At 36.0% G+C, this 144,179-nt stretch overlaps 5 protein-coding genes, 1 long non-coding RNA gene and 2 other non-coding genes across 12 annotated transcripts; 1 reads left to right on the top strand and 7 right to left on the bottom strand.

The window, feature by feature from the left end:
• Positions 1-23,002: 23,002 nt before the first annotated feature.
• Positions 23,003-35,537, bottom strand: LOC126968626 (uncharacterized). The gene is made up of 6 exons (XM_050813645.1): positions 35,054-35,537; positions 33,141-33,426; positions 29,078-29,174; positions 25,827-25,937; positions 24,381-24,542; positions 23,003-23,044 (listed from the first exon to the last, which is right to left on the bottom strand). Exons 1-6 carry the CDS (start codon positions 35,535-35,537, stop codon positions 23,003-23,005), a joined length of 1,182 nt encoding a protein of 393 aa, XP_050669602.1.
• A 9,830-nt stretch (positions 35,538-45,367) lies between these two features.
• Positions 45,368-64,719, bottom strand: LOC126968854 (uncharacterized). The gene is made up of 3 exons (XR_007730307.1): positions 64,585-64,719; positions 46,005-46,090; positions 45,368-45,684 (listed from the first exon to the last, which is right to left on the bottom strand). It is a non-coding gene; the product is annotated as an uncharacterized LOC126968854 (long non-coding RNA).
• Positions 64,720-69,255: 4,536 nt separating this feature from the next.
• On the bottom strand, positions 69,256-94,923 carry LOC126968801 (probable cytochrome P450 6a13). Of its 2 annotated transcripts, XM_050813913.1 has the most exons (8): positions 94,449-94,923; positions 88,194-88,392; positions 85,962-86,372; positions 83,664-83,875; positions 80,116-80,328; positions 78,766-78,905; positions 76,661-76,769; positions 69,256-71,731 (listed from the first exon to the last, which is right to left on the bottom strand). In XM_050813913.1, the coding sequence occupies exons 1-8, from the start codon at positions 94,735-94,737 to the stop codon at positions 71,556-71,558; spliced, it is 1,749 nt and encodes a 582-aa protein (XP_050669870.1). In that variant the 5' UTR covers positions 94,738-94,923; the 3' UTR covers positions 69,256-71,555. The 2 variants fall into 2 exon arrangements, with proteins under 2 accessions (XP_050669870.1, XP_050669871.1); XM_050813914.1 differs by lacking the exons at positions 88,194-88,392; positions 94,449-94,923 and adding an exon at positions 87,581-87,654.
• Trnas-uga (transfer RNA serine (anticodon UGA)) lies at positions 94,283-94,356 on the top strand. Its single transcript has one exon. It is a non-coding gene; the product is annotated as a tRNA-Ser (tRNA).
• A 7,957-nt stretch (positions 94,924-102,880) lies between the features above and the next one.
• Positions 102,881-114,971, bottom strand: LOC126968843 (kallikrein-1-like). Its single transcript, XM_050813995.1, has 8 exons — positions 114,848-114,971; positions 111,381-111,396; positions 109,273-109,411; positions 108,742-108,899; positions 107,471-107,560; positions 106,850-106,941; positions 103,874-103,955; positions 102,881-103,007 (listed from the first exon to the last, which is right to left on the bottom strand). Exons 1-8 carry the CDS (start codon positions 114,890-114,892, stop codon positions 102,910-102,912), a joined length of 720 nt encoding a protein of 239 aa, XP_050669952.1. The 5' UTR covers positions 114,893-114,971; the 3' UTR covers positions 102,881-102,909.
• Positions 114,972-117,593: 2,622 nt separating this feature from the next.
• LOC126968797 (A-kinase anchor protein 17A) lies at positions 117,594-128,852 on the bottom strand. Of its 4 annotated transcripts, none has more exons than XM_050813907.1 (9): positions 128,701-128,852; positions 127,628-128,442; positions 127,300-127,507; positions 126,315-126,468; positions 124,303-124,458; positions 123,618-123,692; positions 120,801-120,954; positions 119,109-119,351; positions 117,594-117,834 (listed from the first exon to the last, which is right to left on the bottom strand). In XM_050813907.1, the coding sequence occupies exons 2-9, from the start codon at positions 128,392-128,394 to the stop codon at positions 117,627-117,629; spliced, it is 1,965 nt and encodes a 654-aa protein (XP_050669864.1). In that variant the 5' UTR covers positions 128,395-128,442; positions 128,701-128,852; the 3' UTR covers positions 117,594-117,626. The 4 variants fall into 4 exon arrangements, with proteins under 4 accessions (XP_050669864.1, XP_050669866.1, XP_050669865.1 ...); XM_050813909.1 differs by having other exon boundaries at positions 127,628-128,342; positions 128,701-128,834; XM_050813908.1 differs by having other exon boundaries at positions 127,628-128,427; positions 128,701-128,825.
• Positions 118,898-118,971, bottom strand: Trnaf-gaa (transfer RNA phenylalanine (anticodon GAA)). The gene has a single exon. It is a non-coding gene; the product is annotated as a tRNA-Phe (tRNA).
• Positions 128,853-133,759: 4,907 nt separating the features above from the next.
• On the bottom strand, positions 133,760-143,952 carry LOC126968835 (uncharacterized). The gene is made up of 6 exons (XM_050813986.1): positions 143,805-143,952; positions 141,413-141,541; positions 140,233-140,321; positions 136,188-136,308; positions 135,375-135,553; positions 133,760-134,095 (listed from the first exon to the last, which is right to left on the bottom strand). The coding sequence occupies exons 1-6, from the start codon at positions 143,916-143,918 to the stop codon at positions 133,891-133,893; spliced, it is 837 nt and encodes a 278-aa protein (XP_050669943.1). The 5' UTR covers positions 143,919-143,952; the 3' UTR covers positions 133,760-133,890.
• Between the last annotated feature and the right edge of the window lie 227 nt (positions 143,953-144,179).

Raw genomic sequence — 144,179 nt, 5'->3', positions numbered from 1 at the left:
AGAGAATGTGGGCGGCGGTGATCACTTAACATCAGGTGACCCGTACGCTCGTTTGTCCTCCTATTCCATAAAAAAAAAATGCTTTGAAGACTTTCCCGTATGTTTACACAGTTCTATTTCTCAACGAAGACAATGCATTATTTAAATTTTATTACAGGCGCGAACAGATGTGGAGTGTTTCAAGAATCGCTTATTATTGCCTATTCTACAGAGATATTGTTAATATTATCTTCCTCACGACGGAATACGAGTGTAATAATGTAACCTAGCTCCTGTCTAAATATATATCATATATCTTCCTGGATGTATTATTAATTCACTATGTTCTGCGATGGCTTTTTCGATGAAAGTATGTATTAGTACATAAAAAAATTGCTATTATTATGAATAAATTAAGATAAAAAAGACAACATTTTTGTTATTAACTCAAAAACGATAAATATTTAGGAAAAAATTTTGAAAAAAATCGTTAGAGAGGAGGAAATTTCCAATAAATAGATTCGACTCCCGGAACTTAACTTTTTTAAAACAATAAAAATGACCATTTATTAAAGTAAGTTTTTACTGTTTATTTATCTAAATTCACATCAAACACTAAAAGAATACTCATCATAATATTATTTAATGTAAAATTCTAAGAGTTATTTTTTATTTCTTTTGCCAAATATTCTCATATGCATACATAAGTACTCATACTTTTTTATGTATCACCTTGGCAATATTGCGTTAGGAAATTGATTCTACAATTTGGGTGTGCGTGGATGTGTGAAGACAGAAGATTGTGGCCTTGGGCACATATCGTAACTTTAGCTTACCTGCTAGAAAGTGATCACCTCCAAACATGCTCTCTAACACACGAGGAATTACAGCATTTCCGCTGTGAATATACAATAAAATACTTTTTATAAGTAGGCGAAATGCAGATATGACGCACCGTATTAGCTGGAACCATTTTACAGAGACGCTCGAATTCGGGGATCCAGTGCTCTGTGAACGGCGACATCACTTGGCTTGACTTTAGAGCGCTGCTAAATTGTGTGTCTTCTACCACGGGGGGTGTTACGAAGAGCTGTTTCACCTGATTCCTGCCGCCGGAACCCACCTACGGACGATACGCCAAAAATTAGGATATCATCCCCACCATCTGGATGTGTGGCGTCCATCTACAGTGCGGTATTCAAGTAAGTCTTCCACGTACAACAAGCTGTAGAATAAGCTTCCTTGTGCGGTGTTTTCAGGACGATACGACACGGCTACCTATCTCAAAAATAGGGCGTTCACTTTTCTAAAAGGCCAGCAACGCTCGTGAGATTCCTCTGGGGTTGTATGAGAATGTGGCAGTGATCACTTAACATCAGGTGATTCATTCATGATTAACCCATACACTCGTTTGTTCTCCTCGTCCATAAAACTTGTCTTAACACTTTCTATCATATTAGTTCAGTGTAAATATCCTACATTTAGCTCGTTTAAGATAACTTTAAATATAAAAGCTTTATTTTAATCCCAGTTCACGTTACTTTTAGCCCTCAACGAATTTCGCCCATTACTTATTAACCCTATCATTACTCAAATATTCAAAAACCCTTTAACCATCTCAGCGCAACTTAAACTTGTTAAAGATTACGTCGGAAAAAGCGAGCAACAGCATTTTATTAGGTGGTGTAGAAAATTAGAAAACGTCTCGTTACGGTGGCTTAATAGCACTGTAAAAAATAAAGAAGGTTAATTAAAGGTGTGGTGAAAATCATAGGCTTAAGCGTTTTATGTATATGTTCCACATCTACTATTTATAGCATTAATAAATACTATAGGTCACTCAAAGATCGTAATTAAACAATATTTTTAAGATTCCAAGATAATTGATATAAAATTTTTATTCCTCAATAGCAGAGAAAAATAACTAAATGATTTCCATTGCCGTGTTAATACAAAATCTTTTCATTTGTAGATCACGTACCTGACATTCTGTTTGTCTAGAAAAAGTAACGTCAATAACGTTATAATAATTTCATTCGCTTTGACTTGTTAAAAACGACGATAAGATGGCTGGTCTCTTTCAATGCACATCTGTGATAGTAAAAAACAAAAATACTAATATAATATATATTAGTATTTTTGAGTCACTGGTATAAAATTAGTATAAAACCGCTCATTCTTATGTCTTGCATCACACAAAAACCCATTCCTCGACATAAAGTAGAAGGTATAAATTAGGCAAAGCCTCTCAATGATTTAGTGAGTCTCTAAGTCTCTTAATTAAATTAGTTTTCTAAATAATATTAATAATGACATTTCTGTAAGGTTTAATAATTGTTTATGTGTTACGTATGATATTGAAAGAAATATTATAACAAAACATAATTAAAACGTTGTTATACTTTATATATCCCTTTTTCAGTAGATGATATTATTCATAATATGTGGTTTTAATTAATGCATAGGCAAAATCAACAATACGTTATATTAAATAGTTTTATACTTGACTCCACAAATGAGTCACAATCTTTGTGGAGCCTAAGATTTGGAATTCAAATTCAAATATTTTTATTCGAAATAGGATGTGTCATCCCTTATTAAAAGTCAAAAAACTACCACCCATTCCAAAATGAATGCCTCAGGTCTGAGAAGAACGTGCGCAACAAATTCAGCGGGCTTTTTTTTCATCAAAAAATTTGTTTACAATGTAACATTGTACAATTAAACTTATTATTTAATAGCCTGAGGGCGGTCGCTCACCTTTACCACACAAACGTTTTTTAACAATTCTTTTGAATAACGTAATACTTTTGCTTTGAACATTTTCTGGGATCCTGTTGTAAAAGCATATACATCGCCTCACAAAAGCCTTGCTAACTCGACTTAGCCGAATAGTAGGCATTATAAGCTTATGTCTGTTCCGGGTGTTAACATTATGGTTACGACAGTTTCTAGCAAATTCACTTATGTGCCTATGAACATACATAATGGCGAGCTTGTGTCATGTATAAAATGTACTAGGATGCTACCGTCAGTATATTTATTTCTCCAAATAACTGTTTCAGTGAGGCGCGCGGTCTGAGTTCAAGAAGTTTAAGAATTTCTGAAGTGAAATCTTTTTTAGCCGCGTTCTCACTTTTTGGTAAGGTAAAATCTTATGGGTTTACATCACCGACATATTCATGACTGGCACAGAATAATTAAAAAAAAATATCTAAATATATATAGTTATACACTTTTTGGATGAGTGAAATCTAATGAGTTCGCGTCACCGAAACGCTTATAGCAATATATCTGTAGCTATACAGCTGACGTATTGTGCTCCATTAGCACAGTAGGCATATGTATCCATTAGTGCTTTATATGTGTAAAGTTATTTTTTACTATTACCAAAGAAGTTTCACTTCAAAATGCATAAAAATATCACAGCATTTCGTGCTCTTGCGCAACCGTTTTTATAAAATATTACGCGGTCCTTCCGGGGTGCGGTCGTTGACCCGCTTCGCTCGGCTAGTGTCTCAGCCATGCCCGCGTCGAACGTATATCTAACGCTATAGATAAATACGTTCGAGTGATTTTTGCCTAAAGTGTTGGGAAAACCTCGCCTTAAATGGATTTAGTCAAAGTTAAATGTGTATAATATAGTGTGCATTATTGAAATAGTGTTATTGTTTAGATTAATAAATTTTTGAAGATAAGTTTTAAATATAAATTGAAATTAATAATTTAATTGTGGTTAAGCATTGTGAAATTCAAATTTTAATACTTAATGTTCTAAGTTTTCACTTCGTATGGTAGTCTCAACATCTGCCAATTTTTTTTAAATCACTTTGCAATACATGAAGGCACATTTTTGAGTGAGTGAGAGAGAAGAGTATCTCTAACGACATACGACACGACTCTCTAAGACTACTTATTTACTTTTAACTGGTTCTGAATAACCAGTCGTAAACAGTCAGCCACGCTTGGAATTACCTCTTTATTACTGTGAATATTAATTTAACTAGCCACTAGTTAACACACACGTAGGCAATTCAAAATTTTTCACGCATTATTGCGTTTTCAATTCGTCAAACCAAGATAGAATCAATAAACTGTGTTTATTTAAACAGAGCCCCCAGTCAGCAAAGATTGTGTTTAAATTAATTTATTGTAAACTGATGAAGCAACACTTTAGTTGTTGGTGAAGTTTGCCCTCTCAGCCCCTCCGAGCCGTAGAAATTGAACAAAGCCTATATTTCTTTAAGAACTTAAACACCTTTTGTTCATTCATTTGTAAATTCTATTCAAAATTTCATCTGTATCTCATAGCGGCTGTCATTTCAGGGGTGGCAATTTTAGATAAAAAATATTAAATACTAGCTGACCCCGCAAACGTTGTATTGCCATATAAAGTAGATATATGCCATATAGAGTAATATGAAAATTATTAATAATTAAAATTTGTTGGGGTATAAAATAAGATGACGACCAATTCTCAGACCTACCAAACATGAAATCGTACATAAAATCTACCAACTATTATAGGTAGCTAAAATTAAATTTTATTTTTTATCTCCGGAGAAAGAGATAAAGATTCTAATTAGTTATTCATTATAAACTATTATTTCAATTTGATTTCTGAACGACGGGGTACACATCAAAGGAAAAACAAAATTGTTGTTTTTATTTAATTCCAAGCATTTTCATATTTATTTACCTTTTAAACCTTCTCTGGACCTCCACAAATAATTCAAGACCAAAATTAGCCAAATCGGTCCAGCCGTTCTGGAGTTTTAGCGAGACTAACGAACAGCAATTCATTTTTATATATGTATATTAAACACAAGTGACGCATGCCTTTCCATTCCCGAATCCGAGCCTCTTGTGTATAGCCATGGCGAGGTGTAACTACTAGATCTTGCAGAAGTAACGGTCTTGTTAAATGAAGTAGACTTAGATTTATCTTCTACATCAAGCACCATACTAAAAAGAATGTTATCTAAAACCTTCTTCCAGATTAAATAATTGTAGTTAAGTTAGTTTTTAACCGACTTCTAAAAAAGTAGGAGGTTCTGAATTCATTTGTATTTTTTTTTATGTTTGTTCAAAACTTTCGACTGGAAGAACCGATTTTGATAATTCTTTTTTTATTTGAAAGCTGGTGCTTCCCATTGTAATTCGGTTCTAGATCTGACTGTGGCATCCATGAGAAAACCATAAAAGTCTTAAATTTGCTATACATACGTATAGAAAAGTGGATGATAAATTTACGAACAACTCAATATCGCGCCAACCGATTTCGATGATTCCTTTTTATTGGAAAGGATATATAGGATATATACTTCAAAGATAGTTTGGTGAGAGTTTGGTTATGTTCTGATTACGGAATCCATGACAAAGTATCGGAACTCTTCAATTCTTAGGAGCAATTTAACGATACTCGGCCGAATCTCTTTTATGGTATCCGGATATTTAAGACATCTACCATAATATAGTTATCGTCAAGTAATTGTCGTAGTCGAATATGATGATCAATGGTACTCATTAACGACTTACAGTAAGGGTGCGATCTGTGGCAGAATTTCTTACTGTCTGTAATCAAATTGCAAAGTGCTTACGTTCATTTCTGCATTGAAAAATTTAGTATATCTACACGTCATATTATTTAGACAAATTGTTAGTTAGTGTATTTCAAATTCACTAAAAATCAAAAAATTAACAAAAAACAACCGACTTCAAAAACACTATTTCAAAACGATAAATATAATATGCACTAAAAAAATAATTACCTATTTTTATACATAATACGTACGTTTATATATCTAATTAATTTATCTAATTCTAGTTACGATTATTATCATTTTTGGAGTCGGTGTCATCCAAGATTATAGGTGAGATGTGCTTGAGTTGTGAGGAGGCGAGAGCGAGTCACGGCGGAAGGACACCGATTCCAAAAATGACAATAATCGTAACTAGCATTAGATTAATTAATTAGATTGTATAAAAATACGTTATTATTTTTTTACATTTTAGTGCATATTATTTCTATTGTTTTGAAATAGTGTTTTTGAAGTCGCTTGATTTTTTTTATTTAGCGTAGGGGAAGGCTACCTTCCACTACGCTGAAAAACGGGTAAACTAACAACAAGACTAAATAAAACGTTTAAATTTATTAGATAAGATATTGTGATTTATATCTTCGCATAGGATCTTTATCGAAATATGAAATAAAACATAATTTATAGCAATTTTCTAATCAAATATTTTTTTTTCCCGAATAGAACTGAACGGTCCTCTTCAATATTAGACAATTCTCGGCACATGCACACATCCACACTAATGCTTGATATAGCTGTGTACGAGTGTATATATGTGATAAAGCTGCGAACAATATTTTTATAATATATAATTTTACTATTTATTATTATATTAATATATAATAATATGTAGATGGAAACTTTTAAGTTCCATCAATTATTTTAATTATTTCATAATTCAGTAAGTTTGTATAAATAAATTGAGCAACTCTTCTTCTTCATATGCCGTCTCATTGTAGGAAGTAAGAGATGGTCATCACTATTTCCATCTTGGACGTAGCACTAAGGAACAAGGATCCAGAGCTCATAGCAATTCAAACTCTCAAGTTTTCCAGCGATGATTCCGAATCCACCTGTAGTACATTTAAAAGGCAGAACTCCTTTGCCAGGGATCAGCCTTCTACTCCAAGCTACAAGACAGAAAATACATAGCACAGCAAATCTTGCCTTAGTTAAGATTTAAAGAGATTTGTTTATGAAATGTCACAATGCATCCACGGTATCATAATCGTGCATGATGATCAGATATATAATTCTTGCGATCTTCAACCATGGACTTCGTTTTCTTCGCATATATCTAGAAACTAGACCCATGTATTTCCCACATCTTTCGTGAGAAGCACTTCAAAAATCTTATTGGTCACAATTCTAGGATTAATACACAAATAAAATTTGAAAACAAACTTTTATGAACGATGCGGGACTCGAAACACTCTCTAAAGCCACAACCTGAGAGTTGAACAAAGCATACAAAATTTTATGATGATACGTCACTCGAGAGGTTAGCTCAGTTGGGAGAGCACTTGCACGGAACGCGAGAGTAGTTATGTATTAATTATCTGTAATTATGCACTTAAAACTGTAACTTAATTTTTTAACCTAGCTGTAAGTTTTCCAAAAATTGTTTAATAAAATCTATAAATTTATGATTAAATATAAAAATATAATAACTGTGTACGGTAGCCAGCCCTATATTGTTTCGACAATTTAATTTCAAGTTGACTTCAAACCGTCGACATTTCTCCTCGATTATTATAACTGTCTTAAATATTTAATAACTTGGTTAGATTACTTATTCAAGGTATTCGCAATAACTACCTTTTGAAATGTTGTCTTTCACTTCTATTTGATTGTCAAGAAGGTCTTTGTTTATTAGAAATGCCGGTTCTTCGAACAAATTTATAGACACACGGGTAGAGCTACTTAACCATAATTACAGAAAAATAAATTCAAAAATAAAATACATAATTCACCTTAATAAATCAATTTTCCATATTAAAATTCGCAATACCTGTAAGTAATCCGTAGACTAGACCCCTACTTCGTGCCTACTTGAACGCACCTACGCCGCACCGTAGTACCGCCGTAGCGTAACGTAGCCAAGCGTAGGTGATTAGGATAAGCTTGTTTCGAAAAATGTACAATTTGTATGTTTGAAAATTACAAAATATCAATTATTTCCATTAATTTTAAGATTTTTTTATGATTACAGTTAAGTAGATATACACGTTCATTTAATATCGCCATTCCATACCTATAGTCCTTTGAAATGTTATACGAGCTTTGCATTTTTAGAGGACGCAATTTTCGGGGGTTCAATAGAAGTTTAACTTCAAGTTTGTGGGGTCACCACCCTTGTCCCCCGGCCGTCATCTTGGAAAAAGGGGTCAAAACACTTTTTTCGCGATATTTCGGAAACTATGCGTCTTACAAAAAATTCGTCAGGACATAATTTGTAGCAAATTGTTTTGCCTACAAATATGTTTTAGCCCTAAATTATAAATTAAAGAAATTATAAGCAAAACAGTGAGAGATATTTATAAAAAATTTCTTTTTTTCTCTATAACTTTTTTTTTATACATTTTACAAAAAGATTACCTCAGACCAATCTTGTAGATGATCTTTTGAGGAAAATTTTTCCCTGTAATTTTTTTCAAAGTTAACCAGATTCGTCAATGCTCATGATAATCCGGTCAAAACGAAATTTTTAACATATTTCGATTTTATTATTGTAAATATTTTCTTAAAAAATTTTGTTAAATTCGTTCAACTATTTTAGCAAATTTAATAAGTAAAATAAACCAATACACTTTAACAAAATTTTTAAAATCATGTCTAGTAGTATTATGATACGACGATATAGAAAACGTTATTAAAACATAAGCATCAATTACTAACACTTATTTTATTTTGTGCACAGTTTGACATACTAACATAGACTTAATAAACACACACACACTCAAATGCGCACACACACACACACACGCACAAACCTTTTTTTAGTGAGTTTAGTTTATAGGCTTTCGGAAGGATCTATCCTCTGCAACTCATGGTATATCCTACCACAGAGGGTAGAGCACAAAACAGTCTGTACTATATATTATTAGACTTGAATAAATGATTATTATTATTTAATGCCTCGCTGTATATACTACTGTACGACGAGCAGGACGTTCAGCTGATGGTAATTGATACGCCCGGCCCATTACAATGCAGCCGCTCAGGATTCTTGAGAAATGACAAAAAATCTGTGTGGCACTACAACTTCACCTTGAGACATAAGATGTTAAGTCTGATTTGCCCATCTGTCATTACACCTCCACATATAATAATAATAATAAATAATAAATCATTTTATTTCAGGCTACAAGGCCCAAAAAATAAATACCTTATAGCCTAACATACTTATTTATAAAACTTAAATCTATGTCACATTTTTGTGGCGATGGGAGGCGCGGGTTCGGTAACTTCCAGCGGTCGGCGACGTCCGCGAAACTTGCGGAACATTCGGCCACAGCTTCACGTCCAGGAAGGTCGATATATGTTCTGTCGGGACCCGAACAACAAAAGAGTTAAAGTCTACTGCGTGACGCGTTACCATTCTTCTCGGTCAGACCCTTCGACACAGTTCTACAAGTGGATTCGTTGCGGGCGTGCCCGCTTCCACTTTCTGTCCTTAGCACTGTCAGCTTTCTGTGTTTCTGGCGGATGGCAGCAGCATAGTCACGTTGAGGTGTTGACGTAACGACAGCAGGCGACATCTCCGAGTGTACAGGAGTTGAGGGATGGGCGGCAAATACATTACCGCTTACAAATTAAATAAAAAAAAAGTTTTATTCCTGCTTTTTAGGTCGGCTAAAGTAAATATAAATCAGATATTTATTCTAAATTTAATAGTATTTAGATTTGTTCGGCTTTATTTATGTTCCTTATTTTAGTCTCGAAACAGCATCAAAAGTTACAACTAACTAAAATAATCCATTTCTCTTGATACGTGTACAAAATTTCAAGTTAATCAGATGCCATGAATATGGTGAAATTCACATTGAAATATTTCGTGATATTAGGTTGAAAACGACTTCAAAAACTAAAAAGTATAAAATAATTTTATAAATAATTTAATTATTTTTTGCTTTTTAGTCTCAGTTACTAGTATATAATGAAACCTCCTATAAAAACCATACACAAACTATAATTACATCATCCACGTAAATAAAAATTTTCATAAAAGATTTTCATCAAATGAATACTACTGCGCCAAACTATGTAAAAATTTATGGGATCAAATGGCATCTATTCCCCACAAACTAAAGAAGAATTACGTAAATCGGATCATAAATCTCAGCGTAATCGGTGTACATACATAAAATCAATACCGATCAAATTGAGAACCTCCTCCTTTTTGAAGTCGGCTAATGAAAAATGACGCTGCTAATTACAAAAAAAAACTTATAAAAGAAATTCTAACTTCCACTAAAGTGCTGGTTTAATAATGAGAGTTTAGTCTTAGAGCGGTTTGTCATTAATTTAAAACGGATAGAGTTAAGATGCGCCCGAGAAGGTTTTATGCAATTTAATTAATGATTGAAGCACTTTGCTCCGTTTTTTGTGTTGGTAATGACAATACGACTGTTTATTACGGTTTTATAGAGGTTCTTTGAAAGTAGTTTCTACTTTCTTCCGTTCATTATATTAGTTGTTCTTAATGGGGTCGAGCAGTAGGTGCAACTGATACTAATTAGCCCATCACAATGACAATATATGCCATGTCTGGTTTCAAACTCGATCAATTCATTCTGCGTCCGTCAGACCTGGCACCCCTCAAACATGGTACACAATAGTAAGAGTACACCACTTTTTGTAGTAAGAATAGTGCTACTACGGTGCGACACTGTACATTGTTGTACACTGTTGTACCCAGCACTTGGGAACCCTAATATTCACGAAGACACTTCACTACCACACTATTAAATAAAACCGAACTGATATACCGTGTTCATTTATTTACGTATTGGTCTTCTCTCGCCGCGCTTGCGAGGGCGCGGTGGGAGAATGCTGATCGGGACTTCTTGTCCTCTGCAGCAGATTTCACTCGCCGCCCGTGGATACGGGCAGGTCACTGGGGTGGGAGCGATTGCTCCTTGCTGTCCTCTTCTTCGCTTAAAATGGTGTCATTTGTTGGGGGAGCGGATGCTCCCCTTTGTGGTAATCTTAGGAGCTGAGGAAGCGCCTGTTCCCTCAGCTCTGGTGTCAAGTCCGGTGACTTATCGCCGGTTTGCGCGGACCCTGGCAATCAGCCCCAAAGAAGAAGGAGGGCAATCAGCCGGGCCAGGCACAAACACGTCACTCTTCATCCTCGTCCCGCACGAGATCGCGCGGGTAGCGGCGGGCGTCAGGTGGTCGCGCGTGCCAGGGGGCCAGATCTCGCAGGTGATGGAGATTGGACGCGTCGGCACGCGCGAACATGTTGACGGCGAGACAACAAATGAAGCCGTCCAGGCTCTCGACTCTTAGGTCCCTCTGAATTGTCTGGTTCCTCACGTACCATGGTGCGCCCGTGATGCGACGCAGAATCTTGGTTTAAGCGGTTTGAAGCATTTTCCGATTACTTTGGCTCACGAGCGCGTACCATGCAGGCGCCGCGTACCTGAGTCGGCTGCGTAGGTGGGTTTTGTACACAAAGACCTTCACCCTTCAGAGGGAGGCTTGAGGAGAGCACTGGACGAAGTAAGGCCATCGCGACGTTTGTTGACGCGATGGTCTTCGTGACGTGCTCGTTCATGTTGAACCGGCGGTGTTCATTTATTTTTGACTATCTATTACAAATGATTGACTAATAATAGGATTATCTAAATAAAAATTTAATAGCGCGAGGTAAAATAATTGATTCTATATTCAGCGCCATCTATCGGAAGCCAACCAAAACCACATATCAAATATATATCAACTTGAACAACTACATATTATAAAACAAAGTCTTACGTCGCGTCTGTCTGTCTGTTCGCGATAAATTCAAAAACCTCTGCACCTTTATTGTGTTATTTTATGTATGCAGCATATTTTTTAAATAATTTTATTCGATAGACTACATCTCTTTAATATCTATTATAACGAGCCCTTAGAAATATTCTACAACAAAAAAAGTAATTTATAGACTATACCTTGTCTTGCCATAAATACTGAAACAAAGAAAGAAAAATTCTAGAGCAAATAACGTTTATTACTTTTACAGTTTTAAAATTGCATTTGGCTCCATACCTACTTTGTGTAATGCAATCACAGCGATTCGATTCGACCCCACTCCATTTTAATATCGCAAAATATTGTTCAATGTATTGCCGCCAAAATGAGAAAACTCAATGAACAATCACATATAAATCACTGATTCCAAATTCAAATGTAATATATTTGGTTAATTTTTATTTGTAACAGTATTTATGGCCAGACTAAGTACACATTATGCAAAACACTAAACGCCGGTTATTTTGCGCTATTGTGCGCTTGGCTATTTACTAACGGCCGCTCCCAATATTCAGTCTATCTCTTACTTAATAAACTTATCGACGGTAACTCACCTTATTCGTACATGCTGTCTGCAAAATTGGACGACGTATAGCTTACCAGCGATAGAAGTTTCTATGGAATTTGCAATTCACGCGTCCCAATATAAGGCGATAAGATTGACTTATAGGGTGTATTGTGACAGCTTCAGATTATTGACAGCTAATTACTGACAGTAGAAGGTGGTAATGTAACTCTATCTGTAGATAGTATATTGGGAACGGCCGTTATACGTCACTCTTCATAACAACAAATTAAAAAGTGGAGAGGTTAGGTTCAAAATTGATGTTAGTTGTGACATGACAACAAAGTATACAACAGTATCAGGGCAAAAGTGACGCATTTACGTTGTCGTCAACTAATAGTCTCGCTTATCAATTTAAATTAAAAAAGAAGCGGCCAAAAAAGTTAGTGCGAGTCGGACTCGCCTATGAAGGGTGCCGTAGCAGCAAGTAACGTAATATAAAAGTTATATAGAAAGGAAAATCATATTATATTAAATTAAAAAGGCAAAAAATCTTTGCTCAAAATCATACAGTGCAAATGAGCTCTTATCATTTATACGTATTAAAAAAAACTACTTGGGGGCCACATATTACCACTTTGGAAGTGACTCTCGCGTTTAGATTCAGCTTAGAAAAAAATGTTATTAGAAATCTCAATATCATTTATTAATTATTTATCAATATTTTATATAATTATTTTACAAGTATGGGTTTAATGAAAATAAAATCAGTTTCAGTTCTAAGTATGGGGACCCCCAAAATTTATTGTTTTTTTATATTTTTTTGTGGAAATATTTATGCGGCTCTCAGAATCAGTTTCACTTGTATAGTTCTTATAGTTATGGAAAAAAGTGGCTGTGACATACGGACAGACAGACATGACAAATCTATAAGAGTTCCGTTTTTTGCCATTTGGCTACGGAGCCCTAAAATGGGATTAACGAAATATAATAACGAAAAAACTGAAGAAATATATTTTGAAATAATTAGTCGCTATTATAACATTGAGTATTTTACACCTCAATGCCACGTGAGATGCCACAATTCAGAGTATGAAGATGCGTGTTTTTATGAAAATAAGGGACGAGACGAGCAGGACGTTCAGTTGATGGTAACTGATACGCCTTGCCCATTACAATGCAGTGCCACTCAGGATTCTAAAAAAACCCATGTATTTTGAGCGGCACTACAATTGCGCTAGTCACCTTGAGACATAAGATGTTAAGTCTCATTTGCCCAGTAATTTCACTAGCTACGGTGCCCTTCAGACCGAAACACAATGATGCTTACACATTCTGCTTAAAAGGCGCCTTTGTGGTACCCATAATCTAGCCGGCACCTGTGCAAAGGTGCCTCCCACTGGTAAAAACCACATGCTCTCGTAGTATTTGATAAAGAAAAGTAAAGCAGGTTGTCTACGAACTACACTTCGGTTTCACGTTTCCCATAATGAAGCCCAGACCAAACGTCTCGTATCCTGTTTAAAAACAAAACTAATTGCAGTTGTTTGAAGCCTTTATAACTCAGTCCGTGAGCGAGAAAACAACAAACACCGCACAATAACGCGTAAAAATTGCAAGTCTCTTTTACTTAACTCGCACACTAAAATAAATTCAAATCAATTGTTATAGGGTTGAATTTCCTACGGGGTTTTTCTTCATCGGGCTCCACCTGGGCAATTTCGCGAGAAGTACAGTCACGTACGGAATGTTTAATGTTTAATTGTTATTTGTTTTTGTCGTGATGAAAGCGCGCTCGGCGTTATATAGCCTTACGTACACACACATGCAAATTACGTTTTTCTGGCTGATGTTACTTTTGATATTAATTTTTCTTTTTAACTGTACTGTTTAATTTGTGTTCTTTTTCGGTTTCTATTCTTATTGATCTATCTCGATCTCTTGCAGGTTAAATCCTATCTATGTATTCATGTTTGTCTCTTTTTGGTGTCACTTTTTCGTTTTATCATGAACATGACTTAACCAGGCCTGTCTTACTCTCCGTGTCGGTAACGAAATCGTAAGTACGTGTGGCGGCCTCTACAGAGTAAGACAGTCAGTAGGGACTCACGATCGAGCAGTGACGCACGCGCGCTTTGTTGACACCTACTTCACAGCACCGACCGATACTTACAAAATTAAGAAACATAAATAAAGCATTGCATATTAAGGCGAAGAGTAAGCAGAAAACACGCAAACATGGTGTTTTTAGACAAGTTTTGTGGTGAAAGTATAGCATTCCGAGCTATGAACACTACTTAATCCTGTTACACATAACCTTAAGTCTTATTTGTAGGTTGCTAATGCTTGCTGTTGGTTATAGTTAACACTGCCGAGTCTTTTTGAACTACCACTTTTCTTTGAAGTTAAACAAGTTTTTTGGCATGGCGTGACGCATTTTTATGGTATTTCTCTCAGGAAAGTTATTCTTATAGCTTGTACTTTTTTGTGTATGTTCATTTATTCAGATTAGTAGTGAATAACGAGGATTGTAAGCATATAAACTGTTTTCCACACAAGAATTTTGAAAATATTGGCTTTGTTACATAGATGGCGGCTGCCGCCGTGAACTCATATCGCTCAAGGTCGCTGGCATTTAGTGTCGCCTTAAAGGTCATTGCGATCGAAATTTGATTTTTTAGGCTTCTTAAAGACGCTGAAAGAATCTAATTTAAGGTGATTATTATTATAATGAATTACCATTCATTATATTACCTATTTATTTCCTATATACTAAGTAGGTTTGACTATATCGTAGTCTTCCAACGCATACAGTACTATCTGCAGCTAAAGTAGGTTTGACAACGAAAGAATATTGATTTTATATTACGATTACATACATATTTACATTATAGAAAAAGATGAGCTATTTTTATAAGATGACCTTATACTATGTAAGGTACACTTTTAGGTAAAGAAGTCAACCCTAATGTCGTCAGAAGAGGTAAGAGTCACGCGATAGAAAGAGAGGCAACTTCTAGGTGAATAAAAATATGGGTCAGTAGCGCTGTGCGATCTGAATTACACCTTATCATATGACCGCAAGAGTCCCTATTTCTTTAATTTATTTTGCGGAGTGAGACTTCCGTACTTGTATTGTTATATACGAGTATTCTTTGACTTAAGATACAAAAATGTGGTAATCCACATTTTCGACACAATTTCGTCATACACAACACAGACGGAATCAAATTGTCAAACACGGCTTAAGTATATCTGTACAAGAATTTCTTAGCCTCAAAGTTTATCCGTTACTTTGAGTATCAGCAGTAAACACTTACTCCCTTACAGACATAACACTTACAGTTTATTGCTCCCGGGCTCAAGGGTTCGCGATCTTAAGGTTGTTAAGAGCGTCGCATCTTCTAATGTCACCACCAGACATAAAAATCACGACTTACGCGGGAGTAATAAAAATAACAAAAAATGTCTCTGGGGATTTGGCTGCGTAAAAATTCTGGAGACGTAGACATTTAGTATAACGATATGTTATATATTTTATAAATTTTTATCATGACATCGTAAAGAATCATTAAGAGAAAAATTTAAAGAAATAAACATTATGACTGTTGCTTCTCAATACATTTTTGATAATGTTCTGTATGTTCATAAGCACATTGAGGAATTTTCTAGAAACTGTGACATTCATAATGTTAACACGAGGAACAAACATAAACTTGTTATATCTACTACTCGGTTGGGTCGAGTTAGTAAGTCTTTTGTTGGGCGATGTATATGCTTCTACAATATGATCCCAGAAAATGTACAAAACAAATATGTTAGTTATCACATTGTACCTAATCCATATTTTAATATAAAAACAAGGCCCGCTGAGTTTCTTGCGCTCATTCTTCTCAGGTCTGAGGCAGTGTTTTTTGAATGAGTAGTAGTTTTTGACGTTCAATAAGTGATTTTGAATCTTATTTTGAATAAAAATATTTGAAGTGAATTGAATTGATAGAGATTGGGACCTTTTATATATATGTATAATCATTGTAACATGTAAACTATTTAAATATATTTCATCCACCAGTGGGAGGCTCCTTTGCACAGGAAGCCGGCTAGATTATGGGTATCACGACGGCACCTATTTCTGCCGTGAAGCAGTAATGTAATGTAAACATTACTGTGTTTCAGTCTGAAGGGCGCCGTAGCTTGTGAAATTACTGGGCAAATGAGACTTAACATCTTATGTCTGAAGTGACGAGCGCAACTGTAGTGCTGCTCAGAATTTTTGGGTTTTTCAAGAATCATTACCATTAGCTGAACGACCTGCTCATCTCCTCCCTTATTTTCATTAAAAAAATCTATCACGGAAATATAATATAAATAATTATACGATTGTTTTTTTTATTTTTGTATGTTAATATTATAATTTGTATACTCACTGCTTTCTCTCTATTCGTAATACCGTAAGGAAATTGCAGGTCTAATTTTGAGCAATAGTTATCAATTTCCTACATACCTTTGTAAATTACTGTTTGTTTCTTAATAAAAAAAATACTTGGATGATCTTACCTCTAGACGCGAAACGAGGGCCGTGTTTGCTTTTACTACTCTAGCCACTTACTGAGCCTAATAGCCTCAGTAATGTTAATGGCGTTGTCAGTATGATGCGAGATCTCGAAGTGACTAAATAATAGAAATAATATACTTCCAATAATTCGACATACATTCTATAATTTATCTTTATGTCATTATGATTAATTTTATTACAATAAAAATTTAACATTGACTTTATTTTATTTAAAATTCTATTTCATTTACTTTCTAATATATAAAATTCTCGTTTCATGGTCTTAAACTTTGAACTCCTCCGAAACGGCTTGGTTCTCATGAAATTTTGAGTGCATATTGGGTAGGTCTGAGAATCGGACAATATCTATTTATTATCCCCCTAAATCTTAAGGAATCTTAATTTCTTAATTTCTTTATGAGTCAGCATTAAAAAATACATACAACTTCAAATTTTCACCCATCTACGATCAACAGTTACTTTTGTATCGCAATTTTAATATCGGCGATACAACGTTTGCTGGGTCAGCTAGTTACATACATAATTCTTCTGTACGTGTGTTCACAGTGAGTGAACTGCTCCTAAACCGCTGGACCGATTGGAAAATGAAATTTTCTGTAAGTGTTCCAGTGAATTTGAGATTGGTTTAGATTCTCAATATAGTCCATATATAATTCTTGTGCGTATGTTAGTGATCTCCTAACATCCGGACCGATTTTTCAAATTTAACACTTGTGTACAAGACAACGTCTGTCGGGTCCGTTCGTATTTATATACTATCTTTACTGCACTTTGATTTATTTTAATTCAAGTCCGTATAATGCTATATCTGCTAAAAAAAAGAGAGAATAAACCCCCGACCTATATAGACCGGCATCATAGCTCTGATAAACTTGTCAATTTACCAAAGGTCTGTTGATGTCGTACATTCCACTCTTGGGAGATGCTACACTAAATATATACGTCTGCTAAATTGGCTAGGCTTTCCGTTTACTTAAACGTATTAAGTTATATTATACTGGCTTGCTGCCGCGACTTCCTCCACGTTCAATAGTTACCTACTTTGGGATTTTTTTTATTTTGTTGGATTCTTTTCAAATTTCAAACAAACTGCTATCCCCTATTTCAACCCCTCCATTTATTTATTTTTTCAATCAAAGGTACTTTTTCAAGCTCCAGTCTATCTCTGTACTAAATTTTATCAAAATCAGTGCAGTGGTTTAGGCGTCAAAGCATAACAAATAAACTTACATTATATATAATATTAGTAGGCATAACAAACACGCTAAATTCGACTGCAATTAATTGTATATTTCGAATTTTTTTTCCTACTCATTTTGACGTATTCCCTCCCTACACCGTAAAGGAATAGCATTCAGAGAGAGAAGGAATGACGCAAAAAGTTCACCCAGAATTGATTGCGCTCTTTTACAAAACTAATACTTTACATTGTTGATACGGTATTTTATGTAGTATATTGTGCTTAACATTATACTGTTATTTGCTAAAGAATATCGTAATATACCAATTAATCATAATAGATCGACGATCTGGCCAAGATCACCCGAATAGGTTGGATGAGGATAGCGCAGGACCGATCGTCATGGCGATCTTTGGGTGTGGCCTTTGTCCAGCAGTGGACGTCTTCCGACTGAAATGATCATGATGATATGACGATGATGACAAGTGGAGCAGGACGTTATGATATTGATACGCAATGCCCATTACAATGCAGTGCCGCTCAGGATTCTTGAAAAACCCCATAAATTCTGAGCGCCTCTACAATTGCGCTCGTCCCCATGATAAGATGAGATATAAGATGTTAATTCTCATTTTCCCAGTCATTTCACTAGCTACGGCGCCCTTCAGACAGGAACAAATAAAGTTAATACAATACTGCTTCACGGCCGAAAGGGGCACCGTTGTGGTGTGTACGGCACCCATAATCTAGGAGCCTGGTAGCCCACTGGTAATAGATAGGTTAGATATTCTGCTGTTGAGTAGAAAGAGCCTTTATTTTAGTGCTTACAGTATAATTATTATGATAAGAGGGTGAAACTAAAAGTATTTTCTTTAACGATGAAGCGTCATCTCGTGCCACTGTTTACAACTGGCTTAATGAGTTTAGTCATGGTCGCACTAATCTCACCAATGCCACATCAAATTTGTGCGGCGTATTACGAAGACTGTTAAAAGAAGGACCTTTCAGCAGATTGACACAAACTTAGTCATCGATATGAGTATATTTGTCACTTCCTATTGTCATTATTTTGCGAAATTCTTTAACAAACAGGGGTATACTCTCTCCGAAACGAAACTTCGTAAAGGAACGAAATTTAAACGAAGTTTCGGTAGTGAACGTATTCTATTTTTTTCTCGGACACATCTACGAAGTTCGGAACCATAGACAATATTCGTTAACGAATGGTGAGCGATTGAAATGAATGTTATTTTTATCCGACTAATTTGAAGAGTCCCTAGATTTTTTTGTTTGAATTCTATAAAAAGTTTTCTAAAAAAAGCACTCAAAAAAAATCCACACAAACGGAACTCAGAAAGTAACATTTTTGGTTTCGTCAAGTTGAGGTTAAAATTTCAAACAAACAGCTGTCATATTTAAATTTTCGTTCGCAATATAAATGAATTATAGAGTAGGTTTAGAAATTCGAAATGTCAAGCGATGATGTTCGAGACGAAACTTCAGAACGAATGGAGCCGTAGTAAGAAACATTCGAAACGTTTTTCGATGAATAAGAGTTGTCCTATAGATACCAAAACTATACGATCATAAGTATACATTTGATGTGTGATAAAGTGTAAGTTTTGTAGCGTCTACAAAACACATTGGCGGCTTAATAAAATTTCAAAATTTAGGATATTACTTCAGACAACTTAGTTTATGTTACGTACGACAGTAACAGTGTTTTAATGTCTTATATCCCGCTTTATAAGACTGTTAAGATTACTTCAAAAAAAAGAACACCAATAACAATTGCTATTGTTTGAGTTACAAAATGTAAAACAATTGTTTCTCATCGAAATATCAAGTGAAGTTTGGCAACGACATTTGGCTGTTTACCAAATTTTCCAAATTTAAAATGAAATGAAACTATATTTCCGTAATATAAATTTTGATTCACAACCAAATTAAATAGGTACTTAGGTTTTCGTATTTCAAGCAAGTTTTCTTCTATATTTTCCATCTGTTAACAAAGTACGTTGTCGTACCCCGACCTGATATTATCGACCATTAGCAATTTACGATAGTTATTAGCATTTTTATTATTTATGTTTTATTATTTATTATCGTTTCGGAGTTATTTTGCATGATTTAATTTTCTTCGTTATTCCAATCAAGTAATTTAAACATTGTCAACTTCAGTAGATATTTCATCAGTTTTTGAATTAATCTAAAACCATCAAAACCACTATCATTCACCTGAAAAGCCGGCTACGCATCTCTGTATTTTAGATGTCCATCAGCGGCAAATATTTTTTTTCATCAAATGAGTCACTTACCCATTTGTCCCCCTCTAATATAAAAAAATATTTTTACATTTACAATAAGTCAGCCCATCCCAATTCTTCCGCAGAATCTTTTACATGCCGAGATCATCGACCAGTATTTGTACCATGTCAAGTGCCCATTGCCATGACCGATCTATGAATTTGAAAGGGGAGTTTCCTTTCATACAGGCTTTAAAAATGATCCCAATCTTGTAGAAAACAAAACAAAACAACTCCCAATATCTAATGGTACAAAATGAATTAGTACTAATAACTGGTACAAAACTAGTAATAAATAAGAATATCTAAACAGAATAGTTTTTAAACTAAACCAAACAGATCTCCAGCACAAACAGCAAGCAAAAAAAACAAACTGAACTAATAACCTTTTCAAAACTAGAAATCAGCAAATCAGCAAGCTTTCAAAAGCGGCCAATTAGTTATTCCAAACAGCAAATAGAAGTAACAGCAATAAACAATCGCATCGGAGCAAACAGCAATACAACAACAAGGGACAAAACTGTGAAGTTGATTATTCATGTTCATCATAAAGCTTCACCAGACAGATTCCCAACATCACTCATCCCCAAGATAAACGATATGCAACGTTTTTCCCGTAATCAAGGAAGCTCGTTATTGTCCCCACCTTGATTAATTGCCCTCATCACTATCAGGTATTTTACGAACGGGTTTTTATCAAAGTTTGCGTTCAATGCTCACTTTGTTTGTTCGCAAGTTATTAATTATTATTGCTGATTTTATGCTTGAAATGTTTCGTGATTATTTTTTCCTTTGTTGATGGAGTATTTGTTAGTAATACTATTAAGTTTTATCTGTTCTCCTTCATAACGGCTTTCTTTGGAAATGTAATTAATATGAATAATTATTTATTTATTTCAAAAGTAAAACTCGTTGGAAAGTAAAATACCTAATATTAATGAGTTTTCTGTATTTTAGTTTTTGTTCATTTCTTATAATATCTTACTTGACCGTTGCCACTGATTATTATTTTTAGTTGTTATGGAAAATAATTGAATATCGGGAATTCATCACATTTTTAAATTATTTAAACATTAAACAATAAAAAAAAATACATTTCATCAACGATACGTCACTCGAACGGTTGGCTTAGTTGGTAAGAGCACTCGCACGGAACGTGAGAGGTCGCGGGGTCGAGTCCCGTATCGTTCATAAAATTTATTTTAAAAATTTTGTTTGAGTAATATATTTAAACACTTACTGTGTTATTACAACAATTGCTTTTAAAAAAGTTCTATTATAAATCTGTTTCTTTTTTATGTTTAACAATTATATTCAACATGCTGTAGAAATTCTTTGTATTTAAATACGAGTCGTAGCTTGTCTAACGGATAGATCATACTCAGGAAGATTTAGATTTAATGATGACAGATAGCTGACAGCTGTCAAAAATTGCGTTCCATTAAATTCAGCTCCATTTCATTCAATGTACGCTTCAATTTATTTTGTTCTTAACGACGTTTTCGTTAAACACAGGCTAAACATGTTTTTAATAGAAAAGGTTAAACTCCATTTTAGACGTCGTTATTTTTAGGTTCGTTAGGTCACTGACGTTGTTCTAGCTAGGTCACTGTATAACAATATACGTGTCTTACGGCCGTTCCCAATATTTAGTCTATCTTTTAGTTGAGATTAAAAATCGTAACTATCGTTGACTTTTCTGTCCCAATAAACTTATCGACTGTAACTCACCTTATCCGTACACGCTGTCTGTCAATGGCACAACGTATAGCTTACCAGCGATAGAAGTTTGTATGGAAATTGTAATTCACGCGTCCCAATATAAGGCGATAAGAATGACTTGAATGAATTACTGACAGTAGAAGGTAGTAATTTTGTCTCTTTCTGTAGATAGTATATTGGGAACGGCTGTAAGCCATGTTTAAATTATTTGTTTGTAATAAAACCGTTAGACTCTTTGCTCTAGCCACAAATTAGAACTCCGGTTTCTTTTATCTTCAAGTTTTCTCGGCACTATATTGTTCAAGTCCAGGTCAAGGCTTGTACTGCTGATAAACTCAGCTAATTCATTCGTTTGTGATACTTCTATCGTCATTTCTGTTTTTTGTTTACATTTAAAAATACTTACCACTTGTTGAAGAATTTGATAATACTAAACTCGTAAGCAAATTTTTTCCTCATGCAATTTTCACCAGTAGGAGGCTCCTTTGCACAGGATGCCGGCTAGATTATGGGTACCACAACGGCGCCTCATTCTCCATGAAGCAGTAATGTGTAAGCATTACTGTGTTTCGGTCTGAAGGGCGCACTAGCTAGTGAAATTACTGGGTAAATGAGACTTAACATCTTGTCTCAAGGTGACGAGCGCAGTTGTAGTGCCGCTCAGAATTTTTGGGGTTTCAAGAATCCTGAGCGGCACTGCATTGTAATGGGCAGGGCGTATCAATTACCATCAGCTGAACGTCCTGCTTGTCTTGTCCCTTATTTTCATAAAAAAAAACTATAATCAAAAAAACAGTGTGTGCCTACAACTGAACTACAGAATTAAAAATTTAATCAAGGCGTAATTAATAATAAGAAATACAATTGTTTTTTGTTCTATATTCATAAAAACTTGCATTTACAATACAAATAATTATAATTGTGCATGTTATAATCTGCTAAAATTTGCTGTGACTGATTGAGTTCCCTTGTCGATTCGAGCTGGCGTTATCTGTACGAACGTGACGTCTCAGTCTCATTAAATAGTAACGAAACTAAGTGTTTAGCGGGCCTCAAGAAGTTTTCACCTTAAAAACTAACCTCCTTATTTTTTTGTTGGATTCCAAACCACACCTACATCTAAATAACTTTCACTCAATACATAACAGCAAAGAATGAGTACGAAAATCTCAGCACCTGAAAATACAAAATAAGTTAATTGAAAGAGCAACACTTCAAGTCAATTTCTTACTATGCATATGTTATCAACTTTAATGTAGATCCTGTAGATGGCGCCACAGCTTGAGTGTTGAACAAACATATCAAGATTTATAGATATACTAGCTGACCCGACAGACGTTGTTCTGTAGATAATAAAAAAAAAATACTGTTTTATAGGAATTTGCCAATAATATTTCAAAACATCAAGAATTATTTCGTAAAAAAATGTCCCTGTTTCACAGCGGAACTGTCAAACCGTGCGTCACTAAATTCTCTCATAGAAAATATGTCCATACAAAACAAATATTGAAAATAAAAACAATGATAGGTCCCAAATCGTAATAAAACTATCCTATCTCTCAAGTTGGACCAAATTGCACTCCATGAAGTTATCCCTCTGAAGTTAGGTTACTCTATGAAGTTTAGGAGTCCATCGCGGACAAACAACGTGTCATGTTATTTATATATATTAAGAAGATATGCATTTCGACTGTTGGGTATGGGCTTCGCGCCGTGGCATAACTTTCAAAATAATATATTGCTTTTCCCTGGGGTATTCATCAAAATGTCCACACTAACTTATCGAGGAATTTCGGGACAACTTGTATAACATTTGAGTTATATTATATCAATACAAAACGACATCTTAGGTCATTTATACGTCTAGATAGACTATGACAGCTGTGAAAACGTCGAAAAAAATTGAGTTTAGAGTTAATCTCTATTTTGAGCAATTCACGCAAGCTAACACAAAGTGTCATAGAAATCGCGAGTGTAAGACGGAGCTTGGTCACGCATACTAAACTTATATTCCTGGCCTGTTTTTATCGGTTGTCTAACAAAAATATACCTCTATCTAGACGTATAAATTATCTAACGGCCGTTCCCAATATTCAGTCTATCTCTTACTTGAGATAAAAATCGTAACTATAGTTGAATTTTCTGTCCCAATAAACTTATCGACGGTAACTCACCTTATCCGTACACGCTGTCTGTCAATGGGACGAAGTATAGCTTACCAGTGATAGAAGTTTGTATGGAAATTGCAATTCACGCGTCCCATTATAAGGCGATAAGAATGACTTATCGGGTATATTGGGACAGTTTCAGATTATTGATAGCTAATTACTGACAGTAGAAGGCAGTAATTTATCTCTATCTGTGGATAGTATATTGGGAACGGCCGTAAGAGATTAATGTTATACAAATCTTGATCAGCACACAGAGTCACTTGTGACTCTGCGTTCGTTACCCAGAGACTCAAGCTGGAATGTCTCACGAAATAAAATTGGAGAATCATTGAAATCTTTACCGATATAAAGCTGGCGTAAGATAAGTTGATGACTCCAAAGGCAGTCATCTTCACTGGAACTTGACTGCACTGGATAGCGATCACCAGAACACTCCTGGAGCCAGCACTTAGTCGAACATTCTCCCAGCCGCAGTGGAATATAGCCGTGGATATTGAAAGTGCCTTAAATTAGAAAAAAATAAGCGTAAGCAACGACATTCTATACATAATAACGTAATAATAAGTATAAAATAACTTAATAAAAATTTAATTTAATACAACATCTTATGGAAACCTTTACCTTTAATGTCAATAAAATACTGTTTAGTTTTTGATATAAACGTAGTTTTTTAGTGTTAGTTAATAATAAGACTACATAATCAACATGAATGAAAACTCCTAAAAAAACCGTAAGCAAACTGCAATTACATTATCCACGTAAACAAAAATTAAAAAAAAAAGTTGTAAAATTAAAACTACTGGGCCAAACTATGTAAAAAATTTATGGGACGAAATGGCATTTATTCCGAATCGAACTAAAGAATAATTTTATAAATTGTATCATAAATCTCAGCTAATTTTATTTATATTCAGCAAATTTCAATAAATATATTTGAATTTGAATTGAGCGGCATTATTTACCATTTAGGTTGAGATCATTTGATACGTAACGCACCAATTATAAGCCGATCAAGTACGAGTCGAACTCACACACGAAACCATCTGTAATATCGTACAACATGTGACGATATATACTTTAAAAGCATTATTTGAAGAAACATTCAGCGAAACTCTGTAAGAAAAAAGCGATTCACTCGATTGTATGAAACGTGCAGTCATTGATAGATTGACAGATGTCGGCTATAATCTTGTAAAAACCGGAGATAGCCGAAATCCACTACTTATGCTTCATCGCCAATCTGACTGCTGAGTTTTTTGCGACCATTCTTCTCTGGTCTGAAGCATTATTTTTGGAATGGGTTGTAGTTTTTGACTTTCAATAAGTGATCTCATATCCTATTTTGAATACAAATATTTGAATTTGAATTTGAAAGAAGAATCGCCATACCGTAATTACTACTGTTTCAAACTTATATTAAATCTCACGGCTTTATTTGGAAACATTTTTTATTTGCGACACAGTCATTTTTAGAATTTGTCATCTTCGTCTATTTATTTTTGTTTTTAATTCAGCCGAGCAACTTTTAAATCAATCAATCGAATTCTTTATTTGCATATAAACATGGTATAGTCTTACAGTTTCACATGTTTTGCCAGGCTTAACTAGGCATATAAATTAATTTAATACAGTAAATAGTATAAGGTAAATAACACATAACAAGATTGGATGATGAAATATGTCTACATGTCAGAAATAATAAATATAAGGAAGGTACTTCAAACAATAAAGGTATTTCTCAGAATGCGGATGTTGGCACTACAAGTACAAATACGAAAATAAGATACCTCATGAGTTACGTCTGCAGAGTCCATCATATACGATCCAGTGAGGATGGTCAAACAGATGGTTGCTGCTAAACTCGCCAAGAACAAAGTCATATTACCGTGACCAGCAGCCTGCAAATGACGTTTAAATCATATTAACAAGTTAACACTAACCCAAAATTTATTTTTCGTTAACTAACATGCAATTTCTAGTTGACTTACAAATACTTCGCATCAATATTGATCAGTTACGTATTAAAATAAAATAAAGAAAATAAATTAAGTACGTATTAAAATAAGGTAAAATAAAGAAGTTTGTAAAGGAATGCGAACGTAAATATGAGATTTCTCCAATGACACTTCTCTGTGCATCAAAATAGAAAGTTCCCGGAATGTACGCTTATAAGTTATGTATGTTGCAGATTAAGTTTCACGAAAATTCACGCATGCTCAAATCTACGCCTGGATGGATGGGTGGAAGGAAAATAAATAAATGTGTACTGTGCTCTAATTTGTCAAAATCTCTATTCCTCTTGACTTTCGATTTCATGCCAATAACTTTCGCTTACCTTATCTGTGCCGAAGAACAAAATTCGTATTCTATTTATATCACCTGGATTGGAGAAAAACACGATAACATTGAAACATACAAACCCACACACACAATGAAAGATAAAAATAATGAAAACAAATGACTAGAGCTACCAATGCAACAAAATTATGTTTTACCGAGTCCCGGGTTATATCCGCACACCAATTTCTTATTGTCTTACTTTCCAAGATGCTAAAATTTATGATTATAACGATGGGTAGCGGGCATTACTATCATTTATTATATATATATCTAATTTAGGCGAGGCCGGTTGTTATAAGCGTACGATACAAGTGCAAAACAGAGCATAAAATATTAAAATTACTTGAGTTTGTTTGTTATGCTTTCATGTCTTAACAACACAGATACTCATGAAACTTTACACACACGTTGGTTAGAAAAGGATAATAGAGTACATTTAATACCGATATTTTAGAATTGCATGCGAAACCGCGAGCACAATATGATTTTACTACACATCAAAGTTTATCAAAATGGTTCGATGAATTTATTCAAATTTATACACTAGTACAGGTTCTATTCAGAAAGTATTTTTTTATTAATTTTATATCTTCTGAGCGCTAAATTTAGGATTACTTAAATCAACTAAACGACTAAATTTGAGAAAGTGTCATCAGGCATCCATATTTTTTTAGAAAATCTAAAATTTATAATTTCAAAGCATTTTTCTATTTTTTAGTTTATTTTTCGACGTGTTCACAAGACGGTCAGGCTTAACAGACTGTAACCCGACCGTGTAATTCGCAAAAAAGTTATGCGGTGTGAAGTGGGGTTTGGAAGGCTTTAAAAAGCTGAAAAATATTAGTCAGAATTGATTAATAGAAAGAGTGAGAGCCTTACATCGCGATAACGTTAGGCTAAATCTTTAGCTACTCGGCGATTATTTAGAGTTTACCTGGAGGTTTTCAGGTTTCGGTGACTTCAGAATTGTTATTTGTTTTATGGAAGAGGAGTACAAACGAGCGTATGTGTCACCTAAGTAAGTTAAGTGAATACCGCCGCCCACATTCTCTTGCAACACCAGGTGATTCACAGAAGCGTTGCCCGCTTTTAAGGCAGAAATTTATTAAAACTGTCATATCATCCCGGCAACACCGCACAAGGAATCTCATTCCACAGCTTGGTTGTACGCGGAAGAAGTGCAGTATAAGACACACACTGAAGCGATGTCTCTACGTAACGCCAGATGATCGCACGATACGCCACAAATTAGGATATCATCTCCACCATCTGGATGTATGGCGGTCCTCTACAGTGGAGTTTTTCCACGTACTGCAAAGCTGTGGAATTAGATTCCTTGTGCGATGTTTCCAGGACGATACATGGGTACCTACAAAAAAGCGCTAACACCTTCCTGAAAGGCCGGTAACGCTCCTGTGCTTCTCAATACATTTTGACTGTTGCTTCTCAATACATTTTTGATAATGTTTTGTATGTTCGTAAGCACATTGAGGAATTTTCTAGAAACTGTGACATTCATAATGTTAACACGAGGAACAAACATAAACTTGTTATGCCTACTACTCGGTTGGGTCGAGTTAGTAAGTCTTTTGTTGGGCGATGTATATGCTTCTACAATATGATCCCAGAAAATGTACAAAACAAATGTGTTACGAAATTTAAAAGAATTGTTAAAAAACGTTTGTGTGGGAAAGGTTATAGTATTAAAACATATAATACAACTATAATATAAACAAAAATAATATTACTATATGGTACCAGTTTGCAAATGCCACCGGCACAGGGCACTTTAATATCATATGTAATGTGTTACGAAATTTAAAAGAACTGTTAAAAAACGTTTATGTGGGAAAGGTTACTATAGCATAAACGATTTTCTTAATGACACCACGGACTGGGAATAAAGCGAACACCCTCAGGCTCTTTAATTATTAATGTTTATTGTACGAAATTACATTGTAATCCATATTTTATATAAAAAAAAAGCCCGCTGAGTTTCTTGCGCCCATTCTTCTCAGGTCTGAGGCAGTCTCTTTTGAATGGGTGGTAGATTTTGACGTTCAATAAGTGATTATAAATCCTATTTTGAATAAAATATTTGAATTTGAATTTGTGATTCCTCTGGTATTGCAAGGGAATGTGGGCAGCGGCGATCACTTACCACCAAGTGACCCGTACGCTCGTTTGTCCTCATTTTCCATAAAAAAAAGATCTAGCCGTTCGAAGAGCACTGGATCACCGACAGTTCTAGCAGCTCTGCGTTAGACGCTGTCAAACGATTTGAGCTGATACTAGGCTGCGCCAGACCAGAGATGCCAGCTTGTTTTCGTAGTGTCATGATGCATCAAGAGCGAACTGTCATAACTGCTTGTCGCGTTTTTTTGTCAGGTCTGTCTATCGATATATATCTGCTTTTTTTTTAATGATGAACATATTGGGGCGTTGTGGGGGTGTAAACTAATGCAAAGTGATCAGTACCAAATGCTTTTTGACTAAAAGCTGTAGTGAATTCTAGTATATTCGTAAATTTAATAATCCTTGATGTAATTTTTAACTAAGCTAACACTGTTACATACACTTCTGCAGGATTTAAAATTGATCTGTTTTTATTCACAAGGCCCACAACCGATGAATCTTTAAGCATTTTTATTCAACTCAAAGAATCGGTTTAACAAAACAGCAAAAACCTTTTACTCACAACAAGCCTCACGAGGCATACCACTAACAAGGCAATGCTCTCAATGATTTGCACGCTGTAAATATTTCCCAGGGCCTTCTGAACGTTCCGCGCACACCTGTTTCAAAAAACAAACTTTACAAACTTTTGTTGATGCTTCTGTAATCCAAAGGTATATATATATAATAATAATATAATATATATAATTATATAATTATTAATATATATAATTATTACATAATATACACTTCTAAACAAATTATCTACCTCAAACTGGGCATAGCCTGCACTTTGGGTGCAAGACAACGATATAATATATAATACGACATACATACATTTAAATATCCATGACTTGGAAACAAGCCTTCGATTTCGTCATACAACTGTTTGCACCTACCGGGATCCGAACCTCGGTATAACATCGGTAGCAACATCGGTATAAGGACAAAAGAAACCTTAAATTCTTGAGAAGATAATTTTCCATCGCTTCAACAAAAAAATACATTTTCTTAGAAGATTTGAGTACTTTTTTTTACGTTTTTATAGATTGGAGATAATCTGCAAACGAAATGATGGCAGAAATATGACTTCACCTAGCATCTACCCAGTCTTGGAAGGTGAAATAAAAATTTCATTGTTTGGTGAGTGAAAACAGTATGATGGAATATAATAAGAATTTTTTGTTTTCATTAAAGTCATTCGTTTCTGGAGCCGAAATGGCGCTCTGCGAGAAAGAAACTATATTTTATTTGTTTGATTAAAATACACAATTTTTTTGTTTAATTCTCACATAAAGCATAAAGTACAATTAGGGTAAAGCGTAAAACAGCTTCTTCCGCCTTTGTATATTAGTTTAGATTGAAGATTATACAATTTCATTTGTTCGGGATCAAGCACAAATAAGAACACTCACCATTACTGTATTACTAACCACTTTATTTACACTCAAGTACACTGTATATATACACGGTGGTGCAACTTCCCTGCATTGGCACATGAAAAAAATTTGCATTGAAAGTGCTGCCACCTATTCTATTAGGTACGCTGCAACTTCACCACGATAGCGATAATTTAGCATACATGATAGATGGAGCTAGTGATAGCAAAAAACTCACTTAACGTACATATTAAAGACTTGACTATCGTGTTGTAATCATTGAATTGCTCTCCTGATTTAAAAGTGACTGCTGAACTTATAATAATTTCCACCCACACAAAACAAACATCAATATGCATTCAATACGGTCTACAACAATAGTAAAAAGTATAAACTATAAACATAATTAGCGCCATCTAGCGATGGTACGCTAAGAGCGTAAAAATAACGTAGCCCCATCTCTTGGCCCGGATACACTGATTTTTCAAAATAAAAACATGAGTTGCACATCTATCATTCAAAGTAGTCAAATATATCGAGACACCATAAACGTCATAAACATAGCTAAATTCAAAGCACCAAATATATCGCTACACACAAATCGCCTAAATATAGAATCACATTGTGTTCAAAAATAAATGGATACATTTGTGGAAAATGAACTTTCGGTGTAAGGATCACCCGGAAGACGTCCACTGCTTGACAAAGGCCTTCCCCAAAGATTTCAACGACGATCGGTACTGCGCTGCCCTCATCCAACGTATTCCGGCGATCTTGACTAGATCGTCGGTCCATCTTGTGGGGGGCCTACCAACACTGTGTCTTCCGGTACGTGGTCGCTATTCGAGGACTTTACTGTCCCAATGGCCATCTGTCCGTCGAACTATGTGCACTGCCCACTACCACTTCAGTTTCGCAATCATTTGGGCTATATCAAATAAAAAAAGCACAACGTTAATGTTCAAGTTTTCACTTCTGCCAGAACTCCCGGAGTGCAACCCGTTATTTTTGACAATAAGGGAGGAGACGAACAGGGCGTTCAGCTGATAGATATTGACACGCCCTGCCCATTTCGATGCAGTGCCGCTCAGGATTCTTGAAAAACTCAAAAATTCTGAGCGGCACTACAATGCGGTCTTCACCTTGAGAAATAAGATGTTAAGTCTCATTTGCCCAGTAAATTCAGTAGCTGCGGCGCCCTTCTGACAAAAACACAATAATGTTTACACATTTTTTGCATCACGACTGAAAAAGGCGCCATTGCGGTACCCATAATCTAGATCCCAATAGTTATAATAAATAATAGTTATAAAACAATAGACCACTGGTCGGTCAGGAGCGAAGTGCTGACATAAGTATTCGACGCAGAACACCTGCGAACCGTCGTGTTTGGCACTATAATCAGCAGGTTTTAAAAGAATACGATCCTTTTTTGCATTTTGGAGCATGGTTTGCTATGGATGATCACAGTGCCTGTACCATTGCAGTGGTTGATGTGATACTTTAGGACATTTATATTTTAAAACCAAGCTTGTAGTAACGATCGGTGGCACATCACAGCCCTGGTTGGATACGTCAATTAAAGCATAAACATAAAACAGACTTATTTAACCTGAGCTGCGACCTTGGGCACAAAAGATCTGAACTGCAAAGTTTGACCTTTGCAGTTTTAAGCATTAAAAAGGAAATTCAACCGTAACTACCTCCAGATGGTTTAAGCCAATCTTAGGCAAATTACCCGTGGGTATTCCAATCATGTGGTCAAAATCGGCGAGCATCTCTCAGGTTGGCCGTCTGGAACACTCAAGTTATGGGCGTTATCGAAAGCTGCTCTTAGCAACTTCAGGCAACCGTCGCTGCAAATGGTAACGAAACCCTAGCCAATTTTTTTGTCTCCAACTCGACTCAACGACGATTGAAATATTTGTTTTCGAGCAAACAATGCGAAGGTTTTTGGAATTTTAGGCAAAAATCGCGTAGCAACTGTTGGATTTTTTGTATAATTTTTCAAAACTAGTATCGTTTCGAAATTCGCGTCTAAAAGTACAAGTGATTCTCAGAAATCAATACAAAGTTTATAAGGAGTGGTTTGAAAAGCTGCTCAATCTAGAAAATTATAATGAACAATGACCTCAATCATTCTGTTCAAGTTAATAAGCCATCAACTAAAACAAATTAAAAGCAAGGAATTGCCTTGTGGCTGGAAAGAAATGGTGTGGGAAAAAAGCCTTGCTTTATTAAAAGCTGAGTTTTTCAAATTGTTTAAATTCTAACTTTGCTACAGGCTGTATGTGCAGAGATTACCCACAAAAGTCGTTATTAAATAAATTTTACATGGTTTTGGACGTGGTGTGAAAATTGTACAGGACATTCTGTGTTGTAAATAGCCTTATTATAAACTTTGTAATAATTATGATGAGTAGGTACTCACGATATATCATTTATTAATTTGGTGCCGATATTTCGATCCAATTGCATGAGTCGTGGTCGTGGCAGTAGTGTGTGTCGTGAATTAGGGAATAAAAGACCAAAACGAATTAGGCACCACGTGGACAGATTGATGCTATTAGTGTCAAGTGTCAATGTGTCATAAGTACCAGTGGGAGGCTCCTTTGCACAGGATGCCGGCTAGGTTATGGGTACCACAACGGCGCCTATTTCTGCCGTGAAGCAGTAATGTGTAAACATTACTGTGTTTCGGTCTGAAGGGCGCCGTAGCTAGTGAAATTACTGGGCAAATGAGACTTAACATCTTATGTCTCAAGGTGACGAGCGCAATTGTTATGCCGCTCAGAATTTTTGGGTTTTTCAAGAATCCTGAGTGGCACTATATTGTAATGGGCAGGGCGTATCAATTTCCATCAGCTGAACGTCATGCTCGTCTCGTCCCTTTTTTCATAAAAAAAAAAAAGAAAAAGTTTATCACCGCCCGCGACCACGATTCATGCAATCGGATCGAGATATCGGCGATTTTATTAATATCAGTAAGAAGATGTTCAAAGTCCGAGTCGAGTCTACGTTTTTAGCAGATCAACTGACTAACTAAGGTAGTAATAGATGTCAAATAAGATTTATTAAATTGTTCCTACGATTGTCTGCAAATGAGTTTGCCGTTATAACACTAGCCTGATTTTATGTCATCATTTTATTGCATGTACTGCGTTCTGTGATTCTTATGAATAATAGTAATAATAATGTACAACCTACCACAAAGCATCCTCATGCAGTTGGATACCAAATATAAGCCGTTTCATAAACTCTTCTTCTTGCACCGTTGTTTGATTGATCTTTCTGAGACCCTCGAAGAACATACGAACTTGTCTGAACTTAAATCCAAGAAAAACAAGACAACAAAGACTCAAACAGTCAATCGATGTCATTATTACTATGATGAAACAAAAATGTATTTCGATTAAAACTCTCAATACATTTACAAAAAATCCAGTATCCGCTGCTGAAGGATAGAATGGTACCTCTATCCTAATAGGTATTCCTGAAAGTTTCAAAAATAATTATTGCGTAAAAAATGCTATAAATTAAAATATGGCGTCATTGCAAGATACTTTTAGCAATTGTACAAAACAATATTTGCAGTAACGTTAAATCTACAAGACTTGTGATTAGAATTACAATGTGGCAAGATAATCTTTTGATTTTCAATATACATATGAATAAAATAGATGTTGAGAAAAGCTTTCATTACGCGATTTAGCAGTTCAACTCATGACATTGGTATGGCATTCAATCTAATAACCAATTGCGATAAACCCTCGCCTATCATAGCACTTCAGCCTTTGGCTGTTCATAAGGCAATTCCTTTAAATTTTACTCATTCCAACCACCAAGATTCCCAAACCTATTTAAAGTGAGTAAACAAATAACTCATAAAATGTTAGAAAGGACTGATATGAATAGATGAAGAGGAGGCGGAGAATACCTTCCCGACACAAGGTGTTCCTGCAGCATAATAACTCCTATATCTTCAAATTCAAATATTTTTATTCAAAATAGGATGTGACATCACTTAGTGAAAGTCAAAAACTACCACACATTCCAAAATGAATGCCTCAGACCTGAGAAGAATGGGCGCAACAAACTCAGCGGGCTTTTTTTTTCATCGAATAAATATGTTTACAAAGTAATATTATACAATTAAACTTATTTGATAGCCGGAGGGCGGTCACTCCATTCCCAATCTGTGGTATCATTAAGAAAGTCATTTATGTTATAGTAACCTTTACCACACAAACGTTTTTTAACAATTTTTTGAATAACGTAATACTTTTGTTTTGAACATTTTCTGGGATCTTGTTGTAAAAGCATATACATCGCCCCACAAAAGACTTACTAACTCGACTTAGTCGAGTAGTAGGCAACATAAGTTTATGTCTGTTCCTGGTGTTTTGACAGTTTCTGGCAAATTCACTTATGTGCCTATGAACATACATTACATTATCAAGAATATATTGAGAAGTGATATGCATACATCACGAGGGCTATGCAACCTATTTATTTAATCACGTAATCAAAATTTTTATTTTAGGCTTCATTAAGTGCTCGACAAACGGTCAGCGCTGACATCGGTTGAGCGTAGCGCGTAACCGTACGCGCTAGCCATGTTGCTTTTAGTGCTTAGCTGACAGCAAAGTTGATTGCGCGTGCATAATTGCGAAGAAAAATGAATCCATCTTTTACCTCTTAACCTTTTCAACCTCTTTAATATGTGCGTACTACTTACGCAAACGTTTACGGAATAAAAGACGGTAAAAATATATTTATATTTTATATTTATAGTGTCGAATTGAAGTAGGAATTTAAACAATATTTTCGAACATACCAGAACACGAATTTTTGTTTAAGATGTTAAGAACGCGCGTACGGTCGGTCAGCATCGCACTGAACGTACTAATTTATCGCCATAGTGCGTCAGCAAACCGACGTACGCCAGACTGACGAACTTAACCGACGGTTCTCGTCAGCGCGGTAGGTGTCTGCGCGTAGGAATTCATCAGCGCTGGACTGGACACGATCATATATTTTATTGTTTTAACCACGTTTGACCAACGTCAGCGCTGACCGTCGGTAGCACTAAATGTAGCGTGAAATTGCAAAGAACGAACCTTCCACTAAATACGCCTTAACAGCATCAACAACAATCATAAAAATAGTGAACATCAAGACGCTGATCAAAGCAGTGCAATACAAGACTGCCCGTTTCATCGACTGTTTGTAAATCATCTCCAAACAACAATCTGATCTATATTCTAGTAATTTCTTCAACAACACCCGTATATCTTCCCTCTTGAGATAGAGAATTATCACCTTCGCTGCTATTGTTGGATGGCCGAAAGTAAATTGCATGAGATCATTTCGCTCTTTTAGTGTCAAATCATTTCTCGTATTTGCAATTATTTCATTGAAGATAAAAGTAACCCCGAAAATATTAGTCGCTAAGCACCAAGCTTTATAAATGTTGTTACGGAGGGTAGTTCGTTTTTTTTCTGCGTACCAATAATTGCCAAGTCCACAGTTGTAAATAATATTGCAAATAAATTTGATACAATGTTTTTGCGGGTGTTTTGTACCATTCTTAGATCTTGACATACTGGCCAATTTAATACCTGTAAAGAGGCAAAGTATTTACTTTCATGTGATAATATTCTGGCAGACCATGTATTTACTATTTGTTGCGATAAACCAGTTTGACGCCAGCTACTGCGTTTTACTAAAGTCTCAAAGGCAACGAGTAAATTAGTATACAGGTGTAAATAATTTTTAATTTTAGATATTATCCAAAAAGTATCATGCCTACAATTGGAAAACTTAAGCCTTTTAATTTAAACTATAAACTGCCTGCGTATTTAAGCCCCCTAAAGCTTTTATTTAATTAAGTTAATAGGGAATTAAAAGTGCCTTTAATTATTACTGTTGTAGGAAGTTTTGCGGGATAAATTTGTCATTTCCAAAGTAAATCCGTTTCTTAGTGGATGACGCCATGCGGTCGTGTATTTTTGCTGAATAGAAAATGGATAAAATTTATCGAGTGAATTACTTCGATTATGGCACGCCGATAGTACTCTTAGTTAAGAGAAACAGTCATAAGGATTTATGGGGATTTTTGAATAACAATCTACCGAAATTAAAAGAGTTTATTAACCTTTGCCACGGGTTGAGGACTTGTTTGCAACTCAGAGTGCCGCGAGAAATATTTAAAAAAAAATAAACAGTGTTACATATCTGAGAACTCACATTTGTGCACCACAATTACTACTCACAGGGACATTCGCATACCGACGTTCCGGAAAGATTTCAAATAATTATGGAGGAAACCTTACGTGGTATCCCGGGATGTATGGTCTTCTTGAATAACATTTGCGTGACCGGGTCTAATGATTTATAACACGTGGAAAATCTAAAATCAGTGCTCGAACGGTTGTAGCAAGTAGAAATAACAGAAAAATTAAGTAAATGTAGCCTCATTCAAGATAGTGTTTAGTACGTTGATTTTCTAATAAACAAAGACTAAAACCGGACCCAGAGGAATTGGGGGACACCCTACGGACAGAACATCCTAACAGATGTTTCCCAGCTCAAAGGCTTTTTAGGATTTTTAAATTACTATGAACGTTTTGTACAACATTTGAGCACGCTGTTGCACCCTTTACAAAATTTTTTCGATAGAGTTTATAAGATCAGCGGACATTGGTCCGGTCAATGCATTATCAAGAGTACCCCTTACCAGAGAAGGTCATTCGGAAGAGGTAATAAATTACTAGAAATTAGAGGACTCTCTCCTAGTGCACTTCAAGGATATCGCGGAAAAGTTACAGCGCGATTCACACTTGTATAAAATAAAGCCTACCGGTAGCCCAGAGTTTGAATTGGGTGACGTGGTGCTCGCTCGCGATAACACGGCGAAGAGGGCTGAAGGTACAGTCAGCAAAAGTACGGGTCCGGCGTTGTGCCACGTAGACGCGGCGTTTGCTACTCAATGGCGTAGGCACGCAGATCAAATCATAGTATCCGGGTGTAAAAATAGATTCTAACTTGCGCGGATGAGTTCAGATCTACAGGCGAGGGAACCTCCTGCCAACGGCTCCGAGTCCAACATAGAGATACCGGGAGACACATCTGTTTGCGCTGATGAGCCAAAACGAGCGGAGCCAGGCTCCAGGTTCCTGCGCTCCTTTGCTAGTGGTCAGTCCCCGCCAAGCTAGCAGAGGCCTCCGGAGCCGGCTCCGCGCGCCTCCTAGCACCACCATCAGACGTTGGCCAGAACACTGCCCGGCAAAGCGTGCTTTTATGAGGGCCAAGCATCAACTCGCAGTAGGTATTATGATTAGTTTTGATGTTTAATATTTCCATGGTGGCGTGTTTTTTTTTTTATTTTATATACGTTTAGTGTTATGTAATTAAAGGAGAGAAGATGTAACTAGGCAAAGTATTTAGTTTCATATAATAATATGGTGGCAGGCCGTGTATTTACTATTTGATGCAATAAACCAGTTCAACGCCAGCTGCTTTGACGTCTCAGTACCGATAGGTACTCAGTAATAAATTAACAGGTGAAAAGAAAACTGATTAATAACACAAAAATTGTAGAACTAGATAAATAAAGTATCGTCTACAATTTATTGAGTTGAAATTTTAATGGCAAAAAAAAATCAATAGAATTTCGATGATTATTAGTTATAGCATTATATAGTACCTACTATTCACCTCAAAATACTAAAAACTCTCAAATATGCTTAAACAATATTCAATTTACAACGGAACTTTTTGTAAAGCACTTTTTGATCAATTTCATAATTTCACGTCGCCTTTTATACTTATTTCTTTGTCCACACTGAAGTATTAATTACTTTCAAAAGTTTAGCAATTATACAAAAATGCTTGGACATTAAAAGCGATTTTTCTTTGATGTAATCACGTTTCATCAATTAAGTAGTTTCTAAAGCATTTAGGCTAAAGTAATTTAGAATTTAGAAACATTTCAGTATTGTTATAAACTTTGTCTTTAAGTTTGTTTATTTTTTAATATTTATTTATTAGTTGGTAGGTAATTAATATAACCACGTCTTTTCCAGGACTAAAAAAAGTTCAAAAAGTCGATTCTCCCTCTTAAAAATCCGACATTGCTTTATTAAGTCCATGTTAATAATTCCATATTTGGAGAAACTCATGAATTAATTTCTTAGAATAAACGAAGGCTACAATAAACTACTAGTCTCACAATTTCGCTCAAAAATCGTCTGAAGCAAAACTGTGCCTACGCATCTAATACGCAGAGTTTTCGTTCAGTTGTCTTTTGACCGCGCTTTGAATACAACGCCACGCAATGACAAAGTGTTGAGTGAAATATTGTTACTAATAGCATATCCAAACTTAAAAAGGATGGAGTGTCGCATTTCAAGTAAGTACCCCTAAAGGTAACTAACTCGACGTTCATGTAATCTAATATATATAATTCTCGTGTCCCGGTGTTCGTAGTTAAACTCCTCCGAAACGGCTTGACCGATTCTCATGTAATTTTGTGCATATTGGGTAGGTCTGAGAATCGAACAACATCTAATTTTCATCTCCCTAAATGTTAAAGTTAGTTGACTCCTAAATATTTTTTAATTTTTTTGACATTTTATTTTTATATTTATTGTATTATGATTCAGCATTGAAAAATACATAGAAATTCAAATTTTCGCCCTTTTTTTATCGTGATTATTATATTATTCTGTTCCATCTAAACCAAAACAAAACCGCTATTGGGTTGCAAGACGGCAATCGAATACAATAATTGTAGTAAGTACGATATATTTGGTATGTCTGAGAATCGGTTGCATAATTTTTTTATTCCCCAACTATTTAAATTATTGAATTTTTTTTATTACTCTATAATACGTTTGCTGGGTCAGCAAATTTTGCTATATAATTACATTTCAATTGCTAAAACAAAATAGGTACATCGCCGATAAAATGTGAGAAAGAGTGCTTCCGTCTCTTTCGCACATTTCGCAACAGAAACAATGAGCTTCATAAACAATACTTTGAACATTACTGCCTCGAAATAAGGTGTTAATTTGCATGACAGTTTAAATGTTATCTATATCCATTTATGTATACGTATGTTAGAGTAGGTACAACTCCGCTCGGACATTATTGACGACCGTTTAGAAAGGAGATTGGACGTCTACTTATTTATAGTACGTTAGTGGATATCTGCTTTGCAAGGTAGTTTACATTCTTACTCGGACATCTACATCAAAGAGGATATAAATACTAGATACGTAAATCTACATATAAAACATCTAGGTACAATAAAATTAAAATTACATTGAGAACATAAAATACTAATAATTGTGACAGTGCCATATTATATTCTCTATATTTATTTATACGAAGTTTTACGATTTTTTTATAAAAGATATTATAAGCACATGGACAAACAGGAAAAGGGCTACATCTATTGACAATTTATTTATAAAACTATTCTTTATTCTATGCTAATAATAAAAATTTTAATACAGGAGAGTGAAGTCAGCTTAAATCATTAGTTCCCAAATCCCAATATGATACAGGTAAAAGGAGCAACAAAACAACGTGACAAAAAATGGGGGGTTAACAATTCCTTCACTACCTTACCTAATATATTATAGATAATATTTAAAGAGGCTCAGCTACTGTAACAGCCGAAACACATGGTCGGATTTGGTACAACCGGACCACTCGAAGTGGGTGAGCGCCTCGTAGTAATTGGTCCGGCGTTCTACTCGGTACGGTCTGGACGCTAATAATTATTCTATACGATGGACACTGCGACAAACTTACAGCTATAAATACAATATATATTAAGAGAAACCTGACACTCTGATTACTAAATATATTGTACCTATATTGTATTTTAGCGACTGTATTGTAGCTTGTAATGCTTTGTGGAATTAATTTATCTTTTTATATTGTTTTGACATGTTAGCGTTATAGGACTTCAATTTACTTTTATATAATTAACAACTAAATTGTTTGTATGTTTATGTGCATGATGTGTTCACCTGTAATTGCAGGACCACGATTTTTGAAATTTATGTTACAATCTTATGAATTGTCTTGTGTAATCTGTGTTGGTGGACCTTGAATAAATAAATAAATATGATGGTTCGTTCGGACCAAATCCGATCATGTATTTTGTCTACTTGTAAAAACTTGCATATTCCATTTTCAGTACAACGTGTCGAGACTTGCAATGCGCCGTCCGCCACACTTGTTTAGCCTTGCAAAAGGATGAAGTATGATTTGTGGTGAATGAGCTTGCAATCTTGCACGAACTGGATTGATTCTTCGCCAATATAAATACGAATGCCAAGGATAAACGTTACTCATTTATTTCCGGAATTTCAAAAAGAAAAGTTAAGTGAATCGATGTTAGTGTTTGCCAGTGTCGGAAATGTAAATATTATTCCTAACAAAACTGAAGTTTTCTAAGTGAAATAAGTGAGAATTAATTTGTTTCTCGTGTTGTGAGTAAATTTTTTTGATATCCAATCACAGCACAATCAAAATTAATTACCCAAGCAATTTTAATTTTTTTGAAACTATTAAATTTGTGGTTAAAACTCAGCTGCAAGTTATATCCATAGGTACATCTAATCTTCACATGTATATCGAGTTTTGAGAAAATGTTAGAAATGTCACTATAGAGAGTCCACCGGAACCAGCAAAATTTTCTAAGTGGTTTACAAGAAAAAAAGTTGGGGAACCTCTGGCATAAAGCAATTAAGCAAAACATTAAATAAAAACTTATACCCGTTGAGACATCCTTAGTCTATTAACAACACAAATGCTTAACAGCACTGCACAAAGTATTTACAAATGTTTAAAGACAGCTATTCAAAATTGTGCAAATAAGTTGTTCTTGAGTGCAGCGAGATACAATATGCAGCCTCAAAACATTGTGGTTTAAGCTTTCAGTAGATACAAATATTAGTAAAGGTCCAGACGTCAATATAACGAAAATAATTTATATTAAAAAGATAAATCACTGTAATAATGTAGTAATCGTCATAAAGAAAAAATATAATATGAATGTTTAACATGATTAAAATTCGTGGGGTGTACCCCACTCTGTTAAAAATTTGTATAAAATTTTCTTCTCACGTTTTATTTATGCCTAAAACTATTCAGTTGACACGATTATTAGCAACATATTTAAATATCAGTTTACAAAACGATGATTTTACAAAATAATCATTAATGAATTTAGTTTAACTAAAACAGTTAGCTTAAACTCAGTAAATACAAACATTAAAGAAGATACATACACAGTTATAGGAACTTCTTTTTACAAAAAAAGATACCTAATGACAATAGCAGTCATTTTAAATACAGTTAAGAAAATTCAATAATAGGGCAAAATAATCTACTGCAGCAGTCACTATAACATCATCTTAAAAGTTCTATCGGTAGATACAAATATTAATTTAAAAGTAAAGACGGCCATATCAGATATTATATATTATATCTAATGACAACATAGTTACATAAATTTGATAGGGCCGCATAAGATATAAATAGCCCGATGGTATAAATATGCATTTTCTCAATGTTCCCGGAAATAATGATGTTCAGCAAGCAAATTTGGACTCCTATATGGAGAACCGATTTGTTCTGCTGTTTTTAACCTAAAAACTGTAAATGAAGAAACAGTAACTCGAACTAATCGTAGTCTCAATAAATCCCAGGCTTTTGGAGTTGACGGTATTTCACTATATATGGTGGAACTTACACTATCAAAAATAGTTCCCATACTTACACATATTATAAACACTTCAATATGCTCGGGAACTTTTCCGGAACTTTGGCAACAGGCAATAGTACGACCAATACAGAAAAATAACACCATATTAAACTATAAAGACCTTCGCCCGGTTAGTATTCTTCCATGTTTATCCAAGGTGTTGGAGAAAATAGTATATAACCAACTTATTGAATACTTGGAAGTAAATAATATTCTGCCAGAATTTCAATCGGGCCTTGACTGATGTTGTTGACAATGATTTGATGATTGTTTTCTCAGGACTTAGGAAAAGCTACGATTTTAGTTTTACTTGATTATTCACGGGCTTTTGATACTTTGAATGTCCAACTTCTGTTAACCAAACTCACATACTATGGATTCAGTGACACGGTCGTGCAGTGGCTACCTAGGAAAACGGATTCAAGCTGTTGCAGTTGTACAGGAGGACGGAACCATGACTTTTTCTCAGTTTTGTTCTCTTTCCAGAGGTATACCGCAAGGTTCAATCTTAGGTTCACTGCTATATATTCTGTACAGTGCGGATGTAGTACAGAACATACAATACTGCCGCTACCATATGTATGCTGATGACCTTCAATTATACATTTCGTTCCATCCCGATCACGCACACTTGGCTATAGAGCAATTAAACAACGATCTTAATAGTATAGCAGAATGGTCAGAAAGAAATGCATTGGTACTGAACCCTGAGAAAACGAAATACATGCTACTGGGGACGCCTTCTCAATTAGAAAAGACTGAGCGCCTAAATCTCCATATTAAAATTGGAAAGAAAAGTATAGAACGTGTTTCTGAGGCTCGTAATGTAGGCATCATTTTTGACGAGAGTTAAAGGTTCGAAAAATATGTGAATAAAACTATAGCTAACTGTTACTATCGACTTAAAACACTTTATCGTATAAGGAATTACATTAGTACTCAGTTACGTCTTAGATTATGCGATTCACTTATTTTGTCAAAACTGAATTTCGGAGACCACCACGTCTCCGAAATTCAGATATGGGGATCGATTACTGGCTCGCTCTAGGAAGGCAATACAACGTGTACAAAACGTGTGTGCACGCTACTGCTGGGACATACCTGCCCGATCCCATATAACTCCGTTTTTGAACGATGCCGGAGTTCTTAAAATGAGTTGCCGCAGAAAAGTTCATTTTGCAGTTATGCTTTTCGGTGTAGTAAAATCCAAAACACCATACTACCTCTATAGTAAATTGTCTTGGCTAGGGGATCTCAACGCCACTTATTTAACAAGAGCCTCGCAATATGGACTGGCTGTCTTAAAACACCATAATGCTGCATTTAGAGGAAGTTTTCGCTACAATGCAACCAAATGCTGGAATAATCTTCCACCTCCTCTTCGTGAATTACGAACCGTCGAAAATTTTCGCCGGAAATGTAAGTCACGATTCTTGGAACGACAAAAACAAGATCAGCTTTGGGAGCATTGGTGGTGAAAATATAGGTGTTCTCCAGTATTATAGATATATGTGTTTGTTGATATAGGTTTCTTTTAATAGTAGTATTAGTATTAGTTTATTTTAAAACATCTAAATATTTAATGATCGACTATTTTGTATTGAATTAAATGTATATATTATTATTAGGAATTATTTACTATATATCGAGCGCACTGTATCTCCAAAGTTAAACGGGCACCGCTGAAAATCAGTGCTGTATCATAGCCACGGCCGTGTCATAGATAATCCTGAGTCGGTGACCCATTTCCTGCACTGCACAGGAACTCTCTAATATTAAATCTATTACTATTTAAATACGTTGTTTTTGGTTTGTTTTGTACTTTTATCTTTTTATATTAAGTGTATCCTGTGAGTGTTTTGTGAAATAAATGTTTTTCTTTCTTTCTTTCATAAGCACAGCTTAACACCATTTCTCCTAACACATCTAGACATACATATTATACAGATACACATCTAATAACAATAACAATAGCTATGATAGCAGTGTAAAGAAATCAGGGAGTTGACAAAAATATTTCTATAATATTCAGCTTAACAGAATTAAACCGAAATCTTTCAACAGACAGTTCAGAGTCCTTATACATCTAATAACAACATGAATTATTCTTCTGTTAACAACTAGGTAATTTATTTACATATATTTTTGTGACCTAAAGATACATTATTTCTTATAACCTAAACATGAATAAATTTTCTTAATATACTTAATATTTTCTAAGTTTTCTGTCGTTACTCTTTACTCTATCAGCCTTTTTTTTTTCATTTTTCCAAACAACCGCTAAATTCTACACACAAGTATATTTCTGGCGTTCTAAAACATCATAAGCTTCTATAAATGTTGGTATTGGTAATATAGGCGGTGAATATTTGGATATTTTCTGCTGTGTTTTTTTATCTGGGTTCGTAACTTTTGCACTGCTGACCGCATTCTTTTGCCCCAATTCAATCGGTCTTGTGATTGATTCTAAAACGCTTATTGTCTTTAATGCATCTTGTGGTTGTTTCGATATCTTATCTTTAATATTGGCCAGTGATTGTTTTGGTGAATGTTGATTTGATAACATTTCACCAGGCTTAGTGATTTTTTGTTTAAATTGCATCGGAGATGGACTGGACTGGTTGGGTTTTGATTTTATTGTACAATCCAACTGTAATTTACTTGGTTTGTGTTGATCTCCCATGGGTTCTAGTTGATCCGGTTTCTTTAGATTTTTTGTTAACGGTATTAATGGTTGATTTATAACGTTAGGTACAACTTGTCTCAAATGCAATGTTTTTGATATGGGCATCTCAGTAACTTTTGTAACATTTTGTGTTAATTTGATGTCAAGTATATTTGAAGTTTGTGGCAAGGGTTGGCTTAAATTACAGGTTTTAGTTGTGGTTAGCGATTCTTGAGATCTAAATCTATTTGTAATCACAACTTCTGGTGTAAATTGTTCAGAATTAGTATTATGGGATACTGAAATATTATTTTGTGTTTCATTAATTGGTTTTGTAGCCTTTGGCTTTGTTATCTGACTCAGTAACACATTTATATTATTATTTTTTACTGGAGGGAAAGCTATTGCATTATTTAAAAGTTTTTGTAACGTTGGATAGTTATTCATATAAATACCTTTATGAACATTATTAAACTGAGAAGGTTGATTGGTGTCATAATTTGAATTGAAGTATGAACAGTAGCTTGAGTTCATAAAGTTAGTTGAATTCGTTGGTTGATGTACGTATTGGTTATATGGATAATTTCTATTTGGCTCCACATACGTATTAGGAATTCGTCTTGTTTGTTGATGATATGACTGATATGGCAGACGTAGAGGTGGTCGCATTGTTGGATGAGAATGTTGAGATAAATGTTGTATATTACTCATGGTATGCTGTCTCATAGCTCCACTAGACATTTGTAAATTATTATTGGTGTGATACGGCATATACCTCGATACAATATTCGAATTTGGATAGCAAGAACTAATGTTATATCTATTTGGCAATTGACTTCGACTTGGTCTTACATTCACACAGACTTTGTTACTATTTACATTCAAATTATTATTAGTATTTGAACTAAATACAACTGGATTGTTTGATGTGTTTCTTTCACTGGAAAATTTTAAACCTGCATTATTAGTTGAAGAAGTCTGAACATTTTGTGAATAAATATTGCTAACTGTACATGGTACATGCATTTGTCTATTTTGGCACATTGTTGTCAAATTATTGTTACTCATTTCGAAATTGGCTCTGGTTGAATTATTATTTTCTTTTAAAAGAAATGGAGCATCATGAGATTGTTTTGTGGCGTTTGCTGGAGAAGCTGTGGTATTGACCTCTTTAGGATATTCATTTAAAAGCGATCCACTTATATTTTGATAAAGTTGACCATTATTTTCTATTATGTTATCCTTTGTGACATTAGAATGTTCTGAAGGTAACACGTAACCAGGATCTTCAATTGTAACACCTGTAACATTAAAATAGTTGATTTAAAAAATTGCTCATATTGTAAGCACCTAGCATTTGCAAATGTAAAGTCAAATACATTAATCCCTCTTAGTCGTCAGTAAAATACATTTTTCATTTATGTGTTTAATTATTCTACCTACCCATTTATAATACGAATGCAGACTAGATTACTAGCCTTGACAGAGTTAAAGACGTTCAGGAATTGAGAATATTTGCGTTTATGATGTTGTAATTATACATATTATGATTTAATTATATAAAAACTTAGAACATAATACTATGTTGTTTTATTGTTGTTAATTTCATAACTTTACTCACCATTAAGAAGTGTTTTCCCGTGTTCTAAGTCATAAAACTTATCGAAATATCCTTGTCCATCAATCGTTTTTGGGAGGGTCATCTTTCTGTGGAAAATTTATCAATATAAATAAAAATCGTACAAGTGCGAGATTTAGGCGTTCTCCGAGCGTTACATATTGATCAATTATTATTTATATTTAGGGTAAAAGTAGGGAATTTCCGTTGTCTAATGAAAAATGTACACATTTCTTTTGTGAGATAAAATATATTTACTTTATACTAGTATTTACTATCAATATCTAAGTATGCATTTCTTCCATCCCACTGGAAGGTCATTTATGCCTTTGCGGTTGAACTCTGGGGACCTGAACCCGACAAAGTCTATAAAGGCTTTATTATTGCTTTTTGAGAATAAAAGTTTGACCATGTTAAAATTTTCTTAATCGCAAAAACAACAGTAGTCGGTCGGGGCCTGCCTTACTGCAAGTCTGACCTTTACCGTTCTACGTCCACTTCAATATGCATCTGCTGCTTTAGCTTGACCGGACCTGAGGAGGCTGTAGTGAATTACATCATGAGGTGACCACCAAAAGGTTAACATCATGTTTCTTGAATTAAGCTCCACTTAAGGGCATTGTTGCGTCGTTTGACTTAGACTCAGTCATCGTGATATTCACTTGAGACTTTCAAATAAAATCTACTATTTATTACACGTCATAATTTACTCCAATACCCCTTAATTTCTGTGCCGGCTCAACATGATAAGGCCAGCTTCAATGCGTGCTTTTCTGTAGGTCAGTTGTATCATGGGGTACTATTTTATAAGCTTTTTTTATTTTACTGGCTTGATGCAAATGGATTAATAAAGTTATGGAAGAGATAATGGTCAGTTACGACTTCTCTATTCATTAATATACCAGAAGCAGGAACATAGATATTATCTTTAATCGCTAACAACATAACTACTGAGTACCTGCATGGGATTACTAGAGCTCTGCCTTACTATATTGTGGCTATTTCGTCTGGCGAGGGGATTTCTATCAGAAAATAGATGGAGTGGCAATGGGCTCATCTATAGCACTAGTCGTGGCCAACATATATTTTATGGAACATTTTAAAGAAGAAACATTGAAGAGCGCGCCATTAAAACCAATATACATGTGGAGATACGAAGACGATGTGTTTGCCATAATTCCCAGAAAACGAGCAAAGGAACTAGTGGACAACTTGACCATCCTAAAGTACTCTTTACAATAGTGGAAGAAAAAGGTGGAACCTTCCCATTAATCGCGTACTTTGTTTGTGCGATTCTCAATTTCTTGAGTCTGAATTGACACACGTGCGGCAAGTGTTGGAGGGCAATTACTAGAACTGGCCAAACAGCGACCGTGATTTAGAGCGGGTTTCGGCGTATCTAACATACATGACAGGGTTAATGGATCATATTGGACACCTGTTACGCCGTGAATAGCATCAGGACAGTTTTCCACTTGATGCAGATTGGTAGTCTTCTAAACCTAAGGATTAGTAGTAGTAGATTTTGCAGGAATGATACATTTTGTGAGGATAGTGGGATTATGTATATAAGTAGTGATTTGGTGAGATTGAACTTTAGTCAGACTTAGGAATAATATCAATGCTGAGCGTTTAGGGCTGGGTTACATACAGATTTTGAGAGTATTACCTATAAAGGTAGGGTAGAGTATTTATAAGTACTTTATAATATTGTTCTCAATGAACTGGATTTCTCATACTGTAACTAAACTTTTTAGGTTTGAACGCGATAGGTTTCACTACTATTGCATTTTTTGGTTTTCTGGGTTCAAACTGGATATTGTTCTCTAAATCGGTAAATAGGACACTAAGCCCGTTGTGTTTTCGCCTTGGTCAATACGTAAGTTATTTTATGTATGTTATTTCACGGCATTCTGAAATTAGAGGTTGGAGGAGGTAGACTTCTAGGAGGATTTTAGTTAGCGGGAAATGTGAAAATTGGCAGAAACCAATTATTAGGAGTTGCACAGATAAAAGAAGGGTTTTGAATAGATTGCTTAAGATAAGACTACCTACATGTTATGTCTTAGACTACAATTAAGAATAATGTTAATTTTGAAATGAGACTAAATCTAGCTGCGTTCAATGCTGAATTTTTTTCTTCTTGTATCGTGAAACGACCAGTTATATTATTTTCAAATGCTTGTTTTAAGCATATTTATCTGGTTCGGTTATTATCTACGGAAGGGGAGTTTATATGATTAATTAGGAAATGTTGGTTTCTGTCAATTGAATTATCAATTTATTTGCATTACAAAATGGACCTATTATTATGACCGTTATTATGAACCTACGTTCATAATAACGCGATAAAATTTATTAGAGATAAGTAAAATTAGCAGATAATGAAATATTATATACAAATATTCTGGTAAACGATTATAGGCTAGTAAGGGAATGAGTTTATTTACATTGTATAATAGACTTATTTACTAATGTACATAATTACGTGCTAAAGGTTTTTAGAGACAAGTATAATGAGAAGCTCAATGAACAAATATGCACGATTACAGACTAGTTGGAAAATAGTAACATATACTTAGGTGGAATCAAATTAAAAAAAAATATCTAGTTTCAGATTTCCTTCAGTTCTCTTGGGTAGCTGGTAATAAAAAAAGAACATGGAATGAAGAAAATCATCAGATTTAGATTTCTATCTTAAAAGGATGTACTTGTATTACCCATTAAATAACACTACACTTAAATATAACATATTACAAGATATACTTATATATAACTTAAAATATTTGGGATACGACACTCACTTTTCAAAATATTCATTTGTTTAGGCGCTGCGTAGCGAATGTATGTAGCGTAATGAATGTTTCGAAAAGTGAGTTAGTAGGGTCGATGACCGCTACGACGCCATTGTACTACGCTTATAGCCTAAACACATGATCGGATTTGGTCAAGCCGAACCATCGAACACGGTCTGGTAGTCCACTACTATATTCGATGGTATGTTGAATTGTCCATCGCACTAAATTATTATTACCGTCTGGACTCTACCGAGTCCGACGCCGGACCAATTGGTGGGAGGCACTCACCGGACCCTACGATGGTTCGGCCGTACCAATTCCGACAATGTGTTTAGGCTAATACTCATTCAGCGTCTTTTTTAATTTGTTTCCATCTTCTTTTACTCATATTCAACTATTTTATTTTAATCTTATCCATATTTTTATTACTAGTTAGTGACCCTGAATGCGAAATTGAAACAGGGTTTTCATCTAAATCGTACAAATGCACGCAATCTTAGTGTACTACGGTTTTTTCCCGACACCGGTTAACCGCTCTAACCGCGAAAATGCTGAGACGCACTCACCACGATTATAAACCGCGAAACCACCCGCGATTTTTCACAGTTTGAACATGGATTTCAAACGAGCAGTATGTATTGTTGCTTTGATGCTAAGAATCAGAAAAAAAGACGTCTACGAATATTTTGCAAATATTTGGTCCATCCATTAAGAGGGAACCCGGGTCAAGCGTAATTTGAAAAATAGGTATTTGAAGAAACGAGTAATGCGTATGATGGGGTGCGCGCACGCCACAAATTCCGTTTCATTTATCAACTTACTCCGTACTCGCTCTTTATTAGTTTTTGACCCTGGCTATTGATGCACGGATTTGTAACGTTGCTATACTATAACGCTGCTCGCACTCGGCTTGTGAATCGGATTTTGAGTAATTAATTTCACTACCTACTGAAAAATTTATGTATCAAAATATATTTTACAACAATGTTGTACAATACTCTAGTAAATTTTGATCTATCTCGTACGGTTCATCCAGTGTTTGCAATGTATCATTACATTAGAAAACTCTAAAATGATCAGTGTTTCTCTACTATCATCATCATCATTATCATTCAACCAGAAGACGTCCACTATTGGACAAAGTACCTCCCCCAAATATCGCGATGATGATCGGTCCAGCAATGCCCTCATCCAACCTGTTCCGGACCATCTTGTGGGGAGCCTACCAACACTATCTTCTATCTATTAAAAACCGCATCAATATCTGTTACGTAGTTTTAAAGATCTATGCAAACATTGGGACAGACACCAGGGAACGACTTTGTCGTGATGATGGTACATTTTACATTCAATTACGAATGTAAAATTGAAAAACTGTATAATGAAAACCTAAATTTTTAACAAAGTATACATAAAATGTTTGAGGAAGGAATCTGGGGTAGGTTTCTGTTCAGTAAATGGATATTCACAGCTGTTAAATGAAATTTATAGTACGTTAAATATGCCTTATATGCAATCAAAGAAGTGCCACATCTCAAACGCACTTCTATGATCGCAGAAGGTGTAGAATAAAATAGGCTTGCCATTTTAAACAGAGAAGTGGATAAAGATTGCTGTCCTTTGATAGCAGAAGTTGGAGATGGTTCTTGAGCAAAACGTTCACACTAAAGTGTATATAGCTCAGCGCTCGATGCTGCATTATTGGACTGGAAAGTAAAAAGTTACTGATACTGGTGATGATAAGATTGTAATTAGGTCGGCTAGAATTTGAGCCTGATAAGTGATATGTCTCCTCTGTATAAGTAAAATTTATAGTTAAAAAGCTGAAGAGCTTCACAACACACTACAATTGATCAGAGTAATGATGAATTGCTTTAGAGCGGCGCAAGCGTATTACTGCGTAAAATTTTGTAAAAGTCTGTAAGCTACGCAAAAAAACAAATTATTAAAAAAACTCAATTATTGCGGAATTATTAAGGCTGGCTAACTAGCCATAGTTTATTTCATAAGAAATATAAAATTTTAAGAGAACACCCAGATAATTTTTTCAATTACTATCGGATATCAGTATGCAGCATCGATAAAATTTTGCACAATCTGCGACCATACATCACCTTCATGGACAGAAAATAGGGATTCTGGGATAATTTTTTGTATGTGTTAAATTTGTGTGTGTTTTCAACCGATGCAGATGGCGTGACAACACGACAATCCGTCGTGACACTCAGCCGAATACTAAGTTATATGAATTACAAATTTTGCGGCGGTTTTTTTTTCGCGACAATTTTGTAAAATTCCACGGTTTTAAAATTGGTCGAGTGATAAACCACGAGTGAGGCCGCTTGTATTCATTTTCCTGTTTCATAAACTCACACAGTTAAAAACCACTGCAGTTTAACCGTAGTGCTGCCTAGGGCTAAATGGGGGTTAGGCCCAGTTCGAATACCAGTAGCTGTAAAACTTTTTAGTTTTCTTCCGGCTTATGTGTAACTGTGAATTGGTGTGAGTATATTGAATTAAATATACTAACGTCTCACACCCATATTACAGGCCATACTTAATTTGGGGCTAGATAATTGGGAAAAAGTGTGTCAATAATTATTATTAATATTTAAAAATATATAAACGCATAACACCAGATAGGTACATAGTATTTATTTTACTGTAAACACATAAAGTAAACAAATTTAATAATGAACGTTAGAAATTTTAAATAAACAGGAAGATCATAAATGTTGCGCTTGTTAAAAATAAATGCCTTTATTTCCCTTACAAAAGGAACTCTCCACGGGATTGTCGTTAATTAAATAAGTACTCCCAGCAGCCTTTCATTATCCAATCATTTTTTAATTAAAATCGCGTTTTACATTTTCAAAGTATTCAATACGAACAGAATATTGTTTTTATATGATCACTGAATATTGTAATATATTGAAGTTATCATACTATTATTAACTGGTCTGCAGCTCGGGAGTGGGGTTTACTAAGCTGTATTTTTTCTATAGTTCCTAAACGCAATACATCACAACTGTAACCAATTTTGACTGCAAGTCGTAAGCTGTCAGCCACTCTTGGCATTAGCTCATTATTTTGAATATAAAACCACTATTCAACGCAAATTTGCATACAAATCAATATTGGTCGCGCATTATTGCGCAAGTAGCGCATTAAGTATATTCTAAGTCTACGCTTAAATTATTCTTAGATAATTAGCCCATTAGAGGCAAGTATTTCATACAAACGTTCTGGACTGTTTTCTCCTCGGTTTTTACCTTAGATCCAGATCAAAGATCCCCAATATTATCATCAATCTCCCTATTGTGCTGTTTTTCTTATTTTTGTATTTATAAGAGTTAATGCTTAAATAACAAACTGAGTTATAGATGTGTTAGTGCCTATATATCAAACTTAGGTGTAAATGTGTTTATTTGTTTATTAAAAAGGTTTACCAACTAGCTATAGAATTAATACTAGGACTACGTATAATTGTAAATGAAACGAACAGGCCACTATAATCGGCCAAGAGTGAGTATGCCGCGAGGTGATCGAATTAAACAAACTATAACTGTATTAAACAAGCGAAGCCAAGAGACCGGTACTGGAACTATGTGACGGCAGCAACATAATCTGTACTATCAACACTATTGATAGTTGACTCGATTGAAAGAGACGGACTTTACTGTACTATACAGGAACTCGTTATAATAATAACTTTCTTTCTTCCGGTCTCGTGGAGGAATTTAATCTTAAAGATGGTAGAAGCTTGTCTCTCGAGCGTATCTATGAAGCTTTCTCTATAAACTGTGTCAATAAGCTTTTTTTTTTCGAGAGGAAACGCGGCCGGGGTCCGACATATGGGCCCAAAACGGCCATATGTCGGACTCAAGTGTCCGCGCAAGCTGTCACCCCCTACCGACTAAAAACACCCTCTATTCTGTTTGCCCTGAGGGCTTTTATAGCGACGTGGGCCGTGGAGCCCGCAAAGACTACGCAACAACAGTCGCGATGCGTCTCCTAAGGAGACTCGAACCTCGAACCTGCTGTGTGCTTGTGGGGCGTCTCTTCAGAATAGATAGATAGAGCGAACGGCCACCGGAGCACCGTGGTTCATTCGTAAAGTAGGTCCATCGCGATCTTGAGCTGCCAACCATCGCTCAACATTTTAAGGAGTTATCGCGACCCTACTTTGATAAGGCGGCCATGCACCCTTATATCTTGGTGAGGGAGGCATGTGCTTACACTCCACTAGACCACAGTCGGAACAAACAGAGGCGACCTCGACACGTTCTAGTCGACCCGGACGACTATATTACCATCGCGAACGCGACACCAATACCATCACCAACACCGACACCAAACCAATCTCACCGCCCTCGTAGACATAGGTGCGTTCATGTACAACAAACCACTGCCACTCGTCACTTTGCAAACTTCCAGCGGCCGCAACCTATTATAATACGATTCACACACTTTGCTAGAAGCCCGACAAGATATTCCTCGTCCTGTAATTGTTTAACACCACTCACACTCACATCACAAATCACACACCAACAATAACACGACACACAAACAGTCATACACTTACATACACTCACACATATTTACAAACACGACAACACACAAGAGTGCGGTGATATCTATTCAAACCTAGAGTCCATTGGACTAACAGATATATTAGATCGTTAGTGATCTTCTCTCCATCCAGCCTAGTGAGCAGGCGGTCCGAGGTTCGAGCCTCCTTCCGAGAATAATGGTCCCAAATTAAAGCCTTGAGGAACGCCAGATGTTTGTGCTAATAATATAAAGACCAGATCTGCCTCGCAGATATTAGCGATGCCCCGGCATCATTCAACAGCGTTCAGGGGTGGTTTCCGATACATTGCTACTAAGTGCTGGAATAATTTACCGCTACCTTTAAGTCTATTAAAAATGTCAAAAAATTTTGATGGAAATATAAAAAAACTATTTTAGAATCATTATATAATAATTATCCTTGATGTGCAATGTATCTTATAAATTAACACAATTCTGTATTTTTATCATTATTTAATGTTTACCAATATATTTATATCTCATTTATAGTACCTAATGCCACCTTTATTATATTATATACAGTTACGTATAGTTCATAGTATGATTTAATATTTATTATTATTACAATTATTTACTTATTTTTATTTTATTACACTACTTTGATACCTACGCAAATTAATTTGCAATGGGAAGACTAAAGGAACTTTCTACTTCAAATGTCACGAAGGGCTGCTGAAAACCAGTGTTGTGTTGGTGTCTTCTGCACTGACACAACAATATACTGAGTCAGCTCCTTTTAGCAGGGAATCACGCTCACACTGTTATTTTTATTTATTTAGTATTAATTATTTATAATATTTGTTACGTTATTTAATTTAGTATTTTAATATTTTAATTAATATTGTAAATTATTGTTTTTTGTGTGAGTGTTTTTTATTGCTAATAAAGTGTGTTTCTATTTCTATTTCAAATTCTCTGGATTGATACACACTTATTTTGACTACTTGTGGTAGATGAGCTAAATATGATTCTAACCATACTGATATACTTTCTGAAAAGCAATATGCATTTCTTTACTTCTTTAATAGCAGGGTGTCGTCAACTTTGTCAAACGCCGTACTAAAATCTATATAAACAGCGTCAACCTATTGATAATCCATCAATGCTCATTTCAGTTATTAAAGAAACAGAAAATCACAGCGTGTGTTATATGTTACTGCTTATGTAACAAACTTAGGTATAGTCTAATGTTAGTTCTAATGTAACACAGCTACTTGAAACAACTCTTAATTGGCTTATTTGGGATATTCTTTTGAGATTACCTACTAAAAGATGTGAAAATCAATTGTAACTAATAACGAAATTTTTGAAGTTATCAAACACATCAAATTATATAAACATAAAATGATAACTTTTAATTACAATAATTTATACCTAATATAATATCATTATTTAATATGATCTCAGGTAGAAATTATCACTAATTTGTTTATTATTTAGTATTTAAACATGTTGGAAGTCGAGATTTTTTTTGTAAAAAGTAAGCTCTTTATTTCAATGTTTATATTGTATTACAATAACTTTATTATAAAGTTTTTATTTTAATTGTAAACATTTTATTACAATAGGAAATAGAATGAAATAATACAGAAACAAGTAAGCCACTCACCACAATAACAATTAAATCAGAAGCTGTATGATCCTGCGAAACGTTTTATAAGACTGCAGCTACCGTACGTATTCTGCGATGGTACTGATTATATTTATTTAGGAAAAACACATAAACAGAGTCATTACGATGTAAATGATAAACATTGTTAGGTATTAAGAGTAAATAATAAATACATAATAAATATTATGTACTAAGAATAAATAAAAGGCATAATCAAAATATAAAAAATAAATATAACGCAATACATAATAACTGTAACCAATTTTGACTGGCAAGTCGTAAACATTCAGCCACTCTTGGCATTAGCTCATTATTTTGAATATAAAACCACTATTCAACGCACATTTGCATACAAATCAATATTGGTCGCGCATTATTGCGCAAGTAGCGCATTAAGTATATTCTAAGTCTACGGTTAAATTATTCTTAGATAATTAGCCCTGCTCATATTCCTCGCTCACAAAATCTCAAGTGCCCTTTCATCCGCAGATGGTAATTACGATAGCTGCGGCCGTAGTTGACGTGAAAGGAATAAGAACTGGGACTCTTATCGTGTCAAAGGGACCAGTTGTGGTACCGACTTGCATCCGAGCTTTCTTTGTGCGGCTTTGTAGCGATGTGACCTGGAGCCCTATTACGAAAATCGAAATACGAAGTTTGTGTTGACGGATCGTACATTTTCCTATTACGAAAGTATTTCGGATCCGAAGATCGATACGAAGTTAGCGGTTAGACATCTTCTATTTCGTTTACCTTATTCCCAAATTCACTTCACATATTTTCCTTTTTCGTTGTCTGACATTATTATGATTGTAACTTCACTTTTTATGGTTATGTCTATGAATCCTATACGAAATCTGTCAGCATTATTCGATTTCGAAGTACTTTGGTAATAGAATTTAATTTGAAGTTCGTCGTTCTTTCGTTTCGGACCGAAACTTCGGCTTTCGATTTTAGTAATACACCTCCTGTTCGCTCGAGCTACCAATAGAGGCATCTACGTTCACAACCTTCAATTTATTTAACTCGGACTTTTTTAGCCGCTGAATTTTAGTTTCTAATCGCTTGATGGCCCGCTAAAGATAATGTAAATGTAACCAGACCATACAAATAAAAATAAATTTTAGTTTCTGTAACTGTGTCGTTCTATATTTTTTTTATTTAACATATTTTACGTATTTTTTTCGATTAGCGCGAGTGTTATAAAGTCACTTATTGAACGTCAAAACTACCACCCATTCGAAATAGTATGTCAGGTCTCACCTGAAAAGAATGGGCGCAAGAAACTCAGTGGGCTTTTTTCTTCTAAGTTTAGGTACAATATATGATGTGGTTTCGTTGATTCAAATTAATAATTAAATATCCTGAGGGCGTTGGCTTCATTCCCAGTCTGTAATATCATTAAGAAAATCATTTATGTTACAGTAACCTTTCCCACACAAACGTTTTTTAACAATTCTATTGAATTCGGAAACACATTATCTGGGATCATGTTGAAAAACTCAAACAATAGAAGACAATAAAAGATTTACTAACTCGCTTAACCGATTAGTATATGTAGTAGAAAGCCTACTCGGTTATATTTGTTCCTCGTGTTAACATTATGACTGTCGCAGTTTCTAGGAAATTCGTTAATGTGCTTATGAACATATATAACATTATCAAGAATATATTGAGATGCAACAGTCGAAATGTTTATTCTTAAAAATTTTCTTTAAATGATTCTCTTTGAAGGGATAAGGACGTGTTACTGTAACAGTATATTTACATAAGGTTTTTTCGTAAAAGTTACATTTTTATTATTAATTTATTAGCCTTGCATTTCGTGACCTTTGCAGGATCACATTTTTGCTGGACACCTGACAGGACAAATAAAAGGACAACAGTCATATGCAACAATGCCACTATTAATTAGATATTTTCAAAGCACAGAGTACAGACACGGGTCGCTAACAGTTTTATATGATTCGCTGGTCATACAAACAAACACTTTCTTTTTATGGAAGATGGCGATTAACGAGCGTACGGGTGACTTGATGTTAAGTGATCACCGCCACCCACATTCTCTTGTAACCTCAGAGGAATCACAGGAGCGTTTCCGGCTTTTTAGTAAAGTGTTAGCACTTGTTTTGAAATTGCCATGTTCCGTAACCAAAGGGTAGCTACACTAAATAACTATATAGTTTTTTAAGTAGTTTTTTTTTCTGAGGGGAAAAATACTATTACGTATCGTGGGGTCAGGATGCCAGGGACCCCGTATGTCAGACCAACTAAAAAACCGCCTCTTTCTTCTGTTCCCTCGTTGTTCCCTGCGGGATTGCCGTCAAGCATTTCTTCACGGGGAGGGACTTAGCTGTTAGCAGCTACTTCCACTCGATGCTTGACTTATTTGGGATCTTTCCCTCTCTTGGGTGCGTAGCTCCTTTAGCACTTCGGTTGCATAGCCGTTTGTAGCATCCCAAGCTTCCTGTGATTCCAGCAGTATGGTTATAATATTTTCTGGCTGAATCCTGATTGTGCTTTTTATCGCCTCTTCCCATTTACTTCGGGCAGCTTCAAATCGTGGACAGACAAAGAATACGTGCTCCGCGTTTTCATTGGTCCCAGTGCACGTAGGGCATTCCGGAGAGTCGTCATGCTTAAACCGGTAGAGGTATTTGCGAAACCAACCATGTCCTGAAAGCATTTGTGTGAGATAGTACCCAACTTCTCCGTGTTTGCGGTTTAACCATACTTCTACTTTTGGTATGAGCCGATGAGTCCATCTACCTTTACTTGAGGCGTCCCAGTGAGCCTGCCAATGACCCAGGCTCCTATTTCTTTCCTTACACCTCAGTTCGGTTGAAGTCAGGTGGGAGCTACCTCTTCTGAGGTAGTAAAGAGACCTTCGTTCTTCGGCGAGTATTTGTAGAGGTAACATACCAGCGATGATACACACTGCGTCCTCGGAGACAGTTTGGAACGCACTTGCTACCCGCAATGCACTTAGTCTGTACACAGATGCAGCTTTACGCCGAGATTCCTGATTAGTAAGTGCATTTGACCAGATAGGAGCGCCATACATCAGCACTGATGTAGCTACTGAGGTCAGCAAGAGTCGCCTTTTCTGTTATGATCCACCGACATTTGGCATTAGTCGTGACAGATTGGCCACTACTGCTGTTGACTTCGTTGTTATGCTTTCAACATGTTTCTTGAAATTAAGACGGGCGTCAATCAGTACTCCAAGATACCTAATAAATGGCTGTGTCGTAAGTGTAATATTTCCGACTCTGAGTAGCATTGTTTCTGTCTGTTTCCTGCTTGTGATGAGGACGGCTTCCGTTTTGTGATCTGCAAGGTGTAGCCCGACCTGCTGCATCCAGTTTCTAAATACTTCGTATGTTTGGTCGAAAGCCCAGTTGATCTGTTCGATGTATTTAGCAACTATTACGATAGCCACATCGTCCGCGAAAGCAACAAGTCGTGTTTTGGCTGGAAAGTCTTGTTTCAGTAATGCGTCATACATGATGTTCCAAAGCAGAGGCCCCAACACTGACCCTTGCGGTACGCCTCCATTTACTCTGTACTCTTTAGGTCCAATGTCAGTGTCATACTTAAGAACGCGGTCCGAGAAGTAGCTCGCTACTATATTCTGCAGATAGGTAGGTACATTGAACTGGGCTAATGCTTCCATAATCACATCCCATTTGGCTGAATTGAACGCATTTTGATATCTAGCGTTGCAACCAGACAGTACTCTTTTGTGCCTCTTTTCCATCTGGCTCCAGAAATAGTCCAGAAATAGCCTTGCAGTACTGATCACCAGGTCTATTGCATCTAGGGTAGATCGGCCCTTTCGGAATCCATACTGGTTATCAGCAAGTTGCGGTTCTACAACACTTTCTATGCGTCTGTGTATGATACGCTCCAGTACTTTTCCGGCGGTATCTAGCATGCATAGTGGCCGGTATGATGATGGCTCACTTTTTGGCTTGTGTCCTTTATAGAGAAGCACTAGTCTTTGTGCTTTCCATCTTCTTGGGAAGGTTCCTTCACGGAGACAGGTGTTGTAGACGTCCAGGAAGAGTTCTGGGGCCGTTTTAATGGCAGCTGTTAATGCCACGTTTGGAATCCCATCTAAACCAGGGGCCTTAGTGTTTCCTATTCTTGAACAAGGAGTTCATCTTGTGTAATAGGTGGTATAGTGTTAGGTTCCTGCCGCTCCACAAAGTAGTTTAGCTCGTTCTGCTGGGAAAAGAGCACTGTTACGATCGTTTGTAACAATTCAGGGTAGGTTGGCGAACAAGGTGGTTGCCTCTTTAGTCGCAACATGACAGTTTTGTAGGGTTTTCCCCACGGGTCATGCTCTACTTCCTCGAGAAGATCATTCCAGCATTTCTGCTTGCTGTCTCGGATTGCATTCTTAAGCTTTCGACGAGCTTCTTTATATTTTTGCATCATCATGTCAAAGTAGGTGGTAGTCTTCTTTCGCGCGCGTTGTGCTTTTCTTCTAGCTTTGGTACACTCTTTACGGTACGTGGCTATCGTGTCTATCCACCAAAATACTGGTGGAAACCTGTTCGGACAGCGTTTTCGCGGCATAGAGGTATCACAAGCAGACATCATTCTCCTAGTGATGGAAGTTGCTTTTTCGTTGGCATTGCATATTTGACCCATTGGCTGACCGTCGAATGTAATCTGAAATGTTCTTAAGTCAAAAGTGCCAGTTTTCGACCCCACTGGATTAGTCTTCCTGGTTAGAGAAGTTAGAACCTTAGGAAGTGTAGTAAGAACTTCCCAGTATATGGCTTGGTGATCACTGGCTGCGTAGACCTCAGTGACCTTCCAGGAATAGTTAACTTTTGTCAGGTGGGTGCTTCCCCTTTTTTGTATGTGGCTTCGTTACCAGTGTTAAGTAGCACTACATCCAGTGACGCCATAACTTCCAAGACGAGTCTTGGAAGTTATGGCGTCATGGTCACGTCAAGCCCTGGCATTTGTTTGCCTACTACCCCAGTCAGTTGCCCACGCATTAAAAGCAAAGGCCACAGGAGCGAGGTCTTTGACATCTTCTGCGAGTCTTTCCAAGAAGTCCGTACATTCCTCCAATGTGAGACTGGGTAGTGCATAACAACTGTAAAAGTGTATGCCGCCTAGCTTTGCTCTTACAAATCCAGTGTTTAGGCTCAATTCTTGGAAAGCCTGGGACTTGCAGGACCATGCGGCGGCTTTGCCGCAAGTGTCGGTAACCCATGAGCTGTTACATATATTCTTATATGGTTCCGGAATTAGAACCAAGTCTATTTGTAGTTCACGTGCAGTCTGGGTAAGAAGATCATGTGCAACTTCGCAATGGTTAAGGTTAAGTTGAAGGACCTTTACCATTTTTGTTTCTTTTGAACCATCTGGAGGGCAGCTCGAAAAACTGGGCATTTGCCACAACCCGCAACATGGGCGCAGTCTTTTTTATTTCCGATTTCAGCGCATATTGCACAAGAGGCATTTTTATTACAATCTATGATTTTATGTCCTTTTTCCCCACATTTCAGGCACAGTTCGGTTCGATCGATTGTGCTTGTGCATTCACGGGATAATTGTCCGTATCTCCAGCATTTGAAGCACTGTATAGGTTGTTCTGTTCTCCTGATTCTGCAGTTGACCCAGCCGATTTTGATTTTGCCCTTGTCACCTATGGCTTTTATAGCTATTGCCTCCTCCAGTTTGATTACAGCTGCTTGAGTTCCACCGTATGATCGTCGTATAGACATGATTGCGTCTAATGTAATGTTGCTCTCCTTGCCAGCAGCTTTTTGTAGCACTTCTAAGATCTCCTCCTTGGTAGTTGTTTCGTCAAGGTCCTTGATCTCTACAGTTATTTCTGGAGCTCTGCTAGTGACTACTGCTGTACTTCCAAGGATGTTGGCAATGGTCTTTTTAATACTTGACGCTTTGTCGTTGTTTTCCTTGGATAGGACGAGTAACATATCTCCAGCTGTGGTTCTACGTATTTTGTCTACGTACTGGCCTACTGTTTCGGTTATGGCGGTATTTTTTACTCGTTTGAGTATGTCGGCATATTGTTCCTTCTTGTTTGGTCGTATAAGTACCGCATTCGGCCGGACCTTAGCTGTTTTCTTATTTTTCCTGGGTTTCTTCTTTATTACATGCCAATTTGTTTAAGATGGCGTCATTTTAACCTGTTCTTCTAGTGGAGGATCATGGTCGGCCTCACTCTTCCTCTTCTTTGCAATCTCTTGTAGTTTTTCGGGCGGGGTGATCTCTTTGCGCTTTGCTCGGTGATGATGGCGGGTTAGCGGTGTTGTTGCTACCATTTTCTCGGAATAATTATTTCGTAGTGATGGCGTCGTCTGTGTTTCTGCCATCAATGTGTCAACCTTATCACAGCTTCGGGTTTCGAGTGTGCTTCTTTCTAGTTCCTGCTGGATCGTCTTGAAGGAACAGCCCAACGACGCTGTAAGCTTCCTTATTTCGCCATGCACATTCATCTTGCCCTTGATGAATTCAGCAAGGCTATTAATTATACGCTCGTGTGTTTGTAGAGCCATTCTTATATCAGTGCTTGCACTTTGCGGTACAGCTCGAGCACTAGTATCCTCATTGTTTTTATTTTTTGTTGCTTGTTTTTGTTTTTGGATTTCATTCATGTTGTTCCCATGAGAACCTAGGGAAATAAACGGTCCACTCAGGCAGAGCCCCGGTTGCCAGAGTAAGGCCTAAATACGCCTGGAGTTCGACCTGTTCCTCCAGGGGAACCGTTCGTAACACCTCTCCCCAGGTGCCACGCAGCCCTCGACACGGTCTCTAACATCTTGGCTTGGGCGTGTTTTGTCCGCGGAGACTATTTAATTTCGTCTCTACCCTCCTTACTCAAAAGTCGGTGTGAGCATTCCCCTATCCGCACGGGGGACGCGCCTGGTGGCAGTATCACCTCAGCCCCAGGTGTGTGTGTGTGTGTGTGGGCGTACTCTACTCTCAGTTACTATTTGTGTAGAAGGTTTTCAGTTGAGGTATAGTCCAATTTCTGTAACCACTCTGTCAAGATACGCTTGCATTTAGTTCTGTTGAGGTGGTAAATTGATAGCTCTTTGTTTACCTTATTGTAAAGGTTATTACCTTGAACACAGAAGAATCTTTGGGAGAATCTAGTATTAAACAATAATTTTTCACAGATTCTATCTTTTCGCCGTTGCGCTTTATTTTTTTCCGGATCGTAACTGGTAAGGCTATGTTTTTTTAAAACTGTATGCAGGATATAAAGCTGACGCACAGCTAGAACCTTTGATAGTTTATAGAGTTCTGTAGTGGGATGGTAGATTGGTAATGAGTTACTTACTTTCAATATAGCTCTTTGGGCCCTTTCTATTTTGAGGAAGTGTGATTTTGTAGCGCCGCCCCAAGAAGTGATGCAATACGTTAATTTCGACTGACACAATGCTTGATATATGTTTTTCATCAAGTCCTTTTCAGCTACATTTCTCAAATTTTTAAAAATGACAATTAATTTTCGCACTCGTTTTGCTAGTTGTCCTATGTGGCATTGAAAATTTAACTTGTTATCTACCATAATACCAAGATACTTGACGGTTTCTGATTTCTGTATTTTGGCACAGTGACAATATAAGTCTTCAGAATTACCACATGAGTGGAACATTATATTATGATTGGTTGTAAATTCTGTATTTCATAAAGAAAAGGTAATATAACTGGTTTTAACTATATTTAATGTCAGGACATTGTCATTTAGCCATTCACTGACGGTATTAAAGCCCTTCTGTGCACTCAAATACACTTCTTCCCAAGTATCTCCTCTAAACAATAAATCTGTGTCATCAGCAAAGGTTTAGCATTTGGGAGCTGTAGTTGACACAGGTCGTTTATATATACTAAAAATAATATAGGGCCAAGAATACTTCCCTGAGGGACGCCAAAATACACTGCGGCTGCATTACTTATCAGATTACCTATTTGGACGCATTGTGTTCTATCACTGAGGTAGCTTTCAAACAGTTTTAGTTGTATACCCCTAATCCCGAGACGATCAAGCTTTTCTAAAAGGATAGGGACAGAGACTGTGTCGAAAGCTTTGGCCAATTCCAGAAAAATGGCGATGGTTTTTTTTCTGTTATCTATATTTTTAAGCAAAAAGTTTGTAAGTTCATGTACGGCGTCAGCTGTTGACCTTCCAGATCTAAAACCGAATTGAGCTGTTGATAGTAGACTGTTTTTCTCCAAATAGCTGATGAGTCTTTTATTAATTATACGTTCTAGGATTTTTGACAATGTGGGGAGTATCAAAATAGGTCTATAGTTATTGACACAATCTCTGTCCCCACTCTTATGAATCGGGTGAATCCTTGATTTCTTGAAAGCAGTAGGAAATTCACCCGTGGACATTGCTAAATTGCAAATAAATGCTATTGGCTCAGATAAGGTATCCACATTGGTTTTTAATATTTCTGGTGGAATGCCATCAAGGCCAGCGGCGGTATTAAGTTTGAGGTTATTAATAGTAGATAGTAGTAAGATGTTAAGTCTCATTTACCCAGTAATTTCACTAGCTACGGCGCCTTTCAGACCGAAATAGTAATGTTTACACATTACTGCTTCACGGCAGAAATAGGCGCCGTTGTGGTACTCACAATCTAGCCAGCTTCCTGTGCAAGAGAGCCTCCTACTGGTAAATGGTAAATGATACAGTGCTCCTACTATTCATTTGTACATTATATTATTAACCAATAAACATAGTGGAAAAACCAGTGCATTTTAATTTACACAATACACTCTCTCAGTGACAAAAGTTGTTAAGTGAAATAATAAACAATAGCTGAGAGACGTAATTTTTACATACTACTGGCGCTATAATAAAAAGTGGCAAAAACAACCGATACGCAAATGAAAAAATATTTTCTTTATCAGTAATATTAAAAACTTCGTTTTAAACAATGTGCCCCAGGGCTAAAAGACCGCCCGAAGTATATTGAATATTTGCACAATAATCTTGATCGATGGATCCTTTCGTGTCGTAAACCTACGCAGGCTTAAAGTGACCACGCGGTACTCATAGCAGAAATTGTGGAATTTTTTAATTTGCTCGAATTCATATTGCGTGAAAGTTTCATGAAAGTCTATACAGTAGTTCCAGAGAAACAAAAAAAAAACAGATACACGGGACAATTATAGCGAAACTCTCTAAGAAAAAAGCGATTCACTCGATTGTATGAATCGTGCAGTCATTGATAGATTGACAGATGACAACTATGATCTTGTAAAAAACGGAGATGGCCGAAATCCACTACGTTTTAAACAACTGTTTGGTTTCAAACTTAGCCGGATTATACTTCGTTGTCATATTGTAATTGTACATAAACTTATATCAAATCTCGCTGCACATTTCATACTCAACAAAATTTCAATTTTTACTTAGACAGTCACGCCTCTTATTACGTAGTATTTACATCCTCTTTGCACAAAACAATTCCATAGTAAATGGCGCCGGCATTATTATATAACCCATAATTATTTATAACCATATATATAACCCATAATTATTTAAAACATTGTTACAACTGGTACGTACCTGTAGAAATACTAAATATATCGCTTCTTCTATTCTTAGCTCTCCAATACTTCACAAATCACTATAACTAAATATAATATGTTAAACCAAAAATCACACGAGCATTTGAGTACTTCCATCATCTATGACGTTAAAGTAACAAATGATTAAACTTCAAAGTAGGGATGGCGATCACAAATCTATTAATCGAAGAATCGATTAATTGGTCCAAATAAATCGATTTGTTTAATCTATATGTCGTACTGAATCGATTCAGTGAATCGATATTTTACCCTTGAAAATCGACTTTCGAAAAAAATATTTAGAATTAGCTGAATGGACTCACAATATTACGGCATTGCCAGTTAAAGGTTTAATTACTTAAAAACTCGCGGTGTGCTTAGTTTTCGTCGCTTCTTTTTAGTAAAAAAAAAGTTACGTTGTTAATCTTTGACTTTGTTGATTGATATTGCGTCATTGTTTTGTCTTGTTATTATTCATTCATTTGTTTATATATATGCCTTGATTGGTTGATTGTTCTAATATACATGCTGTGATTAGAGAAATTAATATTTATTTCTATGTAGTGTTTGTTACGGAATAATAATCAATTAAGAGTAAGTAAAACGCTTTTTATTTTTTACTTTGATGCTATTTTTTTAAGTTTGTTCTATTAGTTGCTATTGTTAAATCTAATCGTGTATGTAAGTCATTTAAATTAGTTAACATATAAAATCATCACTTATTAATAAATTAGCATTGAAATAACTATGTGGAATTCTTAATTAATAAAGTGTTCATATTTTACTATTACTTTATGTTCCTTCATCTGTATAAGCTCAAATTGTCAAACATCACTTTCCGTATTGACTATCGTCAGCGGACAACTGTGATGACGTCATGAGCACCTTAAACTCTCTTAACTTTTTAATGTAACAAATACAGTTAGAAAATAAATGTCTTCTTTTATATCTGATCTGATATTTTGATATGGTAATAAAAATAATTGTAATTATCGAATTCCCTGAACTAAAAATTCCTGATTTTACTGATAAGATCCCAGAGATTGTTTATTATGGTATCATTCTTGCTTTTCATAAAATGGATTTATATTTACATTGTAAATACAAATTTGAAAAAAATCGATTTTTTGGACCTCGATTTTTTTTATGGATCGATTTATCAGATTACGATTCGAATCGATTTAAAAATCGATCTTTTTTGGAAAGAATCGCCATCCCTACTTCAAAGTATCTATTACAATTTACAATATCCAGCTATCGCGTTTCGTGCAGTCGTCGAATTATACCGACCTAACTCCTTGATTCGTAAGAACGCTGCGCTGTCAACTTGAAACGCAATAATGATGACTTGTGAAGTGCATTTTTATTTATCTACTAGGTATTACCCGCGACTTCGTCTTTTTTTTTTATGGAATAGGAGGACAAACGAGCGTACGGGTCACCTGGTGTTAAGTGATCTCCACCGCCCACATTCTCCTGCAACACCAGAGGAATCACAAGAGCATTGCCGGCCTTTAAGGAAGGTGTACGCGCTTTTTTTGAAGGTACCCATGTCGTATCGTCCCGGAAACACCGCACAAGGAAGCTCATTCCACAGCTTTGTAGTACGTGGAAGAAAGCTCCTTGAAAACCGCACTGTGGAGGACCGCCTCACATCCAGATGGTGGGGATGATATCCTAACTTGTGGCGTGTCGTGCGAACGTGGAATTCTGCGGAAGAATAAGAGGGTCTGCAGAAGAATTTAGAGAACAATTAAAGGAATAAATATTTTAACTGTTGCGTCTCAATATATTCTTGATAATGTTCTGTATGTTCATAAGCATATTAAGGAATTTGTGGAATGTTTTTAACAGGAGGAACAAACATTAACTTGTTATGCCTACTACTCGGTTAAGTCGAGTTAGTAAGACTTTTATTGAGTGACGAGCGCAATTGTAGTGCCGTTCAGAATTATTGGGTTTTTCAAGAATCCGAAAGTATTGAAATTTAATAAATAGAACGCAGAAAAATATACCTACTGGGAGAGTTTGTTGCGCTGCTTCATCTCTCTCAGAGCGCCATTTGTTTCCGAAGCGGTAGTAGTATCTAGTATATTAGAAATTACATCAAAAAGAATTCTAGAGGAATCAATTTTGAGAAAATAAATGCCTTTTATGCCTGAGCGGCACCGTATTGTAATGGGCTGGGCGTATCAATTGCTATTAGCTGATCGTCCTGCTCGTCTCGTACTATTTTGAATGAATCGTGGTTTTAGACTTTCAGTGAGTGATTTTAAATCCTATTTTGAAAAAGAAAATATTTGAATTTTTCAGTGGTAACAAATGTATATAGACCGTCATTGGTGTAACAATATTAATTGGTGTTCCAATGCGGTCACATACATACATACAAAACAATCATAATGTTATATATTCTCTCTTCGTAAGGAATGTTTTCGTTCGAGCGTTTTTTCTCCGACTTTGCAAATCCAACTACTACGAATAAGGCTTTTCATTTTTCGGGTTAAGGCGAAAAATGAGGAAAAAAACACATAAACTAGGTGTTTTTAGGTATGTTTTATGGTGAAAATATAGCATTTGGAGCTATGAACACTAATTTATATTGTTAGACATTCCCTTAGTCTAATTCTTAAGTTGCCAATGCTTGCTGTTGGTTATAGTTAATACTCCAGAGTTATTTTTAACTACCATTTTTATTTTCAGTTAAACACGCTGTTTCTCGGTATGACGCATTTGTTTTAGTACGAAACTCAGATGGGTTATTCTTATAGCTTTTTAGTTTCTTTAGTACTTTTATTGTTAAGTCCATTTATTAGGATTAGGGCCTCTTTCACCATGTCCAAGTAAAGCTGTGATTAGTAACTTCTCAATTAATGTTAATTGGAAGCTACATGTTATGAGTATCTTTTGCCAATTTCACAAGCGAAAATTATGTCTTGAGTGGTTTGTTACTGATTAAACTACTGATTGGTTAAGTGAATAATGAATCTATCACACGTCATATTATTATGGATAAAATTAAAAGAGAGAGAAGTGCATACTTTACACGAGAGGGATATTTTGGTATTATTAAATAGAAATATGGTGATATCTTGGAATTTAAATATTCACATACTTGGTTATTGTTCCATGGAAGAATAATCTTAACTCGTCCAAATGATGACCAATCAAGTCGAATAAATCCATATCTAATAATTTATTTTTATGCTACCTCTGAAAAGATGCACAAAACAACAAATAATAATAGTAGGCACATAATATCATCCAACTGTCAAGTAACCGTGCTAATTGGCAGAAGATGTGGCCAGTTAGTTACGGGACAGTAAATCTTAAGATTAGTGTTACTTTAAGGTCGTGAAATTCGCATGTTATGTTACTATTGACTTTACTCAGTGATTAGCTTACTTGATAGTTTACTTGAATGTGGTGAAAGAGGGCCTAAGTAATCAATAACAAGGATTATAAGCATATTATAACTGTTTGCGCCTTACTTTTTGACATAAGTAAAGTAAAAAAGTACTTATTCGCTCGCAAAATATGATCAGGCGTTACATTTTTCATGCCTGTCATCATTCACATACTTCAATCATCGTGATGGTGATATAATTACCTCTCACCTTGCTGTATCAGTGGTATACTATTGATTCTGTTTAAGTGTAAAAAATAATAATAATGGAAAATAAGACTGGGCAGAAACTTAGAAAATCAGTGAAGTTGTCCAGAAAACGTAAATCAGTCCTTGACCATATTCCCAATATCTTGACCATAACTACGTTACGGTAGATGACTTAAATATCCGGATAGCATAAAAAACATTTGCTCCATAGAATTGAAGAGTTCCGTTACTTTGTCATGGATTCCGTAATCAGAACCTAACCAAACTTTCTTTGAAGTATATCATTTCCAATAAAAAAAGAATCATCGAAATCGGTTGGCGCGATATTGAGTTATTCATAAATTTATCATCCACTTTGCTATACGTATGTATAGCAAATTTAAGACTTTTATGGTTTTCTCATGGATGCCATTGTCAGATCTGGACCTAATGCAATACAATACAATGGGACCACACGGGAATCACCAGCTTTCAAATAAAAAAAGAATTATCAAAATCGGTTCACCCAGTCGAAAGTAGTAGTCCTCAATTTTAGATAAGTTGCATAAGATTGTTACTAAGGAATTCAAAAATATTATGATACGAGTAGCCTTAGGTTAAGGATTCATCACCGCTCCAACTAGATACCACACATTATATAAAAGTGCCACATTGAAGCGTGGTCTGGTTTGACTTATCTTTAAGTTTTTTTTTAAATGAATATAATGGACGAGACGAGCAGGACGTTCAACTGATGGTAATTGATACGCCCTGCCCATTACAATGCAGTGCCGCTCGGGATTCTTGAAAAACCCAAAAGTTTTGAGTGGCACTACAATTGCGCTCGTCACCTTGAGAAATAATATTTATACAGTAATTTCACTAGCTACGGCATCCTTCAGACCGAAACACAATAATGTTGACACATTACTGCTTCACGGCAGAAATAGGCGCCGTTGTGGTACCCGTAATCTAGCCGGCATCCTGTGCAAAGGAGCCTCCCACTGGTAAAATAATAATATTAATATGATGATGAAATATGATTGAGGATAATAAAGAAACTATATGATCACATAACTTACTAAGAGAATTTATTTGGTAACTTCATGAAATCTTAACTTAGAACTTATAACTTAGAAATCTTAACTTAGAACTTTGTGACTTAATCTACTACATACATATAAATCTAATTTAGAAGGTAATAGAAGTGACATCGCCGTGTTAAACAATCGCCTCACAGGTGACTTATAGACCAGCAGTGGTTAAGTAGTGATTTAGTATCAATCGGAGCAGCGGACATATTTCAGTATTTAATTTAACTGCGGGAACTCTTCTACAACCAACACCTATATATTTGAATATTGCATTTAAACGCTAAGTTTTTTTTTAAATATATGCTAATCATTCTTCACTGTGAGATTCTTAATTTATTCATATTGACGCCACTTTGAACAATTGTTGCACAAGGTCCTAAATATCCGAGGCGTTGCAAGCGTAGGTATTCAGCAATGTTTATGTATGAATATAATATGTTAACAATTTGTTATGTTTTAAGCACGGACGAGTAAAACAATAAGGACTCCGTGTCACGTTACATAACAGTGAGGCACCAAAACAAGTATAGCCCCACGTATACACTTACACTAATACAAGCCGATCGGCGGCCATTATGAGATTTGCCATCGTCTGTGACAGATCAGTTTGCATCGCAATAAAATATTTTTTAAAATGCCGTCGTGCGTTGTGAAAAAGTGTAAAAACAATAATATAAAAGTATTTGTGGATATATGATTATTTAAGGAAGAAAAAATTGTGTAACTGTTGTGCACCGTAACCGCACACACACTAGCATAAACACAGCATAAAGGTGCTTCACTTGCTAATATCACGGCGTGGAGTCCTGTTTTTTTTTCTAGTCCGTGGTAATCAAGTGATAACCCTCACTTCTGGGATGATTACACAAATAAAATTTAAAAAACAATATTTAATGAACGATGCGGTATCGAACCCTCACATTCCGTGCGAGAGCTCTTCCAACTGAGCCAACCGTTCGAGTGACGTATCGCTTATAAAATCTTGTATACTTTGTTCAACTCTCAGGTTTTAGGTAAAAAAAATTATATGTGTATAATATCTTATATATTAAATTCTCTTGTCACAATGTTCCTTCCCGTACTCCTCCGAAACGGCTTGACCGATTCTCATGAAATTTTTTGAGCATATTGAGTAGGTCTGAGAATCGGCCAACATCTATTTTTCATTCCCCTAAATGTTAAGGGTGGTCCACACGATTTTTTTTTTTGACATTTTTTTTAAATGGGTCAGCTAGTGTTATATAATATATTGTTATATCTTATAACATTTCTATAACCTTCTTATTTTTATTTCTATTGGCGAACTGTTAACCTCTACTTTCAGCAACATACGCACACTAATACAAAGTGAATTACGTACCGCGAGTGTAAAACGGAGCATGTCACTTACACACACTAAAGTAACAAACCTGGTCTGTTGTCATTTTCCCTAACAGCTTGAGGCTCTTTTTTTATGAAAATACGAGACGAGCAGGAAGTTCAGCTGATGGTAACTGATACGTCCTGCCCATTACAATCCAGTGCCGCACAGGATCTTGAAAAGCCCAAACATTCTGAGCGGCACTACAATTGCGCTCCTCACCTTGAGACAAGAAGTCAAGTCTCATTTGCCCAGTAATTTCACTAGCTACGGCGCCCTTCAGACTGAAACACAGTAATGTTTACACATTACTGCTTCACGGCAGAAATAGGCGCCGTTGGGCTACCCATTATCTCGCCGGAATCCTGTGCAAAGAAGTCTCCCATATAATTATAATCTATCTATTTTATCGTATTAAAATTACTGTATATAGTAGTTTTTTACTTTCTTCTAGAACATTGAACTGTTAAGCTAACAACTAAGTCAACAGCAAAAAAAATTAATTACACAAATAAAACTGAATACAAAATTTTATGAACGACGCGGGAATCGAACCTTCGACCTCTCGCGTTCCGAGTGGTCTTTCCAACTTGAGAGTTGAACAAAGTTACATGTGACTTCGAAAACAATTTAAACAATTTGTTATTTTAAGGCCGCATCTGGGACTTATTATACAAATTAAATTTATATCCAAAATTTATGAACGATGCCTCTCGGGTTCCGTCCGACCGCTCTTACCAACTGATCCAACCAGTCGAGAGTCGTATATCTTGGTATGTATGTGTATTTATTCAACTCTCAGGTTGTCGCTTCATCTACGCTTTTCTGTAGGGCGAATGTCAACTCATTTTAAAACCAATTCAACACTTATTTGGGCTGGGTGTCAGTTTATAAGGTTCTTTATAGGTACCCTAGTCGTGTCATAACAGGCTGATGGCAACCCTTGAGTCCTTCGGGTGAAGGGTCATAGGACACAGCGGGTCAGCGTCGAAAGGACCAGTCCTTTCTCCATTCCGTGTGGGCACCGGGCTGATCAGAATGTGGGGCATCAACCGGGCCAGGCAACATTTCATCTGGATGATTGCGAAGCGTTTACCTTTAAACAAAACAAACATTTTATATAGAGTACGGTACGTGGTCGCCATTCGAGGACCTTACTGCCCCAACGGCCATCTGTCCGCCGAGCTATGTGCCCTGCCCACTGCCACTTCAGTTTCGCAATTTGATATGTCGGTGACTTTGGTTCTCCTACGGAGCTCCTCATTTCTGATTCGGTCTCGTAGGGAAACTATAAACATAGTCCTCTCCATTGCCCGCTGAGCAACAGTGAGCTTCCACGCAGTGGCGTAGCTACCTAGGGGCTAAGACGGGGCAGTGCCCCGGGGCCCTCAAGCTCAGGGGGATTATTCATCGATGTGCATTTTATTGTGAATTCGAGTTAAGATTTTTTTTTCAAGAACGGTTAAAAAATTAATGCTGTATCAAGAGTAAGTAAGCTAATGTCAATAAACTTTTTGTACTGGTCAATTTTATTTGATTTTACCACTCGTATTTATGTCCGGTAAGTCAATAAATCGTGTCAAATCAATAGATTTCGGCTACAGCTCATTGTCTAACGCGAAATATCGTGAAAAATGCAAGTCACCGGCAGAAGGTACATTAACACATTCACTGCTAACCTCAGAAAGGCAACTCATTCCAGGGTGGCATTTGTTCGCGCTGTGAGTTTCCCGCACGACTGCTTACGATTTCGTAAATGGCCTCGACAGTCATGCGTTCAACACACGTAACGCATAATTTTTGTGATCTATTATAACACAGAGAGTGCTCTTTGGGATCTAGATGATCGCAAAGAGCACTCTCTGCGTCACAGGCGATTATTTCCTTTTAATAATTTTTTTCTTTCTTTTGTGTACCAATACATATACAGTAACAATAAGTACATAAAAATATTTGTTTTAGTGTTATTTGCGGAATTTTATTAACATAAATCCAATTACATACATACTTAATTTAATAAAATAAAATAAATACCATAAGGTACATTTTACCTACTTCATGCAATACAATGTTGAATATTGATAATAATTTTAATAAGCCTTTCGGTATTCCTACGAAAATATTTTATTTTTCAATAAAATAATAGAAAATTTTTATCTCTTTGGCGGTATCACTAAAGTGCCGACAGCGATAATGCTCCTAACAACGCCTATTTTAAATCCTGTCACTTCTGCAGCAGCTGAAAGGTCATTTAGCAAATTAAAAATAATAAAATATTATTTAAGAAATTATATGGGCCAAACTCGACTCCGACATTTATCGCTAATAGCAATTGAAAACAAAACTGCATCAAGCCAGTATTTAAACGAAGTCATTGATACTTCTGCGAAAACTAAAGCTAGGAAAAAATTGTAAATATAATAGTTAGTCAGTTGGTAGGCCCGACCTTTACATAATAAACCCTTGAATCTTCACTATTTCGTTTTATTAGCCAACCCTACACCAAGTATTAATTGTAATTTATGTTGTTAATGTTTAATATTTTTATCACTTGCCCTACAGTGAATAAAATAGAGCTTGACTAGCTTATCATTTTTAAAGTATTTGTATATTTCATATTCTTATTTGAAGAAACCTAATGGGGCCCCATTTTTTAATTTGCCCCAGGGCCCTTGGTTACCTAGCAACGCCACTGCTTCCACATAAGGCCCATAGTTAGCGACCACGTCTGTGTTCCGTATGTCATCACTGGCAACACACATTGGTTAAAAACCATCGTCTTCAGACACTGTGGTATTTTGGACGAGAAGATTTTACGGAGCTTCCCGACCGCTGCCGCGTTGGATTCGACGAGTGAACTCTTTCCCGAAATTGGAACTGCCTCCTCCTCCTCGCGTCGTATTCCTCATTGCTGAGGGTCGTGATTTCTCTGAGGATTCAACTTTTTGACAGTGGTTCGCCATCTGTGTCTGTCTTTGGCAACGTGCAGAGCGTCATGTAGTCCGGAGTTCAGAGATGTGCGGATTTGGTCAGACCATCTTATAGGGCTGCGACCTCTGTGGCGTCGTCTACCTTCCCAGTACCATCAGTTGTTCCAGGTTGTGGCCATCATTTCTGGCGATATGTCCAAAGAACTCTAGGATTCTACTGGAATGGAACTGCCTAACTGGACTATTTGTCCAAGGTAGACGTACTCGTCAACAATGTCGTTGTAAATACAATCGAGTTTTTTTTGTTTTTTTTAAACATGGAGTCTAGTGTTTCAAGAGCCCACATTCGGCGGCGGTGATCACTTAACATCTGATGTCGTACGCTCGCTAGGCCTTCTCTTCCATAAAAAAAGACTAATTTATAAAGTTTTCAGATTAAATGATTTAAAGACAGAATCCTTAGATATTTTGTATACAAATTCTACAAAATTCATCATAATATTACTGCGCTTGATTGCTCATTATATATATGAAATGAAATATTTGTTTTGTGATATATATGTTACGTTCGAGCTCATTTGCAAAGTAAACACATGTCCGAGTGAGATAGAGATAGTGTTGTACATCCCGTAACGTAACGCGACGCCAGTGTTAAGTCACAGTTACTAATAAACAGAAATCTAAGTGAGCTGAAACTCGATACTTTCGTAAACAATATTAGTGCAACTCAATGTCGTGTGAGTTCAAACACAATTTGTTTCATATTAATTCATAGAGAGAGCATTGCACTTTGATTAGGCTGTTGACTTTTATTTTTTATGGAATAGGAGGACAAACCAGCGTACGGGTCACCTGTTGTTAAGTGATCACCGCCGCCCATAATCTCTTGCAACACCAGAGGAATCACAGGAGCGTTGCCGGCCTTTAAGGAAGGTGTACGCGCTTTTTTTGAAGGTACCTATGTCGTATCGTCCCGGAAACACCGCACAAGGAAGTTCATTCCCAGGCTTTGTAGTACGTGGAAGAAAGCTCCTTGAAAACCGCACTGTGGAGGACCGCCACACATCCAGATGGTGGGGATGATATCCTAACTCGTGGCGTGTCGTGCGGAGGTGGAATTCGACGGCAGGAATCAGGTTAAACAGCTCTCGTCGTCTCTACGCAACGCCAAGTGACTTATGTGTCAAATTATGTTTTTTACGTGTATGCTATGTCTAAATGAGTATTTATTTTTAATAAGTTGTATAATTTTGCAGTTTAGTTTTAGAATAATAAGTAAATTTAATTTTGTAGCAAGGTGTAGAATAAAATCGGATAAAATAGGGGTTAAAGTATGTGATTGCCGTTTTATTGTAAAAGATACTTCGAATTGATATAGAACCTTCATGATTTGAGAGTTTTGAATGAAACTTTTTTCACGTGGATAAGTACCAGTAGTTCTTCTTTTCAAAAATGTGCAACATTTAATTATCGACTTGCAGTTGTTTTTTTTATTCAGCTTACGGCCGTTTTCAATAACGTATCTCTAGTTACTGATACATTGCTGTCACCATTTAATGACAAGATCTTATCTACCCATAGTTATGTCCAATATAGTTATAGTCCAATGCTTTATGTCGATAGGTTATTGAAATGTAAGTAAGCGTTAAAAGATAGATTTGTATACCTCTAGTAAGTTAAACTAAGGATAGATAGGTTATTGAAAACGGCCGTTAGACAACAAAGATGGATACTTCGAAAATTCGAGTAATTTTTAAATACGAGTTCTGACGAAGAGGGGAATGCTAATGAACACACCGTGCGATTTTGGTTTACGCGCTTTCGTAGTTGAAACTTTGATTTGAAGAACGAACCACGTGGAAGACTGTCCACACAGGTGAATAACAATAAATTGAAGGAGATGGTGGAAGCCGATCCGAGCCAAACTACCCAGGATTTAACGGCATGGTTTAACATTACCTTACCAACAATATCAACTCATTTGCGTCAAATCAATAAAATAAAAAAGTATGAAAAATATGTGCCTCATGATTTGACTGATCTGCAGAAAGAAATGCGTGTTCAACCTGTGTTGCCTTGTTGAATCGATACAGAAATTAAGGAATATTGGACCGAATTGTGATATGCGATGAAAAGTGGATTATTTACGATAGCCGTAAGAGAAACATGCAATGGCTGACCCCAGGTCAAACGCCACAACAGTGTCCGAGTGCAAAGATCACCAGTAAAGGTAGATTAACTGTTTGGTGGTCTCAGCATGGTGTTATTCGCTATAGCTTTCTTCGATCTGGTCAAGCAATATCGACTGATGTCTACTGTTCCCAACTCCCAACAATAATAGCAAAACTAGCAGTGAAACAGCCCCGACTCATGAATAAATTTTCACCATTATTGATCCATGATAATGCGAGACCTCATACAGCACGAGAATTGGCACTGATGTAATATTAGCATTTTATTAACTTTTGTTGTTGAATATACATGATATAAAATCTATTCACTTTTGTAAGCGATTGTAGTTTTGAAGGGCCATTTGATAACGACTATTGGAAATCATTGTTAAGATTAATATTCTTAGTAATTTGACCACCAAAGCGAAGTCCATGTTATTGTTTATTTGGATTACTATTCTAGCTAAATGATGTTTATATTAAGTTATAAGTTATTGTTTATTTAGATAACTATCTACGCGACCCAGCCAGACCAGACCAGTCCAGACTCGGGACTCCTACACTGCAGCTAGACAGGAGCGCACGAACCAGTCAGTAACTAGAAAAGGTGCCGATATTGTCTGGAGTCTGGACTAGACGAAAAACAGACCTGTTTGGTGGTTGTCAGGCCCGTTCAGACTTTTTCCCCCTCCCCTCCTCCAGAGTGAGCACTGGCTCCAGTGTAGGAGAGAACACGGCTCGTCAATGTTTGTTTTGTTCAGTCCCGACCAGACCGGCCAAGTCCGTCTGGTCGGGAGAAATTCCGCTTCCAATGTAGGACCGGCCTTAGACTTATATCGCGTAAAAATGCTCAACATGATTTTAAATCAATACGTCAAATTTTCACGCTGTCGAAGTCGCGGGAAATATAAAGAATACCCTCACCTATACAATATCTTGGACCGTCACCGAACGGCATGTAGACTCCTGGAAGAGGCGGGGATGTTCCGTCCGCCCAGCGCTCTGGAATGAACTGGGATGCGTTTTCAAAATACTGGAAAATAATCAACAATTTTAATTAGTCATATTGGTCATTTTGACTGTTACTTCTTAATATATTCTTGATTTTTAATTTGGAATTTGCTAGAGTGTGACAGTCATAATGTTAACACGAGGAACAAACATAAAATTGTTATGCCTACTACTCGGTTAAGTCGAGTTTGTAAGTCTTTTATTGGGCGATGTATATGCTTTTTCAATATTATGATACAATTACAAAACAAGTGTGTTACGAAATTTACAAGAATTGTTAAAAAACATTAGTGTGGGAAAGGTTACTATAGCATAAACGATTTTCTTAATGATACCGAACTAAATAAGCGAACACCCTCAGGCTCTTTATTTATAAACGTTTATTGTACAATATTATAATTAACTAAATAAATGTAGGTACATTGTGATCCATATTTTAATAAAAAGCCCGCTGAGTTCTTGCGCCCGTTTTTCTCAGGTCTGAGGCAGTCTATTTAGAATGGGTGGTAGTTTTTGACGTTCAATAAGTGATTTTGAATCCTATTTTAAATAAAAATGTTTGAATTTGAATTCACGTGAACCTATTTTTTTATTACTTATCTGTAATATACTTGACATTGGTAATATACTTGACATTGGTAATATACTTTACATACTTTTTAGTTTGATTTGCAATTAAAATAAATATTTTTGTCAATCATAATTTGTTTTTTTTTCGTCTTAAAACAACATCAATAGTAGGTTCTAATAATAAAAAGACTCGATTTCCTTATAATCTCGTAAGAGTGCCGATATTTTTTGAAGACCCCTATAGCTCAGTGGTTAATGACCCTGCCTACTGAGCTAGAGGTCCCGGGTTCGAATCCCGGAATGTGCAATCAATTAATGTTTGTTTCCAAGTCATGGATGTTTATTTGTATTTATGTATGTCACGGACGAGTAAAAAAAGGAGGACTCCGCGCCGTGATATTAACAAGTGAAGCACCATTAAACTAGTGTGTGTGTAGTTACTGGGGATACCAGCTAACACAAATGATGTCCCATTATTAGTCATAGTACTTTATAGCCACATCACTTTTAACTCCGATTTTCTAGTTTATGATAGTCAGATTGTTTCCTAAATTAAAAATAAATGTCGCAGTCATAGTATGAGTAAATAAATAAATTACATAAAAAACAGGTGCACCTTGAAAGTAAGGATTGCGGGTTTTATTTCTGTTTCCATGTCTTGTTTGCAGTATCTTTGTTTTACCTGATATAAAAATGACGTACTAATATTTCTTATTTTTAAGAATACCTACACAAAATTCATTATTAAATTTGTTTGTTTTCCACTGACGTGGTATCAAATAAGTACATTAGTAGAGAACAAATAACTAGTAGTTGCTAGGTAATACACAAGTGATAGAAATTTTGACAGAGTACTGGATCTCCGACAATTCGAGTAGCTCTGCGTTGTACGCGAATTAATGTTTAGAACTGATACTGGGATGCACCAGATCAAAGATGAGAACGATACTCGTATTGAAGTAGTGTTCCACACTACTTTAAAAAATATTGGTTAAGACATACCTGTTATCATAAATCACTGCATCTTGAAACGGATAATGATTTATCATCTACTTACAATACCATTACTTTGATTACCCAATTTTTCGGGTAGAGTCCCTGTTTATTTACCAGCCACACTAGATATCACTGTCCATCACAGACGATATACGCAGATGTTATAATGGCGGCTGATCGCCTTATATTAGTGTGTGTGGGTGAAGCTACGTATTTACACGTTAACTGGCTTGTTTTGATGCGTCACTGTTTTATAGGTGACACGGAGTCATTATTTTTTTGCTCGTCCGTGTTTGAGTAAGTATATTGTATTAAATATATCGTTGTCTTGCACCCATAGAGAATAAAGATCGGCGCGATGTTCACCATTGTCAATCAAATCAAAACAGACTAGATATTCCAAAGCGTTTTAGTATTATAATTACCTACAAACAGGTTTTTAGCATACTGACTTTGTCATCTCTCTGTATCCCGAGCGTTGGGAACATAATGATTGTTCCCTTCTCTATCACAGCTGTCGTTCCAGGAATCGTGTAGTCCTTCGTGCACATTCGCTGGATCGTCGGGAACGGTGGGTATAGCCGAAGAGTTTCTGTAAAATATCAGATCGTATTCTACAAATAAAACTGAAAACAAAATTTTATGATCGATGCAAGAATCAAACCCGCGACCTCTCGCGTTCCGTGCGAGCGCTCTTTCCAACTGAGCTATCCTTTCGATTGACGTATCGTCATAAAATCTTGTATGCTTTGTTCAACTCTCAAGTTGTGGCTTCTACTTTACAGTTGATAGATAACCTGCCCAACTCCAAATTTTGTTTTCAGTTTTATTTGTGTAATTAATCCCAGAAGTGATATATCACTTTTAAAACATAACAAATTGTTCAGATTGTATTCGTTATAAATATTTATTTTTATGTCACCAATATTCAAATTTGATTAAAGTATATTTCAAGAGTTCTATCCAGAAACCGTGTTAGATTATGTTTTGATACGGATTGGCTGAAGTTTTGGTCACCTGATGTTAAGTGATCACCGCCGCCCACATTCTCTTGCAACACCAGAGGAATCACAGGTGCGTTGCCGGGCTTTAAGGATTGAGTATATGGAGGTGAGTATTACAAACATCAATATTTTCCTACAGCTGTGGACATTTTAAAATATATGTGAATATGTGCGAAGGGAACGATGGCTGGTCCATGCGTCAACTCGTGAACGGGTGCTGCTTGTGGTGCCAGGTCGTTTTAATAAATCATTTTATTTGTTGGATGCAATTACTAATTATGACAGTTATAACCATCATCATGTTCACGAAGCATCGTTAGTCTCGCTAAAACTCGAGAACGGCTGGACCGATTTGGCTAATTTTGGTCTTGAATTATTTGTGGATGTCCAGGGAAGGATTAAAAGGTGAATAAATATGAAAGTGTTCGGAATTAAATAAAAACAACAATTTTGTTTTGCCTTTGATGTGTCCACCGTCGTCCGATATTTGTTTTGTATCCAGGACATATTTTCTAAAAGAATTTATTGACGCACGGTTTGACAGTTCTGCTGTGAAACAGTTTCATTGCAACAACAGGGTGCATATTTTACGAAATAATTCTTGATGTTATGAAATATTATTGACAAATTAATAAAAAACATTATTTTATTTATCATATACAGAACAACGTCTGTCGGGTCAACTAGTAAACAATAAAAATATTTTACATTTATGCGTACCTTGCAGTCGTTCGTGTACCATATAACAGATGTATAATCTATTGGACTAAAACATGAAATCCCCAGTTCTTCACCCACCTTGTATTACCATCTCCATATACGTTAGTTCTTGAAGCGCATCATACGTAAGCTCTCCGTGTTTTTCAAGCACCTGGCCGATCTCTTTCCTCATCTTCTCCTGGACTCCAGGGTGTGCCGCGAGCTCCAGGAACAGGAATGCCAGGGTTGAAGAAGTGGTCTCGAAACCACCCAAGAAGATGATGAATGCATTCGCTGATATAATCATGTTTGCTGAAATCAGATCCGTTACATGTAAGTAACTCGTCTCATATCTATATCATAATTCACAAGTTCATCTGTGAATACCATAGGTTATACCGCATTAATACCGCATATACCGGGGTATGTAAGTTCATACTAGTATTTTCTATGAGATTCCGAGTTACGGTTATACCAAAAACAATCTATATACCTACTTAGGTTACCTTTTCTTATGGAAGAGAAGGACAAACGAGCGTCCGGGTCACCTGATGTTAAGTCACCGCCGGCCACATTCTTTTACCGCCGTATGTCGTATCGTCAAGGCAATACCGTATAAGGAAGCTCGTTACACAGTTTGGTTGTACGTGGAAGAAAGAAAGTTCCTTAAAAACCGCACTGTGGATGAGTGGCCTGATAATATCCTAATTTGTGGTGTGTTTTTTTTTATGATAATAAGGGACGAGACGAGCAGGACGTTCAGCTGATGGTAATTGATACGCCATGCCCATTACAATGCAGTGCCTCTCAGGATTCTCAAAAAATCCAAAAATTCTGAGCGGCACTACAATTGCGCTTGTCACCTTGAGACATAAGATATTAAGCCTCATTTGCCCAGTAATTTCACTAGCTACGGCCCCTCAGACCGAAACACAGTAATGCTTACACATTACTGCTTCACGGCAGAAATAGGCGCCGTGGTGGTGTATTGCGCCGTAGTGTATTGCGAAGGTGGAATTCAGCGCCAGGAATCAGGTCAAACAGTTCTGCGGAACACTCCCCAATCAATACCCAAGTCCCTTTACGAACTGGTATAGCTTCATAACGTTAACCAAGTGTTGTTGCAATATGTTATGTTGTTGTCACTCTTTCTGATAAATATATTACTATTATTCCATTCATTTTACGCATACAATTAGCCCATAATGCCTAGAGAATTTGAATAGCAACCAGATGCAAAGTAACTATTGCTAAGATTAATTTAGCAGGCGTTATATTTTAATACACGTCTGACTGTAATTACATTTTATGTGTGTATAGGAGTAATTAAAATGTAATATGTAGAGCTGTACAACCTCATTAACGTTTTGTTTATTTTGCTTTAACTTTTATTTCCAGTGTTTATATTATTTTTATTTTGTTCTGAATCGAAGTTATTTTGTGACCACAGCATATAGACCAGGGTCGATAATTTGTGAAACCAAAAGAAATACTAGTTGGATGAAACCCATTGGAAAAGGACAAGAATATAACAAAAAGATAAATTACGGGCGATCTGAGGTCGGGAAGTGGAAAAGGGGGGGTGTTTTAGGGTAAAAAACGGTTAATCTCGATTTCCGGCAAAACTACAATTCCTATGGCAAAAATTTAAATGGTAATAAAAATATCTACAACTTTTTTTACCACACTTTTTTCACATAATTCCTTCCTTTTCCAATAAGTTTCATCCTAATATTATTTTTTTTCACTTTTTATCATTTTCATAGACTTCTGCACTGGTCTAATAGGATAATAACTAAACCAAAAAACTTATTAGGTACTAAGTCATTCCATGATATAGTCATTTATATTTTACTTTAATATATATAAAATAGAATGTATGTTTGTATGTTCCCTAATAACTCCTAAACTATTCGATCGATCTCAATGAAGCTCAAGGAAGGTTTAGATATGTAGTTTGTCGTATCACCCACGCACTCATCCACGCATTTACCATATCTCTCGAACCGTTTATTGACAGAACAACGTCAGCTAGTAGGTTATATTATATATCACTTTAAAGTTGCGACGAGTATTTCTGACGACAAGTAGACAGGTAATTATAGTTTTTGATTTTGTCACAGTATTAGTTTCTACTGAACTGATATCAGAGCATATGGTATTTTTTTAGTGAACGTAAAAAAATACCATATGTGTCTTTTTTATGACAGTAAGGGACGAAACGAGCAGGTGTATGTCTATATCGGTATGGCATAGAGATGCATTTAGGGTAGCCTGTGTATACTAGATGGCGTGCTGTAGCCTGTAATAGTCATTATGGGTGAGATCTCACTCGATCGACATCTTGGGATTGAAAGAAGGCGCACTTCGGGATGTTCAGCAGGATGATGAAAGACCGTTGGTATGCATTAAGAAAAGCGCGCGTCAAATCACGCTTCATAAGCGGTCGGTGGAGCTAATTAGAAAAGAGTATATGGAGTTAGTGGCTTCTTAAAAGGATTAAAAACTAGTTGCAAAGCAAATATAGTGAAGATTCTATTTTACCCAGTTTCTAACGTGTCATGGATATTTCAATGCATATCGTCATCGCAAAGGTGTAATAATCTTACCCTACAGTATACATTATTCGGTACAATTAGGTACCGCAGAATATAATTTCTGTCCCTTGTCCCAAGACAGATGTACAGATAAATATCAAAGTGGAAGAACGTTCGAGACAAGTCGGGATGAGATGTACTGTGGATGATTTTGGGAGTAAAGAGTGGTAAGCAGTTGGCGGTACTTTGCACTCTTGCGGCCGAAAAAGGGTAGGTATTTATGATGACACTTAGGTTTAAATAACTTTATTCTCATTAAGACCTATTGTCACTTACATGAGAAATTAATATTTTACAAATTAAAGTAGGTAAAAGGGGTCCTAAGATTGAGCCTTGAGGCACCCCGTATAAAGGTGATAAAGGCTTACTTTGATGATTATTTATTTTGACAATTTGCTGTCGTTGACTCAAATATGATTCAAAAATTTTTAGAGCTATTCCTGTGATACCCAGATTTGCTAATTTCTGTAGTAAAAGTGTGTGGCTGACAGTATCAAATGTTTTTTTTAAGTCGATGAAAATCCCTAGAGCTATATTGTTTTGGTCAATGTTTGTTTTTATTTTTTTATTTTTAGCCGATACTGTTTTTTTAGGGACACTTATGATTGTCAAAAAAAAAATTTTCTTATAGAATCTACCGCTACTTCGTAAAGGGTTGAGCTAATGAGAAGAAGTAGCAAGAATCTATTTATCGATTTATTTTATCGATTTACATTTACATCGATTAACAAATCATTTCAATAACAATATAATATGTAAAATGATGCAACAAACATAATGCAGTAAATGATGCCAGATACGTTTATGAGAAGATTTTTAGTGGTGAAAACCTACTACCAACATCACCTAAACTTATTCACTTCAATGCTGCCTTTTGAGTCCTCTCACAAGAAAAAAAGTATTGAGTTCAATAAGACCAAGAACAACTTAAATTTTTAAATTGAAATTTTAAACTAGGATCCATTTAAAGTGATAAAAAGTTTCACGAGGTACCCGTCCTTGTTCCCACTTAATCTAACTCCTTTCAGCTAAAGCGAAGTTACAACTTACTGATCTTAAAGTCGTTTTCGTCATCTATTTTGATATCATCATCTTGTAGTGCCATCATCATATCGATGAAATCTCCTCTCTTCTCTTGTTCACCAGTAGACCTCTCCCGTAACACCTTTGTCACGATGTTATAAAAGAAATCATGTGTTCGTTTCGGAATGATACGGATTTTGAAAAAGAGAACAAACGCGGGCCAGAATTGACGCATTGTCCTGAAAATAAAAAAAATAAGATTTATGAGCTATTATTATCGACCAGATTTCAAAGCCATATGATTCATTCAAAACAGAATTTTTTACTTTTCAAAAACTACCCATTAAAAATATACTTATGCTTATAGTTGAGAAAAAGGATCTCAAGAACCGTTCAGCGGGCTTCTTTTTTTTAAATAAAAATTATTATTTAAATAGCCTAGGGGCGGTCAGTCCATTCTTAATGTATTCCTCCTCCCTGCGTCGTAATCCTCAGTACTGAGCTCAGGTCGTGACCACCCCTCTGTATCACTTTCTCAAGTATGATCGCTCTCCATCTATTCCTGTCTCTGGCGGTGTGAAAGGCATTGTGAACCGTAGAGTCGAGGGCGGAGCGGATCTGGTCGGACCATCGTGTTGGACTGCGTCCACGAGGCCTCTTCCCCCCTATTTTGCCGACCACAATGAGCCTCTCAAGGTTTCCATCGTCCTTCGCGAGGAGATCCTGAGTTCACGCAGTATGGATAGATTAGTCGAAATGCTGTCCAGGGGATACGGAGCATCTTTCTCCAGCACCACATCTCAAAGGCGTCAATGCGTTTGCTTTCTGCAGCTTTCAGTGTCCAATTTTTAATGTATTACTAAGAGTCATTTATGTAATAGTAATCTTTACTTTAGTTATCTTGTACAGGATACAGTAATAGTAACGTTCCAACGCTCTTACTCTACAGCTGAATGGGATTGTCGGGTATTTAGTGTATAGTTTAAATATTAGTAGAAAGTAGGAATATTGGCCGTCAACTATGACACAAAGTCATAGTTTACAGTCCGCTAAATGTAATTTAGAAAGCATTTAAAAGATGTGCAGATGCGGTCAGTTACTTATTTTTTACGATGTGTCCAAAGTATGGTCATTCTAGCAGTTTAAGTAATAGCTTCCTTTATAAAGAATAATAAGGAGAGTTTAGTTTGTTTAATTCGATCATCACGCGGCATACTCACTCTTGGCCGATTATAGTGCCCTGTCCGTTTTATATCTTTTATAAAAGAGTTTCTAACTCGACTTAACCGCGTGGTAGGAGCAACGAACCAATTTAATCGAGAAACTCACGTTGATATATTTTGCGTATACTAGTAGTGGCCTAACTAGTAAATCACTAGGGCTTGGGGAAAATAAAACAGATCTAGACTGATCTGATCTCTGGGAAGACAGAAGGCAGAACTCAACCTCACAACTCCTTAGTTATTATATAAGATACAATTTGCCACTGGCCTTCTGCTATAATTACTGTCTGATTGGGTTGACCAGTTTATACTCAGTTGGAAAAGACTGCTGACATTTTTTATATACAAGAGTCTTCTTCCTAATATTAGTATAGATGTATGCTCAACGTGTATTAAAATTAATGATCCCGTTTTGTCCTCCTATTTCACAGAAAATAAATACAAATAGTTTAAAAAAACACGCTTTGATTGAAAAGATAATAGTTGAAATTTAAAATGCACATCAATTTCTGCATAATCGAAAATGTATGAAAAAATTATATAAATTAACAAAAATCTTATTTTGCAAATTGAAATATGAAATAATTTTATCAAATTAAAGTATTGTCATCGGTCCTCGATAAATCTACGAAGTTTGAACGAAATCTGGCCGTTTAGGGTGGGTCAAAATCGCGCCCAAATGAGTCGGTTACAAACAAACATTCATACAGGTATATAATATGTATACTCATGCACAGTTCGACGGACAGATGGCCGTTGGGGCAGTAAAGTCCTCGAATGGCGACCAACTACCGGAAGACGCAGTATTGGTAGGCACAAGATAGACCGACGAACTGGTCAAGATCGCCGGAATACGTTGGATGAGGGCAGCGCAGGACCGACTGTCGTGGAAATTTTTAGGGCAGGCCTTTGCTCAGCAGTGGACGTCTTGCGGCTGATGATATTGATTAGGATGATGATAGGACTATCTTCCTATTCCTCAAATACGAAGGTCACCTAAGTATTCACTGCCATACAACCTTGCACCATAATAGGCATCACAAGAGTGCTATACAGGTGAAGCTAATAAAAAGCGTGTAAAAAAACATTTTAAATGCCTTACTTCTCAAATATGTTGAACCAGCTCATTTCATAGAACGCATGCAGCGCAACAGCGAATGGATCATTCTCGTTGTCCATCACATTACTCTTCAGTCCGAAAGCGCAGGGGACTATCGCGTCTGCAGTGAAACCACCAACCAGCCTGTCCGAATCAACCACCGACACCGGCTTGTAGACTTTGTTATCTGAATGTATCGCATCATTTGAATGTATCGCATTATTGGAATGTATCGCATCATCTGAATGTATCGCATCATCTGAATGTATCGCATCATTTGAATGTACCACAGACTTGATAACCTCGTTGTTATTCTCCTCGCATTGTGTCCCTTTTGCGATCTTCTTGACACGTATAAGAAATTCACTGGCCGTCCCTTCGATGATAGGAAACATATTACGCAGTTTATTTGGCCTGAAATGAATAAATGCTCTTATTTTATACAATTGAACGAACAAATTTGAAGCAAGCGGAAGCTGTATGGACTTTTTTAAATATTTATGTAAATAGATTAGTTGATAAAAAATATGTCGCATTAGAAAAAAAATTAAATATTTACAAAACAGTCTGAAGGGCGCCGTAGCTAGTGAAATTACTGGGCAAATGAGACTTGACATCTTATGACTCAAGGTGACGAGCGCAGTTGTAGTGCCGCTCAGAATTTTTGGATTTTTCAATAATATTGAGCGGCGCTGTATTGTAATGGGTAGGGCGTATCAATGATCATCAGCTGAACGTCTTTTCCTCTCGACCCTTATTTTCGTAAAAAAGAACATATATACGTGTGGTTAACTAAACTTGCCTTACAATTGATTATAAATAGAACCGTGTCATTATGTTACGCTCAATCATTGCATTTATCGTATCATTAAATAAAACCATTGAATGAGATTAAGTTAGAATTATTTCCGTGCAATTAAACACTCTTCAGCGAACAAAGAGATAGTTGACCGACAAATGGAATGTAGTTTTCCTCAATTCATTACTTAGTATATAAATGTAGATATTCTGGAGAAGGGAAACGAAAACCTTTGAATTTACTAAGAAATACATAAATACACAACAAAGTTGGATAAAAATATTCGAAAATGGGTTCATTTGTTTTTTTCGAGGAGTGAAATACTGATAATGATGATGATAGGACTTTCTTCCTATTCATCAAATACGAAGGTCACCTAAGTATTCACTGCCATACAACCTTGCACCATAAGAGGAATCACAAGAGTGCTACCAGCCTTCAGGTGGGTGGACCTTTTTGGAAGGTACCCATGTCGTATCGTCCTTCAAACACCGCACAAGAAATTTCTTCATTTAGTTTGGACGTGGTAAAATGTTTCTTAAAAACCATTCTGGTAAAAGTGATATTGAAGCCTATGGTATCGTGCGATGTCGAAATTAGGCGGCAGGAATCAGGTCGAATATCTCTTCGGTACACTTCCCGGGAGCGACGTCTTCCGGTCTGGATCTCTGACAATTCGCCCAACCTGGCACGCGGTAAAATACGGGCTTATAATGAGGTGTCACATATTCTCCTGCGTCGCCAGCGGAATCACAGGAGCGTTAAAGTCTTTTAAATAGATGATATTTTGCATGCAACCGTTACAAATTCATAGTACGAGTACCTCTCTCCTTTCAGGAGCGATTTTCATCTTTCAATGCTAGAGGACGCTGTAACCAAATATCTCCAATATATATTTATACTCGCATGCAACTGTTTTCTATTTTTCTAATATTGGTAAAAATGGTTGTAATAATTTTTTGTTACGGGGGCGTCATGTCATTGAAAGCAGTTAATCCAACTGACTACTAAGTCAATGTTACGGAACTCAGCATAATCGTGCCACACGTGCGATAGCTGCGTCGTACTTTCACTTGGGGTCAAGTGATGGGCCGGCTTGAAGTATCGTCTCGCTCTTTCATAGCGCTATTTTGATGACATCCAACGACATCAGACGTCACTTTGACATTAATGCGACAAACAGACTGCTTGCTATACTAGGGGCACGCTATGATGGCCGTTTTGACATATTATAATAGTGATGTGAAATGTCAATTTATTCTCGAAAATTGACAATTGACAATAAAGAACAGTAATTTGCTCCTTCAATGTAATTATTAATTGATACGAAACTTCATGAGAGGACAAACGTTAAAACGGCCATCATAGCGTGCCGTACGTATAGTTAAAGATTTGTTACAGATTTATAATAATTAAATCACCACGTTATAACATACGAAAATATTGGTGATATCTTAGCCCTCAGTCTTTTCCACTCATTGCCTCGAAGAAATAGCACGGACTCAGCGAGCGGATCTGTGTCCTTGTTGAAGAAGAACCCCCGGTCGGTGAAGTAGTGGAAGTCATTGACACACATACGCTTAATGATCCCAGGGTCACAAACCACAAATGTTCGCTGGTAGAACTGGTGAGTTCCTGAAAACAAGAGCTAATATTCAACACGTGAAAACAGTAAGGTGCGGTGAATGTACCGCAAGCTTGTCAAAATACATTTTTTAATCACACTAAACCTAATTTATCCAGAACTGAATCGGCCCTTGTTCACTAGTAGGTCCCAAAAACAAAAACGCACGAACTGACCGTAGCGTGCCGCAGCAGTAGCCGGTGAGTGCCAAAACCGAATCGGCCCTTGTTCACTACTATTTCAACAATAATTTCAGATGGAAAATTACACACACGCTCCAATGTTTACTATTATTGTTTTGCAAATAGCTTATAAAAAAATATTACCAATCAGATCAGAACGGTTGATGTCTCACACTGCTAACTTAATTCTTAATATACCTAGATTTATTATGATATCACTATAGCACAGTAGATATATGTATTGTCTACTGTGACTATAGTGTACCCATGACATTACAATGTCATTAAACCAGGCCGTTAAATTGTAAGAAATGAATTCGATTGACAATCTACCCTATAGTATTTTCTTTAATTAACGCGAGTGTTACACATTTAAATAAAACACTTTTAAAGGATTAAAACGCATGAAATTGTAACGGTTTTACATTAGATGTTTGCGTAAAAGTTACATTTTTATTTTAGTTAACTCGACGTTTCAAGACCTTTCCAGATCTCGTTTTCAGGGGGACTGCAGATGAAGTGATTCATCTGAAACGTCGGGTTAACTAAAATAAAAATGTAACTTTTACGCAAACATCTAATGTAAAACCGTTACAATTACACGCGTTTTAATCCTTTAAAAGTGTTTTATTTAAATCTACCCTTTTATTATAATATCACTAGTAGTGAAATTGTCATATCACGGATTTGACAATACGAGTATACCTACCTACGACATATGCAATCAGTGAACGCATATAAAGCGATCACTATATACAATATATTATGATTTCGAGAAGAAGTGGTATGTTTGCTCAGGCAAAAAACTGTTAATTTTTATAATATTGGTAAACCCTATAGATAATATTTCAGGTTAAAAACTTGTACTATTTCATATTAATTGGTTAAAGTATGAATGATATTGTGTTATTATATTTTACGTTTTATTGTGAACAATTTAAACATTTTTTTTATGTAATTTTTTTTTCTATATATCTACACATTGCTGTCATCTCGAGGTTCAGTACAAAACAATATGTTATTTTTGCTTGACTAGACCTGGAGCTAGAGTTAGAATTACACCATGAAGCGATCCTTTATGGATATGATTCGCAATAAGGCATTGTTCTGGCGTTGAACCTTTGCGATTACTGTATGAAACTTCACTCCACACTCCAGTAATCATCAGACATCACAATTCACCCCAATACTCCATTTCTGTGCCGATTCACCTTAGTAAGATTTAACACGTGTTTCTCACAGTAGGTAGGTTTAATCATGGGGCCCAAGTTTTTCAAGCCTTTTTTTAGATAATTTATACGTCTAGATAGACATTAACGCCCTCTTCGGGCCTTTAAAGGGTGCAGAAAAAAAATATGAATCGAATGTACGTTTTTGTACGAGGGCGGCACTGAAAATTTCGGGAATCAAGGAAGTGACACAACATTACTATTTAAAAATGTATTTATTGCTTTTCGAAGTATTCTCCGCGAAATTTGACACATTCTTCCATACGATGGAACCAATCATTGAAGCAACCATTCCAATCGGAAGTTGGGGTCTCCAAAATGGCCGTTTTGTAGGCTTCTTCAGGTGATGAAAATCTCTGACCACGCAATTTATTCTTTATTTTAGGGATAGTAAAGAAATTGTTAGGGCTTAGGTCGGGGCTATACGGCGGATGGTCTAATAATTCTATGTTTTCTTGCTCTAAAAACTCTTTAGTTCTGTGCGCGGTGTGAGAACTCGCATTGTCGTGATGGAGGATGATGCGGCGGTTGCAGTTCTCTTTACGGAGTTCAGAAACGACCTGTGGCAAACAAATGCTAGCATACCATTCTGCATTAACCGTTCTTTGTCCCTCAAGAGGAATAGTCGCAACATGGCCGGTTTTGGAGACAAACGTGGCCACCATTTTTTTTGCAACACTCCGTTAACGAACAATTTTTGCTGGCTGTAACTCACTTTCGAATACCCAAACTTGTGACTGGTTTTTTGTTTCGGGTTCGTACGCGTATATCCAGGATTCGTCACCTGATACGATGTTGTATACAGTATTTGAAGATCCTGCGTGGAATCTTTCGAGAGTTCTGACGCACCAAGTAACGCGAGCCGCTTTTTGCTCTTCACAGAGCAAATGCGGTATCCATCGGGAAAACAACTTTTTTACACCTAATTGTTCATGCAAGATTATTTGTATTTGACTCATGCCAATGTCTAAAGTTGTCTGAATCCAGGATTCGTCACCTGATACGATGTTGTATACAGCATTTGAAGATCCTGCGTAGAATCTTTCGAGAGTTCTGACGCACCAAGTAACGCGAGCCGCTTTTTGCTCTTCACAGAGCAAATGTGGTATCCTTCGGGAAAACAACTTTATTACTCATAATTGTTCATGCAATATTATTTGTATTTGACTCATGCGAATGTCTAAAGTTGCCTAAATTTCGCGGTATGTCACATGTCGATCTTCCTCAATCAGCCTACGCACAGCATCAACGTTTTCTTTGGTGACTGCAGTTTTTAGACGAGCTTGACGGAGATCATCACTGAGCTTGACACGACCACGTTGAAATTCAGCAAACCAGCGATAAATTGTGGTTTTGGATGGGGCTTCATCACCAAATGCAGAAATCATCCGGTCAACTCACTGTTTTTGTGTTAAACCACTTCGAAAGTCATAATAAATCATCGCTCTAGAATTTTCTCGCGTCAATACCATTTTCTCAACGACTAAACAAGTTTGACAAGACCTTGTGACAAGACCGAGAATTTTTTTTTAAATAAATAAATGGTTTTCGATTTTTAAAACCGAGGAGTTTTCAATTAAAAAGATTTTAATATGACAGGAACAGTGGAAATATTCCATTCCCGATACTTTTAGTGCAGCCTATGTATGACGGCCACTTCAAAGAATCACGGATACACATTTTAAACGTATGAGTGCAAAGACGCTCTAAGTTGTTTAATATTTCTGCTCTTCTCTTATTGGGTATAAAACTAGGAATGCTTCTACTAGGAGTGTATAAAAAATTGGGGGCGCTGAAAAATAATTGTTTTATAAAGGGGGCGGTAAAAGAAATTAGTTTGATAATCTTGAGATACACTGTGATAGCTGTGAACGCGTCAATTTTTTTCGACAGCGGCCAACTGTTAACCTCTATTTTCAACAAGGCACGTACACTAAAACAAAGTGCATAACAAATAGAACTACACACTAAAGTAATAAACCTGGCCTGTTGTCATGCATAGCCTAACAGCAAGAGCCTCTATCTAGACGTATTAGTTAGATAAGGTTTTTCATTTTATCAATTTGACGCAAATGGGTCAATAGTGTGGGTATGCTACCATCAAACTCTACACCTAATTTCTTGGTAGTGTGCTTCAACCATTGCATTAAATTCATCATTATTTAACCTAGTGACTTTCTAGGGGTTTCCTGGGGATTAATTCTTCAAGTCAAAGTTTCATCTCAAAAGCGATTGAATCAAAAAAAATCTCCAATTACAGCATTGATATTTCCAGCTGTTTCTGATTCGGTAGTTCCACGCCAGAACTCATAATTTTATCTTTCCTTTTAAAGCCCATAAAAAAGAAAACAAAAGATAAATACAGAATTTTCTAGCTGTCATTTCAAACTGGGTTCACTATGTTGCACCAAGAATGTTTTATTTTAAACCAAAGTAACGCTAAAACGGCAATTTCATACTTAAACCCCGATTACTTTTATCGTGTTTGGTACAAGGTTAATTGCCGTTGTAGGAGCAGAGCTAATGACCGTTCTGTGTTGTTTTGTAAATGACGGGACGCGAGCAAGGCTGCGTGCCACGGTTCACTGGGTAACAGAAACGCTTCCGGAATCTGTTCTAGATACCACCTCCATACGTCATAAGGTATAAGATAAAGTAGTCACTATCAAACCGGTTGGAATTACTTTAAATGAAATGCGTGTAAAAAATCGATATTTCTGACATCCGTTTGTGCTTAAACCATTTGACCTAGTCTCCCTAAAATTAAAAGTCAACTGAAAGGAATCCAGTTTTTGTCGTCAGAAGATGCGCTAACAGCGCTCGAGAAGGCCGTAGAAGAGGTGTCTGCGGCAGACTGGAAGAAGTGTTTCTGGTTTAGACGTATGAGACTCTGTATAAAGAGTACTTTGAAAGATTTGAGAAAGAGATGAAACGATAAAGACCATGAAACCATTTTGAAATAATTTAGTATCCATTAGTCTCCTGTCAAATTGGACTGCATTTTATTTTTAGTGATTGTTCTGTGTTTTAACGGATATTAATTACAAAATATAATGGGGTATTGTTCTGTGTTAGATTGTATTGTTATTTACAGCATCAATCCAATTAAAGATTCTTGACTGATTCTTCTCTACTGCTTTCGTGGTGCTGATTATATTAGCCTTATCCGATCGATCAGCAAGTAATTATAATGGCCATTAATATGTAGATTAAAATTTATTATTTAAGACAAATTTCATTCATGACAAATTTCTGATGATTTTATTTTTAAAATTTAAATACTTTAAAGGTCAGTTTGAATTGGAAATAAAAGAATTACGAAAAACGAACATTCGCTTGGTCGTTCTTATCAACTATGACGTCATTGTTCTCACTCACCAATCACACCAGGCGTTTAAAGTGCACGTCGGTTGGGTAATTTTACAATTTTCTTTTTTAAAACTTTGTTGCTTTTCAGCGTTTAATTTTTTTGATTTATGTAGTGACCTTAACCGACTAATATTTATAAAGAAGGTTTTATATTTCCGTTTGCTATCTGTTATGTCATTGAATTGTTCATATTCAAGCATATTATAAGTTTATGTCTGTTCCTGGTGCTAACATTATGGTTATGATAGTTTCTAGCAAATACACTATCTAGTCACTTTGGATATCAGTGAAGTGTCACCCGTAAACAATACTATCATAAGTTTTTCTTTTACAAGGTTAGGAAGATCATTTATATAGATAAGGAAGAGGAACGGTCCAAGAATAGACCCTTGTGGTATCCCCATACTGAGAGGAATCCCAGGATCTCCTGCCATTCATGCGAACCTTCTGGAGTCTATTATTTAGATATGAAAACAGATTGATATTAATAAGATATTGATATTAATTATACAGTTTTTCTTGTGTTGCAGGAGAAAGTTGGAGGTGGTGACCACTTAACAACAAGTATGAGATGGCCTCTTTTTCCATAAAAAAAATCGAAGCATTTCAGTCATCTAGAAAAATATATAAAAGTAAATGGAGAGAACAAGTGCTCACAATGGTGGGAAAGTTATCCCTTCAAGTGAAGGAATACAGGAAAGTATCTTTATATGACATACAACCATTTAAAATAGAATATATACCAGTGAACCATAAAATTCATATTATATGTTACTACAGATTACGTTTATCAGAAGGAAAGGGCCTGCCTAACCGGAAAACGGACAAGAAAAAATTGTATAGATTACACCTAAAAGTGAAGTTGTTTAACTCAATAAAAGACAATTTATTATACAAATTAAGTAAAGTTTATGAACCACAATTTATGAATGATGCGGGACTCGAACCCGTGACCTAAAATAACAAGTTGTTTAGATTTGAAAGAGCGACATCTCAAGTCAATTTTCTAATATACAATTATTGGGGTTGAGCAGGTTATCAAATGTAAATTAGATCCTGTAGATGGAGCCACAACCTGAGAGTTAAACAAGAAAAACCAAAATTTACGACCCATGCGTAACGAACGGTTGGCTCAGTTGGAAAGAGCGCTCGATCTGATCCCGAGAGGTCGCGGGTTCGAGTCCCGCATCGTTCATAAATTTTGGTTACATAATTTAATTTGTATAATTCATACCAGTAGTGAGAAGGCTTTTATTATTATATATTAATATATTACAGATAACGTACCTAAGTATCTTTTGTGTTTGTAAGTGTCGTAAATTCGCTTGAAACACAAGCCTGTCTGCTCCTTCATCGTTGCTACTGATCCGATATGACCCACCACGGGAGTAGCCGGGGGCGCGAATATACCTCGCCTCTCCCAGTAGTCATAGTCATATGTCAAAATAGACCACACTAACCGCGTAACGACAATACAAGCAAAAACATACCATAACACATCATTACGTAAGGTGCAATTCTGCAACCACCACAACAAAATCAGAACTACCCACGATATATTCTTTGAGGGTAACATTTTCACTCACAATCCACTAAACTATTTATTAATTTTCAACTTCATATTTAAAATCACAAAGTTATTATTCACTACAATTATTACATATAAAAACTCTATATGTGTTAGTGAGAAATGTAGGTGAAGTAAACTATGTTGAAACACTCGAAGCTTTTTACTTTAAACTACAATTTTAAGCACACTTCACTTTTAATTTACTTCACGCGTAAATATAACGACTTAACGCTCTTTGATAGAAGATTTTTCGTGATATGTTTTCGAGGCAAGCGCGCGCTACAAAATAATGTTTGGATTTGAACAAAGGCTGCGCCGGCGCAAGCCTCAACTGATCAACTGATGTAACAGAGAAAGTGACACGCAACCGCGGACTTGACGAAATACGAGATGTTACAATATGTCAGGCCTTTGGGGATATGAGTTGATAAGTTTTATCTTATTGTAGTTTATATCTGTGACTGACGAGTAAAACATGGCATCGTGTTATGAGTTTCTTCTGTTTCTTACAAAATAGAAAATAAATAAACAGATAATACTATACAGCCTTCTAATCATTTCATACCTTTGCTTGTATCTAAGAAACTAGATTTATCTTCAGTAACAGTATTATTTGGTTACTATAGCATAAAGGATTTTCTTAATGATACCACAGACTGGGAATGAAGCGAACACCCTCAGGCTCTTAAATTATAAATATTGATTGTATGATATCACATTGTAATCCATATTTTATAATAAAAAAAATCACGCTGAGTTTCTTGCGCCCATTCTTCTCAGGTCTGAGGCAGTCTATTTTGGATGGGTGGTAGTTTTACACGTTCAATAAGTCACTTTGAATCCTATTTTGAATAAAAATATTTGAATATGATCGTCGTATTATTTTGGACGTATCGTAATGTACACACAATGTAATGTACACGTTATATACACTAACAATTTTTTTAAGTTCAATGTGTATCATTTTGGACTAATATGCACTATCCTGGTAATTTCTACCACAAATAGCTTATGGATATGTACATCTTATTTGTCAAATTTATTTACAAATAAAATACAAATATTCTAAGCTAGTGGAAACCCATGCGCTTGAAGCTATTTCAGTCAACGGATCAGCCTAGATATTGATATCCTTAAATAACATCAATGTTAATAAACCAATCTTACAAAAGCTTTCGACAACCTCTCCCTTATAAGGCATACAATATATTGTATGAAAAAATTAAAAAAATAATTTCATCGAGTGTTTGGTTGAGTTTTTAGGTCAACGTTTCCAGGAGGGCTATATCTTTAATAATAGGGTTCATTGAACCAGCGTGAGATATTCCAGTGTGTGAGAACAAACCAATGATGCCAAATGCTCACGTAACGCTCCAGTTTTTTTTTGGCATTACGTGACGTGACCTGGCACGATGTGGTAAGTCAGAAAGTATAACTTGCTGTGGGTTCCGTACACCATCTATGTATTATTAGGACTTGTTTTTTTATACCCTCATATGAGGTTAATTTTGTTTCGCTGAAATAAGAACCGCTTAATAAATCTAAGTCATATACCAAGCTACTTTATTGTAAGATCCTTCGCTAACTTAACTTGGAACGCCTATTTAATATTTGATATTCTTTGTTCCTTCAATCTGGTTGGTCCCCTTGATTGGTGATTTTCATCTACCCAACGTAATCTTACCTTCTTCTTTCTGTACAGTATTTTTGCTTTTAACGTCAGGGCATCCATTCAAAATTCGTCCCTTTCACACTTACAACACGTAAAAGAGATAGCAAGTGCGAAAAATCGTTTAAAAGTAGTTTACGTAACTGCCATAATTTACAGTAATCAATTGATCCGCAGGAGAACAAAAGTCACCGACATAGCCCAAATGATTGCGAAACTGAAACACATAGCTCGGCGGACAGATGGCCGTTGGGGCAGTAAGGTCCTCGAATGGCGACTACGTACCGGAAGGCGTAGTGTTACCCCCCACAAGTAGGACCGACGATCTGGTGAAAATCGCTGAAGCAGGTTAGATGAGGGCAGCGCAGGACCGATCATCGTGGAGATCTTTGGGGGAGGCCTTTGACCAGCAGTGGACATCTTCCGGCTGAAATGAAGATGATGATGAGTTGAGTGAAAACATATTCTTGTAAAGTTTTAATAGATCATAATAGGTTCAACTTTACCAAGCATAATTAGAACTTCATATTCTATTGCGTTGTTTAGTAGGAAAATGGTAAGAAAAGTCGGATCTACTTGATTTTTGTTTAATATTTTCAGGAATCTTGTATAATAAAAAACAGACTAACAGCAGACCACTCAAAGAGAAATAGTGTTAAATAAAAAGCATCTTCCGAAGGTAGTAATCATTGAACTTGAATAGTTACTTAGAAAATGTGGACTTAAAAAAAAATGGACTGATGACAATGTAATGATGATTTTCTTTATTTTGGCCTTCTTACCTAACCGAGATCAGGATGTTTAATAACACGAAATAAGAAAAAATCGAGCCACTTACTTATCTCAGTATATAATATATATGGTCTCTATACTTTCTTTTTCTCAGAGGTTTTTTTTTATTATAGTAACAGGTCACTATAGAACGAACCATTCATATTTAATAAATATTATTTTATACTTTTAAAGAATTAATAATAATTAATTTCCCAAAGAACCCTAAATAGCAATAACCTTTTCTTCAAATGATTAATATGCGGCTGAACTGAATAAACTCAATAATGCTGAACACAAGTTAAAGTTATCAGATTTTACATAACCAACAACAGATCAGACAAGGTCGTCACGATTTCTCCACCTTCTTGTTTCCTAAATAATACTTAATATGCAACATTAATTACGCTACACTAGCCCCCCGGCTCAGTGGTTTGTACAACTACACGACGACGGGGTGTGTGTTCGATACCTGCATGCAGTGTTGATTATCAATTTATAATATTTACTAGCATCGAGATTTTGGTCTCTTATAGAAGTAAAACTAAAAAAAAACTATTTATATTTTAAGATCGAATTCTTAAGTTATTTTTCTAAGTACGGAACTATTCGGGTTGTGCAGGCTGTCAACTGTAGATGGCGCCACAACTAAAGAGTTGAACTAAGCGCTGAAATCCAATCTTTTGAAAAAAGCTCTGAACTGTCAAGACATTTAAATCTGTCTTATCTATTACACGTTTGTAAGGAACTATCGGTGATTCAAAACTAGCTCTTGGCTGGTTCTTATAATGAATTAATTATATTCTTTCTCAAATTATGCTATTCTATATTTATTGTATACTTGTGTTGTCTTTTTTCCGACAACTCCTATTTGATATTTAAAACGAGATTATTAAATATAGCAAAGACCCACTTACATAATGTTCTCAAACCAAAATATGCTAAGAGCTGTTGATAAAAATCTACAGTAACTCGTAGCTATCTATTTTTATGATACATAGTTGTCAAAGATGCTTTATCTGTCACAAAATACATAAAGATACATACATACTCCTTTGATATATATTTGATAATATTTTCTTAGATATATTATGCTTCACCTTTTTTATTTTTCAAAGTGGTATTAGGTAGTATATTTAGTACACACCTTTGTAAAAAAAAACCATAGAAGTAAGACTGTGACTTTATATAATATACAAACATCAACTACCCTCTCAACATCCACGTCCAATTGAGTTGAGGAGAAATATAATATTAAACAACACTTTGTAAATTATATCGTTTACTTTTATAAGTTTATACCTCTTTAATACATTTTTATTTTATTATTATTACCACGATGTTATCCTATAGCACACGGTGTGTGTGGATGATGCAGCTACTGTACTCAATAACTTTTGTTATGTATTAATTTACATTTACTTTTTTGACTTACTCGTGTAAGGCATTGACTATTCGACGTTTGAGTATATTTGTCGCATAACTTTACATATTATATTGTAATTGAAATGATTTGTAAAACGATGGAAATGTAAATCTTGATTTAAAAGAGTGGCAATTAGTTTCTTGCTACCTCTTCTCATTAGCTCAACCCTTTGCAAAGTAGCGGTAGATTCAATAAGAAAAAATTTTTTTTTGACATTAATATGTGTCGTTTCCGTGAACAACATGAATAAAGTGATTTTGATTTGATTTAGCCCAACGGAAGACCAGCACTGGTTTTCATACAGTTCAAAAGAGGACCACAATGGAACATCAATTAACTTTAACTGATGTTCGATTTAAATAAATATGGGAGATAACAATAATTTAAAATTTCAGATAAATAATGACAGGATTAAAATGAGATCGCTAGCTCTTGGTCTTAAACTTGAAACCATTAACCCAATGTTGTTACGAAAGTATTCGTGCGACGCGGACACACTCATAAGATCGCGGTTTCGAACTTCTAGAATGGTCTGCGAAAACTCCTTTATAGAAGTCCTAATACTTGTAATTATTACATTATTATATAGTAATTATTACATTATTATATACTAAGTTGTAATTTACTAACAAAATTAATAGTCGAACTTTTTTAGTTGTTAGCCAGCCATAGAAGAGTATTTTTAAGTAGGAACTTCTTGGTAAATAATATCTCCCAAACGCGCCTGGGAATTATTTATTTAATTTCTTATACAAACATCTTTATTAACATAAATCTTAAAATTATAACTGCTATTTCTAAAATAATAGATACTTTTTAAAATGATGCTTATATTTTTATCTCGGGCAAAAATAAGTAGGTTTACATAAATGATAATTACACAATAAGATATTATTATTAAAAATTATTTCCTTCGTTATATGAATTTGTTTTATCCGTCTCATCTGAAGGACAAAATACATCCAGTTGATGAAGATGTATATGAGTTTTTGGCGTAGCTGGAATCGTGCAGCAAAATATACGATTCGACGAAATGTGTCTAAATTGGCTGATGGTTAAAATACGCATTTCGCATTTATTTAATGCCAACAACTATTTTCTAAGAGGAAACATTCGTAGCATAAAAAGGCATAAAAGGCATTTATTTTCTCAAAATTGATTCCTTTAGAATTCTTTTTGATGTCATTTCTTATACTACTAGATACTACTACCGCTTCGGAAACAAATAGCATGTTTTGCATACAAACGTACTTGATAGTATTCTTCTTGGTTTGTAACCCTAGACCAGTATTATTTTCAAATAAGTAGTTATGACATTCCAATTAGAACCAACATTGAGTAATGATAATATTAATAGAATAATTTGTAACCTGTTAATATTATATTGTTTAAGTTATTATATTTAATATATTTTTAGTAATTGTAATTTTATATATTCTCATGCAAAATCTTAGTGATGTCACTTTATTATGAAGTTGGCAGTATGGTAACTGTTAGGAATTGCTCTCAGCTATTAGGCACTTCTTGTTGGGGCACAAAGAGAACTTAACCCTTATGGGGCACTCAAAAGTGGTGGACATGCTGGTCACCCGACTGCCGTGTAGTGTTAGTTGTTGTGTAGTGTAGTGTTATATATCATTTAGTCATTCAGTGTTACTATGTAGATAGATATTAGTGTGAGTATACTGAAATGGTTAGTTATATATTCAATATAATATATTATGTTCTATTCAAGTGGATCGTAAAAGTCTTTTATTAAAGAAGATCTATATCGTCACTATCTGTGTTTTGGTTTTATGATATTAATGTTTTTGTAAGTGTTAGTATTGCTACAAAAAATGCTCATAACTTCATCACACAGGCCGCAAACAGCAGTCCAGTATACAAACCCGACAACAATTAGCGTAAGAATTAAAACAGTTCCGTACATTGCTGTTATGGAATTTCATTTAAAAAAAGGAAGCCTCATGAGTTTCTTACCGTAAGGGGTTTAACTCAGGTCTTATACATATATATTCGGATGATTGGTAATTTTTACGTTCAATTACAGATTTCAAACACCCTACATCTAATAAAAAATTATGAATATAAATAATAAGAAGTTAATAACAGTCTGTTTCGCAATTATGTTGATAAAAGTCGTCTGAATCTTGACCATGTCACCCTCGGACTGTTATCTCAAGTTTTTACTCAATATAGCAAACTAGTTTGATTTAGAGTACCTATTAAAACGCGTGTAAAAAGTAAATGGAGCTAAGCTATAAATTATTAACTTGCCAACCTGTTGGCGGGAATCCGTTTTGCTATAAGGCCAAACTTCGGGAAAAATAAATGATTAATGTAAACATTCCCTTGTAAATATACGCATTTTCATTATTTTAAAATAATTTAGTTATAATCGATTCATAGGTACTAAAGTGACAATCAATAATTATGTTTAACACCTAGTACATCCACATACGCTAGTACCAAAAAACATATGAGGCAACGCAATCTGTGCTATGCATTCCGCAGAAGTTATATTATATTAGTTAGTTATAATGTATATATGTATTATATTATTAGTTATTATAGTTACTCTAAGTCTAAAGTTATTTTGAAATCTTGCAAACGTTAATTCACATGCGAATTCTCGTAAGACCGTTGCATTTCTTATCTCTAGTCATACCTGCACATGAGACAGATGAGTTTCATAACTCGGTTGTATTGGGGCCCTGAATTTCGTCTTGTGCGTAAAAATTAATCACTGTCATTAGAAAATCGTTAACTTTTCCCCCTTAATGAATAAAGTTCTATTGTAGAATATATTGGGAGTGTGACAGTTACAATAACATAAAATATTGCATCAATATTTGGTAATCTGCACGAAGCTACATCACTTCGTAATGGGGAGAAGAACTGATAAGATACTCCCAGTATCCAAAGTATGTGTATATAACTAAATATATGGGTGCTGTGTGTCGATCAAGAAGTAGTACTTTTAGTTATACCAAGGAGTATGTAATAGTACAGCAGGGGCGTGCATATTATATAGGCAATTAGGCAGTGCCTACCTCTATGAACCTAAATAAATATAGCACTGGATTTAAAGTTAATTTAGTTTAATCTGGTTCCGTTATTTTATTACTAAACTTTTGTTGAACACCCACTCATAAAAAATTTAGATACTTAAAACCTACAGTAAGCAATCTTATTCCAAAGCTCAACTATGACTAGTTAGATCCAAAACCTTGCTAGAAAACCAATGCACGCCCCAGAGTATAAGTATATAGTACGATTATTTAGTTATACTCTAAAGCAGAGCAGCCACAGACAAAGTTGCGGGCACAGCTAATATATTAATGTAATGCTATGGCCACACTCACAAATAAAAATCTAAGCAAATTAAAAATGTGCCAACATGGGATTAAGCGCAGCATGTTGAAAATAAGGAAGCAAGATAAAGTAAGAATAACAAACATGAGAAAGGATACAAAAATGGAAACTGTTCAAATAACAATTAAGCAGCTAAAATGGCGTTGGACAGGACGTGTAATATGATGCAAACAAGATAAATGGACAAAAGACATTATAGAGTGGTATCCAAGATATGGAAAAAGAAATGGAGGAAGACAAACGATACGATGGGAAAATGATTTCAAAAACATTGCTGTACCAACATGGAGAAGAACAATGACAAGAAAATGTGGAAAGATCTAGAGGAGGCCTATGTCAGCGGACAAGAAAGACATAAGATAGGTATACTTATATAGTATATATCAGGTAAAATTTGATTATAATCATTTGGTATATTAAGTTGAAGCATAAGTTAAAAATGTACCTTTTTAGTTTGCTTGCAGTAAAGGCTTCATTCATTCATTCATGGCTACATTATTTCATTCATGGCTACATTTATCCATTCATTCATACATGGCTATGTCTACTACTCCCCTGTTACCGCAATAATGAATTATGACATTAATATTGTTTCCTTTTTCTTTGATGTGCGGAATAAGACTTCGATGGAGCTGCTGACATAAATTGTCGCTAAACCAAAGTATTTAATGTTATAATTAATTTTTGTAATTTGTTTGGGAACATCACTGTAAATTTTTCAAGTAACTCAAGGCGGGATTAAATTTGTAGCAGAGGTAGTGCAACGAAAGAGAGATAGCTGCTTACAGATGTAATAATAAAAAAAAGTCAGGACAGCTTAATTACGAATAACATAACATAGCTTTATAATTTGGTTTTTGATTCACAACCGGCTATCCAAAGTGCTGATTTGAATAAAACTCTTAACATAATTCTAAATATATTTATTTAAAATGATTTAAAATTCAGCAACTTGCACTTCGTGGAAGTCAATGGCGGGCTCGGCAGCCGTTACCTCCTCGATCCATTCAGCGAACTGCGCTGTCTTCAGGAAAACTGCAATTTATAAATCATTATGTATAAACGACATATAATATTATATTTGTGTCTTTCGTTATTAAAATTGACCCATTCATCATAATATTAAATACTGATAGTGATAAGATATAGAATATAGGCAAACTTAATATTAAACATTTCTAAAATGCAATTATCAATTTTTTGCAAAATGCGCCATCTATTAACAGTCTTAATAACTAGCAGGTCGCCGCTTACTTGCATCACAAGAGCGTTGAAAGCCTCTAGGGATGGGACAACGTGCTTTGAATGATTCCATGTGATCACAATCTAGAAACAGCCCAACTTGTGTATGGACCAACGTGCTTTGAATAATTCCATCTGATCCTAATCTAGAAACAGCCCAGCTTGTGCATAGAAAGGAGCGGAAAAGACCGTCGATTTAGTAATGTATAATGCCATCACGTCAACATAGATACTTTAAAAATCACTAATCGTAGGTTGCATACTGACGACTAACGGCCGTTCCCAATATTCAGTCTATCTCCGGTTGTAGCCTACTTGAGATAAAAATCGTAACTATCGTTAACTTTTCTGTCCCAATAAACTTACCGACGGTAACTCACCTTATCCATACACGCTGTCTGTCATGGGATGACGTATAGCTTACCAGCGATAGAAGTTTGTATAGAAATTGCAATTCACGCGTCCCAATATGAGGCGAGAAGAATGACTTATCGGGTATATTGGACCAGCTTCAGATTATTGACAGCTAATTACTGACAGTAGAAGGTAGTATTTTATTTCTATCTGTAGATATTATATTGGGAACGGCAGTTAATAATTATGAAAAGCTTAAATCCCTGTTACTACGCACAAGGGTTAGAGATAGAAAGACGTGTTACCTCCAGCATTGTCGTTGTCACCAGCGCGTACCAGGATGCCCAGAAGTGCGTCATTGTCCACCAGTGGAGATCCCAGATCATACTGTGCAATACACGGATCATTAGTACTATGGCTACGAGTTCGATAAATGTTTAATCTATTTCTGTGTAACGCCTTTCTAGGTAGGATAGCGTACTCGCAAGGTAAAAGCAATAGTTGTGTTGTCGGATACAAAGTGGGACAGATATGCACAGTTGGAATATTAAGGCAATACGCAGTACACAGCAGTAAAAATCATCCCGAGATATCATACTACATCAAAAATTACGTAATTATGCCTCTATAATTATTTATTTTGAATACGTATTAAGGTGAAACAAATATTAACAGTCACGGGATATCTATGGTGATGAATACTTTGTTCTGCTTCCGAAATTTCAGGCTTGAATCGGTTCAAAAAAGTATTCATTACGATACTTAAAAGCCTACCAAAGAAAATCTGTTTCTTTTTTAAGTAAAACTTCCTTAGAATCGTTTTGATTTGATACTCGAAGAAACGAAAAAGCGAGACGATAAGTGCATAAGATAAAAGCATTATACAGTGTTTTAGTACCAGGCGAACATAGTGGAAGTAGAGATTGTCTTATGTATGATGCGAGTAACTATACCTGAATATATTCTGTCATGCGCACGACGTTTTACTACATGGACACCAGGAGAGCAAAAATATGGTAGCACTGACAGTAATGTCTTTCATAGCGGTTGAAATCATGTGTCATCATAGCAACATGTACCAGGACCTCATATGCAGTTTAGAGGCTGACCCAGCCAGCGTTGTTTTGCCATATTATAATTTAAGCACTCGCACCCGCTCATTGTCAGAATACCTATGTAATGAATCTTATTGACTGAATTATTTGTATTGAGAATATATGGGTATTTAATGTTTTTTATTAAAATAAGATATGTGGCGATATAATGTAAATTTTGCATCGGATACAGCGATTCCGTTGATTGAGTTTTAGGACGCCAAATTTAATTTGAAAATGTGCGGCACTCGCACTGTATCAACAACAAGATCAAAAACAATAATTGACGCAGTATTCCAAAGATATATTAACCGTATTAAGACCCAAGTTTTTATTACGTACTGTAGTTACCATAAGCCTTTTTTATCATTGAAAATGTATGTATATACGAATAAAATAGAAATAATTATCAAACTTTTTATCACTAATATGATTTTTACAAAATTATTATGATTAATTTTACATTCGTCTCATTATGTTGAAGCAAAAATATTTTTTTTTTTTATGGAATAGGAGGACAAACGAGCGTACGGGTCACCTGGTGTTAAGTGATCACCGCCGCCCACACTCTCCTGCAACACCAGAGGAATCACAAGAGCGTTGCCGGCCTTTAAGGAAGGTGTACGCGCTTTTCTTGAATGTCGTATCGTCCCGGAAACACCGCACAAGGAAGCTCATTCCACAGCTTCGTGGTACGAGGAAGAAAGCTCCTTGAAAACCGCACTGTGGAGGACCGCCACACATCCAGATGGTGGGGATGATATCGTAACTTGTGGCGTGTCGTGCGAAGGTGAAATTCGGCGGCAGGAATCAGGTTGAACAGCTCTTCGGAACACTCCCCGTGATAAATGCGGTAGAAGACACACAATGAAGCGAGGTTGAAGGTTTGACTTCTACCACTTGTAAAGTGAACATATCTTATTTTTCTATTTATTATTATCGGGATAGCTCACAGACGCGGGCTTCTTGATAGGATTTATATCATTTTTGACTACTACCCGGTTACATTATCAGGACACGTGACCTGATCGAAAATTCGTAAAACAGTTGTTGAAATTATGGATGAAACTTGATTTTTCTGAGAGATAAACTATTTAATATAAAATAATTGTAATAGTTGTAGAGTATAATTTTTTTTATGTTATAAAAATTTGCATTTTTATTTATGATAGCGAAATAAATGAATATTGTATTTCACCACATAAATGCTAGTACTTTTATAGTGATAACGTGATACAGCAATTCGTGCGAAATTATTCCCTAACCATTCCCAAATATTCAAAAATGCACAATGTTAATGTGCTAGTTTTCATTTCTACCTACACACATGACACGTGTGTGATGACGCGAGTTTAACATTTTATAAGTGCTCTACCCTGAAACCCAAGATATATGAGAGTTGGTCACACATTTGACAAGTTTCCATAACTTTAAAAGGTAAATTTTATGGAGAACTCCAACCAGAAATTCCTCAAAAACCTTGGTTCTCAAAATGTAGGATTCATAATAAAACAATAATCTCAACTATATGCCGCTTACGTTAAAACCATGCCTGCACTCCAGTCTTTCTAGCTAAACTTAGAATTAGGGATTATTCTCTATGTGATTGTGGCCTTGATGAGGGAAACATGGATCATTTATTCTTTAGTTGTCCCTTAATGCAATCTTCTCTGCACAATTATATACCCGCTGAAGTCCCCCGTCCAACCTCCGTTAAATGTCTCCTCTCCCTAGTTTACGCTCTTTTTGTAAATATTTTGTGTAAATATATTAAAATAAATAAGATTAAGTTGTAAATATTATTTAGTACTTATATTAATTAATTATTTAAGTATTTCTATTTGTGTATGTCGTTTATAGTCTTACAAGCATGTATATTATTTGTTTCAGATATTATTAGAAAATTAAACTTTATGTAATCTGAACACCAATTATTACCGTTAAACTTAGAAGACACATACTCAAAGCTTGGTAGTCTAATCTAACGTGATTCTGGCAAATCTGTGGTATATCTTCCACAGAAGCCACAGTAGGAAGAATAGAATAGAATAGAACGCCGCTATTTAACACTTGAAGATTTAACACTAATATTATTTTCCACTTCGACTTTGGTACATGTCGCTTAAATTAGGCCTCATTGTTGATAGACAATGTGAACTAAGTAGATGTATATATAACACAATTTACCCCAGTTGCTGCACCATCTTCGCTGCTGGCTACGATGATATCACCGTCAGCTTCCAACGACACGGCGAAGCAGCTCAACTCATCACCAGGACCTGTATAATTATTTTACCCCTAATATACCATCTAAAAATATTCCCTTACATTATTTTGTAACATGCTGTCAAAGGCATAGAAGGATGTATAAACATCACTATTTTAAGGTATCAACGACCATTCCCGACTCATGTTCACATCAGTTTGTAACATAAAAGTTCTGGGAGCCAAAATTCCGTATATTCATTCGTTATCTAAACTATCGAGAATGTCGAGTTGCTTAAAATAGAAATTAAAACATCACTGATTCGGGGTGTACTAAAACCCGCAGTTTTACGACGAGGAAAAAATTTACTCGTAGTCACATTGCTGTTATGCACTGGAACCCGTGGAGTGACTACAAGACGGGAATGCTTTAAAAGACCTATTATGAACGCAAGCATATTTGCAAGCATATCTGGTTATCAATACGAAACTAATATGCCATTCCTCTTTTTTAATAGTATACGTCCTACATCCGTATTTACACACTTTAGTAATTTGTATTATAAGTTTAATAGCAGATTAGCAGAAACATATCAATATTACCTCCGTCAGCGTTTTCACCATAACCGCACAGGGTCGATGTCTCGGGTACATCTGCGGCTTCGTCTGCTAGAGAAGCTACTGCAATAGTGTCTGTAAGTTTAATTATATTATACTAATTAATATTATTACGATGATGGAGCTAGAGCTGGTAATACCACTGAAGCTTAAAACTCCTCTCTCGATGTGATTGTGCTTACTATATGATATATTTTTTATATATAATCCCTTATAAAATGCTCACAGAATACTTTTATTTACGGTGTGTGTGAATGATGCAGCTACTGTACTCAATAACTTTTGTTTTGTATTTATTTACATTTACCTTTTTGACTTAGGTACTCGTGTAAGGCATTGACTATTTGACGTTTGAGTATGTTTGTTGCATCACTTTACATAATATTATTATCTATATTGTAATTGAAATGATTTGTAAAACAATGAAAATGTAAATCTTGATTTTAAAGAGTGGCAATGAGTTTCTTGATACTTCTTCTCATTAGCTCAGCCCTTTACGAAGTAGCGGTAGCTTCAAAAAGAAAAAAAAAAATTGACATTTTCTACATGAATAAAGTGATTTTGATTTGATTTAATTTATATAGATCCCTGAGGAGTAAAAAATGTTATAATATAACTATGGGGACCTCCAGAAGACTTTTGGGGCTTTAAAAGTTGGAAAAACGCTGGAATAATTCAGGTAACATCTGACTCCCGACTAGTTACCATTTAGTAATTTGAAAAGTCCTGACAAAAATCCTAGTAATTTCGTGAAGTGACACATCTTAATACGAGTACCGATTTGCAGTGGAAGGTAACTGTAAAACCACAGATAGCGTATGCAGGAGAGGGATGCCACTCTACTTCATTACCGGACCCAACCATTCCTCTCTCTAGCGGGTGACTTGAGTAACTTCCTGTATTGCTTACACATATGACAATACCTAAAAATGGTTTCGTACTTTTCCTCACAGACAGAACAGTTATTGAAACTGAAAAACGGTATAAAATAACACCCATAATGCACAATGTGCGCGCTTTTGTACGGTCATCCACGGCCCAATATCGCAACGGTCAAAGAGGTCAGATTTTATCGAAGTTTTAAATAGTATTTTTAAAATAAAATTGTACCAGGCCTAGAAGGAAGAATATTTATATTTTTATTGAGTTAAAATTAATTAACTAATAAAGCCCACTAATATGACACTGGTGGCAGTGACCTTCTGTTTGGTGGGTTAATTTGAATCATAGTAAAGGGAAAGCACATTAATACAGACCTGAGAGAGGGATGACTCTGTTGAGGCTTATGAGAGCGATGTCGTTCTCTCCAGTCTGTGGGTTGTATGCCGGGTGGACTCGCACCTGGGACGTCTCGGAGATCAGCTCGGGTTGGATCACCCGCTGAGCGTTGTAGCGGATCCAAACGAAGGTCACACTGTTGTGAAACAAATGATATTGTAATTTTTTTAATGGGTTTCTTTCTTTTTACATTTTAGTGTTTACTGGCACTCCAATAGTTACCCAGGCAGATGTTGAACATCAGCACTCCAGCTCGTATTGGATTACAGCACAAACTGAGCATCGGCCTTAAATAGAATTTGAAAACAACATTTTATGAACGATGCGGGACTCGAAGCCACGACCTCTGGCGTTCAGTGCGAGTGCTCTGCCAACTGGACTAACAACAACTCTCAGGTTGTGGCTACGCATCGTTCATAAAATTTTGTTTCAAAATTTTATTTGTGTATTAATCCTAGAAGTGTGGGTTTAATTGAAAACATGGCAATTTGTTTGAATGCATAGCTTACTCGCGACCGCAGCTACCGGTGGTGGCGACCCAGCTCTGATTGATGAGCACTCCGACACATGACTCCAGCAGCCCGCCGCCGGTGGAGCGAGCGAAGCGGAGATGGACCAGCCACGGAGCACTGGTGCCCTCCTCTAACGCTATAATTATTAACCTGGATGAAGGCTTTTTCGCTTTTGGTCAGAGTTTGTGATGACTGAACATATCACGCACAATGGATCAAAAGTGTCTAAGTAGAAATTATAGTGCATCAATCTAACGGAGAGAAATTAAAATGTATGTGTAAAAAACAGGCCAACTAATTAACTCACTGGCCAAATAGCAAAGCATTGATTTATTCATTCCGCTTGCTCAATATAAAAAGAAAATACTTAATTTACACATGTGACTTAGAAACCCGGTTTTCATATTTTCATTTTTATTTTAAATTATATATTACAATATTTTTAGATTTTAGTTTATTTAAATCAAATTGTTAAAATTACTGTCCTATAGGCGTAGTAAAAATTATGAATGCTGTGGTAGCTTATAAGTGAATTAACTCTTATCAATATTATTATTATATTTTAAGTTTAAGCATGTAAAGAGTGTAATTTGTTAGTTGCCCAAATATATAAATAAATAAACAGTGTAATTCCCCATTTTTATTTAATTTCATAATTATTGTAACTCTACATGGCTTGTTTTCAGTACCAACAATCATACAAGATCGTTAGTAAGTACTTAGTCAGTTTATTTGAACTGAAAGATAACAGGATTATTACATTTTAAACTTTTCAAAAACCTCGACTAAAATTATGGATTTATTGAGTGTTTGTGAAATTTTATTCTTTATTTACTACATGAATTGTAACTAAATTAAAAAAAAGCCCGCTGAGTTTCTAGCGTCCGTTCTTCTCAAGTCTTAGGCACACAACTTATTTGGAATGGAGTTTTTGACGTTCATTAAGTGATTTTAAATACTATTTTGAATAAAAATATTTAAATTTGTACCAATCCTATTGGTAGCGGGGAGTGAGGAGACTTACAATTTATGTGTTAAGTTTTGAATGGAAAGAACTTACACGATAATTAAGGGATTATTTTCGTCTGATTTTTGACATTGTGTTTATTTTTTTTTCTTGTTTATGTCTTTAGTGTTGGTAAAAGTTGAATAAGTTGATTTATGAAATAGCAGTGCATACCTAATTCTATTTAAAGTTTTAAAGTGTAATAAAATGACTGGAATAGGAGGACCAACAAACGTTCGGTCACCTGATGTTAAATGATCACTCGTGCTGTTGTTCATGCGTTGCATGGCACTTCTTCGCAAAAGCTTCAATCACTTCGAATAAGCTTTTTATATTTTAAATTGTTTTTATATATTTATGTATTAAACTAACACACTGTAAAAGTAATAAATTTTATTTGAAATAGAAAAATTTGTTTTTCATTGTTTCAGCATTTATGGCTAGAGTAGATACAATTCTATACAAAATTAACATTTACAAAATTTGAAGTACGCTGCGAGAGTTAGAAACTTTACGTTTATTTTATTTATATATCAATATCAAAGAAACGTTAACGAGTTCGATTGATGTAAATAATCTTTAATAATTTATACGTCTAGATAGAGCCTCTTGCTACTAGACAACCGATAAAAACAGGCTAGGTTTATTATTTTAATGTGCGTGACAAGCTACGTCTTACACTCGCCATTTGTATCATTGTATGTTACTTTGCGCTTGTGGTCAATGCAGGCATGATCAAAGTAGAGGTTAACTGTCAACCTAAATTTGTTTTCGACGTTTTCACAACTGTCACAGTCTATCTAGAAGTATAAATGTAAGATAATAATAATACTAATACAACCCAGAACATATTGTATCGAAGTGTTAGATCCAGGCGGCATACACTTCAAAGTAGTGAGTGTGACAAGGTTGCATCCCCTGTTCCAACGCGTAAAGTTCACGAGAACTTAAGTTGGTGACAAAAAAAACAATTATACTCAGATATAGGAATTATACTTATCTTCCGTCTTAGTTTTGTCAAAATAAAATGGCTACCAATGATTCTTAACTGTTTCACTATTTTTCAAAGTTTGCAACCGTTATTAAATTTTATACTCACGTTGCACACTGCGGCTCTGAAAAGAAACAGTTTATATTATTTGTATTTTACAATTAAAAACAAGATATTAGAAGGAAATAAACACAAGGATCAGTGAGGAAAACATATACGGCCTGACAAATAAAGTGGGTATAAAATTATACCTGATAATCAGCCAAGAATATGCAATTTTTTTACAAATAGACATTCTTTTTAACCGACTTCAAAAAGGATGAGGTTCTCAATTCGATCGGTATTTTTTTATGTATGTACGATTACTCGGGGATTTAACATCCGATTTACGTAATTCTTTAGTTCGATACGGAACGCCATTTAGTCCCATAAAATTTTTATATAGTTTGGCCCAGTAGTTTTCATATTATGAAAATTCTTGTCTACCTGGATGATATTGTTGTTTTTCGTGTATGGCTTTTTAGGACTTTTCATTCAGATTGATGATATATTATTATTATTTACTGAGACTAAAAAGTAAAAAAACTACGTTTAAAAAAACCGACTTCAAAAACTGAAAAGTATCAAATACCTAACTAAAAATATAATATAATACACTTCTTATGCAAACCTTTACCTTTAATATTAATAACATACTTTTATTTGTATGTGCTACATATTGATAGCTTTAAGTTGGTGCCAAGCCAAAGGTAATCGTAGGTACCTACACTCGCCACGCGTGACTTTGAGCAGGATAACTTCGCTAGAACAAAACAACCGAAGCGGACAGACACGCGTAGCCAGACAACCTTAATAATTATACTAAGAATTAAGTATATAATATTAAGTTTTATTTTGTTTAGGGCTTGGCACCGACTTAAAAACCTATCAATAGGTAGCGCATATAAATAATAGTAGGTATGTTATTAATATTAAAGGTAAAGGTTTACATAAGAGGTGTATTATATTACATTTTTAGTTATTTGATACTTTTCAGTTTTTGAAGTCTTTTTGTATACTTCTTTCAAATAGAGATTGGATTATTCGGACGTATAATGTTTCCCGCGTTTATGAAGCAAGGCTGCTTGACGTTCGGACAGCTTCAGAATTATCATTGTATTGACAGCGTTGTCCGCGATATAGTAAAAATTTTGCATATTCTTTGTTTATTCTCAAGTATAACTTTATTTGTAAGGCCGTATATATCTTTCATCAAATCTATATATATATATACAAATGAATTGCTGTTCGTTATTGAACTTGAATTATTTGTGGAAGTCCAGGGTAGGTTTAAAAGGTGAATAAATAGGAAAATGCTGCTAAATTAAATAAAAACAACAAATTTGTTTTTCCTTTGATGTGTCCATACAAAATTTCTATGAGAGATTTTATTGACGCACGGTTTGACAGTTCTGCTGTGAAACAATTTCATTACGACAGCAGGCTGCATTTTTTTTACGAAGTAATTTTTGATGTTATGATATATTATTGACAAATTCATATAAAAACATAATTGTATTTATTATATACAGAACAACGTCTGTCGGGTCAGCTAGTAATTTAATAAAAAATAAAACCTTAGTTGTTAAGTGTCACACATATATCTTTTGCTACTTGGTGGTTTTGAAAAACAGCTTCTTGAAATTAGGTTTGATATGATTAGATTTATAGGGATTATTTTTCACTATCAAATGGTATTAAGATAATATTGTAATTAAAACAAGGCGTTAATCACTGGATTAACATTTCAGATACACAAATGTTTATATCATCATATGTAATAATAGTACGTAATATTTTAATTTGTAAATTTGTTTAACAAAAATCTACCTAGTTCCGTCATTATTCTTTTCTTAACATCCAAACTAATGCAGGAATAGTAAACAGATATTACATTTAAACATTGATAAGCTGCACATTTGAATTTATGCACTAGGTTACCAGGGAGGCTCCTTCGCACAGGATGCCGGCTAGATTATGGGTACCATAACGGCGCCTATTTCCGCCGTAAAGCAGTAATGTGCAAGCATTATTGTGCTTCGGTCTGAAGGGCGCCGTAGCTAGTGAAATTACTGGGCAATGAGACTTAACATCTTATGTCTCAAGGTGACCAGCGCATTTGTAGAACCACTCAGAATTTTTGGGTTTTTCAAGAATCTTGTGCGGCACTGCATTGAAAATTGCACGTCCTGCTCGTCTCGTCCCATGAAATAAATTAAAAAAATAAAGACCATTGGACGCGGTCTGGTAGCGGACCATATTCGAAAGTTAATCGTATTGCCCATCGCAGAATATTATTATTATTATTGTCCGGACCAATTGGTACTGGGCACCCACCGCACCGTCCGATGGTCCGGCGGTACCAAATCCGACCATGAGCTTAGGGTAATAAGAACTAGTTAGCGACTTCGAAAACGTAATTAGATGCTAGTGATATACAATTAAGTTGGTACAATCAGCAACAATGAAGATGTTTGTGTTCAGTAAAACAGCACAATCTCACTTTCATTTCAATCTATTAATTCTATCCCTATTATTTGATACATGACATTGTTTTGATCATTCTACAGCCTACATCCGGACGAGCGAACCTTGCTCGGATTTTTAAGAATGTACAAAACTTGAACAAAAAAAACTAATAGGAGGACATCTGGATTCGAACCGGGGTCTTCTACTTTCCGGATCATCCAATGTCCTATCTGAGCTATTATAGTCTTGTATATAGTGGCGAAATTTACTTTTGTATTCTAATGTTAGTGTAGCTGTTTCTCTTTAAAATACGGATAAAACTACATTTTTTAAAATTGAAACCTAGCTAGATCAAATTATCGACCCCGAAGCCATGTATACTACATTTTATGAAAGTCGTTGGAGCCGTTTCCGAGATTAAGATTATATATAATATACAAGAATTGCTTCTTTAAAGATATAAGATATCTACACATTTTACAACCTATAGGATCACTTTGCAGTAATGTGTATTTACCTATGGATAATAAGGACTACAGAATATCTTATCCAACAATAGAATATTAGAAGTAGGTAGTAATAAGTAGTCCCGTTAACTTGTATTTTGTTATAAATATGATTTTTAAAAGAGCAATTTATGAGATTTTTGCCAATTATTATTCTCAACCAAACCTGGAAAACTGGTGTTGATGAAAAAAATGCGGCTAAAGTCTAAAAAACGTTTGAACGAACTCGAATAAAAATATTTGGCTTTGGTTAACTAAAGTTGTTAATTTTGGGGATATATTATTACCTATATCCAACATCGTACTTAGCCAAAATGCCAAAACTGTTGATTCGATCGCACCGAAGCTTTCCTCATTGGGCTTATGTACAGATTGCATGAAAATTACATTACAATCAGTCTAACCGTTATGGAGATATTGGTTGCGGTCTGTCCACAATATCTTCTCGCGCTCTCCGCAAATGAAACCCTATTTTTTACTTCTTCGCATTTGAGACACCGCTCAAAGTCCTCACTCCCTACCGACACCTATTACTTTTTATTAAATCTTGAAAAAGCTCACCTGCACAGCAGCGAAAATGAAAATCAAAGCAAGAGCTACTTTCATGTTGAGTGTTGTTACAATAGTGGACTACTAAGCTATATTCAATCACAGATAATGTAATTAATACATTGTTATCAATGTATCGCGGACACGGTGATGCATAATTATTTAGATTACAAACTTCATTAATTTTAATCCTTGATAAATATTGATAATAGATATGCGATCGATGTTAAATCTACTCAGGTACAACAAGTTTTAAAATAAATAAAATAAATTTAATTCAGACTAAATATATTTTTTCCATAAATGGTTAGTACATGAATAATGAACCCATAATATTATTATATTAAAAAAAAAATTAAAATTGAAATTTGCATTGGCAGATTAGGTACCTAATTAATTACCGTAAAATAAACCTGCTATAAACTTTAACCTGAGAATAAGCCAAGAATATGCAAAATGTTGACTATCGGCCGTATTCAATAACGTATCTCTAGTTAAGGATACAATTGCTGTCACCGTTTAATGACAAGATCTTTATCTATCCATAGTTATGGTCCAATGCTTTAAATCGATATGTTATTCAAATGTGAGTAAGCGTAAAAGGATTCATTTGTCTACCTCTACTAAGTTAAACTAAGGATAGATAGGTTATTGAAAAGGGCCGTATATCGCTGACGACACTGTCAATACAATGATAATAATTCTGATCTAAGATTCTGAAGTTTTCAGAATATCAAGCAGCCTTGCAAATAAACGCGGGAAATATTATGCATCCGAAAAAAGCAATGGTAAGCAAAATGTCTAATTGTTTTTTTTTGTTTTTTTCTAAGGCGGTAAAGGTTTTACAATGATTATTATTTTATATAGATGTGGTGACAGTTTTTGATAAGGAACTGTAGGAGTGGTTAGGTCATGCAGAGAGGATGTATTTAAAAGTACATTGACTGCAGTACATTACACAGTTAGTGTGGATGTTGGAACAGGTCGAGCTGGGCCTATTTATCACGATCAGGTCGGAGATGTATTAAAAAGGGCTAGTTTTAATGCCAGTTGAAGAAGCCAGACAAGTACGTCAGGGGCATAGACTTAGATTATAGTTCGTAGGTATTATTTATTTAGAGCATTGGTAACCAGACCATCAGCTCAAACGAAAATACAATGAAAGAAGAATATTTAAATAATTTTTCAATATCCTCGATTATAAGGTAAGCCCCATTTATGTTTATGGGCAAAAAAATCTTGATGTAAGTTACAGTTAGACGGTAGTCCTTGGTTAGACCTAATTTAATTAAACATTTTAGAATATAAGTCTAGTGCTTGTATATATATTACGTATAACAGCCCGAAAAATACCAACAGCGTACAATAATCTTTATATACAAAAATGAATTGCTGTTCGTGAGTCGCGCCAAAACTCGAGAACGGCTGGACCGATTTTGCTGATTTTGGTCTTGAATTATTTGTGGAAGTCCAGAGAAGGTTTAAATAAATATGAAGGTTTGAATAAATATGAAGATGCTCAGAATTAATTAAAAACAACAATTTTGTTTTTCCTTTGATGTGTACCCCGTCGTTCAGAAAGCAATTTATTTTACTTTTGGGTTTTTGAAGTCGGTTTTTCTGAACGTAGTTTTTTTAATATTTATTATGTACAGAACCAGGTATGTCGGGTCAGCTAGTTTTAAATAAATGTCTAATAGTGACAAATAGCCAATTAAATAGGTGCTCACGGATAGCAAATTACTATTAAAATTAAACGTACCCAATTTTAATTTGACAATGTGTGCGTAAGCTAGCCGTTTAATATTCAAAATCCTAAAGGGCTAATGCGTGGGTATATGGTGGCTGACTGTTTACGACTTGTCAATCATAATAGGTTACATAATAATTAAATTAAAATTAATAGAGAAAATGGAATATTTTTACTAGATAAAGTACAACTATTCTTTTTTTGCGTTAACTACGTTACATTACGTAACGTTAGAAGTTAAAACTACGTCAGTCTGATCCACCGGTAACTGTATTAACAGATATTAAAGAAAAGTACTTTCATAAGCATCGAACTTGCTTAAACCCGGAAAAATGACATTCTTTGAGAGGTCATACTACTTATTGTATAATTATATGTATACCATTCAATGACGTGATTCCATCGCTAAAACATATTATGTAAAATAAGTACCTACATTAAACTAGCCAACGAATATGAATAAGAAAATAAAAAAAATAACAATCACCGGTCATCACGTCAAAATGCTAAATTCCACCCGCGTCATGTTAACGTCTGGCATAACACAACCGCGCGTATTGCAAGAAATTTTTGGAACATCCACTTTGTTGAATCAAATACCAGTTGTTCTTTTTCAAAACCAATACGGCTTAGGGACCTTCAAGAAATGTGCATATTCCCTTAAAAGGCGGCAATGCGTCTCTTGATAGATGTCCATAGGCGGTTGCCTCACAGCTCTCCATCACGTGAGCCTCTTGCCCGTTTGCCCCCTCTAATATAAAATATAGATGACCGCGAGCCAAATCAACCACTTACCATCAGGTGACCCCTACACTCGTTTCTCCTTCCGTTCCATAAAAACCTTATGGTGGACCTGCTTATTATTACTAAAAGATTCAAATTCTTAGCAACTTCTTTAGCGCGTGGAAAGTGCAGTTCCAGCCACATTGCTCTCATCATTAGTGTGGGAGGTGATCACTTACCATCAGGTGACACGTAGGATTACATACACCAAGTAAAACCCAAAAATATAGTAAATAATAAACTTTATTACTCTTAAATCTAAAAGGATCTCCTTGTCTCTCCCTCTTTAGGCATAGACCAGCTCTTAGATCTTCTGGAGCGCACTTTGTCTGTCGGCGACACAAGCTGACGATCAATACTCTTGGGTTCAGGAGTTCGATGCTTGGACTTTGAGCGTGTTTTGGATCGAGTCCTGGAACGTCGCTTCGAACTGTTCCGCCTGGATCGTGAACGGCTGTGACGAGATCTGTAAAAAGGTAAAGAATTTGAATTTTTATATTTTAACTATACGACCGATTTTTAAAAGCATTTACACCAGTAGATTGTTATATTAGAACTGAATAGCATGGGCTGTAATATAATATAAACATAAGATACAGCACGATTAGGTTATTATTATTTTTTTATGGAAAAGGAGGACAAACGACCATACGGGTCACCTGGTGTTAAGTAATCACCGCCGCCCACATTCTCATGCAACTCCAGAGGAATTACAGTAGCGTTGCCGTTCTTTAAGGAAGGTGTACGTGTTTTTTTTAAGGTACCCATGTCGTATCGTCCCGTAAACACAGAACAAGGAAGCTCATTCCACAGCTTTGTAGTACGTGGAAGAAAGCTCCTTGAAAACCGCACAGATGGTAGGGATGATATCATAATTTGTGGCCTGTCGTGCGAAGGTGCGGAATTCGGAGGAGGAATCAGGTGAAACAGCTCTTCGGAACACTCCCAGTGATAAATGCGGTAGAATACACACTATGAACGACGTCTCTACGCAACTAAAGTGATCCAATCGTTCTCAGAGCATTGGGTTTTCTACAAATCGAGCTGATACTGGGGTGCGCCAGACAGGAATACTCCATATGTGGCCGGATCTGAATGAGGTTAAAATGAACCTGGACTAAGTATGAGACAGCCGCTAATAATAAACAACAATAGTTATAAATTTAAAGAAAAGGTTGGGAAATGGACAATAGTTAAGAATTACGTATTAAATATTTCAAAAATTCTGGCTAAAAAATGAACATAAACTCACCAACTTAGTGAGTATGAACTTACAACATAGAAATACCTATGTAGGTAAATTATTAAGAAGTAAAATATAGGAATCGGAATTATTTGTGGCGGGATGAGTGAGAAGGGGCCATGGGGCGCGAGGTCAATTTGGCCAAGATTTATAACTATAATTGTGAATTTTATCAACACTCACAATAATTTTATTTTGTTGAATTTGAAATCCATAATTATCTAATAATAATATAAGTGATAACCCTCTCTTCTAGGATTAATACACATTTGAAAACAAAATTTTATGAACGATGTGGGACTCGAACCCACGACCTCCGGCGTTTCGTGCCAGTGCTCTAACCAACTGAGCTAACCGTTCGAGGGACGTATCGTCATAAAATCTTGTATGCTTTGTTTAACTCTCAGGTTGTGGCTTCATCACCATTTATGACCATCATTGATTGACTGGATATTACATTACATTTCTTTAAATATTAAGTTACTAAGTTTTCGTACCTGGACTTTCTACTCCGTGACCGTGATCGTCTGCTCCTGCTCCTGGAGCGGCGACTCCTGGAGCGGCGGCGACTTCTGGAGCGGCGGCTGCGGGATCGTGACCGTGAGTATGACCGCCGCCGCGACCGTGACCGCGAGTATGACCTCCGCCTCGACCTTGACCGCGATCGTGACCGCGACCGTTCCTCATTTTCTATTCTCCTCTCTACTCGGTTCTCCGCTTCGTTCAGCTTCTTGAAATATCTATGATATTATCCAACAAGAGAACAGTAGTCAAATATTCTTAATTACTGTTGGATTTTTATATCGATGATTTAAAGTCACAATATCTAACTCTTCTTTATAAAATTTCACTTCTTTTTTTTAAAGAATTTCATTCAATTCATTACAACAGAGTTTATTCCTGACAGCGGTCGCTCCATTCCCAGAAGTCATTCATTCAAAAAGGCATCATTCAAAGACACATGAACATAGTGACTTCCCCTTAATAGAGACATTAAAAAATGTGTTAATGGACACAATCTTAGTTTAAACTAGCAGTTTAAGTTAAAGTAGAATTACTTATTAGTCTACGTTAAGGCTAGATTGTAATGCAATTAGGGCAATATTATATATTTATTAGTTAAACTTTTACCAATAAACACGTTACTTTACCATTTCTTTTCAATTTTGTAACACATTTGTTACACACAACACGATAATGTTGTAAAAGCATATTAATCACCTGCCAAAAGATTTACTTTCTCGAATAAACCGAGTAATAGGCATAACAAGTTTAACAGCAGTACAAATAAAAGAAAATTCAGTAGTACCAGTGTAAATCAAATCATCGTAGTGTAATATTATCTCTTTGACCACAAGTAGAATTAATCTCACAGTAATGACTAGGCGATAACGGGACTATGTGAAGAATGTTTGAGCGCCGAAAAAATCAATGTTCCACCTAATCCTGGAATATGTTAATGTGGCTTCTCAATGCAAGCAAATCCTCGGAATAACGAGATAATTTAGTAGAAACCCCTGGGAACTTCTGCGCTTCTTTCTGGTCAGAGCTAATCTAGTGGAAACACAGTTAGGATTCATCACGCGTAATAGACTAGAAGAGTCCAGCAGACCATATTCCATAATATGATATATTTAACGTAGTAATAAACGTTTATCAGTAGGGCAATTTCGAGAAGATCGCATAAAATAATTTGAGGTGAAATAGTTTTCGGTACTCATACGCCGATTCCTCCTAGGCTAAAATGATTGTGGAAATAAAATACATATTATACAAAATTTAGATTTAAAAGATGTAAGTAAAAGTAAACAATCGCAATATTAAAAAATGTATGTAAGTATGTAAATACATATCATAATCATTATCATCAGCCACGAGTCGTCCACTGCTAGACAAAGGCCTCCCCAAAGATGTCCACGACGATCGCTCCTGCGCTGTCCTCATCCAACGTATTCCGGCGATCTTGACCAGATCGTTGGTCCATCTTGTGGGGGCCTACCAACACTGCGTCTTCCGGTACGTGGTCGCCTTTCGAGGACTTAACTGCCCCGACGGCCATCTGTCCATCGAACTATGTGCCCTGCCCACTGCAACTTCAGTTTCGCGATCATTTGGTCTATGTCGGCAACATTTATATTATTATAGATTTACATAATACTAGCTTCATAACAACAGGATAATATACTGACTGGTAGTAATGTTGCGTGGCGGAGGGCCCCTCGAAGTGCGGCAAGCGGGGCCCGCGACCTCGGAGGCCCCGGCCCCGAGGCCCTCGCCGGGGCCCGTAGTTGTGGGGCGCGGGGGACGAGAAGTACGCGCCGCGCACCGGATAGTACAGCGACGCTAACACATACGGTAGCATGCAGATTATAATCATGTCAAATAAAAAAATATTGAAGCAGGCGATACTTTTCAGAAATCCATAATTAGACGAACTAGACAATACAAAACATATCTAGACAAACGTTCTAAACCACAATCATGTCGAAATTGAGTTAAGAACACAAAACTAGTCACGTGATTCATATTAACGGACTGACAAAAAAAGTACAGCCCTTCTGAACCACATTAGATAGAAGCCCAACCCACATGTATGAAATACACTTATATACTTATAATATATTTATTAAACTTTAAACATGAATTCCTTAAAATGTGATGTCTGTGGCTTGGAACGTTTTTTAGGAACTACGTCCATTATCCAATTTCTTAAGTGTTAATGTCGCGAATATTTGTCTTTTAACAATTCGACACGGGTTTCGCCTCTACACGAGGCATCCTCAGGAGATGTTGACTCGCCAAACTCCGGCACGAGACTGGAACTGGTCAGTCTAATATATAATCATGTGAACACTATGCTCCTTATATGGGTATATGGGTATACTGGTTATTATGTTATATTATGTTATACTGGTTATATGGGTTATATATCATACTGGTATACTGGTTCTACATGAGTTTTCCAAAATTACTAAATAATAAAAGTTGAGTGTGTAATTGTGTTTTTGTTTATAATAAGTTACCGAGTAGCATTAATAATTTAAATTCTAAATTATGTAAGAATAAGCTATACACTTGACTAAACGATTATAATTTTTATAGTGTTTAGGAATTCATGGATGAGAAATTCTGATATTAATTGTATTAAGTTAAATATTTCCATGCTAGGAATAGTGTAAACAAAACATATAAAAGCTCATTATTATAATATTTTAACACCATTGTGTACTATGTTTTTGCAAATAAATATATTATTATTATTTATCGATTGCTAAAGGAGATTACCTATGGTTCATATTCATTTATATGATGAATATGGATGTTTGTTTCCGAGTCATGGATGTTTAAATGTATTTATGTATGTTTAAGTAAGTATATTGTATTAAATATATCGTTATCTCGTAACCCATAACACAGGCAATATATGCTTAACTTGGGCAAGATAATTTGTGTAAAAAGTGTGTCAATATTATTATTATATTCAATATAATATTCCATTGAAATAAAACAGTCCAAAAAAAGATAGTACTAAAAATTGTGCGTCGAATAGTCGCAGTACCATCCCAATTTGTTCAGTAGTATTGAAGTGATGGTACTTCAAAGGAATCATTTTTACCTTAGCATTCCATTATAGATTAAAAAAATATTTAAAAAGCCGGTTAAAATGTAGTAATTAATTATAACTGTTGTGATGTCCGTCTGATAACGTGATCCAGCAAAGGTATATAAATACAATTTTTACACTTAATGTAAAAATACAGTGACAATTACATGCATTTTAAATGTTTAAAAAGTATGTTATTTTAAAAGATTTGAAGTTGTTATTGAAACACAAAGTTCTTTAAACCACTTCAAAAGTAATAAAAGAAAAATTCCTATCTGACTCACAAACAACAAACACCAATTTTTATATTTAACCCGTTATTTTAAAATAACCAAAAAATATATATATTACCGGACACATTTTCTATTAAGAAAATAAATAAGAAACAATGTGGAAATAGTAATACCACGAAATTTGCAATTCATTGACAGATTTCGTTCAAATCATAATTTCACTCATAAAACACCGGTAGTATGTGCTTCACTTTTATTAAAAGTATAATATCCATATTTTTTTCATTTTGCGCAAGATTCTGGAAAATTTTATGTGCCTCAAGGACTCCAGACTGGCTGTAGCTTGGAGAATTTCAAATTATATAGCTTATTACTAGCCCTCATCTAGCCCACCTCACTTACAAGTTATGGTCAGTTGTAAAAGACATTGTTTGCTCTTGACAACACACCAACATCGGGAAACTTAAGAAATCTCTATAAAAAGCAGTGACTAAATTTCAACCATGGAAACATCACGATAATCCAATCAGTAAAGAAACAAAATACCTTACGATTGGTGTTACAGCACAAACGAACATTAGATGCATTTATATATGTATACTAGTGGAACCGACAGACGTTGTCCTGTATACACAATTTGAAAATTCGGTCCAGCCGTTAGGAGGATTTCACTTACATACACATGAGCAGGAGAATTGTATTATATGGACGGAATTGAGAATCTAAACCATTCTCAAATTCACTGGAACACACAAAAAATCATCAAAATCGGTCCAGCCGTTTAGGAGGAGTTCAGTGACATACACACGCACACAAGAAATCTAATATATAATATTCTCGTGTCACGGTGTGCGGGACCGAACTCCTCCGAAACGGCTTGACCGATTCTCATGAAATTTTGAGTGCATATTGGGTAGGTCTGAGAATCGGGCAACGTCTATTTTTCATCCCCCTAAATGTTAAGAGTGGTCCACACGATTTTTTTTTTTATTTTTTTTTATTTTTTTTTTTAAATTTGTTTGTTTATGAGTCAGCATTAAAAAATACAACTTCAAATTTTCACCAATCTACGATCAACAGTTACTTTTGTATCGCGATTTTAATATCGGCAATACAACGTTTGCTGGGTCAGCTAGTATATATATAAAGATCATTTAAGATACTCATACTTTGAGGGTAGAAGCCGTGCGGCGTCGGCGGGAACGGAAACCCGTAGCTGTATGGATTGGGTACGCTATACACGCCTGAAAGCAAAAACGGATAATATTAATAGCTATGTGTATGGGTGTACTTAATGTTCCTTATGGGCCGGGCCATACTTTGGACAACAGTTACACATTTAGGTCAAACAGGCGATTGAGGGGCTTTTATATGTATGTACATGTCAGCCCCAGTATAATCTAAGTACATTAAAAAGACAAAAGAAAAACAAAATTCTTAACTTAACTAACCAAAAAAAACTTAATAAAACGAAAAGCAAGTTATATCTAAAGTGTTCAACAAATTAGACTTATGTATTCAAACAGACTTATGGCATCCTTAGATGCAGGGCGGGCAAGTATATTTACAAACATATTTATCTATCTTGTGTGTGGATTGATGCATCTACTGTTGGTACTCAATTGCTCTTTCTGTTTTAACTTACTGATGTAAATTGGATTTGCATTTGATATTTGAGTATTTTTGTTGCTTCATTTTATATACTGTATTTGGCAATTAGTTTCTTGTTACATCTTCCCATTAAATCTTAACCTTTTCCAAAGTGTTGGTAATAGTAAAAAGAACAGAAAACTTTTGACATTCATTAGTGTCACTTCCTGAATAAATTGATTTTGATTTGATTTGTAATGTTACCTGGATGTTTGTATTCATGTTCCCGTTCCCGTTCGGGTGAGGCATGCTTCTCTGTTTTGACTCTCTTCTCATTACGGTCATCTGACGATATCGAGCTGGCAGACGAGTCACGTTTAGGCTGCTTCGTCTCCAAAGCGGAACGGATTATTATACGACCTGAAATTAGGAGATATCCATATATTTTAATTGTATAATCTTGATTTCAAAGGTGACATAATGTATTTTAAATTTGTACAGATAGAACCGAATCTTATGAGGAAGGGCCTTATGGGGAAGCTCGCTGTTGCTTAGCGGGCAATGGAGAGGGCTATGCTCGGAGTTTCCCTGCGAGATCGAATAAGAAATGAGGAGATCCATAGGAGAACCAAAGTCACTGACATAGCCCAAATGATTGCGAAACTGAAGTGGCAGTGGGCAGGGCACATAGCTCGGCGACAGATGGCCGTTGGGGCAGTAAGGTCCTCCAATGGCGACCATGTACTGGAAGGCGTAGTGTTAGTAGGCCCCCCACAACATGGACCAACGATCTGGTAAAGATCGCCGGAGTAGGATGGATGAGGGCAGCTCAGGACCGATCGTCATGGCGATATTCGGGGGAGGCCTTTGTCCAGCAGTGGACGTCTTCCGGCTGAAATGATGATGAGAACCGAATCCGACCTCAGACAAACCAAATGTCCTTCAGTTACCCTAGCCTGTGAACCTCTTGCACAAGTGGTAGCAGTTAAATACTTGTGAATCCATCCCAAGATTCCTGGACCGTCAACGAACTTGGAGAAATCACATCACAGCTAAGCGAGACGAAATGAATTTCAAATTCAGAAGCTTGTACTGGCTTATTGGTGGGAACTCCCCAGTATCTCTGGAGAACAAACTCCTAGTATACAAAGTAGCCATCATGCTAATCTGGACTTATGAAATCCAGCTTTAGGGTACAGCAATGCACTCCAATATTGAGATACTCCAAAGGTCTCAAAACGCAATCCTGAAAAGTATCATAATAGCGCCATGGTTCATAACCAACGATGAGGTCCACCAGTACGCAAAGATTCCTCTGTTCAAGCAAGAAATATAAAACTCGTTTATAAGTCCACCTGAACAAGCTTGCTCATGAGCTCCTTGTATCTTACCGGCCACAACGACATAAAAGAGCATGTCTTCTTTCAACTGAATATGAATAGAGAAACCTAAATGAAAGAGTCCTTCTCGGTGGAAAAGAGCCTCTGCACATCTTATCCCCTTATACCACTTGCTTATAGTATCTACTGATTGCAGATAGTTATATTTTACATTATCTTATATATAAATTTCTCGTGTCACAATGTTCGTTCCCGTACTCCTCCGAAACGGCTTGACCGATTCTCATGAAATTTTGTGAGCATATTGAGTAGGTCTGAGAATCGGCAAACATCTATTTTTCATACCCCTAAATGTTAAGGGTGGTCCACACGAAAAATTTTATTTTTTTATTTTTTGGTGAGTCAGCATAAAAAATACATACAATTTCAAATTTTCACCCATCTACGATCAACAGTTACTTTTGTATCGCGATTTTAATATCGGAAATACAACGTTTGCTGGGTCAGCTAGTAATATATAAAAAAAAGATAGAACTGAAGAAATTAAACAAAAATACTAAAGTAATTCTTTTAAATCAAACTTTTGTGAATGTGTCATAGCAACATTTGTGAGAACTGCATCCCATCTTTGTCACAATACAGTGTCTCACTACAATTACTCCTTCTCTTCAGTGTCACATTAGTTATACAACAGATTATATAATAATAATAAATTCTTTATTTCGACCAACGAAGGATCATAATGTGTTAGCAACATCAGTGTGTCAGTTAGTGATCATGATTATCAAGGGTTGAGAGATTATTCAATACACTCTATACAGGTGTATGGAATGTACATTAGAATCACATTGTGAATGTACTGTTAACTGAATTTGAAATATTGGTTAAAAACAGCTGGAGTGTCGGCTCTGTGACTTAATCTCATAACAAACAAACCATCTAATATGTGTGACAGTTGCTCCTGCTGCTCTTCCAGTATCTTTTCCTGTTGGCGCTTGTATCTGTCCACGATTCGAGCGCGCGCTGCTCGCTCGCTCCCTTCGTAGTACCGCACATCGCGTGTGCTATTGCGGTGTAGTTCCGGACGTAACTGATTTAACAAAAGATATAAATATTGATATAAATTACAACTCATACTTTTATTTTTCAAATAATATTGATGGCAAACAGGCATCCTTTCTGCCTACACAATGTTATCACAGGTGTTTCTTGCATTTAATGTGTGTGTATAAATCTTATTTTAATAAAAGTACGTACTTTCAACATGATTGTGAGGATGCTATGATGTTAAACATAAACCTTATAACAAACACCAACTCCTAAGTCAACAAACTCCTAATACTTATATGTTTATAATGCAAACAATTGGAGTTAGCCAATGTCTGATAATAAATAAATCATATTGTAACTGGTCATAAACAATCACTACTGGCTAGTGTGTTTTTTATAGGATCTGTAACCACTGTGTAAATGAAAGGGCTCATCTTACATATTATGGTGTTTAGACATGAAAAATAGTGTGTTATGTTGTTTAAGGTCAATGGAAACACCAGCAAAATATTGTTAATATGCAGGGAATAATTATATCTGATAATATACTAACTAATCATATTTATAAATCTCTAAGTGGCCCTATATCAAATTTCATAATTCTCAATAGACTCGAGCCTAATATTGGATAATAATCAACAAATGTTTCTGAATGACCTTGATCCTGAAAAATTTGTTTCAATTCTACAAATTCCATCAGACACTTAATTAAAACTTATAAGTTGACCAAACTAAAACAGAACAATAAATGATATGTCAATTTTTTATGTTATTGTTAGGTATTGTTATGTTGTACATTGGTATCCATTATCAACCTTAAAATTAACTTTATCTTAATGGAATCTAATAAAAAAAATGAAAACAAACAAACCTCTATTCTCTGAAACAACTCTTCAATTAATCTTATCGCTTGCAATTTCTTCTGTACTTTGAGTAACTTCTTTTGTTCTTCAGAGATTCTCTTATTAACATCAATATTATCTCTCTCCATCAACTTGGCTAATTGTTTCTTTTTTCTCTTTTCCTCTCTTTCACGGATCTTCTCCAATTTCTCTCTTTCCCTCTTCTCAATCTTGTGCCTAAAATAAATATAAGTTATTATGCATTATCTAAAATTAATATAGTGATTCCAAGATCTATGAGCACTGATCTCAACAATCCTTCCATACCGTTCACACCAACATCAAAATTTAACTTACCTCTCTTTTGCTTCTTGTTTGGCTATTCTTTCTTTTTCTTGTTTTTCCTCTTCATCTTTTGCTCTCTGTCTGGCAGCAAGTCTCTCACGAACAATTGCCCTCCTCTTTACAGATGCATCAGTCATATGTTTTGTTTTATCAAAGTCCACTCTGATTTTGCACCATTCAGACAAGTCATCATTCTTCCTCAGTATTTTCTTTCCCCTTAAAGCATCCATGCATCTAACAAAACCGACATATTCACTGAACTGTAAATAGCCTTCAAAGAATAGGGCTTGATCTTGAGGAGGTATTGTGATGCCTCTCATTGTGTCTTTCATCTGCATACGGAATGGATCAGAAGCAGGTACATCTACTTGTCTTATAGATCCATACTTTTCAAATGCTTTCTTAAATATACTTTCTGATGGAGGAGATTCGTCATTCTTATCCTGTTCATGAATGAACCAGGCTATTGGAAGATTCATAATGTGAATAGTATCAGGCCTCTCTCCCGGTTTCATTTCATCCATATCAGTGGCATCGCGAAAAAATGAATCCCAAGAATGTCGACTTGGAAATTCTGACTTCTCTTCACTTACACGCACTTTTAACGGATCAGGATAATCATTAAGTTGTATTACACGGTTCTCCAGCCGCGAAAGAACCCGATCTAGTTTAAGACGATTCTCTAATTCTGCCTCAAATCTTATCACTTCCGAACTATTTTTTGACACTTTTAACAATGAAAAACTATCAGGTTGGATCATTTTCCGCAACTTTTCCATCAATTCCCAATTGGAAATAGACTTGCCGTGAACCTTGTGCGAGGGAAGCTGGATAGAAATGTTTATTTTTGCGAAAGGTTTTAGATACAAACGCTGTGGCGAATATAAGGCCACAGCGTCTGAAGTGTCCCTACAAACCTGAATACTCATGATCTAATATTATATACAAGAAACAAACATTTAAATCTAACAACCCTACACTTACTCAAAATCTTAAAATGTAACAGTGATTACTTAAAATTAAAATAAATTACTTTGTAAAAATAATAACAAATTCGTGAATTTAATTAAATGACCAAAATATACCAAAATCAACTTCCATTGGAAGAGCAAAATATTAATAGATGAATGGCTTCAATCAGATCGAGTGCATACGATACAATCTAATAATTCGAATAAATAAATCTCTTTAACTTTGAAGAAATTAAAATTAAAATTACAAGAAAATAACTAATAAATTTATATAGGTAGGTAGGTATTGACAACAAATGTTTGCCACCAAAGAGTAAAATAATACTACTCAACTACTCATCAAACATATTTACTCTAGGGATACTACTACTTTCAAAATTCAACTGTAACTAAAATTACTCTGTGACTTGTACTTATGCGGGCGCGGGGCGGTTTGAACACATGTTTGATTGCCATGCTCATGCGTCTATATTTATAAAGGGTTAGAGGCGTAGCCACTTCTCCATTAGCATTTACTGTAAATAATGTAGTGATATTCTCTTTATCACTGTTTTTGGACAAGTCGTACACATGCTCACCTTTTGGTGCTAGAACAAGACCACCTTTAGGTGCTCTGGTTTCATCGCAATTCCACACGCGTTCTGGTTCTTTTAGAATCTTGCAATTCTCAGGTCCCAACAAAGCTGTGACTTCATCGAACCATGTTCTGATTTTTTCTTCTGTGATCATGGCACGAGCCTTGTTAATATGTCTGCATGTTTATAACTTAAATCAGGATGCCGTAGCGTATAAACCTTTCCGGATCGGCGCGCTCCGCCGTTCGATGTACACCTTAGATCGGCAAGCGTTCAGCGCTCGCGCATAGTTTTTTCCTTAACTAGGGTGATTTGAGTGACTGTCACTGAAAGCTATTGAAACAAGCTATAAGACCATGTTTAATTATTTATATTGTCTTTCTTTTTTATTTCACACAGACTTTTCATTCGACAATAAGTGTAAAAATAGGTATATTTTAAAATAAATATTGATTTTCAATGTTAATTACTTGTTTTATTTATTTCCTTTTATGTTTTTGTAATGAACATTATATGTTCATTATAAAATAAAGCCAAAATCTCCACAAAGAACAATCTTCATGCAAAGTCTTGATAACGACCGCTCGCTGCGCCGCCCGGGAACAAGTGAACACAAAAGTGCTATGTCCGTAAAGCTATGACGTCGAATATTGGTGGCCTTGAATCGTAACGGATCGAAATGTGTATCGGACTTCACTCGTTCATAACTGCGTAGGCAAATAAACCATCTTGTACACCTAATAAGGGTGAAAACTGGGTGAGGTAAAAGAGTGCCTTGGGGCACAGCCGCTCTCATTGTTTTTTGAATTACCAGTGCCCGCGGGCACGTCCGATGCGGAAAGGTAAATGCGTCAAACCATGACCTCCAAGGACGATTATCTACAAACGTAGTTTTTATATTGCCCTGAATAACTAATATTTTAACGGAGTCACATAAGCCCTTCTTATTTATTGGAAATCCTGCCCGGGAACATTATTTGATCCAAATCTTCAAAGAGTTTTCAATATCCTTCCCAAGAACAGGTTGTGGGCCAACATGGCCTGATGTTTCTGGTGCTCGCCCTGCTAATGTATGTCGCAACATAGTTCTCGGTACATTAAACTCTGGACTGGCTGTTTTATTAAGCTATTGCATAGCTCCTATCGCGGGCCTTGAGCGTGGAGACCGAATCCAGAAAGTCCGTAACGAAAATAACCTAAGACTTACTTACTAGATGTATATAGATATTTCGCCTTAGTAATTACAATTGCCGTGGAACAGCCGTTATTACGTATGCTTTTTGTGTTGAAGGTCCCAGGTTAGAGCCTGGGGTACGTCTTGATTTTTTTTAATAATTTTATTGTTAATATTTTTTTTTAATTTTCATTATTATGACAAGCATTTTTATTTAGTTTCACCTGTCCCGTTGTCTGTCTGTAATCAAATCTTGCAAGTTAAATTTTACTCACTTACAAATACTATGCAATAGCTTTACCGCGGCAGTCCCCGAGTGCCACACGTCTTTTATTTTCATTCCTGTACGTACAGCTTCTCGGGCCTTCGCTATTTTTGATAGTGAGTACCTAAGTAAAAAGTTTTTTTTGGCATGGTCCAGAGCCGTTTTTTTAATTCGTATGTGCCATATTTCGAATCTGAAAAAGATAGGTACAATACTTCATGTGGAAACATAACTAAGTTATATTTCTGGGACACTGTATAATGGACTTCGCTATTGTATATCCTCTAGCTGTTAGGCAATGCATGAGAACAAGCCAGGTTATTACTTTAGTGCGCATGACAAGCTATGTCCTACTCTCGTAATATGTATGTCACTTTGTTTTAGTGTGCAAGCGTTGCTGAAAACAGAGGTTGGCAGTTCGACGTTTTCACAGACGTATAAATTATCCTAGATGCTAGTATTCTGTTTAGGACCTTATGACTATTATCAACAGACGATATTGTAAAATTTACAGACTAGGTTTGTTATTGATCCGTTTAGCGGATGACATTCCTGCCACTCACATTCTCTAACAGTAACAAAAAATCACAGGAATGTGTTTCATGAAATAAATAAAATTTTAAATACAGAAATCTATATATAAAAGACAAGCCAAGGTTTCTGTCGACCATTCTTCGCAGATCTGAGAAATTTCGTTTTCTTTCCCAATTCAATTGAATACAGGAAATTTAAATTAAAAGCATTTATGAATTAAACAAAATTTAATATAAATTCCTTATAATATAGAACTTTTTCTCAAAAACATATTCCAAAGAGATATTAGAATTTTGTTACTAAGAAATTACAGAAAGTACTTAATGTTACCATAAATAATTTACACAGCGCTTTACACTTCGAAACATGAAGCTAATTTAAGGTGTACTTAAGTTACTAGGGGGAAATAAATAATTATCTATGATCAATTAAATACCAACTAACCCTATATCTGAAGAACTAAGACTGCATTTTTAATCTGATTCACTAATATTATGTGATAAGAATACATACATTTTTTGTTATTATTATCGCCAAAGGTCATGACATTGAGTTCATGTGTGTATTGATAATGACAGTTTCTTGAACCTCATGCTCACCAGTTGAGGTATTCAAAACAAATAACAATTCAGATTTTACTTGAGATCTATGAGGTCTGAGGGGTTATTCTGTCAGCACTCACGGGTATCACATACTTCTCGTATGTGTAAAACCTAAACAGCTTTATTATTCGCGTCTGATTTATTTTTCCTGACAAACTGAAGACTTAATTGAAAATATCTGAATCAGATGCATGTTTGACGATAACTACAATAAAAGATTTTGTTAAACAAATGTATAAAATTTACTCAATGTTTATCTTACATTTGTAGGAACCTCACAAATTTGTACAAACTTGTGTTTGGAAACATTAAACTAAATTATTTAAACTAAAATGCGGAGTGATATGCTCAATTATTCATTTCCAACCTTACATTTTGTTGTTATTTTTAATTTTGAGAGACAAATTTTGATCACAGGAATATTACTTTTAACCATAAAATCTCAAATATTTTGGTGGTATATTATAAATAATAAATTAAGTAAAAACCTAAGTTATTATCATTTAGAATGCAAAGGATGCATTTATCTTAGAATGCAACAGCCCTTCAATATATATAAAAATTGTAAGTTTAAAATGTGATGATTTCAAGTAGGTGGTATCAGTAAAAAATAAATTTAATATTAGCATTACTTTACACAAAGGCTTATTATTTATGTACAATATATACATACATACATAAATGCTCACACTAAAACAAAAACCACACGCAACTTTATAATTATCAACAAAACGCTCAGTCTTCTATTAAATAACAATTACAGACTAAATATAAGATCTTTTAATATTTACATAATATTTTTACATCATACATTTTGTACATTTACTCGACAACTATCTGTACATATAATTAGTATTTTCGCAAGGTCAATTTACATAGCACATGCATGCTTATGTTACATTTGGAAGATTACAATATTATGGTGCCATACAATCATGCGTCCAGTCAATACATAGCTCATGTTTCAATTGGCTGTTTAAATAAATTAGCTTTCTATATTTAAATGAGAAATATCATATAAAATAAAAGTATTATGGTAATTTTATACTTTCAAATACCAGACTATAGCTAGAAACGAGGCATTGTTTTAATATTCATTTCTTATTTGAACACATAACAAATATTTAAAGCTATCAAGAACTAATTCCAGAAGATGTCTTAGTACAAAATCCATGATTAAAGTATGTTGTTGTGAAGTTAGGAACTATATAAGTTTCGATCATGGATCATGTACTGTACCATACTGTAAAGTTCATTAAATCCATCCAGCAATTAACATAAAATATAGGAATACTGCAAGTTATCTGTGTACAATAAAAAAACAACACTTGCCAAATTATTTACTTGAACCATTACAATTAATAGTGGAGTAAATATAGGCATGTTGCGTCCACACAAATCAAAACTAATTATTGACCATGATAACATACTTCAAGTACAAAATGCAAACAAATGTGCGTACATTTGTACTGTTTAATAAAGAATGAGTTTATTAAAAGGTGCAACAATGATTGGCTGAAAATTTACTAAATGAAAATAAAATAAACTATTGATATGTGTGGATGACTATACAGTCAAATACAAACTTAATTCAAATTAAAAATGCTTGAATATCATTATTTAAATCAAGGCAGTATACATAAATAAATTTGTGAAACTGTAATAGGCAAGAGTCTCTATAGAGATATACAAAGTTGAGGCTTGTCCCCATTAAATTTAATAGTCAGTATTATTGTTGAACTAGCCACAATCGTAGTACATGGAGCTCTATCACTAAGTGTTACGAGATATCTCTCAGTTACATGGTCATACTAGATCACAATGAACTAACGCAATAGAGAGGTAAGGTAGTGAACCTAAAATGGCATTGCCTATTATTATTTCTACACCCTATGTGATGTATACCCATTACACACACGGCAGTACTGTATGTAAAAGAACTGTACTGCTGCAGTAATTCAGATAACAGGCAATCATTTTAGATTCTTTTCTCTATTGACTTAGATCCAGCCTAGCAAAACTACTTGATGACGGATGTAAGCTTGTCAAAAACAGAGATAGCCGAAATCTAATGCGTTTAAGGTTAAGCAACTATTCGGTTTCAAACTAAGCCGGATAATAGTTGGTCGCCATATTGTAATGAGTATTGCGTCACTAGTTGGCCCGCGCCCGCTTGGCGTGCGGCTGCGCGTGCGCCGGTCGCGGGGCGGCGTGCTCGTCGGCCAGCCCCGAGCGCAGCATGTACTTGAACTGCGGCATGTGCTGCATCACGTCGCGGATCTGGACCAGCGCGAGCCCGTTCTCACCCGCCGCCGCCGACTTGCACTTGCCCGAGTTGCGCAGCACTTGCAGCTGAGTTCTGCAAACAAATCATAACGCTCCATCAGATCCTTTGATATTGTCTATATATGACCTAGCCTAGTTATTTCCTTTTAATCTTAAAAATAATAATTAATCTTAAAAGGAAATAACGTTGTAAAATAAATTTCGCATGTAATGGTGGTAGTTTCGTGTCGATACGATTAGTGGTTTAGGCGTGATTGAGCCTCAAAGAAAGACCATTTTCATTATATATATATATATATAGAATAAGGGCGAGACGAGCAGGACGTTCAGCTGATGGTAATGGATACGGCCTGCCCATTATAAATCAGTAATACGGGTTTTGCTTTGGATATTGTAGATATAAGGACAGATTCAGCATCATATTGGATCACAGCAACCTCTTGAAGATGTACAGCTTAAATTTTTACAATTATACTTCATAGGCAACATGGAGGAATAACTTGATCAATGTCAAGAGATGAATGCAGCAATGATAATAGAAATTCTTCAAGATCTGCAGCAACTACTTCATGAACATTTTGCATTTCCGATCTATCTAGCATTCGCCCTGACCATTCAAATCTTAAGGCCAATCCTTCAAAGTTTGTGGTCTGAATCAAGACAATCCATTTCTCATGTTCAATTAATTATATGTGGCATGGTTAGGTTGGTAGGCATTCTACATTATTTGTTCTAGCGCATGATAGTAAAAGGGTAAATGTCGTGTATCACAAGGTGCTTCACTGGAGTGTGCAACCCATGCAACAAAATAATAAAATATTGAAATTTATTAAATCGAAAATCTGCTCATTTATCGCCTCTAAGGAGGAACAATGTTCGTTGGGTCAGCTAGTATATTATATAAAATGCTAATGTTCGTACGTACGTCCACGATTTCTCTATCATCCGCAATTTCGATGAAATTCCCGTTGGGATGGCAAATAGAGATTGGTCGGGATGGGTAGAAGTGGGGTGTCAAAAATGTGAAATTATATAATCTCGGGAATGATCTAGAAAGTTCCAAAATGTGTGCAACTGATGCAATCAATTTAGAAAGTTCTAAGGCTTTCTGGAATGACCTAGAAAGTTCTAAAACTTTCTGGAATGATCTTGAAAGTTCCAAAATGTGTACAATAGATGAAATTGATGCGAAATGGTCTAGAAAATTCTAAAAATTTCTGAAATGATCTGGGCAGTTCCAAAATGCGTGCAACTGATTATAATTATTAAACATGCGATGTATTTTAACCCGAGTAACGCCAGGTTTCGCTGCTAGTTGTATATACAGCCTGCTGACAGCCAGCAACACTCACGAGTTGGGTCTGAACAGCGTGAGGTCGAGCGCGTCCAGCATGGCTCGGCAGGTGGTGAGCGACACGCGCGGGAAGAAGTGGCTGGCGAGGTCTGGCAGCGTCATGAGCAGCTCCATGTACTGGTATGGCTTCGCATTGATGCACGGCACCATTGTATTCTCCACTAATGCTTTTTGCACCTGAAACAATATTATATTTGTATAATAAACTAGTTAAGCTCAACTTATTCTTACAAAAGTGATATACCTACTACCCATTTAAGCTTTCACAACTTCTTATTCATCTTCTAAGGAGTAAAAATTTGATAACGTGGTTATTTATTTCTAACCAGTAAGCAGTTGTTTATTACATACTTCATCTCCATGCTCATTGATGTTATTTATGAAAACTTTGTGCCAATATTCAAGTTCGTAGCTCTAGTAATTAGTTCTGTGTTCAGATAGTCGGACAAATAATTATCAAGTTACCAATAATTCCGTCAATGGTTTTTCATTACATTGGATACCACTAAAAATAGCCCACTGATCACCTAAACCTATCTGGTTATATTTTCGAAAAGAAGCCACTTCAATAGTACTTTTCATAGCTTACATCTTATAGTGATACTAAGTTGACGACCCTTACATAAACAAACCAATTTGTTCAGAATGGCCATTGTTGGCACATTGTAGTGAACAAACCTCATTTTATATGATACTGTATGGGAAATGTTTGAGCCTGAATAGCTTTTGAACCCCAACCCAAACATTTTAGGCTGTCCTCAGAGTTAAACAGTTTATGCTTTATAAATAATATAGATGAGGGAGAACATACCTTATACGGCGTATGGTTGCCACTGATATTGATGTCTGGTATTGGCGTAAGCCTTTTGCGACCGTCCGTTGAGTGAGAGGTTGAGTGGCCATTCATGGTTCCACTGACTTGCGGCAGAACACTGTAACACAACACAAACATTATAATCATTCTAAACGGACTAACCGAGCTTACAAATTTATTAAATGTCTTCTGCTTTACATCTCTTGTGATGTAAGGCCTCGCCTTTGGTAAAAGCTGCGGTACCTATTTTGAGCGATGACTTTGAAAGCTTAGATATCTGCAAAATAGGCTTTCACTCGCGATAACGAAGAATCAATACAGCTACATGAAATTCGTTCACCACTCAAAATATGCACGGCGGGTATGTTTATAATTATTACACAAATTAATATTATAGGCACATCTAATTAAGATAATTATAAGTATACGAGACTAAAGTTTAGCTAAATTGCCAGTTTTAGAACTAATGTTTATAAAAAATAAATTATAACAAGCAAATAAATAATGGAATGAGATATAAATTAACAAATCTTTTACAATACTATGAATGTATTTCCTTGTTATGAAAGACACCTAGTCACTTGAGAGTGGTACATCTTTTAAAACTACCAAGGTTGTATGAAGCACCACATATGCCATATAGGTGTCGTAACGTTTGAAACAACGTCTAAAAATCGGGAATCTCACATCGCGAATCATGCTAAATATCAAATTAAGGAAAATCTAATGTCTGATGTTTGTATCATTTATATAAAGTAGGAATTGGTCGGAAAAAATATACCTCAGATCTATGAAGAACAGGCTCAAGGATCTCTCCTAATCCATTATTAATAATTATTGTTCCGGAAAACCTTTGGTTGGCCCGAGTGGAGCTCTAGCCTGTTCGGCCGATTCGTACATAATGACCAATTCACCACTTATTTTATTTCATCACCAAATGACATAGTAAAATCCTTTGAAGAGCTCAGTCCATTACTTATGTCAAATATATTATTCAAGCCACAGTGACAAGATTAGCTGTGTGTGTAATAACATTATGAAGACAGCCCTTACGCTGTTGTCGCATTGATTGCTTAAATAGTGGATCAAAGGAAAAAATCTACACCTGTTATGGAATAATGCGACGCTAGGAAATAGTACATTACGAATACAAGTGCACAAAGAAGGTCGTTCCCCCATGAGCGAAGCGATTTCCTATTAAGTTGCGCAACATTCGACCACTATAATTATTTTCAAACATTCCCGCACGCTCACCACATTCCCGCACGCTCGTATCAACGTGTGAGTAAGTGGTATTTTGCGAACGCAAATGCATGCGCAAAATCGAACTTTGCGCACGATAATAGGAAAAGTATTTTTGTCGCAATTTCTAAATAAAAAAAACATTATAAAAGTAGGTTATTTATTACAATGAAATAGTTAATAATGTAATAATTATGGGCATACATTCAAAACAGATCGTAACGGGGAGTGACTCCACAATATCAGGCAAACACGATAGCAATTGCGAATTTATTATATATTTGAAAAAATTCGCTTTTCGTATCAAATACTTTTTAAAGGTGTTTCAGCTCCTCAAATATTTGAAATAATATAGTCAAAAATAACAATTTAACCTAAAACAAGAGAGACAGTCCGACCATAATATAAAATAGAGCACAATAGAAATGGCTTCTATCTATGAAAATAAAAATCAATGTTTTTATATGTTAGTTCCCTATGCGTTCCGATGCCATTCACCATATTGTAATCTACGTGAGTGTTCGAGGGATCAGATCTTTCCAGGCCGAAAAACTCTAAAAATAAATGATTTTTTTTTCATTTGTGGCATTGCAATGCTTGCCGGGTGCAACTATATAAAAATCAATTGCTGTTGGCGAGTGTTTGCTAAAATACAGTTTGACTGATTTGAATATTACTTTTGTTATATATTGTCTGCATCAATACAGAGATAGTTTGAAAGAGCTAGATATTTTTATAACAATAAGGGCCGAGACAAGCAGGACGTTCAGCTGATAGTAATTGATACGCCCAGCCCATTAGTTATTCAGTGCCGCTCAGCATTCTTGAAAAGTTCAAACATTCTGAGCGGTACTACAACTGCGCTTGTCACGTTGAGATATTAGATGTTAAGTGTCATTCATTTGCCCAGTAATTTCACTAGCTACGGCGCCCTTCGGACCGAAACACAGTAATTCTTACACATTACTGCTTCACGGCAGATATAGGCGCCGTTGTTGTACCCATAATCTAGCCTGTATCCTGTGCAAAGGAGCCTCCCACTTGACAGATCATGAATTTGGTTCTTTTTTTTAACCCAAGATAGTCGCCGCGCAAATTATCATTTCATCTATATGGATATGATTTAAAATGTCCTTGAGTTGGTAGAGAATGAATTATGGATCATTTGAAATCCATGATGCCGTCCCGCTAAAGATCAACACTACAATATAGATATGAGTGATAGATACAGTTTTTAAGGTTCTCGGGCTTGCGGGGACATTATATTATCATAGCAAAAATATGGATGTCGTTTCCAAGGCTCATGGGGTGGTAGAGAACCAATTTGAATAAAAAACCTTGTGCCAACGTTGACTCAGGTTTATCCGTCGAAACGATTTCAGTTGCTATTTGACAGATATTATATTATATATATTAGATATAAAAAAATATATATGTATCATTTAGGGGTATGAAAAATAGATGTTGGCCGATTCTCAGGCCTACCCAATATGCACAAAACATTTCATACAAATCGGTTTAATCCGTTTCGGAGGAGTTTGGTAACAAACACCGGGACAAGAGAATTTTATATACAAGATATATATCGCGTATAATTTGTTGTTACATTAATAATGATCTAGTTAGGTTTTTTTATATTTATAAATGTTCATAAACATCATATTATTTGCATACTATAGATATTTTACAAATTAACCCTACATTAAATGATTATGAATATATAATGTAACCAAAATATGATATAATAAACAATCGTAGGTTTTTTTTCTAGATCTATCTCACACTTTCTGTTTCCCCTTCTAGTTTTATTTTAAAATATTTGGCATTACAATAATCTTAGCAACTTCAACTATTTGCTCTTAATAGTGATTTTCATTATTATAACACTAGAAATAAGGGATTGCTTGAACTAATTCTAGTAGACTTCATAAGATACATAATAGTTTTAAGGGTAAATGTATACTTATATTAAAGTCCCAGCCACTGTTCAGGCATTATCTTTATATATATAATTCTTGTGTGCGTGTGTATGTCACTGAACTCCTCCTAGACGGCTGGACCGATCTTATTGAAACTTTTTGTGTGTCTTCAGGTGGATTTGAGATTGGTTTAGATTCTCAATTACGTCCATATAATATGATTCTCCTGCTCATGTGTATGTTAGTGAACTCCTCCTAACGGCTGGACAGATTTTTCAAATTTAAGACGTGTGTACAGGACAACGTCTGTTGGGTCCACTAGTCTATAAATAAATATAAATGTTTTATTAAAAATGGCTCTGTTGTAAATTCTATTACTCCACAGCTGAATATCTAAGTGATCGGACAGCCTGGGACTAGATTATGATTACTTTATAGCGTTAGCAATGACAGTACAATATTATATTATTTTATTAAAAAGAGCCAAAAAAAAGAATGCTGGGAGAGTTTCTTGCAAACCTTATGATTATTAAAGATAGTACTTTAAAGAATCGTATTTAGTAACAAATTACTGTGACAATAGAATTCAAAACATTTTAATCGACCACCCCGTACCGGTGCTACAACTTGAATGCCTGTATTCGTGGTCAACTGACAACGTCACACTGGTGTTGTCAGTTGACTGTCTCTATTTTACATTTGAATAGATTATTACAATTTAACAATAAGATTGCTTATTAAATAAATCAACCAAATATAAAAAGTCAAATGAATTAAAATTATAAATATGTTGGTAACGCTAAAATTATTTTGAATGTAGGCCCTTAGCTATTAGAGTTAGGTGCTGTCTTCGTGTAATATAAGGGTAAGGTTATGCTCACTTCATGGTGCCGCTGTTGGCAGTACTCCTGACAACGAGCGGGGGCGGCTGTTGTTGCGTCATCGCCATTGTAAGGGCACTGTTCGGAAACTGTAACCAACAACAGGTACTTACGATCTTGTCACGTGGCCGAGCAAACAAGACAACACAATCAAACAAAAGTTCATTTTAAATTATAAAAAAAAACTCTTTAAAAACATAATAATATATTTAGATGCGTTTAAGCCAATGACAGACTGTAAATATTGCTTTATTCTTAGGCAAAAAAACTATTTTCATAAAAAAATTACAATTTGAACATGATAAGAATATGTTTTTTTTTTAATATAAGGGACGAGATGAGCAGGAAGTTCAGCTGATGGTAATTGATACTCCCTACCTACAATGCAGCGCCGCTCAGGATTCTTGAAAAGCCCAAAAATTCTGAGCGGCACTACAATTGCGCTCGTCACCTTGAGACATAAGATGTTAAGTCACATTTGCCCTCAACATTCGGCGCATGAGATCAACTAGCATTTTTATTAAATTAAATACTCATTTGATCAATGTGCCTACAGTAGGCAGTTACTTGAGACCCATGATAATGCAGTCAGCGCTACCCTTCTCATGAGTAGTATACTCCAGTAATTGGACGTAGTTCCTGAAAAACGTTCCAAGCCACAAACAACACATTTTAAGGAATTCGTGTTTAAAGTTTAATAAATATTAGTGTATTCCATACATGTGGGTTGGGCTACTAAATCATGATGTTATTTCAAAAGTGACAGTAGTGCGTTTATATGAATCACGTGACCAGTTTTATGTTCTTCTTCTGCGAAGCCATTGCCAGAATCAGGCTGAGGTGTCTTAAAATACCTTTACTTAAGGTCCAGAGGATGCTCAGAGGGTCCAGGCAGGGCAGAGCCCCCCTATGCCTTTTAAAAGTAATAGGTCTCGAGGATATAATTTAAATCTCATCACAGTTACACGTTTCCTCGCTAGTAGCATCGATTCTCTTCCTTAACTTTTGAGTTGAGATTAGGCGCGATAACGCAAGCATGATCCTAGGATTAAAGTGCATTTTAATCCCCAAACCATAATAATAATAATTTGTGTTTGGGATTGTTGTTTGGCAAGTTTTTCTGGGATTACGTCCAATTGTCAATGTCAAGTAATGGCGCACACTATATTATGTTATTCACCTGCACGTTCCGCTGGTTGTGCGAGCGATGTTGCGGCATGGCTGCGGCGGCCGCGGCGATGGCTGCGGCGTTATTGTACCGCGCCGCCGCCTGCGCCTGCGCCACCACTTGAGCCTGTCGGTGGGAACTCTGCTTAAAATGACATACGCACTTCCACTATTAACATCTGTTACAGGCAGCAGGGATGCGACTGGTCCGGAAGCTAGTTTTAAAACCAATACCATAATATGTACGCAAGAGAGGGAATTAATTTGATACGGGGAATGGAATAGAATCATTCTCATTAATAAATTTAACAGAGACGCGGTAACTTATTGCTTTATAAAATATCGTTAAACGGTTTATTCTCAATTCTTTTTTTTATGGAATACAAACGAACGTACGGGTCACCTGGTGTTAAGTAATCACCGCCGTCTTCATTCTCTTGCAACACCAGAGGAATCACAGGAGCGTTGCCGGGCTTTGAAGGTGTACGCGCTTTTTTTGAAGCTCATTCCACAGCTTTGCAGTACGTGGAAGAGTCTCCTTGAAAACCGCACTGTGGAGGACCGCCACACATCCAGATAGTGGGGATGATATCCTAACTTGTGGCGTGTCGTGCGAAGGTGGAATTCGGCGGGAGGAAACAGGTTTAACAGCTCTTCGGAACACTCTCCGTGATAAATGCGGTAGAAGACACAATGAAGCGACGTCTCCACGCAACGCCAAGTGATCAAGCCGTTCACAGAGAACTAGGTCCCCGACAATTCAAGCTGCTCTGTGTTGCACGCGGTCAAATGGATCGACCTGATACTGGGGTGCGCCAGACCAGACAATACAGCCATACTCCATGTGTGGCCGGACCTGCATTTTGTAGAGCACTAGAATGTGGGCCGGCTTGAAGTATTGCCGTGCTCTATTAATGACGTCCAGCTTCTTCAGCGTTCACGGGCTTCGGGTTCAAGCAAAAACCGTCGACAACGTATGCTGCGCCCAGTGAGGAAGCTGCAGGTCCACTTACATAAGCTCTCCGAAAGCCCACATGATGGAAGTTTTGAGAGGAGTGCCTTGTGCCATACACGATCAAAGGCCTTCGCTATATCCAGGCTGACTGCTAGGCCTTCCCCCTTGTTTTCAATAGCCGCCGCCCATGTATGTGTTAGGTAAATACCAGATCTCCTGCCGACCGACCATGGCGAAAGCCGTACTGTCGGTCGTTGATCAACTGGTGACCTTCGACCAAAGCTGGCAATTATGCGCTCCATGATTTTGAGAACAGGGACTACGCCTTTTTAATAAGAGTGCCGGAATAAATGCGTTAGCACCGGCGTCAACTCATGGGCTCACGTTCTAAGCACGATTGGAGAAATGCCATCCGGCTTGCTCGACTTCCTGACGTCCAACGAAAACAGAGCTCCCAAACAGTTTTCTGTCTGAACTATCTAATATAGCTCTGACACTGCGGGATGGTTGGCGGTGTTTTTCCATTGTCGTCTAAAGTCGAGTGGGAGGCTAAAAGAGCGCACAGAAGATCGGGTTTCTCTTTTGACGTATGGGCAAGGGTGTCATTACTCATGTGCAACGGCGGCAGGGAGGGCTAGTTACCAAGAGCAGATTTCGTCAACGACCAGAACTTGCGTGTTCCAGTGGGGTAACTGGAAAGCTGCTCACCGATTTTGACATCGTGCTTCGATTTCGCACGGGCGATTTGCCGTTTAAAGAATCTTGAGGCACGGTTATATTTCCTCTTTAGAACTTTGCAGTTCGGATCACTTGATCCCAGCGAAAAACCTAAGTTTGATACGTCAGTTTCTCTCTATTTCGCAGTCGGATGCTGGTTTGACTGACGCACCGAATCAGGGCTGTGATCTGGCACCGATCGGTACTACAGAGCTTTGTATAAAAATATCCATGCCCTGTAGTATCACATCGGCTACTGCAACGGCGCAGGCACTAAGATCATCCGTAGGGAAACAAACCTTGCCCCAGGGATAGGATGCAAAAAAGGCACGCATCCTATCCCAATCTGCTGACTTGTAGTGCCAAACGCGGCGGGTCGCTGGTGATCTGCGACGTGGGCGATGGATAGGCACTACACTCCTAACCAGGCAATAGTCGGACGTCCCGAGAGGGGCGTCGACAGAGACCTGTTAACTATCAGGATGTTTAGTCAGTAGAAGATCAAATCAATAAGGGCGGCGTGGTCGGAGAGGTAGTAAAACCTGTGGAATTTTGCCATATTTCTTGGCATTACTCTTGATTCCAAATTGCAATGGGGCTTGTATATAGAAGGATATATTGAAGGATAGAGAAGGTCACATCCTATTTTGAATAAATTATTTGAGTTTGAGCGTTGGGGGCTTCTATGCTAGGTGTAGAGCTGGACGTACTCGTCTATCTCGTTGGTACTCACCTGGGCCAGCCGCAGCACCTGCTGCGTCTGCGTCTGCGACAGCGCGCTGGGGTTCCAGCCGCTGGCCAGCGCCTGCATGGCGGCGGCCGAGATGCCGGCGTGCGGCAGCTGCATGGCGCCCGCGTGCCGCGCAGTCGGCCGCCGGCCCCGCGCGCCGCCCGCCCCCACCCCCGCGCCCGGCCCCGCGCCCCCGCCGGCGCCCGGCGGCGGCGCGGGGGGCGCACGCGTCCACTGCCCGCCCCCGGACACCGAGTTCGCTGTAGGCAATCACATACGTATACTGACACGCTAGTATTAAGCTTATTATATTTTGATCAAACTATCCTACACATATGAGAATAGTCTCTATAAATTTGGTATTTTTGGCAATTATTT

Source organism: Leptidea sinapis, chromosome 16 (assembly GCF_905404315.1).
Source record: "Leptidea sinapis chromosome 16, ilLepSina1.1, whole genome shotgun sequence".
NCBI lineage: Eukaryota > Metazoa > Arthropoda > Insecta > Lepidoptera > Pieridae > Leptidea > Leptidea sinapis.
This window is presented reverse-complemented; position numbering and strand designations above follow the sequence as displayed.

What these genes read in the sequence shown, in the direction of transcription:
- LOC126968835 (XM_050813986.1), bottom strand. Translation starts at nt 143,918, where the DNA reads ATGCAGCTGCCGCACGCCGGCATCTCGGCCGCCGCCATGCAGGCGCTG. An exon ending in AGGTGCTGCGGCTGGCCCAG is followed by an intron (nt 141,542 to 143,804) that starts GTGAGTACCAAC and finishes CATTTTAAGCAG; the next exon opens with AGTTCCCACCGACAGGCTCA. An exon ending in GCAACCATACGCCGTATAAG is followed by an intron (nt 135,554 to 136,187) that starts GTATGTTCTCCC and finishes ATATTGTTTCAG; the next exon opens with GTGCAAAAAGCATTAGTGGA.
- LOC126968843 (XM_050813995.1), bottom strand. Translation starts at nt 114,892, where the DNA reads ATGAAAGTAGCTCTTGCTTTGATTTTCATTTTCGCTGCTGTGCAG. An exon ending in TGGTGAAAACGCTGACGGAG is followed by an intron (nt 106,942 to 107,470) that starts GTAATATTGATA and finishes ATAATTATACAG; the next exon opens with GTCCTGGTGATGAGTTGAGC. An exon ending in TGACAACGACAATGCTGGAG is followed by an intron (nt 103,008 to 103,873) that starts GTAACACGTCTT and finishes TATAAATTGCAG; the next exon opens with TTTTCCTGAAGACAGCGCAG.
- LOC126968626 (XM_050813645.1), bottom strand. Translation starts at nt 35,537, where the DNA reads ATGTCAAGATCTAAGAATGGTACAAAACACCCGCAAAAACATTGTATC. An exon ending in TATGCCTCGTGAGGCTTGTT is followed by an intron (nt 25,938 to 29,077) that starts GTGAGTAAAAGG and finishes CGTCATTTGCAG; the next exon opens with GCTGCTGGTCACGGTAATAT. An exon ending in CTGCAGACGTAACTCATGAG is followed by an intron (nt 24,543 to 25,826) that starts GTATCTTATTTT and finishes TTCTAATTTAAG; the next exon opens with GCACTTTCAATATCCACGGC.
- LOC126968797 (XM_050813906.1), bottom strand. Translation starts at nt 128,544, where the DNA reads ATGAGTATTCAGGTTTGTAGGGACACTTCAGACGCTGTGGCCTTATAT. An exon ending in GCACGGCTTCTACCCTCAAA is followed by an intron (nt 120,955 to 123,617) that starts GTATGAGTATCT and finishes CGTATGTGTTAG; the next exon opens with CGTCGCTGTACTATCCGGTG. An exon ending in TCACGGAGTAGAAAGTCCAG is followed by an intron (nt 117,835 to 119,108) that starts GTACGAAAACTT and finishes ACCTTTTTACAG; the next exon opens with ATCTCGTCACAGCCGTTCAC.
- LOC126968801 (XM_050813913.1), bottom strand. Translation starts at nt 94,737, where the DNA reads ATGTTACCCTCAAAGAATATATCGTGGGTAGTTCTGATTTTGTTGTGG. An exon ending in CGAAAACGACTTTAAGATCA is followed by an intron (nt 80,329 to 83,663) that starts GTAAGTTGTAAC and finishes ATCTGATTTCAG; the next exon opens with CAAACATGATTATATCAGCG. An exon ending in CGGTCCAAGATATTGTATAG is followed by an intron (nt 71,732 to 76,660) that starts GTGAGGGTATTC and finishes TTTTGTTTAAAG; the next exon opens with GTAAACGCTTCGCAATCATC.